The 144179-nt window shown below is 45.1% G+C and overlaps 1 protein-coding gene across 1 annotated transcript; it reads left to right on the top strand.

Annotated features, from left to right (window-relative positions):
• The first annotated feature begins 54035 nt into the window (after positions 1-54035).
• ANXA6 (annexin A6) lies at positions 54036-137224 on the top strand. The gene is made up of 26 exons (XM_044281148.1): positions 54036-54176; positions 73173-73221; positions 95735-95825; positions 98390-98484; positions 98670-98783; positions 99663-99753; positions 99843-99922; positions 101650-101706; positions 104309-104402; positions 109427-109522; positions 111371-111429; positions 112978-113100; positions 114806-114864; positions 116733-116817; positions 119628-119709; positions 119938-120032; positions 122217-122330; positions 123062-123152; positions 124442-124521; positions 125817-125870; positions 129297-129314; positions 129504-129597; positions 132759-132854; positions 134357-134415; positions 135666-135788; positions 136813-137224. Exons 2-26 carry the CDS (start codon positions 73210-73212, stop codon positions 136870-136872), a joined length of 2022 nt encoding a protein of 673 aa, XP_044137083.1. The 5' UTR covers positions 54036-54176; positions 73173-73209; the 3' UTR covers positions 136873-137224.
• Positions 137225-144179: the final 6955 nt, after the last annotated feature.

Below are 144179 nucleotides of genomic sequence, written 5' to 3'. Positions count from 1 at the left end.
CTGGTATAACCTGGGCATCTGTATATAATTATATATGTACAGATGGTATAAGTTATACATCTTCTTGTATATAGTGATATGGAGCATGCTGGTATAACCTGGGCATCTGTATACAATTATATATATACAGCTGGTATAAGTTATACATCTTCTTGTATACAGTGTATAACTTATACCGGCTCTACATATATAATTATATACAGGAGATGCACAGGTTATACTAACTGCACATATATAATTATATACAGGAGATACCCAGGTTATACCAGCATGGTCCATTAAAGATTTATAATTTATACCAGCTGTTAGCTGTACATTTATAATGATATCCGGAAGGTGCCTAGGTTATTCCAACTTAGTACATATTTGAAGGGGTTGTCCAGGTTCAGAGCTAAACCCGGACATACCTCAATTTTTCACCCCGGCAGCCCTACTGACTTCAGCATCAGAGTAGTTCATGCTCCGATGCGCTCCCTTGCCCTGTGCTAAATCGTGCAGGACATGGGCTCTTTTGTTTACAATCACACACTGCCGGGCTCCTGGGTTCCTGGCAGCCCCATGGAGAGCCCCGGTACGTCACCGGATCTCCAAAAAATGCCTTTGCCCTGGCCGATTTAGCGCAGGGCAAAGGAGAGCATCGGAGCATGAACTTCTCCGATGCTCAAGTCAGGGGGGCTGCCTGTTTGAAAATGGAGGTATGTCCGGGTTCAGCTCTCAACCCGGACAACCCCTTTAATTTATACTCAGATATAGTCCTCCTGTAAGTACCTGGCCTTCCCCCTCTGTCCCCCTCTTCCTCACTCCCCCTTCCCCCTCTTCCTCACACCCCTTTCCTCACCTCCCCTTCCCCCCCCCCCCCCCTCTTCCTCGCCCCCCTTCCCCTTCTGTCCCCCTTGAATGTATGTCAGCAGCAGCACCAGGAGAAGAACTGGAGCTGCAGGCTGCACAGGGACAAGTGAGTGACTGGCAACCCCTTCCTGCTGTCACAGAGTTGCTGGATTCTCCCGGAAAAGTTGTTGAAGTGCAGCTGCCTGGAAGTGGTGGGCTCCAAGCTTCTCACAGCCACAGGGCAGCAGGGTGCTGCTGAAATCCAGTAGAGGGGATGGGCTGCTTCTCTTGGGCACCAGTGACACTGGCAGGGGCATCGGTGTGGGACCGGGAGGGGGCTTGCAGGAGAGCCGCCGGGAGAAGCAGGGAGCTCGCATGAGTTTATTGGGGAAGCCGCTGTTGTACAATAGCAGCCAGAGCTGCCGGATGAACGTGAAGTACCAGAGGCTGCAGAACTACTTGTACAACATGCTGGAGAGACCCCGGGGCTGGGCATTCGTCTACCATGTCTTCATGTGGGCACGGCCCTGGCATCCAATACATATCAGGGAAAGCTATACTGTGCATTATAAAACTGTATGTAAACTAATAGTATAATAAGTTATAATGCACAGTGTAGCTCTCTGTGATATGTATTGGATGCCAGGGCTGAGCCCACATGTGATTGTGCAGGCTGTTAGGGTTATATAGTGTATACTATTAATTTACATACAGTCTTATCATTTATAAGACTGTATGTAAACTAATATACGCTACACAACCCTGACAGCCTGCACAGTCAAATGTGGGCACAGCCTAGACCCTTCTTACCTCCAGTTCAGGATGTGCTCCTCGTAGTCCCAGTATTCGTGGCTGCCTGAGGTGTTTACAACGGCGACGGCATACACGCGGGCTCTGCTTCCGGGCTGCGGGCACGGCGGAGTTGCTGAGAATCTGGAGGTTAGGCCCTACAGCCCCAGGCTAGGGAAGTGGCCGGAGGTCACTCACAGGAAGAGAGGGGCGGCCAGTAGCCACACACAGGACAGCCAGGCCGGGCCAGGATCACGGACTTCCGGGACGAGTGAATGGGCGGCGCCTGCAAATCACAGCAACACCAGGTAGTCGGAGGGAGGCAGCGCTGCTCCCACGGAGGCCGGCCTGCCTGCTCAGCAGTCAGCCCCACTACTACAGCAGAGATTTTGGACCGCCGAAAGTGCAGGCACATCTTAAAGCAGCCTACCAGGGAATTTCCCGGTATCCCGATAGGCCAGTCCGGCCCTGCCTCCTGGTACATTTTGGGCGGGATTTACCGGTAACATTCCCTGACTGGCGCAGCATTACAGGTGGGGATTTTGTGCTTGATTGCGGAAGCACACCCGAAGTTCTCATTATGTCTCGAGAACGCCTCCTGAAATTCCCAAAAGGTATCTTCCAGCAACTTTTGTTGTCCTGGAGTCAGGGTCTTGCAGTCCACCTCTATCCGGGCCATCATCACTCGGCCATTCCACTCCACTGTCGGGGTCTCCCTTTGATGGACGTCTACAGCATAGGTCCAGGCTGATCTCCTATCTGGCTATAGTGTGAAGTCCCTTTGTCGAGGGATGTCCCCTTCGGACATCTAAACTTTGGCCAGCAAGGTATTCCCAGGAACAGTTAACTCGCAGTCTTCAACATTGAGGCAGTGTACAGGCATGCATCCTTCACAATAGCGAGGCTCCGGGCTACCAGTGGGTGAGTCTGCGTTTCCTTCCGGTAAGCAGGCTCGATGAGTACCTCCAGTCCATTCAGTTGTCGTCCAGCCCTCACCGGCAGCATCAATATTTGTTCTCAGCAAAGCAGGATATCAATGTGCCAGTGGCGTAGCGTGGGGGGGGGGGAAGCGTTGCCTCGGGCGCAAAATTTTAGGGGGCGCCAGCAGGGCCGCACCGCCAATTAGGCAAAGTGAGGTGATCGCCCCAGGTAGCACGGCCCTGCTCACAAGTGGGGGGCAGCGGCAGGGCATAGGGAGATGAGCACTTCAATTGTGGAAGCGCTCATCCCCATAGTCATCTGTATCGCCATCCTCGGGACAGCGATACAGATGGATGCTGCGGGGCAGGGGAGAGGTGTTTCCCTTCGCCTATAAGAGGCCAGTGCAGGCGGCGCGATGACGTCTGAGGCCTGAGCTGTACAACGCGGGACACAGGCCGGAAGAGGCCTGCACTGCTTCACTGAGTGTGCCATGGAGGTAAGTGATAAGTGTTTATTCTTTTATATGGTACAATACTTGTTACTGGCACATGAATGGGGGGCACTTGTTACTGGCACATGATTGGGGGGCCATCTATGGGGGGCACTTGTTACTGGCACATGATTGGGGGGGGCATCTATGGGGGGCACTTCTTACTGGCACATAATTGGGGGACACTTCTGTGACGGACTGAACCATCACTGGGGCTTCTGGAGAAGCCTGAGGGATAGCCTCCTTCCTATGGACTATGGACCCAGAACTATGAAGACTCCCACTGATTGTGTTATTAATAGGATTAAGATAGTTGACTCTAGCAGCAGCCGACTCCTAGATGAGTAGATCACCCTATGATACACTCAGGAGATAATCCCATCACATGTGTCTCCCATCACATGTTTGCATGTGGTTCATGGTTAATTGTGTTATGTTGTTAGACTTCTTGAACTGTATATATATACTGAGTTGATCTTCAATAAAGGGAGTTCCTGTTTCACCTTCAAGATAGAGCCTTGTCTCATGTGTGTGGGGATTGCTATACGCTGTATACTCCCCTGGCTATAACCCCTAGCTCTTGTAAGAGCTGTTCGTGTTCCTTGTTCCTGTGGTGGTTACGGTGTTGAGCGGAGTGCTTGGAGCCCTCGGGAAGCACTAGTAGCATCCATCAACGGAAGTACCCAGTCGGGGTGCCAGGAGATCCGTTACATTGGTGGCAGCAGTGGGATGGCGTCCTAGTGAGAGAAGAAGCAGCTCGGAGACACCGTTCATGGATTTACAAAATTGAGGGCAACGCTAGTATCCGTAAAGCGCCCCTGGATACAGCAGGATGGAATCAACTAGTCTTTGGACAGCGTTCCATGACGAGGAGGAGGAGGGTGCCGCGGACTACAGGGATGCAGACAGAAAGGAAGTCTGGTATGATGCCCTGGAAAATTCCCAGCTGCAGCGAGGTGAGAGTCTCCCCAGTTATGAGCAGCGGCTACAGAAGCGCGTGACGATGCGGATGGGTCTCTTGGGAGAGCAGCCCCTGGACGTGTGGGTAACAGTGCTCCAGAGCCTGGTATGTAAGGAGCTTTGGCTAGAGGACGCTTACCGGTCCCTAAGGTGGCATGTCATTCAACATTCCCCCTGAACGGCCGATCACGACTTACCTGAAGTGAAGGATTATAATGGACCTGGGTAACTATGGGAGGCCTTGGAGGAGGACATTGATCATGGCAGCACAGAGGAGTCTAGGTTTTGGGACATCTACGACTACCGGATGGGCATGCATGTTTATGCTGACGGATGGGAGGTGAGCAAAGACATGACCCACCTGGTAACAAGGGAGTGGGAACTGGAGCAAACCTACCAACACCTGCTCAGCTCTGTTCATCCCCAACCTACCCGACAAGCAGAGCCAGATCTGCCCCCCTACAACTGGGAAGACTTGGCGGCGATACCCCCTGCTTCCCTACCAACTCCCAAAGTAGGGAACTTCATTGACTGGTTCTGGGAGGACCTCCCGACGGCAGGTAGAGATGGGACCGAAATCTCTCCACCGGCCCTACAGGGATGCTGGGCAGTCGGCCCAGATTCCAAACTACAGCCAGCATTACCCGGAGTTTAGACAGTCGGTCTGACTCCCCAGCAGCAGTGTACCTTGAAGGGAGAGGAGACAACAGTTCTCTCTCCCCAACCACAGGGTGACAGCACCCCTAACTCCGATGGTGCAGATGGGACCGCGGCCTCTGCACTAGGCCTACCGGGATGCTGGACGGCTGGTACAGATTCCCCACCAACTCTGCAGGAATGCCAGGAGGTAAGCGATTCCTCCTCTTCACAGCCGATCCAAGGTCCTGGGGGTAGGATTCCCTGACCCCATCCCAGCGGACTGGGATCTGGCTATCTGGGCAGAGTGCAGTCGGCCTTTGCCCTCCCCTATCCTCTTGTCCAGAGCTTGACTCCCCACAGGCTACACCAGCGGAAGAGCTGGCATCTGGGCAGAGCGCAGTCGGCCTCTGCCCTCCCCTTTTATTTTGTCAAGAGCCTGACTCCCCACAGACTACCCCAGAGGAAGAGATGGCATCTGGGCAGAGTGCAGTTGGCCTCTGCTCTCCCCTATCCTTTCGTCCAGAGGCTGATTCCCCACAGGCTACCCCAGCGGAAGAGCTGGCATCTGGGCAGAGCACAGTTGGCCTCTGCCCACCAAGTACCCACAGCTCCAAGCTAGAGAACAACAATGCAACAAGGAGTAGAAGACTCCCACTGAACAGCTGGGGACATACAGAACAGAGCCAGGGCCCAGAGTTCAACAGGACCAGTGTTTGTTTATGGGTGGGCTACTCGACTAACTCAGGCACCGACTGTTGGGAGGGGAGAAATGTGACGGACTGAACCGTCACTGGGGCTGCTGGAGAAGCCTGAGGGCTAGCCTCCTTCCTACGGACAATGGACCCAGAACCATGAAGACTCCCACTGATTGTGTTAGTGATGGGATTAAGATAGCTGACTATAGGAGCAGCAGACTAATAGATGAGTAGATCACCCTATGATACACTCAGGAGATAATCCCATCACATGTGTCTCCTCTCTCCTGTTGTAGAAATATTAATAGTTGTAATCTGCTTGCATCAAACTTTGTGTAAGGAAATGTAAACCCCTATTCCCTCAACCGCAGTCAGAGTCACCATCTTGCTTGAATTCTTCTGAGCAACTCCTCCTCCTCCCTGCCCAGTCTGTTTCTTTTATTTACTCCCAAAAGGTGTAAAAGGGGCTGGCCCATAACAAGGAAGCAAGAAGTGATGACATACAGGAAGTGAGACTTGTCAAAGGACAGGGAAGGGCATCAACGTGGCTGGATAGACAATTCACACACCCCATCCCTGTATAAGGAAGGATGAGTCATGCCCATTATCTGACCAGCCAGGCGGCCGCCCATCCCCCACCACTGTCAGCATGGATCCCATTCAATACTGCTCAAAGCGACCAGTATCTAGTGAAGATCATTCTACTGGTTCTTATAGGTTTGAGACCATCTGTGAGACATTGCTACGGCTATTATCAGTATACAGTACGAGTATACCGACAAGGCAGATATGCATGTCTTAAAAGCAGATATGTATCCAGAAAGGGATAGCGAAGACGCAGCAGAGGTATAATATGTATCTCTCATTATGCAGACTTCACTTCTCTAATGTGTATAGACATTTGAAGGGAAGAAGCCCGGTGCATTGCACTTAGTGCTCACAAACCGGCAAACGCCCCCCTACACACTGAGAACACGTCTCCAAGCCCATGAGAAGGTTTTCATACTGACAGTTTTACCACTGGTCCTGATTAAACCCAAGTACCCTATGCTAGAGCGTTCTTCGGTTAAATCGGACACAGGGAGACAGATGACAATCTAAAAAAACACACACACACATCCTAAGATAAAATGTCTGCATAATAAAATTTCCACAACACTCTCTATTCATTCATTATGGAGTTGGGGGGGAGAGGTCTGTTTAGATGTTGTTCATGGTTGATTGTGTTATGTTGTTAGACTTCTTGAACTGTAAATATACTGAGTTGATCTTCAATAAAGGGAGTTCCTGTTTCACCTTCAAGATAGAGCCTTGTCTCATGTGTGTGGCGATTGCTATATGCTGTATACTCCCCTGGCTATAACCCCTAGCTCTTGTAAGAGCTGTTCCTGTTCCTTGTTCCTGTGGTGGTTACAGTGTCGAGCAGAGTGCTTGGAGCCCTCGGGAAGCACTAGGAGCAACCATCAACTGAGGTACCCAGTTGGGGTGCCAGGAGATCTATTACAACTTCTTACTGGCACATGATTGGGGGGCTGCTATGGGGGAACTTCTTACTGGCACATGATTGGGGGGGCCATCTATGGGGGGCACTTCTTACTGGCACATGATTGGGGGGCATCTATGGGGGAACTTCTTACTGGCACATTATTGTTATTGGCAGCTGGCAGCCTAATGATGCTCCCATCTTCCGGCTCCATCCTATGTCCAAAGTGTCTTTTGAAGAAATCCAGAGGCATAATGGTGCACTCCGACCCTGTATCAACTAAGCAGCGTACCTTCTAGCTAGGGCTGAAAAGATTACTCAAATTAATTGATTAACTTAACACAAAAAAATCCTCAAATTAACCGAATCAATGATTTGTTTGTGCCATGGGACCACAGAGTGTGAGTGAAGAGCAGGCAGGTGACTCACACTCCGTGGTCACCTGCCTGCTCGCACAATGCTGCACTGGATCCTGACGTACACACATCGTCAAGATATTTTAGTTAGTTAGGGGGAGTGGGGGAACTGATGGCAGTGGGGGGAGCTGGTGGCATTGGGGGAGGAGCTGATGGCACTGGGAGGGGAGAAACTGATGACATGGGGGAGCTGGTGGCATTGGGGGAGGAGCTGATGGCACTGGGAGGGGAGCAACTGATGACTTGGGGGAGCTGGTGGCATTGGAGGGGGAGCTGATGGAACTGGGTGGAGAAGAGCTAAAGGCACTGGGGGAGTTGAGCTGATGGCACTGGGGTGGGGGAGAGCTGATGGCACTGGGTGGGAAGAGCTGAAGGCACTGGGCTGGGGGAGAGCTGATGGCTCTGGGGTGGGAGAGAACTGATGGCACTGGGGTGGGGGAGAGCTGGGGGCACTGGGGTGGGGAGAGCTGATGGCACTGGGGAAGTGGAGCTGATGGCACTGGGGGGGAACTGATGCACTTGGGCTGATCACAGAGGGGGGACAAAGGGTGTTGGGGACTGATGGCAGGGGGTCTGATGAGTTTTTATAAAGGAAAACAATCCATTAATTCATTTTTTCTTATTAGAGTACTCAATTAATCGTAAAAATAATCGATAGAATACTCGATTTCTAAAATAATTGGTTACTGCAGCCCTACTTCTGGCATTCCAACTCAGCTTCCATAATAGGGCTGCTGGCATACAGGTCATGTTCCTCATGCTTAGGGCTTAGCTTCTGGTGTACCACTACAGGACTCCCAACTATTGCAGTGGTCAGGAGTTGAACGTCGGCTCTGACGTCAAATTTTGGCAGATGACGCAACAGCGCCCCCACGGGGATGTACCCTACTTCGGCGGGCATGGTGGAGGCAAGCTGTATCGGCGATATTGGGACAAGTTGGCCTTGCAATGGCGCACCCTGAGCTGGGTCCTGGACCGGCGGCGCTGGCGCCAGGGGAAGGTCTCCCACCACGTTTCCGTCCATAACAGTTGCTGTATCCTGCCGACTACGCCAATTTGTAAGCCGTGTACCGAGGTGTGCTCCCCAGGATACAGCGAAGTCACGATTGAGGAAAGCAACCCCAACACCAGTTTTTGCAGAAACAGTATTTTACTTAAACCTGGCAATGAGCACAACTACAAATGCTGGGAACACACAATAAATTTACATACACCCAACACGAAGGCTGAGACCCTTGTGCTGAACAGTGTGGCGCCCTCCAATTAATGCTAGAGAAAAGTGTGGTAATTTACCTACTGGCGGGCACAATTAAACAGCCACACCTAACCTGTTATTACCCTAAAAGATCAAGAGCAACTGTTTGGGTGTGTGGCACGGGCTAGCCTTCGGTGCAGCACAACAGCTTACAAACTTACAATGCTCTACAGAATCCCCCCTCCCATAACTGGTCTTGTAGCACGTGCCTGAGTATTCCTTCTGAGCCAAAATGCCAGCCTGGCTTGAGTTTGTTTATCAGCTCTCCTGTGTGAAATGTCACTTTAAATTGTGGAGTCCTTGCAATGAAGAGTCAGCAACACTTGTGGCCTGACAGAAACAGAATTCCTGTCTAACTAACTACAGGCCTGGTCTCAGTCTCTGGGATTCTAGGCACCAACACTGTGATGAGGTGCGTGCATGATCAGTCTTACCGAGCCAGGTCTGCTCTGCCTCTGCTGGCGGCTGTGAACCGAACAAAAGCTTCTCCAACAAGTATGAAGTACCGCAGTGTATGTTACTTTGCTCTTCAGCTCTCAAGCGTTCCTGGAAGCAATCCTCATTGCTATGGACAGGATCAGGGCCTTGGACAAATTCAGCTTCACTGGGCTGTAGTTCTGGTCACCGAAGGGTGCTCCCACATCTGGATGTTGATGGATCCTCCTCACACACAGCTTCTGGATCCTCTTCCAAGCTCTTCCCAAGATGGATGCTCTATCTTTTCCTCTCCAGGCTCTTGTAACTCCACCTCTCATGAATATGGAACAATATGCAGTCTGTAGCTGTGTTTAGAAAACAGCGGCATCTTGTGGACAAACAGCAGAATGTCAGTCCAGATATTTAACTTAATTTACACAAACAGTGTTCAGACGATGAGAGCTGTTTCTCCATCTCACAGAGGTCCTTGAAAGGTCCTAAACACTGGTAAAATATAGTCCCCAGTAGTATATATGGGTGCAGTGCTCCATAGTCTTCTTCAGTCTTCACTACCCTCACAGACTCCCTGATTCCGGGCTACAGAGCATTGGCCAGGCGATTATTATAAAATTGCCATAAAAAACAGCCTGTGTGCAAAGCTGTAGGGGTTGTGGTGCCCCCTTGAGTAGGTAAGAAGAATGAGCCTTGTGCAACCCTACAGGTCCCACACACCTAAGGCGGGCCCTGGTCTAATTCTTTTCACAAAGAAGGTCAGCAACATCTGAGGTCCGTATTATGTTTTTCTGCAGCTAGGTACAGCAATGGATAATACACACATTTGACCTGACACGTAAAGGCGTTTTATGAGAGTTAAATACTGATGTTAAATCCTCATGATATGTCTTTAATATCTAATTGGTATAGGTTCCACCCCTGGCACCCTCATTGACCAGCTGTTTGCAGAGGCTGCAGGCTCCAGTGAGCACTGTGTCCACTTCCTAGGCCAGTGATGTCACATGGTCTATTTACAGCTCAGTCACATTCAGAATGAATAAGCATGGGCTGCAATAGCAGGATGGGTGGGGGTGGTGGTTAGCAGGGCAGGGAGTAACTAATCTGCGCTGTGCTGCGCGGCCGGCCAGGCACAGAGGCTGGGGCCACCGGGCTCGACCTAACTGACCATTAAACCATTAAAAATCACTTGCGGCAGGTTGCGGGGCACCCTCTGCGACAGCGATCGTTATGCCCCTGCATAGTGCTCAATATTCTACTCCTGAAAAACCCCTTTAAAATTGACACTAGAAATGTACTTGTTACAAATGTATAAATAGGACAGACCCCTGGCTGCTATAGCAACTATTAGCCAATTAGAGGACAGAGGGACCATGCAACTCATGTCTAACCACTCAGATGTTGAGATCGCTATTGACTGCGGCAACTGAGGGGATAAATGGCTGGGATTGAAGCTAGCTCTGATCCCAATAGCTCTTGGCAGATGTCAGCTGTGCAATACAGATCAGCTCATTAAAAAGTTTGCAGAGACATGCTATTGACACCAACTACTACGTTTAGCTATTGTGGTTTTGGTCAGGGCCGATGCAAGGATTTTTGTCAACACAAGCGAATCTACATTTTGGCGCCCCCCCCCCCCCCCCCATCATTTCACATTTCTGCCCCTCATGATTCATGTCCATTTCTTGCCCCCCCCCCCCCATCATTTCACATTTCTGCCCCTCATGATTCATATCCATTTCTTGCCCCCCCCCCATCATTTCACATTTCTGCCCCTCATTGATTCATGTCCATTTCTTGCCCCCCCCAATTTCACATTTCTGCCCCTCATGATTCATGTCCATTTCTTGCCCCCCCCCATCATTTCACATTTCTGCCCCTCATGATTTATGTCCATTTCTTGCCCCCCACCATCATTTCACATTTCTGCTCCTCATGATTCATGTCCATTTCTTGCCCTCCCCCATCATTTCACATTTCTGCCCCCCCCCCATGTGCCAATATCATAGTGCCATCCTCTCCCCCTGACCCCTAATGTGCCAGTATCAAGTTCCTCTCTCCTCCCCCCTCCATGTGCCAGTATCATGGCGCCAATAGCTCCCCCGTGGCAGTAAAGTAACAGTCCGGTATAAAAAAAAACCAAAAAAACACTTTTATACTTACCTCCATGGCAGCGATGCGATGCAGGACTCTTCCTTTTCCTGAGTTCCCACCAGCCTGTAGTGTTGAAGATTTGGTGCTCGTATTCTTATTTAGCCTGTCTTTAAGAAAAGTTTATGATGGGATTTGAACCCATGACCTTCTGTATCAGAGGCAAAGCACTTACCCACACAGTTATGAGAGCTGCATAGCCAGCTACTTAAAAAATATATATTTAAGACTTCTACTGTAGGTAACTTTGATACCTAGTGTACAACCATACACATGACAGTTGCCCCAACACACCCAGCTCTGCTACATCAATACACAGTGTGCTGAGGCAGCTGTCATGCTTCTGATGTGATAGATCATGAGTTCAAATCCCAGAAACTTTTCTGAAAGACAGCGGGGGGCGGCCGGGCTGCTCAGCACACAGGCTCAGCGGGGTAAATGTAAGTTAGCAAGTTAATTGTTTGCCACCCCCCCCCCCCTTCTCTGCGCCCTCAAGCAGCCGCTTGGGCTGCCTTATGATAGAGCCGGCCCTGGTTTTAGTAACTATAGTGTCCCTTAATATAGAGAAAAAAATGAAAAAGAAAATGGCTGTATCATTATTCTAAAAATTAAAAAAGCACAACTTCTGACACAAATACAAACCGGATTCCAAAAAAGTTGAGACACTATACATATCGTGAATAAAAACTGAATGCAATGATGTGGAGGTGCCAACTTCTAATATTTTATTCAGAATAGAACATAAATCACGGAACAAAAGTTTAAACTGAGAAAATGTACCATTTTAAGGGAAAAATATGTTGAATCAGAATTTCATGGTGTCAACAAATCCCCAAAAAGTTGGGACAAGGCCATTTTCACCACTGTGTGGCATCTCCCCTTCTTCTTACAACACTCAACAGACGTCTGGGGACCGAGGAGACCAGTTTCTCAAGTTTAGAAATAGGAATGCTCTCCCATTCTTGTCTAATACAGGCCTCTAACTGTTCAATCGTCTTGGGCCTTCTTTGTTGCACCTTCCTCTTTATGGTGCGCCAAATGTTCTCTATAGGTGAAAGATCTGGACTGCAGACTGGCCATTTCAGTACCCGGATCCTTCTCCTACGCAGCCATGATGTTGTGATTGATGCAGAATGTGGTCTGGCATTATCTTGTTGAAAAATGCAGGGTCTTCCCTGAAAGAGATGACGTGTGGATGGGAGCATATGTTGTTCTAGAACCTGAATATATTTTTCTGCATGACGGTGCCTTTCCAGACATGCAAGCTGCCCATGCCACACACACTCATGCAACCCCATACCATCAGAGATGCAGGCTTCTGAACTGAGCGTTGATAACAACTTGGGTTGTCCTTGTCCTCTTTGGTCCGGTTGACATGGCGTCCCAGATTTCCAAAAAGAACTTCGAATCGTGACTCGTCTGACCACAGAACAGTCTTCCATTTTGCCACACTTCATTTTAAATGATCCCTGGCCCAGTGAAAACGCCTGAGCTTGTGGATCTTGCTTAGAAATGGCTTCTTCTTTGCACTGTAGAGTTTCAGCTGGCAACGGCGGATGGCACGGTGGATTGTGTTCACTGACAATGGTTTCTGGAAGTATTCCTGAGCCCATTCTGTGATTTCCTTTACAGTAGCATTCCTGTTTGTGGTGCAGTGTCGTTTAAGGACCCGGAGATCACGAGCAAATATTGACATTTGCCATCTCCACATCATTGCATTCAGTTTTTATTCACAATTTGTTTAGTGTCCCAATTTTATTGGAATCCGGTTTGTAGATAGTTTTTTATATTTTATATTATATATTTTTATATATATATTTTTTTTACAATGTGTGGATAGTACTGTACTACTTACCTATCCATCCACCCCTACATACAGGGTAATACAGCGCCACATACCTCGTACATCCATTGACTTCTCTTTGATGTAGATGTTCTCTTATCTCATCTTCTCCTGTCAGACCTTCAGACTAGACCACCATTTTTCAGCCATTTCTCATCTCTGCAGTTTGACAAACAAAATCTTAGTTTACTACTTTTGTCCTCCCATCTTCTGGACAAATCATCCTACCGACCCCAATACTGTGCCGCTGTGCTCCCCAATACTATACTGCAGAAACAGATAAACCCCCTAATAATACTAGTACCATGCAGATAGTGCCCTTCAATAATTATTGGCACACAGTGCCCTGAAATGACTGCGCCCAGCAAATAGTGCCCCTGACACTAATAGTGTAAACATAACGTCCCCCAAAAATAATTGTGGTAAGCTGATACTGTGCCAAGGTGCCCCCACAGTAATAGTGCTCCCAAAAGTCCCACCAATAGAATGAATTCTCTGCTAAAGCACACATGGTAGTAATAGTGGTCTTACAGTGCCCCAAACATGTCTCCACTGTGTCCCAGAAGTAATAATGCTCCTATAGTGCCCATACTAGTAATCATGTTCCCCATAGAGCCCCAGTAGTAATAAAGCCCATCATAATGCCCCCCAGTAGTAATAATTCTCCTTATTATTCAACCGTATTAACTATAATGTGCCAGTGCATAAAATACCCCCTTTTAATGCCCCCAGTTAAGCTAATGTCCCCATAGTGCCCCCATAATGTGCCAGTATAAAATCCCCCAATATAGTGCCCCAGTAAATGCCCCATAGTGCTCCTCTCCGCCCTTCTTCCTAGTGCCCTCCATAATGTACCAGTATAAAATGCCCCATATACAGTTGCAAGAAAAAGTATATGAACCCTTTGGAATGATATGGATTTCTGCACAAATTGGTCATAAAATGTGATCTGATCTTCATCTAAGTCACAACAATAGACAATCACAGTCTGCTTAAACTAATAACACACAAAGAATTAAATGTTACCATGTTTTTATTGAACACACCATGTAAACATTGACAGTGCAGGTGGAAAAAGTATGTGAACCCTTGGATTTAATAACTGCTTGAACCTCCTTTGGCAGCAATAACTTCAACCAAACGTTTCCTGTAGTTGCAGATCAGACGTGCGCAACGGACAGGAGTAATTCTTGACCATTCCTCTCTACAGAACTGTTTCAGTTCAGCAATATTCTTGGGATGTCTGGTGTGAATCGCTTTCTTGAGGTCATGCCACAGCATCTCAATCGGGTTGAGGTCAGGACTCTGACTGGGCCACTCTAGAAGGCGTATTTTCTCCTGTTTGAGCCATTCTGTTGTTGATTTACTTCTATGCTTTGGGTTGTTGTCCCATTGCAACATCCATCTTCTGTTGAGCTTCAGCTGGTGGACAGATGACCTTAAGTTCTCCTGCAAAATGTCTTGATAAACTTGGGAATTCATTTTTCTTCGATGATAGCAATCCGTCCAGGCCCTGACGCAGCAAAGCAGCCCCAAACCATGATGCCCCCACCACCATACTTCACAGTTGGGATGAGGTTTTGATGTTGGTGTGCTGTGCCTCTTTTTCTCCACACATAGTATTGTGTGTTTGTTCCAAACAATTCAACTTTGGTTTCATCTGTTCAAAGAATATTTTGCCAGTACTGCTGTGGAACATCCAGGTGCTCTTCTGCAAACTGTAAACGTGCAGCAATGGGGTTTTTTTGGACAGCAGTGCCTTCCTCTGTGGTTTCCTCCCATGAAATCCATTCTTGTTTAGTGTTTTACGTATCGTAGATTCGCTAACAGGGATGTTAGCATATGCCAGAGACTTTTGTAAGTCTTTAGCTGATACCCTAAGATTCTTCTTCGCCTCATTGAGCAGTCTGCGCTGTGCTCTTGCAGTCATCTTTACAGGACGGCCACTCCTAGGGAGAGTAGCAGCAGTGCTGAACTTTCTCCATTTATAGACAATTTGTCTTACCATGGACTGATGAACAGCAAGGCTTTTGGAGATACTTGAATAACCCTTTCCAGCTTTATGCAAGTCAACAATTCTTAATCGTAGGTGTTTTGAGAGCTCTTTTGTGCAAGGCATCATTCACATCAGGCAATGCTTCTTGTGATAAGCAAACCCAGAACTGGTGTGTGTTTTTTATAGGGCAGGGAAGCTGTAACCAACTCCTCCAATCTCATCTCATTGATTGGACTCCAGTTGGCTGACACCTCACTCCAATTAGCTCTTGCAGCTGTCATTAGTCTAGGGGTTCACATACTTTTTCCACCTGCACTGTGAATGTTTACATGGTGTGTTCAATAAAAACATGGTAACATTTAATTATTTGTGTGTTATTAGTTTAAGCAGACTGTGATTGTCTATTTGTGTGACTTAGATAGAGATCAGATCACATTTTATGACCAATTTGTGCAGAAATCTATATCATTCCAAAGGGTTCACATACTTTTTCTTGCAACTGTATAGTGCCCCAGTAGATGCCCTCAGTGTCCCCCATAATTTGCAGGTAGAAAATACCCCTTCTTAGTGCCCCCCATAGATGAGTCCATAGTACTCCTCTCTCCCCTTCTCCGTAGTGCCCACCATAATGTGCCAGAGTATAAAATACCCCTATACAGAGCCCCCCATATAAAATACCCCTTCTTTGTGGCCTGAGTAGATGCCCTCATAGTGCCCCCAATAATGTGCCAGTAAGAAGTGCCCCCATAGATGCCCCCATAGTGCCACCAATAATGTGCCAGTAACAAGTGCCACCAATAATGTGTCAGTAAGAAGTGCACCCATAGATGCTCCCACAGTGCCCCCTAATAATGTGCCAGTAAGATGTGCCCATATAGATGCCCTCCAATAATTTTCCAGTAACAAGTGCCCCCATAGATGCCCCCGAACCATGTGCCAGTAACAAGTGCCTCCATAGATGTTCCCAATCATGTTCCAGTAACAAGTGCCCCAATAGATGCCCCCAATCATGTGCCAGTAACAAGTACCCCCATAGATGCCCCACAATGGAAGCGCTCATCTCCCTATGCCCTGCCGCCCCCCCCCCCCCCCCCCTCAACGTCACCAGTGGCCAGAGGGGCTCAACAGGCAGCTGCCTTGGCCCCTCAGGAGCAACTGGGCCCGGGGCAGCTGCCCCTTTTGCCCCGCGTTAAAGACGGCCCTGCAGATGGCCAAATAAAGATACATCAGATACTATAAGGCAGATCCACTGAAAGGACAGATCATTTTTAGGGATGAGGGAATCGACTTCGGATGAAACATCCAAAGTCGATTCGCATAAAACTTTGTTTCAATACTGTACGGAGCGAGCGGTACCTTGGAATGGAACCCAAGTTCGGGAAATGTTTTTTTTACAGTAGAAATCTATTTATGAAGGTAAGACTTTGCGAAGCAATAACTTTGGCTATTTTTTTCCACTATGCTGCTAATGGTTGTAATTATGAATGGAGACCCATTAAAAGTTTTGCAATGGGGCCCTAGGGCAGTGGTGGCGAACCTATTGCACGGGTGCCGGAGGCGGCACTCAGAGCCCTCTCTGTGGGCACCCACACTCTGGAAAAAGTCTATGGTGTACCAATATGCCTTAGACTTTTCCTGCCATTCATCAGCTCAGGGCACACTATAAAAATCACAGGCAGCGCACTGAATGTAGGCAGGATATTATGGCTAAATGATAAGGTACATGGAACATATACTATATTGGACTGTAGTATTCAGTTTAAATTGTCATGTTGGCACTTTGTGATAAAAAAGTGGGTTTTGGGTTGCAGTTTGGTCACTTGTTCTGTAAAAGGTTCGCCATCACTGCCCTAGGGATACTCATTACACTGCAGGTAAGGCTACTTTCACATCTGCGTTTTTCATTCAAACACTTCCATTTTGCTCCCATTCATTGTCAAAAGAGACAAAACAGAACAAACAAGATCAGGATGCATCAGGAAAACGCTGCAAAATGAGGCTTTGTGTCAGGTCTGCGAAACTGAACACACCAGATCTCAAAACCTGAATGAAAACTGCTGGTGTGAAAGCAGCCTAAACTGTTGTCTCCTGATGTGTTATGTGCCTGATAATAAGAGGAGTGCTGAGTCTGACATGGTGTGACTGTGTGCATGCAGCCTTAGCATTCTGCAGCATTTCTCAGAGAATGTCTGGATGTTGGCACTTATCCCAGACAACACAAGAATGGAGCTTTCTGTTAGCTGGATGGATTTCAATGTCTCAGCATCTTTCAGTCGTTTCCAAGCAATCTGAAGCAGCTGCCAGGATTAGGTTAATTTAAAGAGGCATAGACAAGTGATAACCAACTATGCAGTTATATAGGATCTATCTATCTATCATCTGTATTAAAGGGGTTATCCAACATCATACAACAGCCCCGGGCTATGCCCCTCAGAGGGAATATACTCCCCGCTCCCTGTGCCGCTCCTGGTGCCCGGACCGCAGCTGCTGCTTCTTCCTGTACAAGGATGAAAACATCTGGTGTCGGGGGGAGCAGCCAATGGCAGGCGGGGACGGGGACGAGCCTCCCTAGCATCGCGGGTGAGGCAAGGACTACAAGGACAGTACTTAAATTTTTTCCCATTTTAACAGAAATCTTTTTTTTGGGAGGTGGGTGGTGGGGTGGTATGATGTGTGAAATAAGGGTAAAACTGTATGACACGTGTTCTACCATTAATATAGCATTTTACATCTTTGGGGAAAACACCTGAAATACTAGTCCGAACTCTTTTTCTTAAATTTTAAAAATTATATAAAATACGCCAAGTAGCGGACAAAAACATCAGTGATTGATAACGTAATATTAGGGCTAAATCAATTTATTTCTATCCACACAGCTCCAATTTTTGGGGGGATGTAGGTTATTGAATTTTTTCAAACCAGCATATAGGTGATCACTACACCAAAACACAGGGTGTACACCAAATTATCTGTGAGTTATAACGTTATATTAGGCATCAGGCCTCAATCATCCATTCCTGTTTATTTCTGTAACATTTTCGTGGAATGGGCATCTTGGTAGCATTAAGGATGAAAACAAACAGTTGCGACCTAATGGGCACATGACTGACATTGTACATTTGAAGTAGAATCAAAGACACTGAGAACTTCCCATTACAGGAGAATACCTTGTTGACCAAAGCATTCAACTTAGACCATATATGACAGTAAGAACCAAGCTCCTTCTCACATCTCTAGCAGTGGTTAGGGATATTAATATTGATCCTATAAAAGAGAATTTGGGTCTTATAACAACGCGCCAATAACTTGTATTGGATTTCTTGGATACTATACGAGGTGGAGTAAGAATGAGAGTAAAGTAACACTTAAATAATCTCACTCTCATTGAGTTAAGTTCTTTGGCCTAATGCCCAATTTAAGATGGCACACTATGATCAACACTTATCACCTTAGAGCATTTATATAAAATCCCCTTTACAGGTTTCTGAGTATTTTAATGCAGAAAGATCAAGTTGGTCTCCTGAGAAACATTAGCATCGAACTTCCACTTATCAGAGATTTTACATAAATAACCATATTGTCTAACCGAAAACCCATCAAACAATTTATTTATGTCTTCCCAAGGCATAATCGTATTTTGTGCGGACCATCTGAACAGTGGCCTGATTCATCTTGTCGTGCATTTTAATGCATGTTCTTAACATTTTATTTTTCCGTGTCCTTACTCAGTGGGGGGACTGGTCTAAGTTTTTCATTTAAATTAAACTATTTTTTCGGCACAGTTAAGGTTAGTTTGTTTCGGATATTTATATTTATTGCAATTAAATGGGGTTTTCCATAGGAGGGCTTTCAAATTGAAATCATTGGTATATCTTTCTAAGTCTACCCAGTTTTTTCTGTCAGGAACCACACTCCACTCCGAAAGTCGAGGACATAAAACAGCATTATAGTATAGTTCCTGGTCAGAGAGACTAACACCCCCACTTCTACGGCTCCTAAATAAAGTCGTGTATGAGACTCTATTATGCCTCTTCTCCCAAACAAATATAAGAATTAAGTTGTTTAATCTTTAAAAGAACAAAAAAAAGGTTTATTCTACTAAACCCGGTTAAATGAAGCGTATCCCATATTTGCTCCATTATTCTATACAGAAATTGCTATATTACAGTTCACTGCTGCCATGTGCTGGCCTGAATTGTAATATACAAGTAATGAGCCTGGAAGCCTAGTGCAGGCTCAGGCTCATTACGAGCATAGAACACTTTCCACCAGGGGAATGCGTTTCCTGCCCCAGAAGTGCACTATTCAGGGTTTCAGCCCTCTCAGACACTGTGGTCACATTTGACCAAGGCATCCTCCTCCTGAAAGTCACGTTTACTGCAAAATGCTAAAGTATATTGTCATCATGTCATGTATGCATTCACTTTGTATTTCTGTAAGCACATGGTAATTATACGCCATATCTCACACCCACCACTAGATGGGGCTTGTGTCACCCTCTATATAAGGAGCAAATGGTGGCCAATAAGATGGAGAAAGGCGCTCATAGGGTGAGTAAGTTCAGCAAATCAAATTTCTACTAAAAGAAAATGGTTTGCTCACCTATTGAGGTTGCATCAATTGGACGCAACCGCAATGAAGATCAAGTATGGATGAGTAACGGTTGGTGCAGCCTAGATTCGTCCGATCTCCTTGGGCAGGGGCCACCCTGCCATTCGGGTAACGGTATGAAAACAAGAAACGCTGAACTTTACGTAGAGCGTATGGACCACAAAGGGCGCACAAAAACAACTGGTCGAGGGCAAAGTTTTCGGTTACGGCAGTGTTCAATTTATTCGTAGGACAACGCGTTTCGGGGTGCTAAAGTCTCCTTTGTCAAATCTGAGCTGGATGAGTGGAGCGGGTGCCGCTCCTATATAAGGAGAGGAGTGAGTCAGTACAGAGCAGTCAGTCAGTGAGAGTGAGAGCGTTCAGTGAGTATGGTTTAAGCCTGTCCGTCAGTGTATAAGCTAGTTTAAATCAGTCTGAGTCTAAACCAGTAAAGATGTAGAGCTGACATTTTTAGCTCATCCTAGACATGGATCCACCCAGGTTACAGCCATAACATCCCTAAAGCAGACCAGATGATAGAGAGGAGAGGTATAGAGTAAGATCTGTAGAGGTGAACAGTCTATAAAGGACTTATTTGACTACAGCACCTGTGTTTAGTAGAAGCTGCTGGTGCCTGAGCACACACCAAATACAGTTTGGTGCACCTGTATGTACCTTTCTGTCAAATAGTGGAGCAGAGGAGTTTGCCTGCCATTAGGGAGAACTGCTCTGTTGGTTGCATTGCATTGCCTTAGGTGAAAGTATTACACTCCACATCTGGCAGCTAAAGTCAGATAGTAAAGTGCAAGATAAGGAAGATTGCCTAAAACATCTAAAGAGACACCAGTTTGGCTTATGGTTATCTGTGTAGCTGTGAGAACTGTACTATTTTGAGGATAGTGTATTTCTATGTAATATCAGCCAGTCCATAACAAGTGTGGGGATTCGCTCTGGTAGTTGGCAAACAGATGGTCCAACATAGCAGTGGGACTCAGCACGTCAGGTTGTAGCCATTTTTGCAACAGATGTAATAGGGTATAATACTGGAGCCTCGTGGGCTCAGCCGGGTTAAACTCCTACTGATGCACCCGCTGGGCCTGGACTAATACATTCACCCCCAGTCTCCCCAGGATCTCACCCTTTACTGTCCGGTAATCAGCCGCTTGATCATCCAGTAAGTCAAAATACACCTGCTGCGGTCCAGACGCCAGGAAAGGAGCAACTCTCTCACGGCTACCTTCTCGAAGATTGCCAAATAGGTCTTGACGTCGGCTGTGGGGGTCATCTTTGGGATCGCCGCACGGACCGCTTTCCGGGCATCATGGATGCTCTGGGATGCTCCTGCTGCTTGTGAAGCCATCACATGTTGTAACAGCAGCTGGTTTGTTTCCTGCTGTTGTTTATTGGCATCCCACTGTTGCAGGTTAGCTTCCACGAGGGCTTTCACGACAGCTTCCATTTTGTCAAGGGACAGGGGTTGTAATCTCCCTGGTTGGATGTAAGACATACACCTGTGCCCAGAAAAGTTAAAATATTTTGGCCTTCACGTGAACCTCACTGCAATGCACGGATCCTTCACCAATTGTGGGGATTCGCTCTGGTAGTTGGGATAAGCGGGTGCAGTACAGAGGCAAAGTACAAGTTTGTAATTCAAATGTCAGTATTTATTCACACATAAGGTCAAACAAAAACACTCTTTTCGAGGTTGGTGTTTGTTCACACGGAGTAGAAAGTTTGTGCATAAAAAAAAAATCACCTTGTCGGCGGTTCTGCCTCTAGCAGTCCAAATGCAAGCTTAAGGTGGCCTGCACTCCCAAGACACAGGTCTCAGGTTTCCAGCCCAGAACAGAGCACAGTTCCCACACCAGCAATTGCCAGAGCTCCTCTGTCAGACACTGACACTGGGTTTTTTATAGGCCAGTGAAGAACCTGCCTGGAACGTGGGTAGTAGTCACCCAGCCAGCACTTTGCCTACTCCCAGTAAGAGCCGTCCTGGATCAGCTATACAGCCATACTAAAATAGTAAAGTGTCAATCAGCATTAGCTGCTGCTGACACCTGAAAATACCGGCTCTTACTTCACCGAGGCCAGGAATCTCGGTGACACATACCTTCTGTCAATGAGGGACACTTGAGCCTTCCTACACAAGAAAGACCTGTCCTGAATAGTCGGCATCTGAAGCTTCAGTAAAGAAATGTTTGCTGTTAGCCTGGACTCATTCTTTCTATCCTACATTTGCACTGCAAGGTGCTGGCGTCACGACAACCGGGACCATGCTTTACATAGTAACATAGTACATAAGGCCGAAAAAAGACATTCGGCCTGTTATCCTGCAAGTTGATCCGGAGGAAGGCAAAAAAAAAAAATGTGAGGTAGAAGCCAATTTTCCCCACTTTAGGGGAATAAAAAATTCCTTCCCGACTCCAATCAGGCAATCAGAATAACGCCCTGGATCAACGACCCCTCTCTAGTAGCTATAGCCTGTAATATTATTAAGCTCCAGAAATACATCCAGGCCCCTCTTGAATTCCTTTATTGTACTTACCATCACCACCTCCTCAGGCAGAGAGTTCCATAGTCTCACTGCTCTTACCGTAAATAATCCTTTTCTATGTTTGTGTACAAACCTTCTTTCCTCCAGACGCAGAGGATGTCCCCTCATCACAGTCACAGTAAAACATCAATATCAATGGCACCTCAACTGCCATCAGGCAGAAGAACCCCAGAACAAGAGTGTGCCCCAAAGTGAAGAACTGGTGTACCCTTCCTGTCACTGCACAACGGCCCAGGGAGCTTCACAAAACCGTGAGTACAACTACTGCACCCATCTGGCCACTCACAATCATGGAAGATACAGACAGAGGGGGCAGCGCGGAGGACTGAAGAGTTGGGGAGCGGGTAAGTATAAATCTTTGCTCTGCTCTCCTTGGTTGAGGATCACTCTTTAGTAGGAGCTGAAGGAGTACCCCTGGAGTTAGTAGTGGTCATATGCTGATGGTCTTACGTCAGATTTAGGTTAAGGCTAGGGCTCCTTACTTACCTGTATTCTTTTCTTGTTCGAGATCTGAGACTCAGGCAGGTTAGGAATGTGTGGGCAGGGAGGTGTTGGGGGAGGGGTTAGGTTAGTCTAAAGTTGGTGTGAATGGATGTATGTGCCACCACAGCGCTGTGGGAGAATGTCATAAGGTATTTATGTTTAGGTCATCACTATGGTGACGTTTAAGATAATATCATGGAATGTGAGAGGCCTAAACTGTAAAATCAAAAGATCTTTGGTCTTAAATTATCTGAAGACTTATGCCCCTCATATACTTATTTTGCAATCTGAGGGATCACAAGGTACTCTCTTTTCGGCGCCCCTGGGTGGGACAAGCACATCATGCGACGTATACAAATTATGCACTTGGAGTCTCCATTCTAGTCAGTAAGGCACTGTCATTACAGCTGAACACTTCACAGGTAGATCCGCATTGAAGGTTTATTCTTTTATACAGCTTTATCCGAGGTAGTCCCTTGATTGTCGTCGGATTGTACGTCCCTCCACCCTTTTGTAGTTCCGTACTGGATGAGATTATGGCTAAGGTGGCACTGCTGCCCCCATCCCCTTTTGTAATTCTAGGGGATTTTAATGCAGTATTAGACAATCAGCAAGATAGATTAAAGGGCTTCTGTCACCCCACTAAACTTTTTTTTTTTTTTTTGCTTACTTATAATCCCTACACTGCGATTCATGGCTACATGATCAAATTAATCATTTTGGTCCTGTAGATTTAGTTTAAAACAAGCTTTTAAAATATGCTAATTACCTTGCTACCAGCAAGTAGGGCGGCTACTTGCTGGTAGCAGCCGCATCCTCCGATCGTAAAGACGCCCCCTCCACATTGTGATTGACAGGGCCAGGGAACGGGATCGTTCTCTGCTGGCCCTGCCTGTTTGCATTTAAAATCTTGCGCCGCGGCCGTACCTGTCTTCAATTGGCGCAGGCGCACTGAGAGGCGGCCGCTCGCTCGGCCGCTCTATCCTCAATGCGCCTGCGCCGATGACGTCACATCTACACCCGGCGCAGGCACATTGAGGATGGAGCGGCCGCCTCTCAGTGCGCCTGCGCCAATTGAAGACAGGTACGGCCGCGGCGCAGGCGCAAGATTTTAAATGCAAACAGGCAGGGCCAGCAGAGAACGATCCCGTTCCCTGGCCCTGTCAATCACAATGTGGAGGGGGCGTCTTTACGATCGGAGGATGCGGCTGCTACCAGCAAGTAGCCGCCCTACTTGCTGGTAGCAAGGTAATTAGCATATTTCAAAAGCTTGTTTTAAACTAAATCTACAGGACCAAAATGATTAATTTGATCATGTAGCCATAAATCGCAGTGTAGGGATTATAAGTGAGCAAAAAAAAAAGGTTTAGTGGGGTGACAGAAGCCCTTTAAGACCTCCTCTTTGACACAATTCGGCTCTATCTAACTGGGTGATGGCCCATAACCTAGTGAAACTTTGGAGGTGGAGGAATTCGGCCCTTAGACAATTCTCATGTTACTCTTTAGGAGATACCATGTCCCGCATTGACCTTGCCTTTGGAATCCCTGACTCTGCTCATGGTGAGGGCGGCGTCCTATCTGCGGGGTATCTCTGATCATGCTCCACTGCAGATTATTATGGCCCAGCCACTAGATAGACCAAACAGGTCATGGAGGTTAAATTCAATATGGTTACAAGTACTCCTAGTGGAGTCCACCTGTCAGAAGGAGCTAGATGAGTACTGGAGGGTGAATGAGGGTTCTTTTATCTCGGCAATTGCCACTCACAGGACACAGTTACAAATTACTTGCGGCAAGATGGAGGCTAGTCTCATGGAGGCGGAGGAGGCGTATACTAATGACCCAAATGTGGATTGTCGGGAGAGATGGTTGTCCCTTCAGAGAGATTACAAGATACACCTCACTGAGTATACTCAGAAAAGACTTCTTACACAGAAGTGGGTTATCTTTTCAGATGGAGATAAAAGTTGGAAAACGCTGGCGTATTTGGCTAGGGTGGAGACCCCTCAAACGTTAGTAGTGGCAATTCAGACTGATTCTGGGTTGGAGGTCTCTAAACCTGACGAGATCTGCGCTCAATTTGCAACCTATTATGCCAAGTTATACACTTCTGCATCTACTTTTACACCTGCAGGATTGAGGGGTTATTTAGACCAGATGACATTCCCACAGATCTCCAAAGATGATAGAAGTATGCTTGATTCCCCTATCTCTAATTGGGAAATTCAGGTGGCTATAGGCTCCATGGCTACTCATAAGACCCCTGGCCCAGATGGCTTCCCTGCTGAGTGGTAAAAGTTACATGCAGAGGCTTTCAGCACTTGTTTGAGCAGGCTTTTTGCTCACTCACTGGAGCTGCCATCCTCATTTTCTGAGGCCACAACAGTTGTGATTCACAAGATGGGTAGGCCACCAGACCAATGTAGCTCTTATCGTCCTATTTCTCTTATTAACCTAGATGATAAGATCTTGGCTAAGGTTTTGGCACTGCGCCTGGCTGAGGTTTTTCTGTCCATAGTGGGGCTGGACCAATCTGGTTTAATGCCTGGAAAGTCCACTGACATAAAATTCAGGCGGCTTTATACGAATCTGCAGATCAAACATGATAACACCGGAAATAGGGCTATAGCTTTACTAGACAACGAAAAGGCTTTCAACTCATTCTGTGGGCAACACTAGAAAAGTTTAGGTTTTCAGATAACTTTTTGAAACGGTTGTACCTCCTCTACTTACAACCCAGGGCCAAGGTGCGAGAAAATGGGTATTTGTCTGACCCTTTTCCCCTGATTAGAGGTACACGGCAGGGGTGCCCACTATCCCTGCTACTCTTTGCGCTTCTGATGGAACCCCTGTCAATCCTGCCTGTCAATAAATAACTGCTATAGGATAGAGGGATGGAACATAGCAGGGATTACAGAAAAACTATCTGTCATGGTCTTACCTTCTTACTGTTCTCCTTCGTTTGACATGTGCTGGCGGCCATCTTGGTTTCTGGGTTTCTTGTAGCCTCCCACCCTGCGGCTTCTCCTTCCCACTGGGAGGAGCTGGATGCCTAGCTCATATATATAGGAGGTCTGTGGCTTCAGTTCCTTGCTTGGTCCTCCTGTGTTCACATGCTTCTAAGACTGCTGCTGCTTCTGGTTCCTGATCCTGGCCTCGTCTGACTACCCCGTTGGTTCCTGATCCTGGCTTCGTCTGACTACCCTGCTGGTTCCTGATCCAGGCTTCGTCTGACTACCCTTCTGGTTCCTGACCTCTGTCTACGCAAGACCCTGCTTCGGTTTAGCCATCCGTTTGGACTTTTGCTTACAGCTTGATTTTCAATAAAGCCTTCTTATTTCCACTTATCTCTTGTTGTACGTCTGGTTCATGGTTCCATGACATTAGGACCAAGCCATGAATTTTGACGGTACAGGGCCATCCTCGCTACCTACGCTGGTTGCCAGACTTGATCAGCAGGATCACCTGTTGGGTCGGTTCGCTGTGGCGTTGCAAACCCTGCTTGAACGCACGGCTCATTTCGCTTCCGTTGCCGATGGGTCGGTTGTCGCTCCTGGGCCCGCTCCTACTGCCGCTCCGGTTGTTGCGCCAGAGTCTACCCCGACACCTATTGCTGCGCCTGTGGTGTCTCGGGGTATGACCGGTTCTGCCCCCCTTCCACAGCGCTTTGGGGGAGAGCCAACTCAGTGCCGAGGTTTCCTTAACCAGGTGGGCATTTATTTCGAGTTGCTGCCACATGCCTTTCCTACTGAGAGATCAAAGGTGGGCTTCTTGATCTCGCTGCTCTCGGACAAGGCCTTGGCCTGGGCCAGCCCTTTATGGGAGAACAACAATCCGGTGGTTGCCGAGTTTTCCGGTTTTGTTGCTTCTCTTCGGAAGGTATTCGATGTGCCGGCTCGTGCTGCCTCTGCTGCGAAGCTCCTTATGTCCAACCGACAGGGTTCACGATCCGTAGCTGAATACGCCATTGAGTTTCGTACCCTGGCAGCAGAGGTGGGCTGGAATAATGAGGCTCTGGTCGCTGCTTTCTCTCATGGTCTCTCGGATGCCTTGAAGGATGAGGTTGCAGCTAAGGACCTACCAGTGGAGCTCGAGTCTCTTATTTCTTTCCTGATTTTGATTGACACCAGACTCAGGGAGAGACCTTCCTTTAAGGAGAGCCTGCGGAGGCCTTCTAACAGATTGGCGCCTACGTTTGCTGTCCCACCCGTGCCTCCCTCTCCTCCCACGCCTCCTGGGGATGACTTGTCTGGGGGTGAACCCATGCAGCTGGGGTTTGCTCGCCTGTCCGAGGGGGAGAGGGTACTCCGGAGACGCGAGGGCCGATGCATGTACTGTGGTCTCGGTGGGCATTTTCGGTTGGCATGTCCGAACCGTCCGGGAAACGCTCGCACCTGAGATCCTGTCGGGGGCAGATCTTGGGTGGAGTCTCCTCGTCCCCGGTTTCCCGTGTTGACAAACCACTGATCACTGTTGTCCTCTCCTGGGTCGGGGGCTCGGTGACGACCCAGGCGTTGGTGGACTCTGGTGCTGGTGGTTTGTTCATTGATAGTGTGTTCGCTGCCGCCAATTCCATTCCTCTGCAGCCTCGAGGTTCCCCACTGGCTCTTGAGGCGATAGACGGCAGACCCCTTCTGCCGCCACACGTGACTCATGAGACCCTTCCAGTGGGGATAGCCATTGGTGCCGTTCACAGAGAGTCGGTCTGTCTCCAGGTGATTTCGTCTCCACACTACTCGGTGGTCTTGGGGTACCCCTGGCTCCAGAAGCATAATCCGACTTTCGATTGGAGATCGGCCGAGATCCTCTCGTGGTCACCGCAGTGTGGGGCTAGTTGCATCCATGGGCCTGTCAAGTTGCTGTGTACTTCCTCGGACTCTCTGTTGCCTCCTGAATACGAAGAGTACCGGGATGTATTCGATAAGGTGCGCGCGGTTGCCCTACCTCCGCACCGCCCATACGATTGTGCCATAGAGTTACAATCTGGTGCCGTTCCTCCTCGTGGCAAAGTCTATCCACTGTCGGTAGCGGAGAATGAGGCCATGGAGGAGTACGTGAGGGAGGCGCTTTCACGCGGACACATTCGCAAATCCTCGTCCCCGGCAGGGGCTGGATTTTTCTTTGTGAAAAAGAAGGGCGGTGAGTTGAGGCCTTGCATCGATTACAGGGGTCTCAATCGCATCACGATCAAGAACGCTTACCCGATACCCTTGATTTCCGAGCTGTTCGATCGCCTCAAAGGGGCCACGGTCTTTACCAAACTCGACCTGAGGGCGGCATATAACCTGGTAAGGATCAAGGCGGGCGATGAGTGGAAGACCGCGTTTAACACCAGGACCGGTCATTATGAATCCTTGGTTATGCCCTTTGGGTTGTGCAATGCGCCCGCAGTCTTCCAGGAATTCATCAACGAAGTTTTCCGTGATCTGTTGCAGCAGTGTGTGGTGGTCTATTTGGATGACATCTTGGTATATTCAGAATCCATGGAGGCCCACATTATGGATGTCAGACGAGTGTTGCAACGGTTACGAGAGAACAGGCTGTTCGGTAAGCTTGAGAAATGCGAATTTCACCGATCCCAGGTAACCTTCTTAGGTTACATCATTTCCGCTGAGGGGTTCTCCATGGATCCTGAGAAGGTTTCGGCTGTCTTACAGTGGCCCCAGCCCAGTGGTCTCCGTGCCCTGCAGCGCTTTTTGGGCTTCGCCAATTATTATCTGAAGTTCATCAGGGACTTTTCTATGCTAGCCAAGCCTCTCACGGATCTGACCAGGAAGGGCAGTAATTTCCAGGTCTGGCCGCTCGAGGCCATCCGAGCTTTTGAGGCTCTAAAGTCCGCCTTTGTGTCGGCTCCGATTCTGTCGCATCCCAACCCTGGGTTGCCCTTTGTCCTCGAGGTGGACGCGTCTGAGACGGGAGTAGGCACCCTTCCTTCTCAGCGTAGAACACCAGAGGGTCCTCTGCTTCCTTGTGGGTTTTACTCCCGGAAACTGTCTTCCGCAGAGTGCAACTATCAGATTGGTGACAGGGAGTTATTGGCCATCGTGCAGGCCCTTAAAGAATGGAGGCACTTGCTCGAGGGTTCGGTGGTTCCGGTTCTCATCCTGACGGACCACAAGAATCTGACCTACCTTTCTGAGGCCAAGAGATTGACACCACGTCAGGCCAGATGGGCTCTGTTCTTGTCACGTTTTAATTACGTGGTCTCCTACCTACCCGGTTCCAAGAACATCAGAGCGGATGCCTTATCACGGCAGTACTCCGAGCTGTCCGGGGAGGAGTCGATTCCGACTTCGGTCATACCTCCGAATCAGATCCTGGCCGCCATTCGCACCAGCCTGACCTCTCCCCTGGGTGAGCAGATTTTGGCGGCTCAATCTGGTGCTCCCTCTGGGAGACCCAACGGCAGGTGTTTTGTGCCTGAGGAGTTGCGCACTCGGTTGTTGCGAACCTACCATAACTCCAAGGCCGCGGGGCATCCTGGAAAGAATCAGCTGTCCTGGGCTGTTTCACGTCTGTTCTGGTGGCCTTCTCTACGTTCCGACATCGCCGCATATGTAGCGGCATGCTCCGTTTGTGCCCAGAGTAAGTCCCCTCGGCACCTTCCGTTGGGCCTTTTGCAACCCATAGCCACCGGGGAGCGCCCATGGTCACACCTGGGGATGGATTTCATTGTGGACCTCCCTGCATCCCGAGGCCATACGGTCATTCTCATGATTGTGGATCGGTTTTCCAAAATGTGCCACTGTGTTCCTCTCAAGAAGTTACCCTCTGCACAAGAGTTGGCCACGATTTTCGCCAGGGAGGTCTTCCGGTTGCACGGTTTGCCCAAGGAGATTGTGTCGGATCGGGGGAGTCAGTTTGTGTCCAGGTTCTGGCGCGCCTTTTGCTCCCAGTTGGGGATTCATCTCTCTTTCTCCTCGGCCTACCACCCTCAGTCCAATGGGGCCGCAGAACGATCCAATCAGGCCTTGGAGCAATTCCTTCGTTGCTATGTCTCCGATCACCAAGACAATTGGGTTGACCTCCTGCCTTGGGCTGAGTTTGCCAGGAACACGGCGGTGAACTCTTCCTCTGGGACGTCTCCCTTCATGGCCAATTATGGGTTCCAACCTGCCGTGTTACCGGAGGTATTCTCTCCCCAGGATATTCCGGCTGTGGAGGATCACCTTTCCGTCCTACGTGCTTCTTGGGTACAGATCCAGAGGTCCCTTGAGGTCTCTGCGCAGCGCCAGAGACTCCAGGCTGATCGCAGACGAGCGCCCGCTCCTTCCTACCAGGTCGGAGACCGTGTATGGTTGTCCACCCGCAACCTCAACCTTCGAGTGCCCACTCCCAAGCTGGCGCCTCGCTTTGTTGGTCCCTTCCGAGTGCTTCGCAGGGTAAACCCGGTAGCCTATGCCCTTGCGCTTCCTCCTGGCATGCGGATCTCCAACGTGTTTCATGTCTCCCTGTTGAAGCCATTGGTGTGTAATCGTTTCACTTCCTCGGTTCCTCGGCCCCGTCCGGTCCAAGTGGGCAATCGTGAGGAATATGAGGTGAGCAATATCCTGGACTCACGCCTGGTCCGCGGTCGGTTGCAGTTTTTGGTCCATTGGCGTGGTTATGGTCCAGAGGAGCGTTCCTGGGTTCCCTCCGCAGATGTCCATGCTCCTGCTTTGCTCCGAGCCTTCCACGCACGCTTCCCTCAGAAACCGTTCCTTACTCCGCGGAGGAGGGGCCCTTGAGGGGGAGGTACTGTCATGGTCTTACCTTCTTACTGTTCTCCTTCGTTTGACATGTGCTGGCGGCCATCTTGGTTTCTGGGTTTCTTGTAGCCTCCCACCCTGCGGCTTCTCCTTCCCACTGGGAGGAGCTGGATGCCTAGCTCATATATATAGGAGGTCTGTGGCTTCAGTTCCTTGCTTGGTCCTCCTGTGTTCACATGCTTCTAAGACTGCTGCTGCTTCTGGTTCCTGATCCTGGCCTCGTCTGACTACCCCGTTGGTTCCTGATCCTGGCTTCGTCTGACTACCCTGCTGGTTCCTGATCCAGGCTTCGTCTGACTACCCTTCTGGTTCCTGACCTCTGTCTACGCAAGACCCTGCTTCGGTTTAGCCATCCGTTTGGACTTTTGCTTACAGCTTGATTTTCCATAAAGCCTTCTTATTTCCACTTATCTCTTGTTGTACGTCTGGTTCATGGTTCCATGACATTAGGACCAAGCCATGAATTTTGACGGTAAAGGGCCATCCTCGCTACCTACGCTGGTTGCCAGACTTGATCAGCAGGATCACCTGTTGGGTCGGTTCGCGTTGGCGTTGCAAACCCTGCTTGAACGCACGGCTCATTTCGCTTCCGTTGCCGATGGGTCGGTTGTCGCTCCTGGGCCCGCTCCTACTGCCGCTCCGGTTGTTGCGCCAGAGTCTACCCCGACACCTATTGCTGCGCCTGCGGTGTCTCGGGGTATGACCGGTTCTGCCCCCCTTCCACAGCGCTTTGGGGGAGAGCCAACTCAGTGCCGAGGTTTCCTTAACCAGGTGGGCATTTATTTCGAGTTGCTGCCACATGCCTTTCCTACTGAGAGATCAAAGGTGGGCTTCTTGATCTCGCTGCTCTCGGACAAGGCCTTGGCCTGGGCCAGCCCTTTATGGGAGAACAACAATCCGGTGGTTGCCGAGTTTTCCGGTTTTGTTGCTTCTCCTCGGAAGGTATTCGATGTGCCGGCTCGTGCTGCCTCTGCTGCGAAGCTCCTTATGTCCATCAGACAGGGTTCACGATCCGTAGCTGAATACGCCATTGAGTTTCGTACCCTGGCAGCAGAGGTGGGCTGGAATAATGAGGCTCTGGTCGCTGCTTTCTCTCATGGTCTCTCGGATGCCTTGAAGGATTGCAGGTTGCAGCTAAGGACCTACCAGTGGAGCTCGAGTCTCTTATTTCTTTCCTGATTTTGATTGACACCAGACTCAGGGAGAGACCTTCCTTTAAGGAGAGCCTGCGGAGGCCTTCTAACAGATTGGCGCCTACGTTTGCTGTCCCACCCGTGCCTCCCTCTCCTCCCACGCCTCCTGGGGATGACTTGTCTGGGGGTGAACCCATGCAGCTGGGGTTTGCTCGCCTGTCCGAGGGGGAGAGGGTACTCCGGAGACGCGAGGGCCGATGCATGTACTGTGGTCTCGGTGGGCATTTTCGGTTGGCATGTCCGAACCGTCCGGGAAACGCTCGCACCTGAGATCCTGTCGGGGGCAGATCTTGGGTGGAGTCTCCTCGTCCCCGGTTTCCCGTGTTGACAAACCACTGATCACTGTTGTCCTCTCCTGGGTCGGGGGCTCGGTGACGACCCAGGCGTTGGTGGACTCTGGTGCTGGTGGTTTGTTCATTGATAGTGTGTTCGCTGCCGCCAATTCCATTCCTCTGCAGCCTCGAGGTTCCCCACTGGCTCTTGAGGCGATAGACGGCAGACCCCTTCTGCCGCCACACGTGACTCATGAGACCCTTCCAGTGGGGATAGCCATTGGTGCCGTTCACAGAGAGTCGGTCTGTCTCCAGGTGATTTCGTCTCCACACTACTCGGTGGTCTTGGGGTACCCCTGGCTCCAGAAGCATAATCCGACTTTCGATTGGAGATCGGCCGAGATCCTCTCGTGGTCACCGCAGTGTGGGGCTAGTTGCATCCATGGGCCTGTCAAGTTGCTGTGTACTTCCTCAGACTCTCTGTTGCCTCCTGAATACGAAGAGTACCGGGATGTATTCGATAAGGTGCGCGCGGTTGCCCTACCTCCGCACCGCCCATACGATTGTGCCATAGAGTTACAATCTGGTGCCGTTCCTCCTCATGGCAAAGTCTATCCACTGTCGGTAGCGGAGAATGAGGCCATGGAGGAGTACGTGAGGGAGGCGCTTTCACGCGGACACATTCGCAAATCCTCGTCCCCGGCAGGGGCTGGATTTTTCTTTGTGAAAAAGAAGGGCGGTGAGTTGAGGCCTTGCATCGATTACAGGGGTCTCAATCGCATCACGATCAAGAACGCTTACCCGATACCCTTGATTTCCGAGCTGTTCGATCGCCTCAAAGGGGCCACGGTCTTTACCAAACTCGACCTGAGGGCGGCATATAACCTGGTAAGGATCAAGGCGGGCGATGAGTGGAAGACCGCGTTTAACACCAGGACCGGTCATTATGAATCCTTGGTTATGCCCTTTGGGTTGTGCAATGCGCCCGCAGTCTTCCAGGAATTCATCAACGATGTTTTCCGTGACCTGTTGCAGCAGTGTGTGGTGGTCTATTTGGATGACATCTTGGTATATTCAGAATCCATGGAGGCCCACATTATGGATGTCAGACGAGTGTTGCAACGGTTACGAGAGAACAGGCTGTTCGGTAAGCTTGAGAAATGCGAATTTCACCGATCCCAGGTAACCTTCTTAGGTTACATCATTTCCGCTGAGGGGTTCTCCATGGATCCTGAGAAGGTTTCGGCTGTCTTACAGTGGCCCCAGCCCAGTGGTCTCCGTGCCCTGCAGCGCTTTTTGGGCTTCGCCAATTATTATCTGAAGTTCATCAGGGACTTTTCTATGCTAGCCAAGCCTCTCACGGATCTGACCAGGAAGGGCAGTAATTTCCAGGTCTGGCCGCTCGAGGCCATCCGAGCTTTTGAGGCTCTAAAGTCCGCCTTTGTGTCGGCTCCGATTCTGTCGCATCCCAACCCTGGGTTGCCCTTTGTCCTCGAGGTGGACGCGTCTGAGACGGGAGTAGGCACCCTTCCTTCTCAGCGTAGAACACCAGAGGGTCCTCTGCTTGCTTGTGGGTTTTACTCCCGGAAACTGTCTTCCGCGGAGTGCAACTATCAGATTGGTGACAGGGAGTTATTGGCCATCGTGCAGGCCCTTAAAGAATGGAGGCACTTGCTCGAGGGTTCGGTGGTTCCGGTTCTCATCCTGACGGACCACAAGAATCTGACCTACCTTTCTGAGGCCAAGAGATTGACACCACGTCAGGCCAGATGGGCTCTGTTCTTGTCACGTTTTAATTACGTGGTCTCCTACCTACCCGGTTCCAAGAACATCAGAGCGGATGCCTTATCACGGCAGTACTCCGAGCTGTCCGGGGAGGAGTCGATTCCGACTTCGGTCATACCTCCGAATCAGATCCTGGCCGCCATTCGCACCAGCCTGACCTCTCCCCTGGGTGAGCAGATTTTGGCGGCTCAATCTGGTGCTCCCTCTGGGAGACCCAACGGCAGGTGTTTTGTGCCTGAGGAGTTGCGCACTCGGTTGTTGCGAACCTACCATAACTCCAAGGCCGCGGGGCATCCTGGAAAGAATCAGCTGTCCTGGGCTGTTTCACGTCTGTTCTGGTGGCCTTCTCTACGTTCCGACATCGCCGCATATGTAGCGGCATGCTCCGTTTGTGCCCAGAGTAAGTCCCCTCGGCACCTTCCGTTGGGCCTTTTGCAACCCATAGCCACCGGGGAGCGCCCATGGTCACACCTGGGGATGGATTTCATTGTGGACCTCCCTGCATCCCGAGGCCATACGGTCATTCTCATGATTGTGGATCGGTTTTCCAAAATGTGCCACTGTGTTCCTCTCAAGAAGTTACCCTCTGCACAAGAGTTGGCCACGATTTTCGCCAGGGAGGTCTTCCGGTTGCACGGTTTGCCCAAGGAGATTGTGTCGGATCGGGGGAGTCAGTTTGTGTCCAGGTTCTGGCGCGCCTTTTGCTCCCAGTTGGGGATTCATCTCTCTTTCTCCTCGGCCTACCACCCTCAGTCCAATGGGGCCGCAGAACGATCCAATCAGGCCTTGGAGCAATTCCTTCGTTGCTATGTCTCCGATCACCAAGACAATTGGGTTGACCTCCTGCCTTGGGCTGAGTTTGCCAGGAACACGGCGGTGAACTCTTCCTCTGGGACGTCTCCCTTCATGGCCAATTATGGGTTCCAACCTGCCGTGTTACCGGAGGTATTCTCTCCCCAGGATATTCCGGCTGTGGAGGATCACCTTTCCGTCCTACGTGCTTCTTGGGTACAGATCCAGAGGTCCCTTGAGGTCTCTGCGCAGCGCCAGAGACTCCAGGCTGATCGCAGACGAGCGCCCGCTCCTTCCTACCAGGTCGGAGACCGTGTATGGTTGTCCACCCGCAACCTCAACCTTCGAGTGCCCACTCCCAAGCTGGCGCCTCGCTTTGTTGGTCCCTTCCGAGTGCTTCGCAGGGTAAACCCGGTAGCCTATGCCCTTGCGCTTCCTCCTGGCATGCGGATCTCCAACGTGTTTCATGTCTCCCTGTTGAAGCCATTGGTGTGTAATCGTTTCACTTCCTCGGTTCCTCGGCCCCGTCCGGTCCAAGTGGGCAATCGTGAGGAATATGAGGTGAGCAATATCCTGGACTCACGCCTGGTCCGCGGTCGGTTGCAGTTTTTGGTCCATTGGCGTGGTTATGGTCCAGAGGAGCGTTCCTGGGTTCCCTCCGCAGATGTCCATGCTCCTGCTTTGCTCCGAGCCTTCCACGCACGCTTCCCTCAGAAACCGTTCCTTACTCCGCGGAGGAGGGGCCCTTGAGGGGGAGGTACTGTCATGGTCTTACCTTCTTACTGTTCTCCTTCGTTTGACATGTGCTGGCGGCCATCTTGGTTTCTGGGTTTCTTGTAGCCTCCCACCCTGCGGCTTCTCCTTCCCACTGGGAGGAGCTGGATGCCTAGCTCATATATATAGGAGGTCTGTGGCTTCAGTTCCTTGCTTGGTCCTCCTGTGTTCACATGCTTCTAAGACTGCTGCTGCTTCTGGTTCCTGATCCTGGCCTCGTCTGACTACCCCGTTGGTTCCTGATCCTGGCTTCGTCTGACTACCCTGCTGGTTCCTGATCCAGGCTTCGTCTGACTACCCTTCTGGTTCCTGACCTCTGTCTACGCAAGACCCTGCTTCGGTTTAGCCATCCGTTTGGACTTTTGCTTACAGCTTGATTTTCAATAAAGCCTTCTTATTTCCACTTATCTCTTGTTGTACGTCTGGTTCATGGTTCCATGACACTATCCCTGTACGCTGATGATATGTTAGTGTACCTGGGAGATACTGTGGCTTCCTTAGAGGCACCCCTAGAAGTGGTAGATAGAGGCGCCCCTAGCAGTGGTAGATGGATATGGGAAGTACTCAGGCCTGAAGGTAAACTTGACAAAATCTGTGATATATCCAGTGGATGAGGCGGATCAGCAATCCATCTCAGCCCAGTCGAAAATATTAGTAGTGGACACATTTAAGTACTTAGGGATAGCAAAACATAAAGATCTCTACCAATTTATCCCTCTTAGTATGACACCTACCCTGCAATATATCACTCAGAAGCTGAAGGCGTGGGTGGCGCTCCCCCTCTCACTAATAGAGCATATAAATATCTTTAAAATGATAATACTACCCAAGCTGCTATATCTATATAGGGCAGCCCCGATGCTGCTTCAGAAGCCTCACTTTGTGGCTATTGACAAACTGCTCACTCCGTTTTTTTGGCCCAACACCCGGCCCAGAATTGCTAGGGATACTATGAAAGCGCCATAAGCTCGAGGGGGTCTGGCTTTGCCTGACATGTATAGGTATTACCAAGCTGTCCATTTGACGTATGCAAGCTGGTGGATCCGGGCAGACGCCAACAACTTTGCAACTGTGTCGGAGGTGGCACTTTAGGGATATGAGGCTCTGACAAACTTCCTGTATCGAGCAGGTAAATACCCAGCCAGGTGTCTTACCTCCAAAATAACAGTAGTAATAAATGTGTGGAAGGAAAATACTCAAGTGGGCGGATATAAAATAACTAATGAAGGGATGTCACCAGTACTACCTTTGTGGCGGAACTCAAAATTGCCTGAACTGTACAACCTGCCTGACTTTGACTTCGGCAATAAATATGTTACCCAGCTATATTCAGATGGTAACTTTTAAACCTTTATGGAGTTAAAAGGGGAATTCCAGCTATCTCAGTTTAACCTATTCAGGTACTTCCAGCTCAAACATGCGTGTACAGATCAATTTGGAAGGGACCTAATCAAGCTACAGTACAGAGCAACTGAAAAAATTGCACGACAAAAAGATATGAGTAAGCCGGTGTCTTCCTTTTATTTGGGTCTTTTGTCATGGGTTTCTTCACCGCTGTCCAGATCCTTGGCCAGATGGAAGGTGGACATTCTGGAGATAGAAGATAGGCATAAGAAAGAGATAGTATATACAGAGGATATAAAAAGTCTACACACCCCTGTTAAAATGTTCGATTTCGGTGCTGTAAAAAAATGAGACAAAGAGAAATAATTTCAGAACTTTTTCCACCTTTAATGTGACCTATAAACTGTACAACTCAATTGAAAAACAAACTGAAATCTTTTAGGTGGAGGGAAATCCATTTTATTAAACTGGAAACCTCCTAAGATTCCTTCTGTCCAACACTGGATGCAGATTATAGATGCGGCTCTGCCGATGTACAGACTAACTTTCTTAGCGGGGGAAGCCGGAGAGATTTGAGAAAATCTGGGGGCCCTGGTTGGCAGCTAGGACACTAGTCGCTTAGAGGTGGTGGGAGAACCTGTGTTGCTGTGGTGGGTATGGATGTGTGAGTGTTAGTCGAATCCTTGAAGTCAATAACATTGGGTGACAGCGAAGATATGAACATGCACCCACATTACTGACCAATATGAGAAATACTTTACTCTCGTTGTACAAAAATTTCTATTGCCATGCATTACCGGTGTAGGAACTTGTTAAAAAAAAAAAAATTCCCAGGAAATCCCTTTAACCCCATATAACACTGCACAATATTCGGGACAATTACTGGTAATAAGTGTTCATAGGAATGCTCATTCCTGATAACTGGCCTCTATAATTGTGCCGCTGATCAGTCTATAAATAAGCAATGACTTATTTGTATGTTGATTTGCATATTTTATCAGGATGAAAGGTACGATTATGTACGATTATCAGCAGCACATATTTCTGTGTAATCAGGGATGGGCTTCTGATAATCAATAGAAATGAATGAGGGAGGAGCAACTGTAGTAGCAACCATTCCTCTGCATTCATCTAGCATCAGCCTGAGTAATAAGCAGATGCAAATGAGCACCGACTGACTTTTTTTTTTTTTGCGGGCGCTTGAAATAGAGCAATGTGACAATGAGGCCCTCAGGCCAAAAAAGTTGTGTACCCTTGGCATATAGGGAACACTCTGCTGGCAGTATAGTAAGACTGGACTGAATGCGTAACCATAGGGGAGGGCGGCATGACAGGGGTTTGGTTAGGTGAGGCAAGGAGGGTTAGGATTGGGTGGTTTAAAAGAAGGGATGGAGTGGGTAAATATGGGGGCGAGTGGAGGGTCTCTAAATGGGGACAAGGAAGGAGGAGCAGGTGCCAGTTTGTTGGTTATTATCGCTGTTCGGGTGGCTGTGGAATGCAGGGGTTCTTTTGGTTGTTGGGTTTGTCATGGCAGGGTGTGGAACTAGGATTTTTCTCACAGCAGTCGTGGCGGTGGGAGGTCTGGTGGAATGGTAGTTTGCAGAGGAGGGGAAGACCCTACAGTTGAGGCTGGACTGCCTTGGTTGGTGATTCTGTGGTGGATTTAAGGGTTCTATCAGTTAGTGCCTTCGAGCTGGCAATCATCGGCTGGAGGCAATATGGAGTCCCCCTAATGGGGCTAAAAAATATTTTAAGCTTCAAGGACCTTCCTCGTCGTTAGGTATATGTAAAGTTGTTTTATGTTATGTTCATGTTCATAAGGGGCAATGCGCTTTCAGTATTGCTTAATATGGGATATCTGCTTGCATTCTACTGGTACTATTTGTGGTGGCTACTCGGCTTACTTTATGGGGCCACTCTATCTGTGCTGTTAATGGAGGCTCTTAATCTGCTGTTATATGGGCATTGCCTATGCTTATGGTCAGAGTTTATGGTGAACTGCATCTTACATTGGTCTGAAGATGATTTTTAAATGCAGGTGAGTATAAGATATAGCAGAAAGAAATGCTTAGAGGAAGGGAAACAACTTGACTCAAGCGCTTACATTTACTGAAGATTTGGGATTTTAGAGGTATTGACTATATGATGGTTGTAGGAGGTCATGACGTTCGTTGTCTAGTAATTTATTCCTGTCTTGATGTAATGATATGACTTGGAGCTGCAGTGGTTCCTTAGGTGACATTGTAGTCCATGTGTGTGAATTGTGATGGAAGGAAGAGTGTACCAAATTCATAGATGTAATTCTCTGCCTCTTTTTCTCTTCTTCATTCCCTCTCTATTTAAAGGGGTTGTCCAAGTTATTTTTATTGATGACCTATCCTCAGGATAGGTCATCAATATCAGATCGGCGGGGGTCTGACAACCGGGCACCTCCGCCAATCAGCTGTTTGAGGAGAAGGTGTGTGCCGTGCCAGTGCAGCCTTCTCTTCATTGTTTACCTGCTCGGTGAGCAGGTGTAATTACAAGTTATTTTGAGCCAAAACCAGTAGTTAAGCCTTCTCACAGATAAGGTATAATGGAAATAGTTACTCCTGTTCTGTGTTTTTGAGCCGCAACTGGTTTTGGATCACAATAACTGATGGAAATAACTGAAGCGTGAACTACAGTGTAAAGATTGGACATATACTTAAAGACTATGGACATCTCTGGGGAGAAATATTTTTTAAATATTGAATTATACTTATTTAGTGCTAAACATCATTTTCCAATTTTTTATTTAACATTTTCAAGTTTTTCCTCTCCATCTTTCAGTTTTACTGCATCTGCAGACTAGATTAGCCTCAGTGAATCCATTGGAGAATTGCTCTGACTGCAGTGGTGTTCCTTCAATGGAGGCAGACTACGCAACTGCTATGGGGCTCAGAGAAAGGAGGGGCCCGGAGCTGAACTCTTTCTTCTGTCACCGAGTGAAAAGACTGCATTTTTATGCTGCTGCCACTAGAGGGAGCTCAGTCCATAGAGATGATTACAACTTCCATTGCAGACAATGGTAACTTTATAAACTCCTATGCACTGAGCTCCCCTAGTGGTAGCTGCAAGCAGACAGCTTTGTGATATGTGAAGTGAAGCAGGACATTTATCTATGTACTTTAATTGGCATAAAAATAATGCCCTCAAGAAGGAGCTGATGAAATCGAATGAAAGGAGGGGCCCGGAGCTGAACTCTTTCTTCTGTCACCGAGTGAAAAGACTGCATTTTTATGCTGCTGCCACTAGAGGGAGCTCAGTCCATAGAGATGATTACAACTTCCATTGCAGACAATGGTAACTTTATAAACTCCTATGCACTGAGCTCCCCTAGTGGTAGCTGCAAGCAGACAGCTTTGTGATATGTGAAGTGAAGCAGGACATTTATCTATGTACTTTAATTGGCATAAAAATAATGCCCTCAAGAAGGAGCTGATGAAATCGAATGAAACCTATGTGTGAATGTAATGAGATGCATGTAAGTGATTACAGTATTAGAGCGAAAGGCTACGTTTACTGGGAAAAACTGTACAATTGAAAGGAGGCTCTAGTACCCTTTTGGGCCACCTCTAAGATAGATACAAGATGAGACATGTAGACATACAGGTTCCGTTTGGTGTCCTGTGGCACATTTGCCCACAGATGTTGCAGCTGGGCCTGTAGACTCTGCACACTCAGTTGCCGCAGATGGAGTCCCAGCTGGTCCAATACATGCTTGATTAGCGATAAATCTGGCAATCGGGTAGGCAGAGGAAGTGTTAAAAACTGGAGAAGACATTCCTGTGAAATCCTTGCTGTGTGTGGGCAAGCATTATCCTGCTGAAAAATGCCTGCTGGAAGCCCTACTATGAGAGGCAACACATGTGGCCGCATGATGTCCTGCGACCTGTTGAACGTCATAAAAGTCTGGACTCAACAATTTCTCCACCTCCACCATCACTCTCCCCTTTTATTGCTTTGAAGCGTAACCCTGGGATTCAACGGTACCCAGGTAGAAGCACTGTGAAACACACAGAAAAGTATTGGGCCCGCACCACACCACTCGGCATTCTGATAAACCTGGGACACGATCGGCCTCTGGGGGGCAATGTTTCATCTTCCCCCTGGTATCTGGTGAAGAATTTTTTTCTTAGCATAGCTTCAGACGTTGTATCCCCATAAACATCTTCAAGGATGCATGATATCTGCCCAAATGTCTGTCTCAGCCTCGCCGGCTGCAGCAGTACTGTCTTTCTGGCTTCCCCTTCTAATGTGTCCAAGGCTAGTTCTGCTTTCAGATGTGGGGCGACATTACACAGATGTGCGGCTCCCTCCAGCCTCTCTTTCCAGTCTTCTAGTACCACATTGGATCTGTTAAACTTGGATAGGTGGCTCAGTAGCGCCCCCACTGGGATCATGAGTTGTGTCCCGCTCTAGGAGAATGTTGCAGCTTCTGTCGCCATATACATATCCTTCCTGCTGACTACTGCCACGTGTAAGGGGGAGGTGGTGCAAATAGATGGCGACAAACTCACTCTGACAACACTGGAACGGCTTTACTGACGTTGATTTTGCAGTACAGCGATAAACTCTTGAACCGATGCAACAGGTAAATTTGTATTCAATGGGGATGCTGTCTCTTTAAGGAAATATGTTGATAACAGGGAGGGTGTAACTACTGTGTCTGTGAAATAAGTTAAACGTTATACAGTCTCTCAGGGGCCACAATTTCTGATCCTACAAGTGGGCGATGGATCCTTCTGGTGCTCGATCTCTATCTCTCCAAGGTTGGACCTCTCTCTTTGCTGCAGTGGAGAATCTGGAAGGACACTTCTGAGGCCTTGCTTGTCTGACACATGTGCTCCATAATCGGCACTCTTGCCTGGTTCGTGTTGAACTCTACCTTCAGTGCCACACAATGCTCTGCCTCTCTATATCTGTCTGGGCTGCGCTGCTTTACTTGGGTAGCCATATCACACCACTCTTGAGCTCTGGTAACTGACCCTGCTCTGGATCTCTGGCACTGCACTCTTCTTCTTTTCCAGGCTCTGGTTGAACTCCTCCTCCTGTGCAGCATTCTTTTTCTTCCCCTGTTATCTCTAGCTGGGAACTGTCTCCCTCTTCTGGACTGAAATGATGACAGCAAGTCTTTATGTTTCAGCACTGCAACAGTTCCTCCTGATACTACAGGGCCTTTTATCTGCCCTCCTACCTTGCTCCTATTTACCTAGGATCAAGAGCACCCCACCTAACACCAGGGAGGGGTCCCCAAGAGGGCCAGGTAGTGCCCAGAGGGAAGAAAAGGTACAACCTCCATTCACTGCTGCACGGCCCTAGCAAGCACCACAGTGAGGGCAGCCACCATGAACCTCTACCACTATCAGTGCCACTGCCACTCTTATCCTCCTCACTGCACTATGGTATTCAGAATAAGCACCATATTCTTAAAGCATTAGTTCCGCTTTTTCCGACATTTATATATTTTTTTCTGTTATGCCATTCACCGTATGGGATAACATTTTTTATATTTTAATAATCGGGGCATTTTCAGATGTGGCAATGCCCATAATGTTTATCTTTTTGATTATTTTTATTTTCATTTTGTGAAAGGGCGGTGATTTAAATTATTATTTTTTTCAATAAACTTAGATTGCAATTTGTATGAAGTAATTAAATTTTATCCATTACCTTATACAAAGATTGGTATATTACAATTCAGTGCTTCCACCTGCAGACCTGAACTGTATACAAGTAATAAGACTAGAAGCATAGTACAGGCGTATTACTTCAATGGAACGCCTTTCCTGATCTTAGCCCAGGGTAGGCGTTCCTTCCTGGCAAGAGCAAGCTTCTGGGTTTTTGGCTTCTTAGATGCCATGGTCACATTTGACCACAGCATCTGAGGGGTTAAATGTCCGCAATCAGCATTACCACTGATAGCAGACATTAGCCTTGGGTGTCTGCTGTGTAAAACAGCAGTCAACTGATAGCTATGGTGCTCTCTTCAGAGCGGACAGCATCTTTAAAGATCCAACATCCACGTACATGTAGGGAAGGGGTTAAAAAAAGACTGTAAACTTGCCAGAAATCTGAGCTGTTGTGCTTAGTGTTTTGCGTTACCTGAGAATGTGTGACATACAGTATGCATAATGGAAAATTGGTGGAAGGGGACCCATAGTACATTTTTCTATGGGGCCCTATTAGATCTGTGTATGCTCCTGCCTGATTGCTTGATCTGTTGCCCTTATCTCTTGTTCCATGACAGCTCATAAACACTAATTTAAGATAAAGTCTCCTCAGATACCAGGGCCTGGATGTTACCTCTTCCCCCTCATAATTATTCCTCTGGATCCCCAGTAATTCCCCCACTTTTGCCTTACCAACACTTTATGGTCCCCTGTCGGTCTCTACTTCTTCTCCATCTTGACAGGCAGAGGTGGTTCATACTGTGACCAGTTAGCTGAGCCTGCATGTCGAGAGGGAGTAGGAAGCAGAGACTGGTCGGGATTGTGAGAGTTTGGAACCATGGAGTAAGCACTGATTTATTTTTAACTATGCAGACCTTTTACAAATGTATACATCTGGACAACCGCTTTAGGTTCAAACTATTGGCTGCATCACCAATCGGGAAAAACATTAGCGGTACATTAGCGGTACAATGGTGCTTGAAAGTTTCTGAAACTTTCAGAATAGAGATGAGTGAAACACTTGAGATTCGGGTCCGGTTCACTGAATTTTGATAAAGCTCTGTTCGGACCCGAATTGGTTTGGACTGAACCAAAATTGCTCCAATTGCCCTGAAACTTGGTATATAAGCCCCACCACCACCACCGCCTCCTAGGACTCCTAGGAATTTTTAGGAAAACTTGTCTTTTAATTTATTTTTTGTTAATTGTTTTTCCCCTCCCAAGCTCTGGAACGCAATGACGGCAATAGTAAATAATATCTGAGTGACCCTGACATACATAGCTATGGGTAAATGCACGCTTGGCTGCGTTAACATACACAGTGTTTAGAAAAACACTGAGCTGGCCCATGTGTTATGCTTTGTCATATTCCAAAGCTTCCAAATATTGTCCCTTATCTGGGGCAGATAATGTTTAAACACACACGGTATTATAGGATTAAAAATAAAAAGTGGCTTGGGGGACCAAGCTTTCAGAAAATATGCCTTGACAGGGTCAGAATGCCTGCCCGTGCAACACGTACAAGTGTTGATTGTCAGAAGAAAATGTGTTGTTGTGAACGAGTCAAAAAAAATTCTCACTTTTAGGCCTCATGCACACAACCGTTGTTCTGGTCCGCATCCGATAAGTGCCTGGTGTGGGGGCTAGGCTGACACTATAGTGGGGGTGTCAAAAGGACTTGGTCTCGTTGTAAGGGTGCTGCCTCACCAGTGCCAGAAAAAACATTGACCCAGTGGGCTGTGAAAGACATGTACTGCCCTGTCCACCAGAACCTTGCTAAACAGCGACCATCGCAAGCAGTGGCTTATGTTATCCGCTACATGAGAGTACAAGGCAGGGATGGCAAGAGAAATTATTCCAGCTAGGAATCTTCCAGCAAGGTTGAGTGCTCTACTAAAGGTAGCAAAAACGACTAAGTGGTACGGCAGCTACTGCACCGCCAGCAACTTGGTCAGGTGGGAATTAGGCTTGCACACCATTGGATTGCTGTGCGCATAGAGTTGTCTCCTGGCTGTCAGCTTGGGACTGCATGCTGGCTGCGGTGTTGTCTGTAAACTGGTGCCTGTGTTTGTGTCTCCACATGTCCATATCTCTGTGGCTCCTATCACCGATGCCGTGCAGGCTGGCTGCATGCGCTTTGTGTACTGGCTGTGGGTGTTCCTGTGTTTTCCGGTTCTGCAATCCGTGCTGGCTGCGGCCTTGTGTATGAACAGGGTCTGAGTATGAATGCATTGGTGTTTGTATCACAGTACAGTTCTGTTACTCCTTGTTGTGTAGGTTGGCTTCTTGTAAACTGGTACTGGCTACAGTTATCATGTGAATGCTGGTTGTAGTTTGGGGCATGCTGGCTGCTGCATTCTGACTGTATGAACTGACACTTATATAGTTTGTTCTGTGCTTCTTGTTACTCATGGTTCTGGTGGGGTTAACATTCCCTGGACTGTTCCTGGATGATATCCAGTGTACTTTTTCAATAGACAGTGTCCACTACGGACAGTGACATTAGCTGCGCCACATCTCCAGTTTAAAGTGCGCGCATAAATATCTCTGACATCCAGTGTACTTTTTCAATAGACGGTGTCCGCTGTGGACAGTGACATTACCAGGGCCACATCTCTAGTGTAAAATCTGCGCCTAACATTTTTATCTGTGACTTACAATGTACTTTTTACGTATACACTTTGGACAGTGACATTACCGGTGGTACCTCTCCTGTATAACGTTTCCTCATCCCAAATACCTGTGACATTCCCTGCAATTTTTTTATTAGCCGCTGGTGACAGCATTGACATTACCTGCGGGATATCTTCTGGGTGACGTTTCCAAATCCCAAATACCTTTCTTAATTTTTTTGCGCATACACTTCCAAATCGTACGCTATTGTACGTGTGACATACTTTCAAGCATATATCACATTTAAAATGAGGAAGGCGAGCAGTAAGGGACGGGGAAGTGGGCATGATGCTGATGGTACACGCAGAGGCTGTGGCCCTGGGCACGTTGAAACTGTGCCTGCTGCCAGAGCACAAGAAAAACTGTCATCCACAATACCTAGCTTCATGTCCCAGTTTGCAGAGCAGCGCACCACTCTTGAAGTCAGACCAGTGTGACCAGGTGGTCGGTTGGACTGCAGCAGATAATGCTTCCAGTCAGTTAAAGAGGACCTTTCACTAGTTTAAAAACTAAAAACTAACTATATCAGTGGGCAGAGCGGCGCCCAGGGGTCCCCTTGCACTTACTAGTATGTCTGGGCGCCGCTCCGTTCGCCCGGTATAGGCTCCGGTGTCTCAGCTCCCTCTGTTGTACTGGGCGGAGTTTTTGTATTAGGCCTCTTTCACACTTGCGTTGTCCGGATCCGGCGTGTACTCCACTTGCCGGAATTACACGCCAGATCCGGAAAAACGCAAGTGAACTGAAAGCATTTGAAGACGGATCCGTCTTCAAAATGCGTTCAGTGTTACTATGGCAGCCAGGACGCTATTAAAGTCCTGGTTGCCATAGTAGTAGTGGGGAGCGGGGGAGCGGTATACTTACCGTCCGTTTCACACTTGCGTTGTCCGGATCCGGCGTGTACTCCACTTGCCGGAATTACACGCCGGATCAGAAAAAAGCAAATGAACTGAAAGCATTTGCCGACGGTAAGTATACCGCTCCCCCGCTCCCCACTACTACTATGGCAACCAGGACTTTAATAGCGTCCTAGCTGCCATAGTAACACTGAACGCATTTTGAAGACGGATCCGTCTTCAAATGCTTTCAGTTCACTTGCGTTTTTCCGGATCCGGCGTGTAATTCCGGCAAGTGGAGTACACGCCGGATCCGGACAACGCAAGTGTGAAAGAGGACGGTAAGTATACCGCTCCCCCGCTCCCCACTACTACTATGGCAACCAGGACTTTAATGCGCATGGATGACGTGCCATGCGATCACGTCATCCATGCGCGTGGGGCGCCCAGACGTCACTCTGGAGCGCCCCGGGAGCTGCACGGACGGTAAGTTTACTGCTCCCCACTACACTTTACCATGGCTGCCAGGACTTTAGCGTCCCGGCAGCCATGGTAACCATTCAGAAAAAGCTAAACGTCGAATCCGGCAATGCGCCGAAACAACGTTTAGCTTAAGGTCAGATCCGGATTAATGCCTTTCAATGGGCATTAATTCCGGATCCGGCCTTGCGGCAAGTGTTCAGGATTTTTGGCCGGAGCAAAAAGCGCAGCATGCTGCGGTATTTTCTCCGGCCAAAAAACGTTCCGGTCCTGAACTGAAGACATCCTGATGCATCCTGAACGGATTTCTCTCCATTCAGAATGCATTAGGATGAAACTGATCAGGATTCTTCCGGCATAGAGCCCCGACGACGGAACTCTATGCCGGAAGAAAAGAACGCAGGTGTGAAAAAGCCCTAAGGCGTGTCCCTTGCTGCAGCGCTGGCCAATCGCAGCACACAGCTCATAATTTTTCAAGGCTATGTATGATGCCCTCCTTTATGTGTAACAAAGGGTGTATTGTAGTGCCGGTTCCTTTTAATTTTTGGCAGCCCTTTCAGTTAATGCATAGGCTTTATGAGTGTAGGAGTCCCACTACCTGAACAATTGTACCACAATGTGAATGAGGCCCCCCTTTATGTGATATACAGATTGTATCGGAGTGCCTCTTCCTTGTAATTTTTGGCAGCACTTGCACTTTATATACAAGTAAATATACAGGAAAGAATGTTTCCTAACAATTTTTCCTCTAAAATTGATTTTATCTTCAGTTTTGTGCATATTATTGTCAGTCTGTAAAAGTGGCGTACTACTCGGACAGCATTGTTCCCATGAACTGCTCCGATGCTCCAGTTAGGAGGGCTGCCGGGGTGAAATTATGGGTATGTTCTAGTTCAGCTCAGAACCTGGACAACCCCTTTAATTTCTGGAGAACCTTTTTAAGACCCTAGACCCCCTAAGGGGTGCAGACAGTATGGTATTGGTTGGAACGCTAGCACTGGAATAGTAAAGGTTTCCATATTATTGGTATTGAATTATATATCTTAGTTTATGGCTAATGTAGGAATAAATAAAACTGATACATCATAACTCCCTGCACTCTTAGTCTCCAATATTCTTCTATTAATCGTTTTCAGCAACACTGCACATGAGCGCTTGCCACGTCTCTCCCTATGCTCAGCTCACAGGAAAATATCGGAGACCGCCCGGGATAAGGGTCTTATAGGGCTATTTGCGGACTGACTGACTACACAGCATTATGGGGAAAAAATGGCACCGGCAGCATCTCACATCCTCCAAACTTTATTGCAACCCCCAGACAAGTAAAAGCAGCAACGTTTCGGCTGAATCCCAGCCTTTGTCAAGCCAAATGACATCACATTATTACAAACATATATACCCCACAATAATGTGGTATACATGATACAGTGTCCTTGCAGTTTGATTTACGTGGGGGAGACCACGATGGAATTAAGAGAGAGAATCAATAAGCACAAAAGTACAATAAGGAAAGGAGCAATAGATAAACCCGTGGCTAAACATTTCATTGAACATAATCACTCCATAAACCAGTTACGGTTTCATGCCATTGACAGTGTAGGATATTTAAGACGGGGGGGAGATAGGAAGAAAATTCTGAGAAGGAAGGAACTTAAGTGGATCCATACGCTCAGATCTCTTCAACCACATGCCCTTAATATAGAATTTAATGTCGCCTCCATTGACTGAGATGGGTGGCTAGTTATGTCTTCTAGGTATGGAGACATTGTGTTTTTAAGTATATGTAAATTTGCCCTGCTTTCCACGCCTTATGATCTAGGGCAGTGGTGGCGAACCTATGGCACGGGTGCCAGAGACGGCACTCAGAGCCCTCTCTGTGGGCACCCGCCACCTGGAAAAAGTCTAAGGCGTTCCAATATGCCTTAGACTATTCCTGCCATTCATCAGCGCAGGGTGCACTATGAACAGCGCAGGCAGCGCACTGAATGTAGGCAGGCTATTATAGCTAAATGATAAAGTACATGGACTATATACTATATTGCACTGTAGTATTCAGGGTAAATTCCTGTGCTGGCACTTTGCGATAAATCTGTGGGCTTTGGATTGCAGCTTGAGCACTCAGTCTGTAAAAGGTTCGCCATCACTGATCTAGGGTATTTAGTTACCACTCATGTTGCCTATACTTCTGTATTAATAATCTATGATACATGTGTTCTCATATGATTTTTTGATCTCCTGATACATGCTTCCCGACATGGTTGGATGCGCTACAGTGAATAGGACCATGCCATATACATGACTATTTCATTCATGGATTATGACATGCTCCTATATGACCATTCAGACATTTGGACCTAGGCATGCGGCATTCATCTGGCTGATTGCGTCTCCCGTTGCTGTGACACCGACGTGATTACGCTGTGATGCCGCGCCTCGTGAGTGTTCACGTGATGTGTGCGTCAGATACGCGAGGGTGCATTTTGATGACGTCCCCTGATGCGGCATGTGCTATGTACGTCAGAGGATGTCTGAGACAGCCGATTGGCTGTAGGAACGAGCACCGCCGGTTGCCATAGGTACGCCGGGACGCATCCTGCCAGATGAACACAATTACATGCGGCTGCGCACCACATTCAGACCGACGCCGAGATGACCGTGAACGCCATGATGTTGATGCGATACAGGTGCGCTACACCATGTCTGGAACCAGGTGGAGGTTAATATGTGTTTGATAGACACGTGTTTAACAGTGATTAGTCATTAAGATGAACCATGAATGTTATTGGCAGCTAGAGGGGGTGTGTTCTTTTATTGTGGGGTATATATGTTTGTAATAATGTGATGTAATTTGGCTTGACAAAGGCTGGGATTCAGCCGAAACGTTGCTGCTTTTACTTGTCTGGGGGTTGCAATAAATTTTGTAGGATGTGAGATGCTGCCGGTGCAATTTTTTCTCTATATGTATCTTATGGCCTGTTGGATCAAGGGCCAATGGTGAGGCTGCTGCATCCCGCTACACATCGATACAGGACCGTATAGTGCTGCTTCTAATTTACTATTGATACACAGCATTATGGGTGATCTCGTGCTCCTGGGCTTTCATTTTGTAACACGTGCAGCTGCCATTTTAGGAAAAACGTATTTGTTACCATGAAGTGCGAGGAAATTCGGATTCATTGCAAATCAAAGTTTTCCTACCCTTTGGACCGGTTTCCGCTTTAAATGCTTTGCTTCGCTCAACACTACTAGAATGTAGTGTTTTCCTTTCTCCAAACAAAATTATTCTAATCTAAACCAAAAAGTTCTACTTTGGTTTTATCTGTCGACAAAACATCATTCCAATAGCCTTCTGACTTGTCCAGGTGATCCTTAGAAAACAACAGATGAATGCAGACCATTGTTGTTCAGTGCCTTTCTCATAGTGGACTCATGAACATTAACATTAGCTAATTCAAGAAAGGTCTTTTGTTGTTTAGAGGTTACCTTAGGTTCTTTTGTGGCCTTTCTGACTATTACATGCCTTGCTCTTAGTGTGATCTTTGTTGGTTGACCACTCCTGAGGATGGTAATAATGGTCTTGAATTTCCTCCATCTGTACGTATACTGGCTGATTGTGAGCTGGCAGGGTCCAAACTCTTTAGAGATTTTTTTAAGGTTAATTTTACATCTGCACTATCACATCTAGTTTCACATCTTCTGAGGAACAGCCTGCCGGAGTTCACCAGACACGGCCATTTACCACCGGAGCCTTGTGAACACCGGGTTTCTGCTGGAAAAAAAACGGTGCATCAGCAGCCTTACCTTTTCTAGCCTGATGAGCATCAACAACTCTTAATCTGAGGTCCTCATAAATCTCCTCTGTTCATGCCATGATACAATTCCACAAACGTGTGTTGTGAAAAACAGACTTTGATAAATCCCTGTTCTTTAAATAAAAGAGGTCACCTACTCACACCTAATTGTCATCCCATTGATAGCAAACGTCTGACTCTAATTTCACCTTTACATTATCTGCTAATCATAAAGGTTCACATGCTTTTGCCACTCACAGACATGTGATATTGGATCATTTTTCTAAATAAATTAATGGTATCACAGACCTGAGAAGTCTACCCTCAGTGGGTCCAAAGATCTGGGACAAGTACTTGAAATATATCACAGAAAACAAAACAAAAAAAAGGCCCTGAAAATTTAACCTTTATTACTACAATTAAAAAGATCCCAAAAATATAACCAAGGAAAAGCCCAGAAAAAAACCTACAGAGGGCTTATTCCATCCTACCTAAGAGTGGAACTGTTGTCCTGACAAGTGCGATCCCTCTGTCTTCTTTGTTGTCCCTAGAAAACCATGTACACACTGGGGTCTCCAGGTAAAGAAGTAGGATTGCAAAAAAGTACTTGCATTTATGTATACTAATACACCTATGTACACATGAAACAGAAAGGTAGGATTTTAATTGTTCTGATGTTTTAGGATATTAGCTATTAGCCCAATGCGTTTCTCCCCAGTGGTCTTATCCTGGGGTTCATCATCAGGGGCTCTTACTATAGAGAAACAAACGGGGGATAGTTGGTAAATTGAGACAACCTTAGATGTTAGCCCCCCCCCCCAAATAAATATCTTGTGGACTAGATGGAGCGAGACATGTGAATTTATTGTATATACAAACAAAAAACTAGGGCAATATGGAGACCCTAGAGAAGCATCTCAGATGGTGTGTGTGAGTACTGGTATTGCCCACAGAGTAGGTGTATGATATACACATGGCAGAAAACACATGGGGTATACCAGATTGCGTGTGTGGTGTACACGTAGATAGAGAAATAATAGATGTTAGATATTCATAGAAGTTACAGTACAGACATTGCCCCCAGTGTAGGTGTATGATATACACGTAACAGAAAACATATGGGTGCCAGATATATGCAGCAGTTATAATCTAGGCAGCACCATCAGTATAAGCCCAGGCTGACGATGATCCACTAATCACCCTGGTAGATAATACCTAGATCCTGTAGGAGTTTTCCAGATAGCAGGCGAAGCTCGACTATATGTGAAGAACCAGCCTCCCAAGTATTAAAAACTACTTTCTGTATCTACTATACAGGTCCTTCTAAAAAAAAATTGCATATTGTGATAAAGTTCATTATTTTCTGTAATGTACTGATAAACATTAGACTTTCATATATTTTAGATTCATTACACACAACTGAAGTAGTTCAAGCCTTTTATTGTTTTAATATTGATGATTTTGGCATACAGCTCATGAAAACCCAAATTTCCTATCTAAAAAAATTAGCATATTTCATCCGACCAATAAAAGAAAAGTGTTTTTAATACAAAAAAAGTCAACCTTCAAATAATGATGTTCAGTTATGCACTCAATACTTGGTCGGGAATCCTTTTGCAGAAATGACTGCTTCAATGCGGCGTGGCATGGAGGCAATCAGCCTGTGGCACTGCTGAGGTGTTATGGAGGCCCAGGATGCTTCGATAGCGGCCTTAAGGTCATCCAGAGCGTTGGGTCTTGCGTCTCTCAACTTTCTCTTCCCAATATCCCACAGATTCTCTATGGGGTTCAGGTCAGGAGAGTTGGCAGGCCAATTGAGCACAGTAATACCATGGTCAGTAAACCATTTACCATTGGTTTTGGCACTGTGAGCAGGTGCCAGGTCGTGCTGAAAAAATGAAATGTTCATCTCCATAAAGCTTTTCAGCAGATTGAAGCATTAAGTGCTCCAAAATCTCCTGATAGCTAGCTGCATTGACCCTGCCCTTGATAAAACACAGTGGACCAACACCAGCAGCTGACATGGCACCCCAGACCATCACTGACTGTGGGTACTTGACACTGGACTTCAGGCATTTTGGCATTTCCCTCTTCCCAGTCTTGATTTCCGAATGACACCTTGATTTCCGAATGACATACAAAATTTGCTTTCATCCGAAAAAAGTACTTTGGACCACTGAGCAACAGTCCAGTGCTGCTTCTCTGTAGCCCAGGTCAGGCGCTTCTGCTGCTGTTTCTGGTTCAAAAGTGGCTTGACCTGGGGAATGCGGCACCTGTAGCCCATTTCCTGCACACGCCTGTACACGGTGGCTCTGGATGTTTCTACTCCAGACTCAGTCCACTGCTTCCGCAGGTCCCCCAAGGTCTGGAATCGGTCCTTCTCCACAATCTTCCTCAGGGTCCGGTCATCTCTTCTCGTTGTGCAGCGTTTTCTGCCACACTTTTTCCTTCCCACAGACTTCCCACTGAGGTGCCTTGATACAGCACTCTGGGAACAGCCTATTCGTTCAGAAATTTCTTTCTGTGTCTTACCCTCTTGCTTGAGGGTGTCAATGATGGCCTTCTGGACAGCAGTCAGGTCGGCAGTCTTACCCATAATTGCGGTTTTGAGTAATGAACCAGGCTGGGAGTTTTTAAAAGCCTCAGGAATCCTTTGCAGGTGTTTAGAGTTAATTAGTTGATTCAGATGATTAGGTTAATAGCTCATTTAGAGAACCTTTTCATGATATGCTAATTTTTTTAGATAGGAATTTGGGTTTTCATGAGCTGTATGTCAAAATCATCAATATTAAAACAATACAAGGCTTGAACTACTTCAGTTGTGTGTAATGAATCTAAAATATATGAAAGTCTAATGTTTATCAGTACATTACAGAAAATAATGAACTTTATCACAATATGCTAATTTTATGAGAAGGACCTGTATGTACCCTGCCCCTTATTCCTCTATTTTCCCTAACTATTATAGCCAGCGACTCTGTAGCTATTGCGAAGAGTAAGGCTAGGCCTACACGTCGACATTTGTCGCGTATTTTGTCGCACCAATGTCGTGCGACAATTTTTATAATGATAGTCTATGGTGTCGCACTGTGACATGCAACATGCTGTGACTGCCACGCGACAGTCGCAAAAAATCCATTCGAGATGGATTTTTCTGCGACTGTCGTGTCGCAGTCGCAGCATGTCGCAGTGCGACACCATAGACTATCATTATTAAAATTGTTGGGCGACATTGGTGCGACAAAATGTCGGGCGACAAATGTTGCAGTGTAGTTGTGCCCCATCTGTCGCGCAACTTATTGTCGCGCGACACATGTCGTCGTGTAGACCTTGCCTTACAGGGATAGGGGACATCCGTGCCTAGTGCCCGAAGAAAGGGCAGGGACATTACCTCATCCACCGCCACGCTCGCCTGGGGGTTAGCATAAATTAATTTAAGGTCTCTTTCACACGGCCGTAGTGCTCCTATGGCCGTATTGCAGGCCACATACGGCAGTTCCACAATACACGGGGCACCGGCCGTGTGCATTCCGCATCACGGATGCGAACCCATTCACTTGAATGGGTCCGTTAATCCGGAGATGCGGTGTAGAACGGAAGCACAGAACGGAACCCCACGGAAGCGCTACGGAGCTCTTAGGTAGGGTGGAATAAGGACTTTGTCGTGTTATATTTTTCCTGGAGTTCTCCTTGGTTACATTTTTGGGATCTTTTTCATTGTAGTAATAAAGGTTACATTTTGGGGAAGTTTTTGTTTTCTGTGATATATGGTATCAATAAATAAACGACCAAGTTAATATTTTTGACTCATTCGTTTGATTTGGTTATCTTTATCTACTTTAAGAATTTATGTGAAAATCTGATGTAGTTTTAGGTCAAATATATGTAAAAATATAGACAAGCATCACTGTGTGCTCTGGAACATATGGCGTTGGGAATGAGCTGCGGACTTCCTGTAATTAATCCAAGACTGACTTCCATTCAGTAAGGTAAGCAAGGAGTACATGAAACAATAGGCACTGCAGATATGTCATGTTACTTTCCCAGAAGCAGGGGTCATTATAAAGGAGTTGGATCCGGCCCTCCCCCTGTAGTCACCCTAGACCTCAGCAGAAGACAGCCAGGGCTGCAGCCTGGTGGTGACATCACAGTGACGGCAGTGGTAGCAGCTGCTTCAGTGTAGGAGGGCAGACTGCTGTCTTTTCTTATCCTCCAGTCTTCTCTCTGCCAGGATCTCTGCCACATCTCTTGCTGCCCTGTAGCCCACCTCACACAAGTAAGTCCTCAGCTAAACCTTTCTTCTTGCACTTACACAATGGGTAGAGCGGTTGGCACACAGCCTAGGCTTTAAGGGCATTCGCACAACCTTTCCTCTTTCCCCAAGACACTGCTTCAACTGTTTGCTCTGCTTTCCTCTGTGGCTATAATAGGAAAGTATGTGTGATTTGCCATTTTCTCTTTGACCGAGTGCCCTGCTTTTAATCGTATTACCTACTGGGGGCGTAGAAAGTTCTTACACTTTTATATCTATTGTATACAGAGAAGTATAGCAGTGCAGAAGTTTTTAGATGCAGCAGAGCTGATGATGTGTTTTGTAGCATTAAAGCATTGTTATCTTCACCCTAATTATCACAACCTCAAAATAGTGACAAATCCAGCTCTGCTACAACTGTCTGGTTAATGTTCAATAAACTACCTAGAAAATTGTGGTAGTTTTTGGATAATATCCATTTGCTATTTAATCACTAGTGATATCACGAACAGTTGGCAGTGCTTTATGCCAAGAGAGGCACAATTACCCATCATCCGCTATGGTACAGTAGACAGGGTGTGTCCCTGCTGCATACAGTACAGTTTCCACTGATACAAGAGCTAAGGGACTGGAAAGGCGCACTGAGCCGAAATTAAAAGTCTTCTAGGAGCCAAGCATCTACTATATATATATATATATATATATATATATATAGTGCAAAGCAAAATTGCATTCAATCGAAGGGCAAAAGAAAATTTACTTTTGTGTCTCTTTGTGTTCCTCGGATTTCAATTTCCATTATTAAATGGGAAGTCCTATCTTATCACTAGTATATTCTGTCACATTATGATTGTTGGGGACACCCATCGAACCTGAAAGTGGGGGCCTCTCCCTAAGTTCTCCCTGCATGCAGGACACAGCAGGTGGCAAGGAGCACAGCTGTGCAGGGAAAGGCAGTGAAGTAAATCAGCACTGTAACCCCTTCATTCCCAGGATCGCTGGGGGTCCCAGAGCTTGGACCCCACCAATGATAAATTGATGGGATATCCTAGTGATAATGGATTACTTGATAAGATGGAAAACCCCTGTTAATCATAGGGTGTCTTCACACAGCCATCTGAAAAATCTGCAGCAGAATCCGCATTCGAAATTTGAGTCAGCTGTGGAATTGCTGCACACAGGCTAGCCCCGTTCAATGAGGCTCATCAGATCTTTGATACGCCCCATGGATTCCACACGTACAGTATACTGCCAATCTGTAGAGAGAAAAAAAAGACATGCATCGTACATCCACATGCATAATTATAAACATGTTTTCTGTATATGTTTTGATCAAAATGCATAGTCCCACTCACCACATCAAGGTGACTTCCTATGAGTGGGTCCCTACTCTAATTTAGTGCAGTGCCACATACCGCCATAACACAGTACCTGCAGACAGTGAGACTCAGCAGCCCAACAACACCACTGCTATCAGGCTAAGCACCCATGGCACTGGGCCCCACCACCCTACAGGCAAAGTACCACCACAGCAGCACTACACCATGTCAACAAATCACAAACACTCACCTCTGGCTTTGGGTTGATGAGACCCAGTGCCAAGGGGGCTTAGCCTGATAGGGGTATTGTTGGGTTGCTGGGTGTCGCTACTTGCAGGTGCTCTGTTGTGGTGAGGGTGGTTGTCATGTGGCTTTGTGCCAAATTAGAGTAGGGACCCACTTAAAAAGAGGTCACCTTGACGTGGTGATTGGGCCTTATGGGACATGTTTAATTATACTCAGAAGCAAGGCATGTGAATATGCAATCTATGTCTTTTTTTTACTGATCCACACAGATTCTGCGCCAAAAATTGGCCTGGAATTTCTTTTCTTTCACATGGGAAAACCACTGCATTGATTGTATCACAATGTTCAAACAATGCAGCCATCGAGGAGTTAAATAATACATTTGGCTCTGCTACATCTATGTGTCCTAATAAGGCATAGTATGTTTTGGGGTTTTTTTTGCAGTCATTCTTTCATGTATGCCAATGATTTACAAATAAAAGTTGATTCAGTAAAATAATCATATGATGTGATTAGAGTACGAGATATATGCAGACCCTAATCATGTGAAGCTTATCTGCAGCAGGCTGACAGTCTCGCCAGCTTAATGTGCCACTCGATGTTGGTACATAATAGGGTGTGGTCTACAAATACCCGCCATTTACATCCGATTTTATATGGAAATAATGTGATTTATATAAATTTTCCATTAATTTTCAAAATTTGTTTATACATTTTGTATCTTACAATTGAAATTCAATATTTTAGTTCATATTATGTATATTATCAGCTGCTTTAGTATGTGATAATATTGTGGACATGATGTCTTCGGGTCCTTTTACATAGACCGATGATCTGGGAAAAGCGTTTGTGTAAAAGGTGTCGGCAATCGCTCAATTAAAATCATACAGCTGTGGCTGCCACATCTGAACCCTCTATAGTTGCCTCCACCCTTATTGTATAATCTAAGGGTCATATCAGGATGCAGATACTTCGCATAACATCTAGATTTGGGCAGGATGGGGCAATGAATGCAAGGTTGAACTGTCCATTATTCTTACTAGAATTTATTTATTTTATGCACTTATATAGCGCTACTATATTCCGCAGCGCTTTACGGACATTAGCATCCAACTGTCCCCAATGGGGCTCACAATCTAAGGGTCCCTATCAATATGTCTTTGGAGTGTGTGTGGAAACCAGAGTACCCGGTGGAAACCCACGCAAACACAGGGAGAACATACAAACTTCATGCACATGTTGTTCTTGGTCGGATTCGAACCTAGGACCCCAGCGCTAACCACTGAGCCACCGTGCTGCCCATGTGCCTTTTATTCCCAATATATGACATTCTCATATGATACGAATGCATTGCAGATATTAATGCTATCACTACCCAGTCACCAGATCTCTCTTTTAATATAATGGGTTGTCAACAATATTAACTTCAGCTCATAAGATGTGAGAAGTCAATATGGTTAGGGTACTTCCATTGCTGGTACTCCTATGGTGTTTGCTGGAGATCACCGTAATTCTGTACAGCACTAGATATCAAAGTAAATTGGGAATTGGTCACTATTCCTGGTTTGTCAAAGTGTTCACAATACCTAAGATCCTATGTAAACAATGTGGCCATCAGTTCATCACTATTGATGAGTCCATAGTTTTTGACTTTGGGTACATCTACAATCCAGGATTTCGGACTCTCCAATTATCTGAACATATACAGACTACATAGACGTCTTGTAGGTCATACACAACTTGGTCTTGTGACATCACAAGGACAAACTGCATATTGTCATGGGTATTGTGAGGTTAAGAAAAGTGGGGTTCTTAAGATATATTAGATGGCCAAACACTGGTGGACAACCCTTCTTAACTGTTGCTTTGTCCATCTCAGTCACCTCCATTGCCAGTAGAAGCACATACTCAATATTATCACCCTGGACAAACAATACAAGAATAAGACTTACTGATTAGATGAGTGACTTTCAATATGGCATGTCATAGGACATCTTGGAAATACCACCAGTAGGAGCTTCATGGATTGGGCTCCCATAATCAATCAGCTACACGCGAACCTGATACTACCATAAGGCATCTCTCATAAGAGCAGGTTTTCTGTCTGGATGCGATGTATATAGCAAACACATAGCATCCAGACCGAATCCTGACCCATTCGGTTCAATGGGTACTGTGCATGAGTGTTGTTTTTCCAGCATCATCTCTGCACTCAGGAAAAATGCATGTTCTAGATTGTACTCTTTTCATGCTGCTCTGGCTCCATAGAAGTGATATATTGGTTTGGAGGATGGAGGCCACATTCTGCAATGTTTGGTGGAGAAAGAATGATGGTCTTATGAAGGTGTCATGGATTGATCAGCAGAATGTTACAGTGTACTGCTGCCTCTACAATTTCTAGTGTAGTAAAGTGAATATGCCTGGTATTGCAGATCTTTCCCATTTGATGGGTTGCACCCCCACCAGTTACACTCTGGTAGGGGGTATAAACATAGAACATCAATGTGTTTTCCCTGAAAACCTCTTTAATCAAGTTTTTTTTTACATTATATACTCAAGATTGTTGAGATTCCTACACATAGCCCCATTAAAGACCACTCAGCAAATGTCAAGACAGCGTGAAATATCTCATCTACTGTCTACTTAATCTTTAGGAAGAATCTATAATGGGAGAACCTGGATAACAAAGGAGATGTGAAACATTTAGATATTGAGCAGCACCTAAGGATCCAGAGATGTATCTCTAAGTAGGAATTGTTATCCTATACAAAGGCCTGTGTTCACTTGTGATATGTTAATGATTTATTCAAGGAGTTTTCTCATTAGAAAGGATTGATTTTGCTGTGAGAATCTGCAGCCAGCCAGGCATTTCAAATGAATGAACATCCGTGTAATACAGAACAATGCTGACCACAGCAACCAGAACGGAAGCCACTATCATACAACTTCACTCCATGCTGGCTCATACAGAAGGACTTCATAGGTCATACGGACAGGGGATATCTTCATGCGACAATCCCTTTAGGCTACATTCACACGACCGTGGTGTATCTGACCCATGTCTGCTAAACATGGGCACCAGCCATGTAAGCTCCATGCTGCAGAGTGGACCCATTGACTTGACTGGGACCACGATCTGCAAGATACGGCAAAAGTTAGGACGTGTCCTATCTTTTGTGGTGCAGAGGCACAGACACGGAAGCCCTTCTGTGTATTTCCGTGGGCTTTCAATCCGTGCCACCTTACCACAGAAGATAGAACCTGCCCTATCTTTTGCCGTATCTTGTGGATCTTGAACACATTCAAGTCATCGAAGTCTATTCGCATAAAACTTTGTTCTAATACTGTACGGAGCAGGAGCTCATCGGAGCCAATACATTCTGCTGCGTACAGTGGTTATTATGAAACAGACATCTCTTTTAAGGAGTTGCCTATTTCTTTCTTGGCCTTTGTTCTAGCTGCACTGATTCTGGAGTCATATGGCATTAATACTACAAAGACTGTCTCCACTCTCATTGCAACTGTTCACATTACATTTTTTTGGTGCAGGCTACATTATGAAAGCTGAACTCTGAGTGGTTGCTGAGGCTACATTAGACCCTATATTTAAAATAAGTCTGGCAAATCTCCCACCTTTAAAACCACAAGCGCTCCTGGCCTTTCTCAAGTCAGGGGGAGTGAAACACATGTGTCTCCAGCCCAAGTAGTTTTCATGACTGGAACTATTCTCTATTTAGAAGAGAAGAACATGGCTTATTTTCTAACATCTTGACTTTTCATAAGCTGTATACAAGTTTGCATTTGTGCTCAAGTATTTGGTACTCATGTTTCCATTTTGCACTCAGGAATTCCTGATGATACCAACATTACACAGTTTAACCCATTAACAACTATCTATGAATGTCATTTTTGTTATTATTAGGTTTGAAAACACCTAAACAGGGTGTGTGATGAAGGGCGGAATAGGGGTGATGATCATGTTTCATTGAAAGGACAATGAAACAACTAAAAGTGGTGATCACCACCTAGGACACCCAGGCCAGTGAGGGCACAGGGCAAAGTATCAATAACAAGACAAAATGGTATGAAAGTATTCTTTGAATACTTAAAGGGGTTGTCCAGTTTCAAGAGGAAATCAGAAAACTCAGAGGAAAGATCAGTATTAAAGAATATATGATTATTTACCTGATAGATCTCTGTTTTAGCCTCAGCAGTGTGTATGGCACAAGACTGCTGAAGACACTCTTCTATTCACCCCTGTTCACCTATCACCAAAGGCATAGCTTCTAGGGCCCAATGTAAAACCTGAAACTGTGCTCCCAGCTCTCACTTTAAATTTTTAGTAGGGGTCTTTTAATATGAGGTAGAGGGAAATTTTGGACTCCGTTAGGGTCAACGTGTACACATGTAAATGTAACCTCTCCATCCCCTGTAGCCCTCATAACACAACTAGGAATGGAGCTTCAGTTGGTCAAAAGTATCGTCAGTAACAAATTAATTTAGGAAACCGTTTTAGGATATAGGAAACGGTTATGGATTTCACTGTCCGTCTGACCTATTGCTCTACTTAAATTGACCTTCACACCCAAATCTCACTCTATTATCCCCCCTCCCTCCTATCATCTACACTAAATTATTATCTTCCACTGAAGTGGATCTTTTAATAGCAGGGATGGGCCTCCTCAGCTGCTGAGCCCCATAGCAGCTGCTATACTATGCTTCTTGTCCTTTTGACATGACCACCAGAAGTTGGAGTTAAAATGGTCTTCTCCAGGGAAGGTCTTTTTAAGGTATAAGCAGGGGCGTAGCTATAGGGGAAGCCGCTGCTTTGGGGCCTGAACTCAGAAGGAGCCCACCCAGGAGGACGACTAAAAGATTTTATTGTCAGGGCCCTTCAACATTATTATACAATGACATTATATACAGAGACACTGTAGGAAACGGACAGACTGGCTGCCAGGCCTCGTCTGAGACAGTGATCTTGACTAGCCTCAAAAGTGGGGGTTGCACAGAAGTCGGGAGCTGCGAAGAAGTTGCTGGGGGAGCCCGTCCGAAAATTTGCTGTGGGGCCCAGTCATTTCTAGTTAGACCACTGGGTATGAGGTGTAATAAATATCAGTGAATTCTAAATCCATCATAAAGGAATCTGGTCTAGATCAAGGGTGGTCTTCTCAAAAGTGGACTTTTAAAGAAGTTCACTATGAGAGACAGAGATAGATAGAAGACATAAATTAGCTACATTAGATATAGGCTTCCTGTTTTTAGCTGTTATCACCCGTTAATACAGGTCTCCTGATGTCTGTAACATGGCGTACAGCTCACTATAAATAGAACCGTCACTGCTTCCTTCATGGCTAATCTCCAGATCTGCTCTGTGTGAATTTGCAAATCTGGACACCTGACAGAGACTGCAGCATTCAATTTACTAGATGGGCTCATGCCTGGGTGCAGACATGAAAACATGGCTCAGGATTGTCTCTGTCCAGGAAAAAGTCGCTGGGGGAGGCTTAAAGGGAAACTGGCTTAGTTGGCAGTTGCCCATAGCAACCAGTCAGATTCCACCTTTTATTTTTCAGAGCTCCTTAGGAAAATGAAAAGTCGAATCTGATTGGTTTCTATGGGCAACTAAGCCAGTTATCCTTTCCACCAGTTTTGATAAACCTATCCCATTGGGCCTCATTTATCAAAACTGTTGAACAGGAAAACTGTCTTAGTTTCCTATAACAACCAATCAGAGCTCACCTTTTATTTCTTAACGTGTTCTGAAAAAATGAAAGGTGAGCTCTGATTGGTTGCAGACAGTTTCCCTGTTAGACAGTTTTGATACATGAGCCCCATTGTAAACTACTGTCGAATGTTTGGGAGACTGACGTAACATTATCCCCCATAGTTCAACACATGTGTGTGTAGCTACCAGCTGTCTCCTAGCTAATTTCCTGACCCTGATGAATGCCTCAGAGTGTGGTGACTACACATATGTGGAGACATCCATTTTGTGGGAGCAATCTCTCAGACTTAGGCCTCATGCACACGACCGTTGTGTGTTTTGCGGTCCGCAAATCGTGGATCCACAAAACACGGATGGCGTCCGTGTGCGTTCCGCAACTTGCGGAACGACACGGACAGCCATTGATATAACTGCCTATTCTTCTCCGCAAAACGCGGACAAGAATAGGACAGGTTATATTTTTTTTGCGGACCACGGAATAGAGCAACAGATGCGGACAGCACACGGCGTGCTATCTGCATCTTTTGCGGCCCCATTGAAGTGAATGGGACCACATCTGTGCCGCCAAAACTGTGGCTCGGATGTGGACCAAAACAACGGCCGTGTGCATGAGGCCTTAGGTTACATGCACACGAACGTATGTGTTTTGCGGTCCGCAACTTGCGTCCGTATGGCATCCGTTTTTGTTTTTTTTCTGATCTATTGTAACAATGTCTATCCTTGTCTGCAAAATGGACAAGAATAGGACATGTTGTATTTTTTATGCGGGGCTACGGAACGGACAGACTGATGCGGACAACACATGGCGAGCTGTCCACATTTTTTGCGGACCCATTGAAATAAATGGGGCCGCGTCCTATCCGCAAAAAAAATGGACACAGAAACAAAATACGTTCGTGTGCATGTAGCCTAAGGGCTCGTTCACACGAACGTGTGATGCCCGTTGCCGTATTGTGGACCACATTTGCAGATCCGAAATACACGGGCACCTTTCCGTAGTCATTCCGCATCACGGATGCAGACCTATTAATTTCAATGGGTCCGCAAATCCGTTGATGCGGAACGGAAGAACGGAACGGAACACTACGGATCCCCACGCGTCTGCCCCTCGGACGGAGCCCGTGTATTGCAGACCTCAATTTGCGGTCCACAGCACCGGCACGGGCTTTATATGTTCGTGTGAACGAGCCCTAAGACTCAGAATTTATACTGAATTAGTGCTCAAATATAGAACTTCTTGTCAAACTTTAGAGCTCATTCACACTATGGCATGAACACTGAGTGCTGACAAGCCACTTTACCTTGGCTGTATACTTAGAGCTGCAACTTTTCCATCAGGTGAAGGAACAGGGTAGCTGAGTACATTGGGTCCATCTGTACCTACTGTGCCCTCTAAACTGTCTGTTCAGAAGGTAAAGCTTTTAGGGTACGACCACACGGCGCGGTTGTGTCACGCAGCTGTGCTGTGTTAGAGTACCACATGTCTAAAAGGGCCGCAGCAGGCTGTGATTAAACTAATGGAGACCGCACTGTTCAGTGGATCTGTATTGTTACGCCCCTTTTACACGGGCGAGTATTCCACGCGGGTGCAATGCGTGAGGTGAACGCATTGCACCCGAACTGAATCCTGACCCATTAATTTCAATGGGGCTGTGTACATGAGCAATGTTTTTCTCGCATCACTTGTGCTTTGCGTGAAAATCGCAGCATGTTCTATATTCTGCGTTTTTCATGCAACGCAGGCCCCATAGAAGTGAATGGGGCTGCGTGAAAATCGCATCCGGAAGCAAGTGTGGATGAGGTGTGAAAATAATAGCATTCTTTAATACAGAATGCTAAGTATAATGTCAATTGAGGGTTAAAAAATAATAAAAACATAACTGACCTCATCCACTTGATCGCGCAGCCGGGATCCTCTTCTTTGTTCTTCTTGAAGGACCTGCAAAAGGACCTTCGCTGACGTCATCGCGCTCACCACGTGGTGACGTCAGCGCAGGTCCTGCTGCTGAATGAAGATAGAAGGTCCCATCTTGTTCTCATTCAACAGATGATTTGACTTTTCTGTTTTTATTTTATCTGAAATGCAATCCCACTGGCATTTCAATGGTTAATATCCCATCTCACCATTTGGCTACCTATACACATATGACAGAACTCATTTTATAGTGAACAATAGAAGTCCTAAATATTTTATTTGCCTTTGGTAGTTAGCTTTGTGAGCTTGTCTTTCCCACTCAGCTGTCTCTGGATATCATGGAATGTCCCACAGAGCATCTGCTTCTCTCCTCGGAGGTGAGGGGTGAGGGGCTGTCAGGGGGGTGAGGAGGAGGGTGAAACTGGGAGAATAAATGTGGACTCGAGGACTATAAACACGCTGGACTGTAATCTGCTGTTTTGGCTATGCATTATTTATTAACGGTGTAGTCTGCTGCTGTGTTCTAGTGTTTAGAGGACATGTGTCGGTAGATGTGGCATGGAGATACCAGTGTGGTATGTACAGCTTTTGGCACAATGAGGTATTCATTCAAAGAAGTCTGCATGAAGTAAGCTCCACAGCATGTATATAATGACATACACCTTCATACAGACCTCTGCAGCTGTTTGGCAGTGTAAACAATGGGGGCAACACAGCAGTGGTCAGTTCACAATGAACACTAATATACATTTGGATGCATTATTCTGCACTATTTAGCTCTGTTATTTTTATTATTATTATTATTATTTATTATTAAAGTGCCATTCATTCCATAGCGCTGTACATGTGATAAGGGGTGCACATACATAATACAGACAATTGTACTAATCATAAACAAGATGAGTTACAAACTGGTACAGTAGGATAGAGGACCCTGCCCGTGAGGGCTTACAATCTACATGGTATGGGAGAAGGACACAGTAGGTGCGGGTGAAGCTGGTCATGGCGGTATAGAGGCAGCAGGTCACAGTTTAGGCCCCCAAACCACCAAAACCCTGTGATTATTCTATATTCAATTTTCAGAGGAATGGCTCCACCCCCATGACTCCCTACAGGACATTTGAATATATATCCTTAGGAGTCACTTGCACCAAGTTTCTTTATGAACCCACCCACCAGAAGGGACTTACAGGCAGTTCAGCTCTCTTGTTGATGCCATCTTAGTGTCCTTCTCCTATGCCCTCTCTCACAGTTCCTCGGGGTGGACAAAATTAAGCATGCTGTAAGTGACAAAAACTCGATGGACCCCTTTACAGTCAAAAGGGTCAGTTGAGTGCCACGTGTACTTTGGTTTTTGGCCGTGTTTATTATAGGGAATGTCCCAAAATATTGTTTCAGCTGCTCTCCTCTCCTGACCTGCCGTAGCTGTGGGGGGTGAAAATAAGTCAGAATGTGATAGTTTGGACTGTGCTAAATTCAGCAAGTGCTGTGCCCCACTTTCATAAATTTGTCTCACAGACTGTTACCCTACATAAGTAGACAAACGTGAAGACAAACTTCACATTGTCCCCCGTTTATAAATCAGGGCCACAGTGTTTATATTCAAAGCTTTCCTGGCATACGCATGTGATGTTGACAAAAGACTAGTATATGGGGGGATTTATCAAGCTATTTGTACCGGTTTTGTGGGCTAAAGCATGTATTTGTGCTAAAACTTTAAACTTCTTACAGGGGTCATCTCAGCCTTTGATGGTATATCGCTAGGATATACCACCATCAAAGTCAGATAGGAGTGGGTCCCACCTTTGGGACCTACACTTATCTTCAGAACGAGCCCCTCTAAAGCGAAGGAGAGCACTCCGCGCATGGGATGGTGGTCTCCATTCACTTCTATGGGAGTTCCAAAAATAACTGAGCCAGCGCTCGGCTATTTTCGGAACTCCCATAATGGTGGATGAAAAGTGCTGCACTTGCACCATGCATTCTTCTTGAGTTCTGGGGGCTTGTTCTGGAGATAGGTGTGGATCCCAGAGGTGGGACCTGCACCTATCTTACTTGGTTGGCATATCCTAGCGATACGCCATCAAAGTCTGAGATAAGACAATCCCTTTACGTCTCTTACTATTTTTCAAAAGAGATGTGAAACGGTTTAGCAGAAAATGGGCAGGGATTTTCTGGAAGTGTGGGAACCCATTATAACCAGAAATTGGCATAAATTACAGCTCATAGCAACCGTAGATCTCACTTTCTGGAGTTCAGTAGGAGGCATTGCGTTGCACTCCAGGTAAGAATGGCATATAGAACACCTTTCTTAAAGGGGGTTTCTACAAACTACACTTATCGCCTATCTACAAGATAATGGATAACTGATTGATTGGTGAAAGGTCTGGAACCCCCTGCGATCATGGGAAGAGGGGTCCTGCATTTGCCAGTTTGAATGGCGTGTTGGTCATGCATATCTTCTGCTGCTCCATTCATGTCTATGGGACTGCTGGATATAGCTGAATGGAGCAGCAGCAGACATGCATGACCACCACTCCATTCAGTCAAGGAAACGCGTAACCCCCATTCTTGTGACAGGCAGGGGCCCCTGCAGATCAGATACCTATCCTGTGGATAAGTGCAGTTCATAGGGAACCTTTTTGATAAATTCCCACGTATGATCATCGGCTGTGTTCACATCTGTATTTTGAATTCTTTTTCTCACTTCTTTCATAGGAGCAAATAAATTGCTTAATAATTCCTTATAATGAAGTCTGTTTTTTTTTCTGTCAGGGTTTTTAATTTTTTTTTACCAGACAAAAAAAATTGTGCTGCATGCTGCAAATAGGACCGACTCTGTGATGGAGTCTCCGAACACGATCCTTATAAAAAGGAACCAAGACTATGTATCTGTAGGTTTGTAATGACTGAAGTAGGAGAATGAATGGTTGGTTGTAGGAGTAACACTGAAGTCTTCTCTACGCGGCCTAAAATAAAGGCTTCATTCCAAGACACATGAGTCATGCATAAACCTCCGGGATGTGATTTACACCAGGGTCTGAGTCTGAGCCAGGGTGGCTGCACCGTGAATAATATTCCATAAAAGGGTTCACAAGAGTATCAAAGAGCATGAGGGAAAGGCAGCGGACCGTTATATACAAGCATTATGTGATTCATTAGGCAAGAGAGGTTTTTATAGTTTTTTTTGTTGTACATTTCTTACTTTTGGTGGTTTTAAAACCAGAATTACCAGTAGTTTTCTTAAAAATTTCAAGTGGCAATCTGGGATCAGAAAAAAAAAGATCTGCTATTTTGACAGAAACAGCACCTCGCTGGTCCATAGGGATAAGCTGCAGTACCAGACACAGCCCATGGACAAGAGGGGTGCTGTTTTCGAAGAGATAGCAGACCCTTTTTTTTCCTCATCTAGTACAACCCGTATAAAGGAAATCCATACTCAGACTGATGCTGGTTTTTTTTTGGGGGGGGGGGGGCAGCCAAATTTTGTGCTTTTTGGATCGTTTGGTGATCCAAAGGCACACCGTCAGCAACTGCAATGTTGTTCCATCCCAAACAGAGACCCAATCATTGACTGATCACTCATTTCTCTATGGGGGAGATTTATTAAAACTGATGTAAAGGAAAATTGGCTTAGTTGCCCATAGCAACCAATCAGATTCCATCTTTCATTTTTCAGCAGTCCTTTGGAAAATGAAAGTTTCAATCTGATTGGTTTCTATGGGCAGCTACGCTAGCTTTCCTTTACACCAGTTTTGATAAATCTTGATAATTCTCTTCACGGCAAAACCCTAACCTGATCCAGCATAAGCGATACAGATGAAAGCTTCACGTGTGTAACTGAGGTCAGTCGCTTTACAGCCAATAGTCAGTACAAAGTGTTAGCACAAATGTTCGTTCCCGATCAACTACCTTTGAAAAAGGTCCTTAAAGGGGTTGTTTCACTTCAGCAAAGGGCATTTATCATGTAGACAAAGTTAAAGGGATTCTGTCATCAGATTTATAGCAGTAAAACAGGCTGACCTGAGACCTGTGCGCTGGTCAGCAGAAACTATCTGTTGGTCCTATCCTCATTTTCAAACATTTTTACTGCCTTGGGCCTCTTTCACACTTGCGTTGTCCGGATCCGGCGTGTACTCCACTTGCCGGAATTACGCGCCGGATCCGGAAAAACGCAAGTGAACTGAAAGCATTTGAAGACGGATCCGTCTTCAAAATGCTTTCAGTGTTACTATGGCAGCCAGGACGCTATTAAAGTCCTGGTTGCCATAGTAGGAGTCCGTGCAGCTTACAGTCCGTGCGGCTCCTGGGGTGCTCCAGAATGACGTCAGAGCGCCCCATGCGCATGGATGACGTGCCATGCGATCACGTCATCCATGCGCCTGGGGCTCCCTGACGTCACTCTGGAGCGCCCCGGGAGCCGCACGGACGGTAAGTATACTGCTCCTCACTACACTTTACCATGGCTGCCAGGACTTTAGCGTCCCGGCAGCCATGGTAACCACTCTAAAAAAAGCTAAACGTCGGATCCGGCAATGCGCCGAAACGACGTTTAGCTTAAGGCCGGATCCGGATTAAGGCCTTTCAATGGGCATTAATTCCGGATCCGGCCTTGCGGCAAGTCTTCAAGATTTTTGGCCGGAGCAAAAAGCGCAGCATGCTGCGATATTTTCTCCGGCCAAAAAACGTTCCGGTCCTGAACTGAAGACATCCTGATGCATCCTGAACGGATTTCTCTCCATTCAGAATGCCTTAGGATAAAACTGATCAGGATTCTTCCGGCATAGAGCCCCGACGACTCTATGCCAGAAGAAAAGAACGCAGGTGTGAAAGAGCCCTTACCCTGTCAATCAAAGTGCAGAGGGTGTAGCAGAGCCTTTAGGTGTAATGGCAACGCCCCCATTGCTCCTCGAGGCTCATTTGCATATATTAAAAATTTCATTTTTCTCCAAAATACGGGAACATATTGAGACGGGACTAACACATATAGCTTCTGCTAACCAGCGCACATGTCTCAGGTCAGCCCGTTTGACTGCTATAAATCAGAGGTCCTTTAATACAAGGCACTTACTAATGGATTGTGATTGTCCATATTGCCTCCTTTGCTGACTTCATTATTTTTCCAACACATTATACACCATTCAGTTTCAGGGGTTATGACCACCGCTGTAGCACAGATACGAGGTGGCTGGGACAGGATGCGTTCCTATGTATGGTCCCACGGTCCCAGCCACCAGATAAGCCAGAGCTTTGCTACAGTGTGAAAGAATGGCCACCACTGCGGGATTGCAAGGTGGTCATAACCCATGGATATGAGCAGTGTATAATGCCATGGAAAAATGAACCAAGCCAGCAAAGGAGGCAATATGGACAATCACAATACATTAGTAAATGCCTTGTGTTAACTTTCTCTACATGATAAATGCCACTTGCTGATGTGAGACAACCCCTTTAAAGGAAACATGTCATTAAAAAATGATGTTATTTTTAACTTTCCATGACAATATCTATATTTAACTACCTCAGCCCCCCTAGCTTAAACACCCTTAAAAAGGACCTTGCACCAGAATAAAACATCTAAACTAACTATACAGACATGGAGAGCGGCGCCCAGGGATCCCCCTGCACTTACTGTTATACCTGGGCGCCACTCCGTTCTCCCGTTATAGCCTCCGGTATCTTCATAGTTAGGCTCCACCCAGGGGAACCTGCTGGCGTCTCATTCTCCCATGCTGTAGCCTAAGAGAAAAAAAAGCCGTACTCGGGAGAAGTTGGGCAATGTGTTTTGGGGTGTCATTTTACATATACCCCTGCTGGGTGAGATAAATATCTCGGTCAAATGCCAACTTTGTATAAAAAAAAAATGGGAAAAGTTGTCTTTTGCCGAGATATTTCTCTCACCCAGCATGGGTATATGTAAAATGACACCCCAAAACACATTGCCCAACCACTCCTGAGTATGACGATACCACATGTGTGACACTTTTTTGCAGCCTAGGTGGGCAAAGGGGCCCACATTCCAAAGAGCACCTTTAGGATTTCACAGGGCATTTTTTACACATTTTGATTTCAAACTACTTCTCACACATTAGGGCCCCTAAAATGCCAGGGCAGTATAAATACCCCACATGTGACCCCATTTTGGAAAGAAGACACCCCAAGGTATTTTGTGATGGGCATAGTGAGTTCATGGAAGTTTTTATTTTTTGTCACAAGTTAGTGGAATATGAGACTTAGTAAGAAAAAAAAAAATCATCATTTTCCGCTAACGTGTGACAAAAAATGAAAAATTCTAGGAACTCTCCATGCCCCTTACGGAATACCTTGGGGTGTCTTCTTTCTAAAATGGGGTCACTTGTGGGGTAGTTATACTGCCCTGGCATTTTAGGGGCCCTAATGCGTGAGAAGTAGTTTGAATCTAAATGTGTAAAAAATGCCCTGTGAAATCCTAAAGGTGCTCTTTGGAATGTGGGCCCCTTTGCCTACCTAGGCTGCAAAAAAGTGTCACACATGTGGTATCGCCCTACTTAGGAGAAGTTGGGCAATGTGTTTTGGGGTGTCATTTTACATATACCCATGCTGGGTGAGAGAAATATCTTGGCAAAAGACAACTTTTCCCATTTTATTATACAAAGTTGGCATTTGACCAAGATATTTATCTCACCCAGCATGGGTATATTTAAAATGTCACCCCAAAACACATTGCCCAACTTATCCCGAGGACGGCGATACCACATGTATGACACTTTTTTGCAGCCTAGATGCGCAAAGGGGCCCAAATTCCTTTTAGGAGGGCATTTTTAGACATTTGGATCCCAGACTTCTTCTCACGCTTTAGGGCCCCTAAAATGCCAGGGCAGTATAAATACCCCACATGTGACCCCATTTTGGAAAGAAGACACCCCAAGGTATTCAATGAGGGGCATGGCGAGTTCATAGAATTTTTTTTTTTTTTGCACAAGTTAGCGGAAATTGATTTATTTATTTTTTTTCTCACAAAGTCTCCCTTTCCGCTAACTTGGGACAAAAATTTCAATCTTTCATGGACTCAATAAGCCCCTCACGGAATACCTTGGGGTGTCTTCTTTCCGAAATGGGGTCACATGTGGGGTATTTATACTGTCCTGGCATTTTAGGGGCCCTAAAGCGTGAGAAGTCTGGAATATAAATGTCTAAAAAATGTTACGCATTTGGATTCCGTGAGGGGTATGGTGAGTTCATGTGAGATTTTATTTTTTGACACAAGTTAGTGGAATATGAGACTTTGTAAGAAAAAATAAAATAAAAATCAATTTCCGCTAACTTGTGCCAAAAAAAATGTCTGAATGGGGCCTTAAAGGGGGGGGATCAAAGACAGGGGGGTGATCAGGGAGTCTATATGGGGTGATCACCACCCTGTCATTGATCACCCCCCTGTAAGGCTCCATTCAGATGTCCGTATGTGTTTTGCGGATCCGCTGTGTCCGTGTTTTGCGGATTCACGGATCTGCAAAACACATACGGACGTCTGAATGGAGCCTTACAGGGGGGTGATCAATGACAGGGGGGTGATCACCCCATATACACTCCCTGATCACCCCCCCATTTATTGATCACCCCCCCTGTAAGGCTCCATTCAGAAGTCCGTATGTGTTTTGCGGATCCACGGATCCATGGATCGGATCCGCTAAACACATACGGACGTCTGAATGGAGCCTTACAGGGGGGTGATCAATGACAGGGGGTGATCAATGACAGGGGGGTGATCAGGGAGTCTATATGGGGTGGTCACTCCCCTGTAAGGCTCCATTCAGACGTCCGTATGTGTATTGCAGATCCGATCCATGGATCCGTAAAACACATACGGACATCTGAATGGAGCCTTACAGGGGGGTGATCATCCCATATAAACTCCCTGATCACTCCCCTGTAAGGCTCCATTCAGACGTCCGTATGTGTTTTGCAGATCCGATCCATGGATCCGTGGATCCGCAAAACACATACGGACGTCTGAATGGAGCCTTACAGGGGGTGATCAATGACAGGGGGTGATCAGGGAGTCTATATGGGGTGATCACCCCCTGTCATTGATCACCCCCCTGTAAGGCTCCATTCAGACGTCCATATGTGTTTTGCGGATCCACGTATCCATGGATCGGATCTGCAAAACACATACGAACGTCTGAATGGAGCCTTACAGGGGGGTGATCAATGACAGGGGGGTGATCAATGACACGGGGGTGATCAGGGAGTCTATATCGGGTGATCAGGGGTTAATAAGTGACAGGGGGGGTGTAGTGTAGTGTGGTGTGGTGCTTGGTGCTACTTATTACAGAGCTGCCTGCGTCCTCTGGTGGTCGATCCAAGCAAAAGGGACCACCAGAGGACCAGGTAGCAGGTATATTAGACGCTGTTATCAAAACAGCATCTAATATACCTGTTAGGGGTTAAAAAAAAATCTACGATCGCCGCTGGCAGACTGTAGATCCACTCGCTTACCTGCCGATCCTGTGAACGCGCGCGCCTGTGCGCGCGCGTTCACAGGAAAGCTTGCGTCTCGCAAGATGACGCATAGATGCGTGACTGTGCCTGAGACAGCCGCCTCCGGAGCGCGATCCTGCGTTAGGCGGTCCGGAGGTGTTTAAACAAAACCCATGAAATCCTTCAATTTTCACACTGGCCACCAGGCCTAATAATAGTTGCCACTTCTTGCTCTGTACAGATTGCTTTACTGCAGTTACCTGCTTATCTGTCATTCAAATCCTGCCTGTAATGATATCCCATCTGTGTATAGATAATACAGGATCCACCACTCTCAATAGCTGAGTAAGGCCTCATGCACACGAACGTGGCCATATTGCGGACCGCATTTGCGGATCCGCAATACACGGGCGCCATTCCGTGGGCATTCCACATCACGGATACGGACCCATTTACATCAATGGGTCCGCAAATCCGGAGATGCGGAATGGAAGCAGGGAACGGAAACCCACGGAAGCACTACGGAGTGCTTCCGTGGGGTTTCCTTCCCGTACTTCCGTTCCTCAAAAAGATAGAACATGTCCTATCTTTTTGCGTAAAGGGCGGATCACAGACCCATTAAAGTGAATGGGTCCGCAATCCGCTGCGGCTGCCCCACGGTCGGTGTTCGTGCATTGCGGTCCGCAGCACGGCCACGGGGCGCACGCGTCCGTGTGCAGGAGGCCTAAAGCTTATGGTCACAGAGTATGCCTCACAGAAGCCAATGAGATCCCTTCCTGACAGTTGTGTCTATGGGCCATGTGGCTCCTGTAAAAAGCTATTTTATTAATGCTTTTTTATCCTGTTAAGAAAAGCTCAGGCAAGGTGGCTGCCCCCATAATAATGTTCAGGAGACAGAATAAAAAAATCTGTGATCAGAAAATAAAAACAGATTAGAAGAAAGGATGGGTGTTGCTTTCTGGTTTTAACTGATACATTTCCTTTAATATTCTCATTTATAGCAGCAAACAGAGGTTTTGCTAAAAGGATGGATCTTGGAACCCCTGATGACCAGCTCAATGAAGGGGGCTTGATGCCCCTGGGTGTGCCCTGCCTCTTTTGTCCAGTACCATAGATCATTATGCTCCACAGCCTCAGTTGCCTCTTTCAGTTCTCCAGCGTGCCTGGATGTTAGCCAGTTTTCAAGTAATCACTGAATGCACTAGGACATCCAGGCGGAAGCAGACTCCTCAAGGATTTACTTTTTTATTTTCCTATCCACATTAAATATTTTGATCTTTTCCATTAACCTTGTACTTGTTATTGTCCTCTTCTTCTTTGCCTTCTTCAATAAATCTCTCCTCTCTTGACAGGTCCTCATTTTCCTCCAGAGATTTGACCGGGGTCATCATGTCATCAAAGGTAATGTCTAAGGGAGAGGCTTGGGGCAGGAAGGGTGTTCACCATGTGATTGTTTACAGCCCGTTATGCTTGATATTGTCCTAACGATTGAAGGAGATCTTTGTGACTTCCGTCATATTGGCTTTTCCCAATATAACCACAATATACAGACGTGGACAAAATTGTTGGTACCCTTTGGTCAATGAAAGAAAAAGTCACAATGGTCACAGAAATAACTTTAATCTGACAAAAGTAATAATAAATTAAAATTCTATAAATGTTAACCAATGAAAGTCGGACATTGTTTTTCAACCATGCTTCAACAGAATTATGTAAAAAAATAAACTCATGAAACAGGCATGGACAAAAATGATGGTACCCCTAGAAAACACAGAACATAATGTGACCAAAGGGACATGTTAATTCAAGGTGTGTACACTAATTAGCATCACAGGTGTCTACAACCTTGTAATCAGCCATTGGGCCTATATATATGGCTCCAGGTAATCACTGTGTTGTTTGGTGATATGGTGTGTACCACACTCGACATGGACCAGAGGAAGCAAAGGAAAGAGCTGTCTCAAGAGATCAGAAAGAAAATTATAGACAAGCATGTTAAAGGTAAAGGCTATAAGACCATCTCCAAGCAACTAGATGTTCCTGTGAGTACAGTTGCACATATTATTCATAAGTTTAAGATCCATGGGACTGTAGCCAACCTCCCTGGACGTGGCCGCAGGAGGAAAATTGATGACAAATCTAAGAGACGGATAATCCGAATGGTAACAAAAGAGCCTAGAAAGACTTCTAAAGAGATTCAAGGTGAACTTCATGCTCAAGGAACATCAGTGTCAGATCGCACCATCCGTCGTTGTTTGAGCCAAAGTGGACTACATGGGAGACGACCAAGGAGGACACCATTGTTGAAAACGAATCATAAAAAAGCAAGACTGGAATATGCCAAACTACATGTTGACAAGCCACAAAGCTTCTGGGAGAATGTCCTGTGGACAGATGAGACAAAAATCGAAGTTTTTGCCAAGGCACATCAGCTGTATGTTCACAGACGAAAAAATGAAGCATATCAAGAAAAGAACACTGTCCCTACTGTGAAACATGGAGGAGGCTCTGTTATGTTCTGGGGCTGCTTTGCTGCGTCTGGCACAGGGTGTCTTGAATCTGTGCAGGGTACAATGAAATCTCAAGACTATCAAGGAATTCTAGAGAGAAATGTACTAGCCAGTGTCAGAAAGCTTGGTCTCAGTCGCAGGTCATGGGTCTTGCAACAGGACAATGACCCAAAACACACCGCTAAAAACACCCAAGAATGGCTAAGAGGAAAAAATTGGACTATTCTAAAGTGGCCTTCTATGAGCCCTGACCTCAATCCTATTGAGCATCTTTGGAAGGAGCTGAAACATGCAGTCTGGAAAAGGCACCCTTCAAACCGGACACAACTGGAGCAGTTTGCTCATGAGGAGTGGGCCAAAATACCTGCTGAGAGGTGCAGATGTCTCATTGACAGTTACAGGAAGCGTTTGATTGCAGTGATTGCCTCAAAAGGTTGCGCAACAAAATATTAAGTTAGGGGTACCATCATTTTTGTCCATGCCTGTTTCATGAGTTTATTTTTTTACATAATTCTGTTGAAGCATGGTTGAAAAACAATGTCTGACTTTCATTGGTTAACATTTATAGAATTTTAATTTATTATTACTTTTGTCAGATTAAAGTTATTTCTGTGACCATTGTGACTTTTTCTTTCATTGACCAAAGGGTACCAACAATTTTGTCCACGTCTGTATATACGTCACCACAGCTTATGGGTGAGTTTGTGTTAGGCCTCTTTTAAACATCAGTGATTGTGAGCCAAAACCAAGTGCAGATCAAAAAAGCACAGAAGAGGTCCAACTCCAAATCTGTCCATTATACCATCTCTGTGGAGGATTCTCTTGGTTTTGGCTCAAAATCACTGATGGAAATAACTGAGCAAACACTGACTGTATGAAAGAGGCCAAAATCAGCCGCACAATTGTGAAAGTAATTGCACATTTAAAATTTTATCTGCAAACCCATGACGCATTGGTCGTATGTTTTTATGGGAAAAAATGCAACAAAACCATGCAACCAATTTGCTAATTATTCGAAAACCCTGTCCACAGCCGGTAGGCATGGTTTCAGACACAGGCAGCTACTGCGGCATGGAAAAATTGTGACTAGGAATAAAGGTTATAATTGGAATACTCGTGTAGGGCTGTATGCTACAGGCTCTGTCAGGTATCAGATATATTCTTCTTAAAGGGGTTGTCTGGGTTTTAATATTGATGACCTATCCTCAGGCTGATGACACCCGGCACCCCCGCCGATCAGCTGTATAAGGACACGGCGCATGCAATGTGCACATGCCATCTCCCTTCTCTCTTCCTGTTCACCGCTGCTGTCTATGGAAAAGCGGCAGTGAGCAGAAAGAGAGACATTGCATGCGCCATCTCCTCATACAGCTGATCGGCGGGGGTGCCGGGTGTTGGACCCCCGCCAATCTGATATTGATGACCTGTCCTGAGGATAGTATCCTCTTTCTACTCCCTCCAGTATCTTCTACCTCCCATATCATCTCTGCCCTCCCTCAAGTGTCATTTGTCTCCACAGTATCATCTCTTCCCTCCATCCAGCATCATCTGACTCCTCTTCTCAGTAGCATACCCCAAAGACGGTAGCTACCTGGCGCCACAATTTTTTCCTCCTTGATTTGACGACATCATCGCCAGAATTGGTTTTAATAGAATGTTCGGACCCTGGCCCACTTAGATGGATACCACGTTCTCTCTAATGCAGGGACGGCCTTAGGGATGTGCGACCTGTGCTGCTGCATATAGTACATCATCCTTTCCCAGTACATTGGGCACTGTGACTGCTGATAGACATGCTGCCTGTCACTTCCACATAGAAGGAACTAGTCTTACCTAACCCTTGGCATCATTTTCTCTTTCACAATCTCATCATATATTGTTCTTCTTGCAGTGGGAGCTGTCAGCAGCTTTTACCCACTACTCTCAGAGCTTCCCATGCTTTGTAAAATGTGAGATGAAACCTGTATCCACTCACATCACAAAGCACAGGAGGTGTGAAAACAGTGGGTTGTGCAACAGTGTGTTTTTGATTGATAAATGCCAATGACGTTTGATGATGTGCTCTTCTATAAGTTCCCCCATGCACTTGTATGGAGCCCATCCATGTTCTGGGGTGAAGCAAGTTACGGTATCCCTGCAAAATAGTGGCAAGTTGCAACTGCACATCGGGTACATGTGGGCATGGGATAAGCAGAAGAGAACCTCTGTGTTCCACAAATGTTGGACCATCAGGATTTCACACCAGAATATTTTTAGAACCATAAAAGTCAAAATGTTTTTGAATATTTGCAGCGATAGGGAATGCTGGTGATTTCCCGGTACTCAATATATTTAAGAACATTGCCAAGATATGTAAAGAATGTTACGTCTCCCTAAGATGGGATATTTATAGAGACAGGACAGCTCTTGATGACTCAGATGAGTAGAAGTGAAACATTACTGGCATAGAAAAGTTAGCAGAGAAGGACAGATTCCATGACCTATATCCCACATTATGGGGGTCATTTATTAAAGGGCTTCTGTCACCCCCCAAAAGTTATTTTTCATTTTTGGGCTAATTAAAATCCTTATAGTGCGATTATTCAATATATAGGGCTTTTAACTTTTTCTGTGGCTTAGTTTCTTTAAAAAATTAGCCCAAAAATGAAAAATGACTTTTGGTGGGTGACAGAACCCTTTTAAGACCGGCGTTTTAGAGGCCAGCCTTAATAAGCCCCTGCACTTGCAATGGATCCGCCTAACTTATGTAGAGGCCAACCCCAAATTGACCTCCCCCATGCCCAGGCACCGCATATTGATTATACTGACTTGCTCCCCGGCACCTGCGTCGCTCCTGATCCTCGCACGGCAGCAGCTGCGTCTCCCTGTTGCGCAGATCAAACCATCCAGCAACAGGGTGGAAGGGGTTAAGCCAATAGCCGTGACTGGGACAAGCCTCCCTACCATCGCGGGTGACGCTAGGGAGGCTCGTCCCCGTCGCGGCCTGCTATTGGATGCCCCCCCCTTCCTCTCCACCAGATGTTTTGATCCGTGTGACGGGGAAATGCAGTGGCGGCCGTGCAGGGATCAGGAGCAACACTGGTGCCGGGGAGCATGTACAGTAAAATCTATATTAGGTGCCCGGGCATTGGGGGAATCATTATAGGGTTTGGATAACCCCAATCAGTGGGGGCTCAACCTCTACGAGGAATAACAGAGGGATGGCATAATGCAAAGTTCTAATACAAAATGCTCCAGCATTTAATTAATAAGTTAGTCCAGCAGAAGTACCCTGTTTATTCATTAAGTAACTAAATTTAATAGGTAATTTCAGAATTTACATATACACAGACAAAACAGTTCTATGCGAATGATCCATGTAGAGGCCAAAAAATGAATACCTAAGATACAGGTATACACGGCGGAAGGCCGGGGAAGGTTATCCCTAGTACTGATTCCCTAATCTGGTCCTCTGCCCAGGGACGTCTCCTGATGGTGGGGGCGCCCTGTCCCCGTACCTACACTCCAACTCCTAACTATCCCTGGTGAGGTGAGTGGTGGAGTGGGACGATATAAGTGGTGTCTAACATGGAAAACAAGCACAGATAGAAAGGATTAGTTGCAAAGGTGTCCACTGTATACTGCCCTCGTGGCATAACCAGGAGGTACAGGGCACACCTAGAAGATAAAATATACAAACAAAACGCACAATTAGGTATAGGTATATTAAGATAAGTATAGATAACCTACAAACCCCGACGCGTTTCACCCACAGGCCCGTTCACTAAGCTACGGCCCAAAAGCAGTAGAATGCCGCCTCCATCGAGTTCAGAACATATTGACATCTTCCTCCAGCTGGTCACACGAGATCTTGACCAGCTGGGACATGTGAGACCCAGGTCCTTCAATCTCTCAGTGTCAGAGATGGAGGCACTTAGGTCACTGGAGAGGGATAGCACGATCGTGATTAAGCCATCAGACAAGGGTGGCAATCTTGTCATCCTTGACTCCGCATTATATAAAAATATGTGCCTGGACCTCCTTAAAGACAGGGAGGGGTATGAGGTACTGCAGAATAATCCTACTGCTCTGTACTTGGGTAAACTCAAAAACATCTTGAACACGGGTCTACAGAAAAAGGTCATTAGCACCACTGAATACACATTTTTACTACCAGTGAAACCCTTGGTCGCTACATTCTATGGCCTACCCAAAGTACACAAGGGTACCTCCCCTTTAAAAGGACGTCCTATTGTGTCAGGCGTCAACTGCCTGACACAAAATAGTGGCATTTATCTGGACCAGATTCTGAGGGAGTTCGTCGTGTCCCTCCCCGCATACACGAGGGACACGATGGACTTCCTCAATAAAATTAATACCTTGAATCTGGATCCAGCATGCATCCTCGGCAGTATAGACGTCGAGGCTCTGTATAGCTCTATACCACATGAGCATGGGGTAAGGGCGGTGGATCACTATCTCAAAACCAGAGGGACCCACTGTTCTTTGCATAATGTTTTCATCCGTGAACTCTTGACGTTCACTCTTAACCACAATTACTTTCTGTTCAATGCACGGTTTTACCACCAGCTCAGGGGGACGGCGATGGGCAGTCCCTGTGCTCCGTCATACGCCAACCTTTTCCTGGGCTGGTGGGAGGACACGCATGTTTTCCCGGACCACATCGTCTGGTGGGCTGACTACATCCAATTTTGGACCAGGTTTATAGACGATGTGTTTATAGTCTGGAAGGGTGATCCCGTCAGCTTCAAACGGTTTGTCACGGACCTTAACGCTAATACTGTGGGTCTTAAATTCACATGTGAATGGGATTATGAATCCATTACCTTCCTAGATGTAAGGGTCACTAAGGTGGGTGAAAGCCTTTCAACCAATATCTATCGTAAGAGCACGGCCACCAACTCCCTTCTCCATTGGAGCAGCTATCACCCCGCCCCTCTCAGACGAGGTATACCCAAGGGGCAATACTTAAGAGTGAGGAGAAATTGCTCTAATGACTCCTCCTTTTTTCAGGAGGCCGGGAAGCTTCAAGGAAGATTTCTGGCAAGGGGGTATCCGAAGGGTATTCTTCGGGAGGCTTTTCAGAAAGCATCCACTAGACCACGGACTGAACTCCTGGTACCTAGAAGACGTACCTCTGATGATCCTCAACCGGCACGTATCATTGCCAATTTCGATGCCGCCAACCGTGAAACCAGAGAAATCCTACAGAAATACTGGCCGATCCTACAAATGGATGCTGATATTTCAGATATCATAAGCAAATATCCATCGGTCTCTTATAGGCGAGGTAGGAGCCTTAGGGACCGTCTGGTTCACAGCCATTTTTCACCACCTAAGAAGGCTGACTCTTGGCTTAACCGGAAACCCATCGGTATATTCAAATGCGGTCGGTGCAAGGCATGCCAGTATATTCGAACCACTAAGTCAGTCACCTGTTCGGTCACTGGTCAAACGTTCCAGGTCCGGGACTTTGTCAATTGCCTATCCAGTGGGCTGGTTTACCTCTGCCAGTGCCCATGCCCTATGGATTACGTTGGTAAGACGATACGTGAGTTTAGGAGAAGAATCCTAGAACACGTAAATGACGTCATCAAAAAAGAGCCCACACCCGTGGCTACTCATGTAAATGACTGTCATGGTGGTGATCCCTCTTGTCTCCGCTTCACGGTCCTCGAACTGATATCCCCCTCTCCAAGAGGTGGTGATTTGGACAGACGTATCCTACAGAAGGAGAGCGAGTGGATTTACAGATTTCGCTCCCAATCACCCCGAGGACTTAATGAGCGGTTGACTTTTTCGTGCTTTCTATAACTCCTCATTCTCTCTTTTTACCCTATGACATGAATGGTGACCTCCATTCTGTCATGAACTTCCCCTTGCTTCGCTGCTCTGGCCTTGTTAGCGGGGTCTCCCTTATCAGGTGGTCACCCCCCCTGCAATTCCGACCTCAGTAATATCTCTAATTCCCTGGCGTATAGCCTGGGTACGCAAAGTACCCGAACGTTACATTTAATGGGATGTCTATTTACAGTGACATACCCCTTATGGGGCTTCCCTGTTATCCTTAAGGGAGCTCTATATATATATCTTTTTGTACTTCAGTAGTTTTATACATGTACAGTAACAGCTCTGTGTGCATCTATTCTGGCACGGAATTCCTCATGACCCACCCTATATATGTTCCCGAATTCTGCCCATCACCTCCAACCTTTGTGGCCTGGCCCAACCGGACCACGGATTATCCCCAATCATGTAAGTGTACTGTATGATCATACATGTTTAGTCTCCATACACCAGGACAGCCTCGTATCCGGCGCATCATCATCTGGCAGGTATCAGCGGTAGTATGCGTGTCAAGCTGACACGCACACACCGCACTTCCGGTTTGATGGTGAATACATGTACGTCACTTCCGGTATGCGGTCCACGCTGACACGCATACCGGCATGCGGGCCATAACACACATACCGGCCGATCACTAATAACTTATGATAGCATTGGGCATTTCCATTCACACATGTTCAGTCTCCCTACACCAATACAGCCTTGATTCCGGCGCATCATCACCTGATATTCATCAGCGGTAGTATGCGTGTCAAGCTGACACGCACACACCGCACTTCCGGTTTGATGGTGACTACATGTACGTCACTTCCGGTATGCGGTCCTATGCTGACACGCATACCGGCGTGCGGGCCAAGCACACATGCTGTCCGATTACAAACAACTTAGGACAGCATGGGGCACCTCCATCTTCCGCCGACTATGTATACAATTTCACTAATGAGCACGCCTCCCCTGGGCACGCCCCACTTCTTTGGCCACACCTAATTAATTAGCTATCCACCTGTGTATGGGCATTAGTGAGCTTAAAAGGGAGGGCTAAACTGAGGATCACCACCTCAGACCCATCATTCCACACCACTGACCACACCATGTAAGTAGCTGACATTTGTCTCTTGATTATCTGCAATATATGTTTAGCCCTGAGTGTATGTTGAGGTACATACAATATATATTTTTTAGGTATCCTCTGGGTGGTTAGCCCGGCATCCTGGGTGACAAAAAACTGGGGCACGTATACCGTTCGTGCTGCACTTCAGCCAGTTATATATGCTCTTATCTATGAGCCTCCTCAGGAACGACCTAGTTTGCAATATCTTATTGCCTACCTCAGGTATCTATGTACATTCAATACTCAGCATTATGGCATCTATCGTTTGTTATCCTACCTGAACTAACCTGGGTCCTTATTGTCTACTTATTTTCTCAGTGTGCATGTTGGTAGTCGAGTTTACTCACCACGCTGCCAAAAACGTATGTAAACTGCCATTAAGGCAATTGTTTCATTACTGTGGGTCTGCAGTGTCATAAAGGATTGTTTATTCCTGTTATATATGCACACACGCATCACTGAACTGGGGCGGCCATAACCATTGGCAATGGTCCCGTTATCTTTGCATACCTACTACACGTAACCCCCTGATGAACCCTCCGTATGGGTGAAACGCGTCGGGGTTTGTAGGTTATCTATACTTATCTTAATATACCTATACCTAATTGTGCGTTTTGTTTGTATATTTTATCTTCTAGGTGTGCCCTGTACCTCCTGGTTATGCCACGAGGGCAGTATACAGTGGACACCTTTGCAACTAATCCTTTCTATCTGTGCTTGTTTTCCATGTTAGACACCACTTATATCGTCCCACTCCACCACTCACCTCACCAGGGATAGTTAGGAGTTGGAGTGTAGGTACGGGGACAGGGCGCCCCCACCATCAGGAGACGTCCCTGGGCAGAGGACCAGATTAGGGAATCAGTACTAGGGATAACCTTCCCCGGCCTTCCGCCGTGTATACCTGTATCTTAGGTATTCATTTTTTGGCCTCTACATGGATCATTCGCATAGAACTGTTTTGTCTGTGTATATGTAAATTCTGAAATTACCTATTAAATTTAGTTACTTAATGAATAAACAGGGTACTTCTGCTGGACTAACTGTTGATACACATTAATACCCCGTCTTAGTATAAGCTCGCTATCTGCATTGCTGGACTTTTACAATTTTGTTTTTGCTATGGCTACATTCCTTACGGGAACTATCTTTACTGATGATCTGTTGAATGAAGCAAGAGATGTCTTTTCGGATAGGGGCGTCCCAGCACTGGACCAGTCAGCATCAAGCAAACAGGTGTTTAGTGATCTATACACCTATTATAAAGACAATATCAAATCCTGGTGGGAGATAAAGTCACTTGAGAGCTATCTTGAGCAAAAAATTGTCCCACGGGGACTCCGTATCCGTATACGGCCTGCTGACAGGATCTCCTCACCAGGATTTTTGATTAAATGGGAAGAGACCCTGACTCATAATTCTTTGTCCCTTATGAAGCTACTATTGGACGAAGAGAGAGTATTATTTGAAAAAACCTCCAAGAAATTGAAGGAACAAATAGATACGGCTCTTAAACTGAAGGAAGACCCAGACTTTTCCAGAAGGGAGGCATCCTTACAATCAGCTGTTGTGAGGTTCCAATCACTCATAAAAGAACGCAAGCACAAACAATTTGTGCGAGATTTAGGCGACTTTAGAGAAAATCGGGCATATACTGCTACACAGAATCAGCCGTCCGAATCTGAAATCTCGTCTTCAGACGTGGACACTTCGGACACTGATTCTCGACCTAAACCACGATACGCACCCTCGAATCGCGGTCGTTCCGACCCCAGACGACAGGGTGGTCGGCGATGGTCAGGACAAGGCAGCCATCGAGGCAGGGGCGGAAGCTATCAGGGTTATGGGCATCAACACCCTCCCCCCGAATACCAGCCGCCCCCTCCCCCTGGCCCCTCTCAAAACGCTCCATCCCAGCAGCCGCCAGCTCTCGCTGCTTGTGCCTCTTCCTCATCCTCTTCCTCTTTTTTAGAGAAAGAAGGGTTCCCTTATTCACTTCGGAAAAATCGTTGAATAAAGAACCTGCAGATGACCTCCAAATCATTAATCTCTCTGCCCGTATACTTCGTGCTGAGGAGATGGGGGTCCTCAGGCGGGGACTGTCATTCGTACCCACCACGGACTTCAGTACCTTTGCCTGGACCAAGGACCTCCATCTCTTCTGCAGAAGGTTAAAATGGCACAAGTTCTTTAAGAACTCCAACAAGGACACGTGCCGAAGACTGGGCTTGGAAGAGACTGATTATGATGGTCTGCAGGACCTTGTGGATCTCAACAGTGAGCACAATAGCATCCCGGGCACAGGCCCGTTCACTAAGCTACGGCCCAAAAGCAGTAGAATGCCGCCTCCATCGAGTTCAGAACATATTGACATCTTCCTCCAGCTGGTCACACGAGATCTTGACCAGCTGGGACATGTGAGACCCAGGTCCTTCAATCTCTCAGTGTCAGAGATGGAGGCACTTAGGTCACTGGAGAGGGATAGCACGATCGTGATTAAGCCATCAGACAAGGGTGGCAATCTTGTCATCCTTGACTCCGCATTATATAAAAATATGTGCCTGGACCTCCTTAAAGACAGGGAGGGGTATGAGGTACTGCAGAATAATCCTACTGCTCTGTACTTGGGTAAACTCAAAAACATCTTGAACACGGGTCTACAGAAAAAGGTCATTAGCACCACTGAATACACATTTTTACTACCAGTGAAACCCTTGGTCGCTACATTCTATGGCCTACCCAAAGTACACAAGGGTACCTCCCCTTTAAAAGGACGTCCTATTGTGTCAGGCGTCAACTGCCTGACACAAAATAGTGGCATTTATCTGGACCAGATTCTGAGGGAGTTCGTCGTGTCCCTCCCCGCATACACGAGGGACACGATGGACTTCCTCAATAAAATTAATACCTTGAATCTGGATCCAGCATGCATCCTCGGCAGTATAGACGTCGAGGCTCTGTATAGCTCTATACCACATGAGCATGGGGTAAGGGCGGTGGATCACTATCTCAAAACCAGAGGGACCCACTGTTCTTTGCATAATGTTTTCATCCGTGAACTCTTGACGTTCACTCTTAACCACAATTACTTTCTGTTCAATGCACGGTTTTACCACCAGCTCAGGGGGACGGCGATGGGCAGTCCCTGTGCTCCGTCATACGCCAACCTTTTCCTGGGCTGGTGGGAGGACACGCATGTTTTCCCGGACCACATCGTCTGGTGGGCTGACTACATCCAATTTTGGACCAGGTTTATAGACGATGTGTTTATAGTCTGGAAGGGTGATCCCGTCAGCTTTAAACGGTTTGTCACGGACCTTAACGCTAATACTGTGGGTCTTAAATTCACATGTGAATGGGATTATGAATCCATTACCTTCCTAGATGTAAGGGTCACTAAGGTGGGTGAAAGCCTTTCAACCAATATCTATCGTAAGAGCACGGCCACCAACTCCCTTCTCCATTGGAGCAGCTATCACCCCGCCCCTCTCAGACGAGGTATACCCAAGGGGCAATACTTAAGAGTGAGGAGAAATTGCTCTAATGACTCCTCCTTTTTTCAGGAGGCCGGGAAGCTTCAAGGAAGATTTCTGGCAAGGGGGTATCCGAAGGGTATTCTTCGGGAGGCTTTTCAGAAAGCATCCACTAGACCACGGACTGAACTCCTGGTACCTAGAAGACGTACCTCTGATGATCCTCAACCGGCACGTATCATTGCCAATTTCGATGCCGCCAACCGTGAAACCAGAGAAATCCTACAGAAATACTGGCCGATCCTACAAATGGATGCTGATATTTCAGATATCATAAGCAAATATCCATCGGTCTCTTATAGGCGAGGTAGGAGCCTTAGGGACCGTCTGGTTCACAGCCATTTTTCACCACCTAAGAAGGCTGACTCTTGGCTTAACCGGAAACCCATCGGTATATTCAAATGCGGTCGGTGCAAGGCATGCCAGTATATTCGAACCACTAAGTCAGTCACCTGTTCGGTCACTGGTCAAACGTTCCAGGTCCGGGACTTTGTCAATTGCCTATCCAGTGGGCTGGTTTACCTCTGCCAGTGCCCATGCCCTATGGATTACGTTGGTAAGACGATACGTGAGTTTAGGAGAAGAATCCTAGAACACGTAAATTACGTCATCAAAAAAGAGCCCACACCCGTGGCTACTCATGTAAATGACTGTCATGGTGGTGATCCCTCTTGTCTCCGCTTCACGGTCCTCGAACTGATATCCCCCTCTCCAAGAGGTGGTGATTTGGACAGACGTATCCTACAGAAGGAGAGCGAGTGGATTTACAGATTTCGCTCCCAATCACCCCGAGGACTTAATGAGCGGTTGACTTTTTCGTGCTTTCTATAACTCCTCATTCTCTCTTTTTACCCTATGACATGAATGGTGACCTCCATTCTGTCATGAACTTCCCCTTGCTTCGCTGCTCTGGCCTTGTTAGCGGGGTCTCCCTTATCAGGTGGTCACCCCCCCTGCAATTCCGACCTCAGTAATATCTCTAATTCCCTGGCGTATAGCCTGGGTACGCAAAGTACCCGAACGTTACATTTAATGGGATGTCTATTTACAGTGACATACCCCTTATGGGGCTTCCCTGTTATCCTTAAGGGAGCTCTATATATATATCTTTTTGTACTTCAGTAGTTTTATACATGTACAGTAACAGCTCTGTGTGCATCTATTCTGGCACGGAATTCCTCATGACCCACCCTATATATGTTCCCGAATTCTGCCCATCACCTCCAACCTTTGTGGCCTGGCCCAACCGGACCACGGATTATCCCCAATCATGTAAGTGTACTGTATGATCATACATGTTTAGTCTCCATACACCAGGACAGCCTCGTATCCGGCGCATCATCATCTGGCAGGTATCAGCGGTAGTATGCGTGTCAAGCTGACACGCACACACCGCACTTCCGGTTTGATGGTGAATACATGTACGTCACTTCCGGTATGCGGTCCACGCTGACACGCATACCGGCATGCGGGCCATAACACACATACCGGCCGATCACTAATAACTTATGATAGCATTGGGCATTTCCATTCACACATGTTCAGTCTCCCTACACCAATACAGCCTTGATTCCGGCGCATCATCACCTGATATTCATCAGCGGTAGTATGCGTGTCAAGCTGACACGCACACACCGCACTTCCGGTTTGATGGTGACTACATGTACGTCACTTCCGGTATGCGGTCCTATGCTGACACGCATACCGGCGTGCGGGCCAAGCACACATGCTGTCCGATTACAAACAACTTAGGACAGCATGGGGCACCTCCATCTTCCGCCGACTATGTATACAATTTCACTAATGAGCACGCCTCCCCTGGGCACGCCCCACTTCTTTGGCCACACCTAATTAATTAGCTATCCACCTGTGTATGGGCATTAGTGAGCTTAAAAGGGAGGGCTAAACTGAGGATCACCACCTCAGACCCATCATTCCACACCACTGACCACACCATGTAAGTAGCTGACATTTGTCTCTTGATTATCTGCAATATATGTTTAGCCCTGAGTGTATGTTGAGGTACATACAATATATATTTTTTAGGTATCCTCTGGGTGGTTAGCCCGGCATCCTGGGTGACAAAAAACTGGGGCACGTATACCGTTCGTGCTGCACTTCAGCCAGTTATATATGCTCTTATCTATGAGCCTCCTCAGGAACGACCTAGTTTGCAATATCTTATTGCCTACCTCAGGTATCTATGTACATTCAATACTCAGCATTATGGCATCTATCGTTTGTTATCCTACCTGAACTAACCTGGGTCCTTATTGTCTACTTATTTTCTCAGTGTGCATGTTGGTAGTCGAGTTTACTCACCACGCTGCCAAAAACGTATGTAAACTGCCATTAAGGCAATTGTTTCATTACTGTGGGTCTGCAGTGTCATAAAGGATTGTTTATTCCTGTTATATATGCACACACGCATCACTGAACTGGGGCGGCCATAACCATTGGCAATGGTCCCGTTATCTTTGCATACCTACTACACGTAACCCCCTGATGAACCCTCCGTATGGGTGAAACGCGTCGGGGTTTGTAGGTTATCTATACTTATCTTAATATACCTATACCTAATTGTGCGTTTTGTTTGTATATTTTATCTTCTAGGTGTGCCCTGTACCTCCTGGTTATGCCACGAGGGCAGTATACAGTGGACACCTTTGCAACTAATCCTTTCTATCTGTGCTTGTTTTCCATGTTAGACACCACTTATATCGTCCCACTCCACCACTCACCTCACCAGGGATAGTTAGGAGTTGGAGTGTAGGTACGGGGACAGGGCGCCCCCACCATCAGGAGACGTCCCTGGGCAGAGGACCAGATTAGGGAATCAGTACTAGGGATAACCTTCCCCGGCCTTCCGCCGTGTATACCTGTATCTTAGGTATTCATTTTTTGGCCTCTACATGGATCATTCGCATAGAACTGTTTTGTCTGTGTATATGTAAATTCTGAAATTACCTATTAAATTTAGTTACTTAATGAATAAACAGGGTACTTCTGCTGGACTAACTGTTGATACACATTAATACCCCGTCTTAGTATAAGCTCGCTATCTGCATTGCTGGACTTTTACAATTTAATTAATAAGCACACATCAGAAGTACTAACAGGTCCTCTTTGCACTGACGTTTTTGGGGTTGTAAAAATGCCAGAATAACTTCCTGTGCTAGTCTGGCCCGGTTTTGCCACATTTTTTTGTGATGTTTTTTCGGGCATCTTTTGTAGTTATGCCCAGATATGTGCCCCCTCACAGTAATAATGCCAAGATATGTGCCCTCTTCACAGACGTAATGCTCACACATGCCCCCTCACAGTAGTTATGCCCAGATATGTGCCGCCTCACAGTAGTTATTCCCAGATATGTGCCCCCTCACAGTAGTTATGCCCAGATATGTGCCCCCTCACAGTAGTTATGCCAGATATGTGCCCTCTTCACAGTAGTTATGCCCTGATATGTGCCCTCCTCACAGTAGTTATACCCTGATATGTGCCCCCTCACAGTAGTTATACCCTGATATGTGCCCCCTCTTCACAGTAGTAATGCTTACTCGTGCCCCCTCACAGTAGTTATGCCCTGATATGTGCCCTCTTCACAGTAGTTATGCCCTGATATGTGCCCGCCTCACAGTAGTTATGTCCTGATATGTGCCCGCCTCACAGTAGTTATGTCCTGATATGTGCTCTTCTCACAGTAGTTATACCCTAATATGTGCCCTCCTCACAGTAGTTATGCCAAGATATGTGCCCTCTTCACAGATGTAATGCTCACACATGCCCCCTCACAGTAGTTATTCCCAGATATGTGCCCCTCACAGTAGTTTTGCCCAAATATGTGCCCTGTTCACAGTAGTTATGCCCTGATATGTTCCCTCCTCACAGTATTTATACCCTGATATGTGCCCCCTCACAGTAGTTATGCACAGATATGTGCCCTCTTCACAGTAGGTATGCCCTGATATGTGCCCTCTTCACAGTAGTTATGCCCTGATATGTGCCCTCTTCACAGTAGTTATGCCCTGATATGTGCCCTCCTCACAGTAGTTATACCCTGATATGTGCCCCCTCACAGTAGTTATACCCTGATATGTGCCCCCTCACAGTAGTTATGCCAGATATGTGCCTTCTTCACAGTAGTAATGCTCACTCGTGCCCCCTCACAGTAGTTGTGCCCTGATATGTGCCCTCTTCACAGTAGTTATGCCCTGATATGTGCGCGCCTCACAGTAGTTATGTCCTGATATGTGCCCGCCTCACAGTAGTTATGTCCTGATATGTGCCCTTCTCACAGTAGTTATACCCTGATATGTGCCCTCCTCACAGTAGTTATACGCTGATACGTGTCCCCTCACAGTAGTTATGCCCAGATATGTGCCCCCTCACAGTAGTTATGCCAGATATGTGCCCTCTTCACAGTAGTAATGCTCACTCATGCCCACTCACCGTAGTTATGCCCTGATATGTGCCCTCTTCACAGTAGTTATGCCCTGATATGTGCCCTCTTCACAGTAGTTATGTCCAGATATGTGCCCCCTCACAGTAGTTATGCCCAGATATGTGCCCCCTCACAGTAGTTATGCCAGATATGTGCCCTCTTCACAGTAGTAATGCTCACATGTGCCCCCTCACAGCGTTTGCATTTCTTTCTTGCAAAGCTACCTGGTTCCAGCCCGCGAAATTTACACCAAGTCTAGTGCGGCCCTCAGATAGAAAATGGTTGGGCACCACTGGTTTAGACAAAGGTATCCTCTATCCACAGGCTAGGGGATAACTATTAAATTGATGGGGTCCTACCGCTGGGGCCTCCACTGATCATGAGAACAGGAGCCCTTTACCCTGTGGAGCTCCCCTGAAATCGATGGAGTGGCTGGTTGGAAATGCGTGTTGCTGCTCCATTCATTTCTATGGGAGAGCCGAAGATAGCTGAGCGATGTACTCGTTTATCTCTGGCACTCCCATAGAAATGAATGGAGCAGCAACACGCATTTCCGATCAGCCACTCTGTCCATTTCAGAGGGGCTCCATAGGGTAAATTAAGGGCCCCTGTTCTCATGAGGGTCCCAGCAGTAGGACCCCCACCAATTTAATAGTTACCTCTAAGCAGTGAATCAGAGTCTCACTGCGCATGACGTTTTTACCCTATAGAGAAGGTGATGTGAAAAGCTTGACAAAGCGCTACAGCATGCTGTGTTTTTGAAAAGCAGCCAGAAAGACTAAAACACCACCTACAGTAATTAACATATATCACATAGACCTTGAGGTCACATCTGGAGCTGGCGATTTTACGGCAAAAAAAAAAAAGCTGAAAAAACGACAGCAAAAACCTGTCTGAAAGCCACCTCAAGACTCAGTTATGACTTTTGCTACCACTTACACTTTATATACATCAGCCCCAATATGTCTTGTGCAACAACTAACAGATGGAAACTAAAGGGAACTTTCCCAACATGTGAAAGTTCTTAAATTATTAGAAGAAGCATGAAATTGACTTAAAAAATCTCTGTAATTCCTCTCTGTTCCTCCTTTGTCGTGAAGATTTGGTTCCAGTTTAATCTTTGTGACAGTTATTGGAGTTATCTGTGTTGGACAATCCCTTTTATGTTGGTAGAGTGCCCCCACAGTAATGGCTCATGCACACAAAGATGTGGCGGCCAGGCCCACAAACAGTGGGTCTGTAATATCATGGATGTGGACCCATTCACTACGGAGTGCTTCCTTGAGGTTTCTCTCCGTGCCTTCACACCGCAAAAAATAGAACATGTTCTATTTTTTGCGGTGCAGACAGATCATGGACTCATTCAAGTTCAAATAGTGGATAATCTTTATTCAGAAACTGCTTATAGTTAAAAACAGTACATAAAATGGAGTGGTTATAGGTAAAAATGAGAGCTGAAGTGGCTACTCAGAAAAAAGACCTACATTGACACAATGCCTAGTGGCAGACAGAACTGACCAATTCATATGATAAATGCAAATAGCTAAAAAGAAAGTGCATATACAAAATACAGACCACACAGCAGCTCCTAGCCCCAACACGCGTTTCGCTTGTACTTTTTCTGGGGTTGGATAAGAATTTAGCATAGGCTAGTTTCACACTAGCTATAGGTATCAGCGCAGTAGTTTTCTTCCAGGCGATCCTCTACATATTTGCCTGTTTGTAGCCGAATTTCTGTTGGTCCCCATTATAGTTAATAGGGTCGGACGGAGATGTTCAAACGCAAGTCAGAGAGATCCAGTAGGTGGTTCCCTGCCAGAACAGCCTGCCGGATTCCTAGCGCAGAGGACGCCCTGATCTCTGGAACCCCATGCATTTGCTTGTTGGTAAAGTCTGTCACTGGTTATGTATTGAATTCAATAAGACAGATAAATTAATTAAGAGATTAAGCAGCACGGAAATGACATAAGCATAAAAGGTGACGATAAAAAGATAAATACTTTTTTGCTAAGGCTTATCCACACCCTCAAAAGCTGACCATAGAAGTTGTCTCATTTCACCATTACTAAGGTGATACACAGTCCCCACCACCAGCTGGCCGGGAAACAGTGCAGTGGGCCGATGCTGCGCCACTTCAGTGGCCCCCATCTCAGTGCATAGGAGCTACAGAAACAGCATAATACAGCAAGCTATGCTGTGTTTCCAAGTTAGAAACACTATAGTTTGCTGTGCTATATTGTTACTGTAGCTCCCATGCACTGCGATTTGCGTTTATGAAACAGCGAAGCACCGGCCTACTGCACTGTTTCCCGGCTAGCTGGTGGTCGGGTTTATTACAAATTACATGGTCGATCGATCATCGCAAAATACTGGATTCAAGGGATAGCTTATAAAGATACGGTCGCTGGGGGTTGGACCACTGGGACCCACACTTATCCCAAGAACTGGGATCCCCAGTGAATGAAGCAGTAGTGCACATGAATGATCACTGTGAGACTGCCAGTGATAGCTGAGCGCTGTACGCAGCAGTCCCATGGTCAGTTAACGGAGCAGCACTGCGCTGTCTGAGCGTGAGCTGCAGCAACTGACTGAGACTTCTCTCACTCCTCAGTCACTAGAGCCGCAGACATAGCTCCCTGTGGCTGCCCCCAGCTCATGTTCCCCTCAGAAACTTCTTCCCTCTCCTCCCCACTTTTTTCCCTTTTCTCTGGATAGATCATTACCATCTAATCGGCGGGGGTCCGACACCCGGGACCCCCGCCAACCAGCTGTTTGAGAAGGTAGCGGCACTAGCAGTAGCCCCGAGGCCTTCTCGCTGTTTACCACTGGCCCAGTGATATCAGGACTAGTATCAACTGTTCTGGGCGGGGCTAAGCTCCATTCCAGTGAACAAAGCTTAGCCCCGCCCAGGCCAGTGATACTAGTCGTGACGTCACTGGGCCAGTGGTAAACAGCAAGAAGGCTGTGACGCTGCTGGAGCGCCGCTGCCTTCTCAAACAGCTGATTGGCGGGGGTCCCGGGTGTCAGACCCCCACCGGTCAGATGCTGATGATCTATCCAGAGGATAGATCATCAGTTTAAACAAAGTGCAGAACCCCTTTAACTGAGGTATCACGTTTAAATTTGTGGGAAATCAGCCCTATTCAAATACTATTTGCATCCACATAATAATTATTTTCAAAAAAGTGCCAGTCCCAAGTCAGTACCCATACACTGCTCATATAGATGATATTGTCCATGGATTAATGCAGTTACAATGTAAACCAAAATCCTATAACTGCCGTACCTGTTCCCCCTTGAAACTTGTAGGACTGGGGTCACAAATGTATATTAGGTTTATGCAGAGGAGAGTATGAGCCCCATCTGTCCACATCCTGTTGTGTGTGTAGCTAGGAGACTAAGTTATTCATATGGAAACTATCAGTCACGTGCAGGAAACCGGTCATATTGCTACAAATTACTAAGCATCTGGAGAATTTACCTGTGTTTAACGGAGCCTATAAAATACATGATTATTTCATAGTGCAGAATATGAGCATATAGCACTGGGAAGCCTTTTGGTCAAGTATGGTCTGGAGTTCAGTTAAGGTTGCACCCTCTGCCATGTCCTCGTAGGGTGCTGCCAGGAAAATAACGGGCATAGAGATAATAATCACACACCTTGTAGTCCCAAAGGGGAGAACATTTTAAATCCCACCTATTTAGCCAGGGATCTTCCTTAAAACCCATTTAGGTCTAGCTTGCAAGACAGTCCTGCAAAAATCAGTATTGAAGTATGCAGCCCCCTCTGTTTTCATGACATTTTGGGCACATGGCCGCTACAGTAGGCTACTAGACTAAAGGTGTAAGAATCAGGAACAAATCTACCACGGAGATACGGGGTTAACAGCCTGCAATGGATGATCCAGGATTGCAATGCTAATACCAGGCTCAAGAGTGGAAGATTTACTGGAAATAATAATTGGAACCTGCGGAAACTGTGTCAGGCCTGATGCACATGACTGGATATATTTTGCGTTCCTTAAAATGCGGATTCACAAAATATGGATAGTCCGTGTTGCATCCATTTTTACTGCGGACCCATTGAGTATAATCGTGCTTTGGTCCGCATTTTGCGGACATATTCTATCTTTTTGTGGAACGGACATACGGATGCAGAAAGCACAAGGATGATCAGGTGATTTCCGCATTTGTATGTCTGTTCCGCAAAAGGATAGAACTTGTCCTATAGGTGCCAGCAAAATGCGGACCACGGTTAGGGCTCATTCAGACGGCCGTATGCTATCCGCAAAAATGCGGATCCGTTTTTTTGCGGATTAGATGCTGACCTATTCACTTCTATGGGGCCCTTATCTATTCCAAGGTTCCGCAAAATAAATGAAACATGTCCTATACTTGTCCGTGAAAATCAGGACATGGCCCTATTGAAGTCTATGGGTCAGCAAAAATACTGAATGCTATCCGTTTTTTTGCGGATCAGTTTTTTTTTGCGGATCCGCAAAAAAACGGATAGCATTCAGTATTTTTGCGGACAGCATACGGCCGTCTGAATGAGCCCTTACATTGTAGGCAACAAAAACTGTGTAAGCAACACAGACGGTATACGCGGACCACAAAATACATACATTCGGTGGCCGTGCATGAGGCCTTGTACATTTTTAGTTCTCCCAATACACTTTCAGCTAACACGTGGCATACTTTCCCGCAGTGTCCTGAGAGCCTAGATGCCCTCTAGTGGATAAATGATGTATGTCTCATTTTAGTTAGTTACTTCTTTTGCTTATCTAGTTCTAGTATTTTCTGCAAAGCTTTACAAACGCTGGCCTCACACACTGTCCCTAGCAGTATGTCTTTGGAGTGTGGGGGAAACCGATGGAAACACAGGGAGAACATACAAACTCCATGCTGACTAGTGACTACTACTACTACAGACCCTATACTAACTATTGGTTGGCTTCGTTTAAGGCTACATGCACACGACAGTTTTTTGCGGTCTGCAAATAGCGGATCCGTGTTCCTGTTTTTTTTACATCCACATCTGTTCCGTTTGTCTTCAAATTTTGTAGGTTGTGTTTCTGTGTGTTGTCAGTTTTTTTTCCCCACCCGGATACTGGTATATACAGGTTTCCCAGCAACCATCTGCAAAAAAAAAAACGGATGCGGATGACATACGGTTGGTTTCTGTTGGTCATCCGCATATTTTGCCGACCCATTGACTTCAATTGGTCCGCAAAACGTTTATTGCGGACAAGAATAGGACATGCAATACTTTTTTGGCGGACGGGAAACACGGAGAGCGGAATCCGTAAAGGAATTATTGACTACACCGCAATTTTAACGTCTCCATAGAAATGCATGGGTAACCATCCGATCAGCCAAAAAAAAACGGAACAGACGCAGATAAAAACAACTGTTGCATGCATGTAGCCTAGATAGAACTTTATTCCAGAATTGTGGAACAATCTGAGTATTAAATATTGCGTAGAAAGCCTTGTGAAGACACACACATATTCCATTAATCCATGCACCATTGCCGTACTAAGCAGAGATACAGTCATTTTTCTAACTCTAGATTACCAAAATTGTTCCCTATTTTGGCTCAATTTACACCAAAATATAGGTGCACTCACATTATTGTGCCCATGAAATTAAGAGTCAGTAGGGTACTATTCTAGAAAATTATAAAAACATGCTTTATTAAAACAAAGTAACAAAATCAATATATGCCATATGTGACGCATTTCAGTCTGCCTCCTTCCTCGGACATAACTGAAACACGTCACACGTGGCCTTTAATCCTTTTGTTACTTTGTTTTTAGTAAAGTGTGTATTATACTAAAGGAGCGCCCCCTGGTGTTGTCCCATGACTTTAAAAAAAATCTAGAATTCCGGAGACTGGTCATTTTTATTAGTACCTACTGGTTTAACCAATCTACAGCCTGCCTGAAACTGAGATCAGGAGCTCTTTGCTGTGCATATCATTAATAGGACATTTGGGTTAAGTTTAACCATGTTTTTTAAATTACTCTTGAATGAACATTGCCAAGAATTTCACACACATCGTTGGATTAATCCAAAAGGTAGTATCTGATATCTATTACTTCTGCTTGCTCCTGGCTGCTCCTCTGTAGGCCTGGCTCATCCTGGGCTCCAGGTACCACTGCACATGACGCCCTGATGTCATGTCTGGTGGCACCTAGAGCCTATAAGGAGCTAGACCTGCAAATGAGGAGCCGTGAGCAAGAAGCGGTGAGAAAGTAAAGGGGTTTGTTCTGGGGTCTAAATTTTGTGATCTGAGAATGAATATTGGTGCCTGGTCTGGGGTCTGAATAATGGTCTACATTTTGCTTACTTAGTTTAGAAAACATGATGTGTTATAGCGTTGTAATTATATATGCATCATATGACAGAAATGACACCATCTTATTTTATCTTATAATCTTTCTGTCCGTTGTCTTGCTCTCTATTGCAGGGAGGCCGCTACAGAGGATCCGTGAGGGATTACCCTGACTTTGATGCCAGCCAAGATGCTGAAACCCTTTATAAGGCTATGAAGGGATTTGGTATGTATAAATAATGAAATTTAGGTTATTCTGGAACAGAATAATGACAAAGGGGTTGTATGAAATTATTATGAATCCCAGACAAGCCCCCAAATGTTCTACTTACCTCTTTCTCCAGCGCTGTTCTCTGTGACGCTGGGTCTGGTTCTCCTGCCACTGCAAACAGCAGCACATGATTACTGCAGCCAATCACCATCCTCAGCAGTAGATCACTGAGCACAGTGATTGGCTGCACCAGTCATGTGACATTTCAAGGCAGCAGTGGGAGAACCATACCAGCGCCACAGAGTACAGCGAAGAGAACTGTGAGTATAACATATTAATTTTTCATATTTTTATTTTTCTTAAAGCAAACCTTTCACCTCATTTTCACTTTATAAACTAGCAACAGTACCTTATAGATTATCTTGAGTGTGTTGTTATCTATGTTAGTGCCGCTTTCCTGCGCTGTTTATTCATAAAAATATAGTCTTATAAAGTTCAAATTTCGTGCTCCAACAGTCAAGCAACAAGTCAAGGGGGTAGCCCTTCCCTCTCCTCTGGCCGTACCTCCCCTGCCCTAACGCCGCCTCTATGCGCTGTAATTGACAGCCGGCACAGTCGCCGGGACCGCGCTTGTGAATCCTGCGCATGCGCTGTCCTCCTCCTCCGCTTGATCCAGTCTTTCTTTCAGACACAAGCGCGATCCTGTAACAGAATCGCGCATGCGCCGTCCGCAATCCCTGCCTGTCTGCTCTCCTGTCTGCGCAGACAGGAGAGCAGACAGGCAGGGATTCCGGACGGCGCATGCGCGATTCTGTTACAGGATCGCGCTTGTGTCCGAAAGAAAGACTGGATCAAGCGGAGGAGGAGGACGGCGCATGCTCAGGATTCACAAGCGCTGTGCCGGCTGTCAATTACAGCGCATAGAGGCGGCGTTAGGGCAGGGGAGGAACTTTATAAGACGATATTTTTATGAATAAACAGCGCAGGAAAGCGGCACTAACATGGATAACAACACACTCAAGATAATCTATAAGGTACTGTTGCTAGTTTATAAAGTGAAAATGAGGTGAAAGGTTCGCTTTAAGCCACTTTAGGGCTTGTCTTAGCTATATAGGTAATTATCTTTAATGTTTATGGAAATGTGCAGATTTTTGATTTCCAATTCCCCTTCCTTTCCTCAACATCCCATTCCTTGTTTGAACTTAATGATTTTTCAACTGTGCTTTGTAACTATAGTCAATAGTACCAGTAGCGAGGGTTACCAGTAGTGAGGGTCACCAGTAATGAGGCCTACGTATTGATACAAGGTCTATTTTCATTGTTAAAGCTGGAGTATGAGAATTTGCTAAAGAGTTAACCTATTAAGAGTGTGGCCTAGTTTGGTACTTAAAGGGGTTGTCCTAGATTTTTTTAATGCACCCTCCCCTCCCCTCCCCTTCCCTTGCCATATCTACACAGACAGGGTCATATGTCCTGCTGAAGCCAATGACTGGCCTCAGTGGTAATGTATCCCAAGCAGAACATCCCTGCTGGGTCACATGCTGTTTGGAGACATGTCACCACTGAGGCCAGCCATTGCCTGCAGCAGTGCATATGACTCTGTTTATCCAGACATTAAGAGACAGGGACCAGTTGACCAGTGAAGGGAGTCAGTGACCCAGGGTGCAGGAACGGCAGGGAGCAGATACATGGTTGAAATTTTAACAAAGTAAAGGGTGAATGCAATGCTTTATCTGGGACACCACCTTGAGGTGTGCAATATTGGGTCACACTAGGGATGCCCAACCTTCAGCCCTGCAGCTGTTGCAAAACTACAACTCCCACCATGCCCTTCTGTAGGCTGACAGCAGTAGACTGTAAGGGCATGGCATGCTGGGAGTTGTAGTTTTGCAACAGCTTGAGGGCCGCAGGTCGAGCATCCCTGCTCTACACAGTAAGGTTAGCCATGTACCTAAGAAAGCAGTCAGACGGACTTGTATGAAGCGGACAGCAGACCTTACATTTACTAGAGATTTAATTCTTTGATTCTGGAATGAATTTAGCTGTCTTTACACTGATGAGGAGAGAGCTTTATTCATTAAAACTTCTTATGGGACCTTTATATGCACCGCAACTCTGAAGCGCTATTGAAAAATAACAATAACATTTCCCTTTTTTCCTCTAGCACCAGACACAATTTCCGATGGCCACCACAGCTACAACACATGTACAGCACATGGGGATGGCAGGGGGGAAATCAAAGTCCTTCAATTTCACATCATATCAAAAGAGGCATTTGTTGAAAGACAGCCGCACCGCTCGGAGCATTGTGGCTTGTGCTCGTATTGGTGGAAGCAGACCTGGTCCTTAAGGAGCGCTGTGTAACACCTCTGTTAAAGTGGGGTACTGTAGCATGGACCTCTTATAGGGGAACTGTGGCTGACATGTGTATGGGAAAACATGTCTGGTGCTGTCATGGATGCCAAATGAGCTTGTCCCTGGCCCACAAAAGCTTGTTCAACTATTCTCAATGGTGATGTGAAAAGTCTCGTAGATGCTATGTTGGCGCATGTTTACTCATGGCATTTACTTTCTTGTAGGCAATGATAAACAAGCCATCTTGGAGCTCATCACAGCCCGCAGCAACCAGCAGCGTATTCAGATAATTCAGGCCTACAAATCCCTCTATGGCAAGGTAACCACAGACTATTGTGCCATTGCCTATTGAGTCTTGAGCCCTAGTATTGCTTGTCTTCTTCTAAACGTATAGCAGTTTGTTATCACGACGCCTTCCTTGTCCCTTAACATCTGAGGTGTGCACTTGAGAGGAATAAGACACATACTCCTTGGTTCCTACTATGTCTTTGTGCTTTCTCTTAGGATCTTATTGATGACTTGAAATATGAACTCACTGGTAAATTTGAAAGACTTATTGTTGGCCTCATGCGACCCCCAGCATATTTTGACGCTAAGGAAATAAAAGATGCCATAGATGTGAGTATAATACAACAGCAAATATTCACATATTACATTTACTTTCCAATATACAGCCAGGTCAGTGGGGTCTGCTGAATTATTAGCCCACTATATATATCATAGGAATGAATTCTGTGTGCAGCCCAATGGCTGGAATACAAGGGCCATCAAAAATGTGCAAGTGCCACTGTCACTTTTCACACACTTTTGTGACATTGCAAAGCTCAATGAAGATGAGATGGAGGAAGTGGGGGAGAAAGGAAGGATGGAAGGGAGGAAGGGGCAAAGAAAGAAGGCAACTAAGAAACAGAAGGGAGCGATTTAAGGAAGAAAGGGACATAGGGTGGGAGGGAGTTAAGAAGGGAGGAATGGAGGATGAAATGGAAAGTGGGAGGGAAGAAAGAGGGATGGGATGGAGGGTGGGGGGGAGAAAGAAGAAAGGGAGGGAGTGAGTAAGGAATAAAGAAAGGAAGGAGAGGATGGAGGGTGATTAGAAGGGAGGAAAGAAAGGAGGAAGTGAGGGATGGAGGGAGAAATGGAAGAAGGAATGAAGCAAGGAAATGATGGATGGAGGGTGGGAGAAAAGGAAGGAAGCAGAAGAGAGGAAAGAAGAGGGAGGGAAGAAGGAAGGAACAGACGGAGGGAGGAAAGGAGAATGGAATGGACAGTACAGGGACAGAAGGAAATGATGGAGGAAGTGAGAAAAGGAATTTAAGGGAGGCATGGAAGGGAGGAAAGAAGAGGGTGGGGAGGGGTGAAAGAAGGAAACGGTAGATGGAGAGATAGAAGATAGATTGATAGATGTGAGAGATAGATAGAATAGTTTTATTTGTGCTATTTTTGTTTTATAAAATCTCATCCCTAACTCTGGATCTCATACATCTTCTGCCATGTTAGGGTGTGGGAACTGACGAGAAGTGTCTCATAGAAATTATGGCCTCTCGGAACAATCAGGAGATTCATGCACTCGTGGAGGCCTATAAGGACGGTAAGTTAGCAGGGATCCTATGTATGTATGTGATCACTTGTTAATACAGTATGTGTATATGTTTGAATATGTTCTCTGGTTTATTACAGCTTACGGAAGGGACCTGGAGACAGATGTTGTCAAAGATACCAGTGGACACTTTAAAAAAATGTTGGTGGTTTTGCTGCAGGTAAAGGCCATATAAAAAAATGTCAGATTTGGGGTCTGTAAAGACTCACAGTATACATTGTATTAGTGTTATACCTCATAACTTTAGGGATCATATTGATGGTTTATCACAGGGTGAGTGTCTGACCACTGAGACCCCTACTGTTTGATAAAACGTAGTAGTAGCCCTTCTAGAAAAGTATTGTGCCAGTTCACCCCTTGTCATTGGCTACATTTAGTTTTTTTCTGAAGACCACATGGTTGGCCCATTATAGTCAAACGCCAACTGTGCAGCCTCCAGATAAACCCAAGTAGAGCTCATGCTAGATAAATTGTAACAATGCTATTCTAGCACCACTACCACCATGTTCTCAAGACTGGCGGGGTCACACTGGTTAGAACCAAACACAGAACTGGTGCAAATCTTTCCATTATACGGTACCTCCACGCCTGGTTTTGGCTGACAATCATGGATGGAAATAATTGATCAGACACTGACTGTGTGCAAGCGGCCTAAGGCAGTTCATACAGTCATGTGACAACTAAGGCTACTTTCCCACTAGCGTTTTTGATGGATCCGGCAGGGTTCAGCAAAAATGCTTCCATTACTGATAATACAACCATCTGCATCCGTCATGAACGGATCCAGTTGTATTATCTTTAACATTGCCAAGACGGATCCATCATGAATTCCATTGAAAGTCAATGGAGGACGGATCTGTTTTCTATTGTGGCAGAGAAAACGGATCCGTCCCCATTGACTTGCATTGGGGGCCATGCCGGATCAGTCTTGCTCCGCATCCCATGACGGAAAGCAAACTACAACATGTTGCGGTTTGCTCTCCGGTATGGGAACTCAACTAAACAGAACCGAATGCATTTTGGAGCATTCCATTCTGTTCAGTTCAGTTTTGTCCCCATTGACAATGAATGGGGACAAAACTGAAGCGTTTTTTTTCCGGTATTGAGCCCCTATGACTGATTCAATACCGGAAAACTAAAACTCTAGTGTGAAAGTAGCCTAAGATCCACCCATATTTTGGAAAAGTCTTAAGATCATCAATTAGGGTACTTTCACACTTGCATTTTTCTTTTCCGCCATAGAGTTCCGTCCTAGGGGCTCTATACCTGAAAAGAACTAATCAGTTTTATCCTAATGCATTCTGAATAGAGAGTAATCTGTTCAGGATGCATCAGGATGTCTTCAGTTCAATATTTTTGACTGATCAGGACAGAGATGAAACCGTAGCATGCTACGGTTTTATCTCCGGCCAAACAAACTGAACATTTGCCTGAATGCCAATTTTTTTCCATAGGAATGTATTAGTGCTGGTTCCAGCATTCAAAATACCGGAATGCCTGATCCACCCGAAAAAAATTTGAAATAAATAAATGCCGGATCCATTTTTCCAGATAACACCGTAAAGACGGATCCGGCATTTCAATGCATTTGTAAGACGGATCAGGATACTGAACAGTCTTACAAATGCCATCAGTTGGCATACGTTTTGACGGATCTGGCAGGCAGTTCCGGTGACAAAACTGCTTGCCGGATCACTCTGCCGCGAAGTGTGAAAGTAGCCTTATGTGACCTGAATAAATTGGAAAAAATATAATAGAAAAAAAAAACAACATAAAGACATTTGTATCGTAAATGATGTAACCCATATTTGTCTTTCTGGTTTCTATGCCTAAAAAAAAGCCTCTATTATCTTATTGTACAACACTATGCTGGTCCTTTTTTTGTAGGGCACAAGGGAAGAAGATGACATTGTGAGTGACGAGCTGGTGGCACAAGATGCCCAGGTAATGTCCTAAATCAAAAGCGATCACTATGATTTAAAGGCGTTTTAATACTGATGTCATATCCTCTGACCCCTGCCATTCAGCTGTTTGAAAAGGAACCGGTGCTCCTTTGAGCACCGCCGCCTTCTTGGAAAACCCCTTTAACATCTATATTGCTTATATAATTATTACAAAACTGATATTCCTGTAATATCATAGGGACATTAAACTACCCTACATTGGTATTGAAACGGGATGTTCGATTTGGACAATCCCTTTTTGTTAGGTGTCCCCTGAGGATAAGCTGTCGACAGGGAGTCCAGTGCTAGGACTCCCATGATCAGTAAGTGTTCCACTGAGATGCTCTTGTGGCTGATCTTTGCTCTGGCCAATAGATTAGTGTCTAGAGGGTAACCCTTCTATTAATTCAGAATTCTTTAGTAGGGTATTTGAAAATTGGATGTAGTACTAGGATAGCTAGTACTTCAGTACAAGTCACCACCAGCATTATCCGAAGCATGTGCAGAGTGTACCTGGCGTAAAGGAGTTGTCCAACCCTTTAAAAATGAGGGCCTATCCTCGGGAAAGCCATCACTAACCTATTGGTTTGGCTTCAAAACCCTGCAAGCTCGGCGCTCCTCTGTTCTGAAGTATCTCTGGCACCGGAACTACACAGCTACGTCCAATGTGCAGTGGACACTGATGGTTACTGCAGCACTAAGTGAAAGTGAGCAGAACTGCAGTAACCATCTCCATCCACTGCACAACAAACTGGGCAGGGTGTCCCTGGCGTAAAGGAGTTGCCCAACCCTTTTAAAATGAGGGCCTATCATTAACACTGACGGTGGGCACTAAAACTGATGGTTAGTGCAGCACTGCTCTCATTAAGGTAAAAGTGAGCAGAACTGCAGTAACCATCTCCATCCACTGCACAACAAACTGGGCTGAGTAATTCCGCCGCTGGAACTTCTGCAGAACAGCTGATCGGTAGGGGTTCTGGACTCCTGCTAATCAGTTTGGACAATCCCTTTAAGATAAACAGACACTAATGTTCAGGTCCAGGCGGGAGGCCCCCCCCATACACATTACATTGTTGGTGGGTCCTGCATATTTAGTCCACAATAGTCTCAAGTGTATGGGGGGCTTTAGGTTTCACTGAGCATGTTCTGGATGCTGCCGGTGGCTGGTGATGTCCTCAGCCTCTGACACATCAATGAAGCCAAAGGAGAGAGTGGCTTTTGTACCTGTTCAGGAGAGCGACTCCACCCCTGTGAACCCTGACAAACATTTTAATACGACATTCAAAGTTCTTTCTCTGTGTTAGGGCTCAGGCACACAAACTTTATTATTATTTTTTCGTGTCCGTTTCTTTTTTTTATGTGGAACCATTCACTTTAATGAAGCCGCAAATAAACGGAAATGACTCAGTGTGCATTCCGTGTCCATATGTCTGCAAGGCAGTTCCGCAAAAAAATAGAACATGTCCTATTATTGTCCTCATTACAGACAAGGATAAGACTGTTCTATTAGGGGCCAGCTGTTCCGTTCTGCAAAATAGGGAATACACACAGCTGATATCCATGTTTTGCGGATCCGCAATTTGTGGACCAAAAACATCCAATGGTCATGTGCATGAGCCCTTATGTCGAATCTCCCAAAATATATGGTAAAAGAACATAGTTGTGAACCTGTTATTTTCCTGGATTACATTTCGGGTGGATTGGGAGCCTAATCCTCATGACAGGTTCCCTTTAAGTATACAGTATATGTCAGTCAGAGTATCTCCATAATGAAACAGGTAGGATACATGTAAATCCAGACCACTGCACTGGCATGAAATATGCAGCATTCAAGCAACTTTGAAAATTGTAGTCCATGTAAATGGTCAGTATTACTCCCAGTATTATCCACCCAGTATGAAAACAGGACCCATTACTTGGGAAAATTCTAAATTTATCTTTGACCAGGTATGGCCTGACCCTCTAGTAAGTGGTCTGTATTCACTGAGAGTCACCGTATATTCTTTATATTCACCATTTTAGGCCTCATGCACACGACCGTTGTTGTGTTCCGTTCCGCAAAATGGGGTTCCGTTGTTCCGTGATCCGTTTCCGTTTTTGTTTCCGTGTGTCTTCCTTTATTTTTGGAGGATCTCCAGACATGAAAGAAAGTAAAAAAAAATCTAAGACAAGTTTGCCATGCAAATGATAGGAAAAAAACGGACGCGCGGACGTGGATGACAATCTTGTGTGCCTCCACGTTTTTTTCACGGTCCCATTGACTTTAATGGGTCCGCGAACCGTTTTCCGTGAAGAAAAATAGGACATGTTATATTTTTTTGACGGACTGAAACCACGGATCACGGACGCGGATGACAAACGGTGCATTAGCCGAGTTTTCAACGGACCCATTGAAAGTCAATGGGTCCGCAGAAAATCACGAGAAACGTAACAACGGACACGGAATGAAACAACGGTCGTGTGCATGAGGCTTTAGTTGGATAATGTTTTCGATTGATCCACCTTTACCAGTCAGGGATCAACCGGAAACGATGATGGTGAACATTATTTACCATAACTCTACTTTTCCATACATATTTTATGTGAATGATCCATGTTTTCAGGAACTTTTTGAAGCTGGAGAAGCAAAATGGGGCACAGACGAGACACAGTTCATCTATATTCTGGGAAGTCGGAGCAAGACCCATCTCCAACTTGGTGAGTGAATACTTATTCCGTAACCTTGTGTAAATGTAGCAAAGCGTTTTTTTTATAGCTGTAGGAGAACCGATCTAAAGTTCAGGATTAATTAAAGGACCACTTTTATTGTACCTACAGTGCCTTGCAAAAGTATTCACTCCCTTTGACTTTTTTTTCATGTTTTGGTGCCTCACAACCTGGAATTAACATGAATTGTTTGAGGATTTGCATCATTTAATTTACAGAACATGCCCACAACTTTGAAGATGTTTTTTTTTTTTATTGTGAAGCAAACAACAAATAGGAAAAAATAACAGAAAAAGTCGATGTGCATAACTATTCACCCCCCTAAAGTCAATACTTTGTGGAGCCATCTTTTGCAGCAATCACAGCTCCAAGTCGCTTTGGATAAGTCTCTATGAGCTTGCCACATCTTACCACTGAGATTTTTGCCCATTCCTCCTTGCAAAACTGCTCCACCTCCTTCAGGTTGGATGGTTTGCACTTGTGAACAGCAATCTTTAAGTCTGACCACAGATTTTCTATTGGATTGAGATTTGGGCTTTGACTAGGCCATTCCAACACATTTACATGTTTCCCCTTAAACCACTCAAGTGTTGCTTTAGCAGTGTGTTTGGGGTCATTGTCCTGCTGGAAGGTGAACATCCGTCCTAGCCTCAAATCACGCACATAGTGGTACAGGTTTTTCCTCAAGAATATTCCTGTATTTAGCACCATCCACCTTTCCCTCAACTCTGACCAGTTTCCCAGTCCCGGCTGCTGAAAAATATTGATGGTGTTCTTTGGGCGATGTGATGTGTTGGGTTTGCGCCAGACATAGCATTTTCTTTGATGGCTGAAAGGTTCAATTTTAGTCTCATCAGACCAGAGCACCTTCCTCCATACATTTTGAGAGTCTTCCACATGCCGTTTTGCAAACTTACAACATTCCTTTTTGTTTTTAGCTGAAAGTAATGGCTTTCTTCTGGCCACTCTGCCATAAAGCCCAACTTTATGGAGCGTATGGCTTATTGTCATCCTATGTACAGACACTCCAGTCTCTGCTGTGGAACTCTGCAGCTCCTCCAGGGTTGCCTTAGGTCTCTGTGCTGCCTCTCTGATTAATGCCCTCCTTGCCCAGTTCGTAAGTTTTTGGTGGGCGGCCGTCTCTTGGCAGGTTTGCTGTTGTGCCATGTTCTTTCCATTTAGTTATGATAGATTTGATGGTGCTTCTGGGGATGATCAAAGATTTAGATTTTTTTTTTTTTATAACCTAACCCTGACTTGTATTTCTCAACAACATTGTCCCTTACTTGTTTGGAGAGTTCCTTGGTCTTCATGGCAGTGTTTTGTTAGTGATGCCTCTTGTTTAGGTGTTGCAAACTATGTTTCAAAAAAGGTGTGTATATGTAATGACAGATCATGTGACACATTGCACACAGGTGGACATCATTTCACTAATTACCGTATGTGACTTCTGAAGGTAATTGGTTGCACCAGAGCTTTTTATGGGCTTTCCAACAAAGGGGGTGAATACATACGCACATGCCAATTTTCTGTTTTCTATTTCTAAACAATAGTTTTATTTATATATTTTTCTCATTTCACTTCACCAACTTAGACTATTGTGTTCTGATCCATCACATAAAATTCTGAACTTAGTAACCTTGAACTTAGTAACATAGTAACATAGTACATAAGGCCAAAAAAAGACATTTGTCCATCCAGTTCGGCCTGTCATCCTGCAAGTTGATCCAGAGGAAGGCAAAAAAAAAACTGAGGTAGAAGCCAATTTTCCTCACTTTATGGGAATAAAAAATTCCTTCCCGACTCCAATCAGAATAAGGCTAGGTCTACACGACGACATTTGTCGCGCTACAAAAAGTCGCGCGACAGATAGGGCACAACAGTTGTCGCGCGACATTTTGTTGCACTAATGTCGCGCAACAATTTTTATAATGGCAGTCTATGGTGTCGCACTGCAACATGCGACATGTTGCGACTGCGACGCGACAGTCGCAGAAAAATCCATCTTGAATGGATTTTCTGCGACTGTCGCGTCGCAGTCGCAGCATGTCGCATGTTGCAGTGCGACACCATAGACTGCCATTATAAAAATTGTCGCGCGACATTGGTGCAACAAAATGTCGCGCGACAAATGTCGTCGTGTAGACCTAGCCTAACTCCCTGGATCAACGATCTCTCTCTAGTAGCTATATCCTGTAATATTATTACGCTCCAGAAATACATCCAGGCCCCTCTTGAATTCCTTTATTGTACTCACCATCGCCACCTCCTCAGACAGATAGTTCTATAGTCTCACTGCTCTTACCGTAAAGAATCCTTTTCTATGTTTGTGTACAAACCTTCTTTCCTCCAGACGCAGAGAATGTCCCCTCGTCACAGTCATAGTCCTGGGGATAAACAGATCATGGGATAGATCTCTGTACTGACCCCTGATATATTTATACATATTAATTAGATCTCTCCTCAGTCGTCTTTTTTCTAAAGTGAATAACCCTAATTTTGATAATCTTTCAGGGTACTGTAGTTGCCCCATTCCAGGTATTACTTTAGTTGCCCTCCTCTGGACCCTCTCCAGCTCTGCTATGTTTGCTTTGTTCACTGGAGCCCAGAACTGTACACAGTACTCCATGTGTGGTCTGACTAATGATTTGTAAAGTGGTAGGACTATGTTCTCATCACGGGCATCTATGCCCCTTTTGATGCAACCCATTATCTTATTGGCCTTGGCAGCAGCTGCCTGACACTGTAATGTAACAAAACACTTAAAAAGTCAAGGGGGTGAATACTTTTGCAAGGCACTGTATGCGATTTTGTGTCACACAACATAAAAGAGGACATTTATGAAAACTGGTGCTAAGGCTTCGTTCACATCACTGTTCAGCCTTTCCGTTCTCCTGCTCTGTTTAGGAGCAGGAGAACAGAAAGGACAGATTCGGCACATAACTGAGCCGAAAGGAGCCTATGGACCCCCATAGACTATAATGGGGTCCGTTAGGTTTCCGCTCAGAGGAAGATTTTTGAAGTGGAGACAAAAAAAAACAGCATCCAGTAAAAATACGGATCCTGTTGCATCAGTTGTCATCTGTTTTAGCCATTTCCGTCTGAGATCCGATTTTTTAGACTGGAAAAAAAGTCCTGCGTGCAGTACTTTTGTTTCTGTCTAAAAAACTGTATATCGCACTCTTAGGCTACTTCACACTAGTATTTTTGCTGGATCAGCAAAAATGCTTCTGTTAGGCTGAGTTTACATCAGCGTTCAGCCTTACCGTTTTTCTGCTCCGTTACAGGAGCAGGAGAATGGAAAGGACGGATTTGGCACATAACTGAGCCGAACAGAGACTACGGATCCCATAGACTATAATGGGGTCCGTTAGGTTTGCGCTCAGAGGAAGATTTTTGAATCGGAGACAAAAGTCCTGCGCGCACAACTTTTGTCTCTGCTCCAAAATCATCTTCTGAGCGGAAACCTAACAGACCCCATTATAGTCTATGGGGTCCATAGGCTCAGTTCGGCTCAGTTATGTGCCCAATACATCCTTTACATTCTCCTGCTCCTAAATGGAGAAGGAGAATGGAAAGGCTGAACGCTGATGTGAACTCAGCCTACTGATAATACAACCATCTGTATCCGTTATGAACGGATCCGGTTGTATTATCTTTAACATACCCAAGACGGATCCGTCATGAACTCCATTAAAAGTCAATTGGGAACGGATCCGTTTTCTATTGTGTCAGATTGTGTCAGAGAAAATGAATCCATCGTCATTGACTTGAATTGTGGCTCATGACGGATCCGTTTTGCTCCGCATCCCAGGGCGGAAAGCAAACCGGTATGATAACGAAACGGAATGCATTTTGGAGCATTCCGTTCTGTTTAGTTACGTTTTGTCCCCATTGACAATGAATGGGGACAAAACTGAAGCATTTTTTTCCAGTATTGAGACCCTATGACGGGTCTCAATACCGGAAAATATTAACGCTAGTGTGAAAGTAGTCTGAATTGCCCATAGCAACCAATCAGATTGATCCTTTAATTTTCCAATTGAGCTCTAAAAAACGAAACGTGGAATCTGATTGGTTTCTATGACCAACTAAACCAGTTTTTCTTAGCGCTGGTTCTGATAAGTCTCCCCCCGTGGACTCTTGTGTATTCATTAGGGGAGAATTCCCACGAACCCCTGTCCTCCCTCCAATCCTTTCATAAGTGACTGATGGGCTCTGTATATACATAGCGATACACAGCAGCCTGTCACTCATTAGTAAAGAGGAAGTGGTAGGGGACCACCTTACCATTTGGGTCAATAGAAGAGTGGGCTATCCCCATAGTATTGCTACTCTTGCATACTGCATAGTATACTGACACATTCCCTTTAAAGAGGACCTTTCACCACTCCTGACATGCCTGTTTTAATAGCTTTATGCATTCCCCATGTAATAACAATTATGGAACCGCTATTCCTTAATAATTTCTACTAGAAGTTATGAATGAATTGCTAGTAGTCTGCAGTAAGGGTACAGAGGGGAGGTAACAAGCTGGAGGAGTGTACCTGCACAGACTGAAAATGGCAGCACTGATTGGATAGTCAGTCTGTGCAGGAACACACCCCCAACTTGTTACCTCCCCTCTGTACCCTTACTGCAGACTGCTAGTAATTCCTTCATAACTTCTAGTAGAAATAATAAAGGAATGGCACAACATAGAGCCATAAGAATAGATGTTCCAGAATTGTTATTACATTGGGAATGCATAAAGCTATTAAAACAAATGTCAGGAGCGGTGAATGGTCCTCTGATCATCCGCTTTTGTGGAGCAATAGAACAGTATTCTGTGCATTGAAACAGTATGATCAGCAAAAGGCTTGAAATATGAGCTGTAGTGCCACTATTTGTATCCAGCCCACACAAAACAATGCAGGCCGTACCTAATCGGATTTCAGAAGTGTTGTGCTGTTAATCCCCTGGTCATTATGTTACTGCAGGTATATATTATCCTATATAACTTTTTCATCTTGCAGTTTTTGATGACTATGAGAAAATTGCTGGCAAGACAATAGAGGAGAGCATAAAGGCGGAACTTTCTGGGGACATTGAGAAGTTGATGCTGGCCGTTGGTACGTATTTGGAGGAACCCAATGCAAAATCTGTAAAAGGGCCATCCACCTAATATATGCCTGAATGTTCTTGGAAGGTACTGATTCTTCCTGCGAAAATCCAACTGGTAGAGACTCTTATAGGCTATGCTCCATGGGAGAAAGTATGCTAAACTGCTCTCCTCCAGAAGTAAGAAAACGGTCTCTCTGCTGCCACCTATAGGTAGCTACCCTGACTTTTCTTTCCTGACCCTTTATAGAGCCTTGAAACATGACAAGGATATCATCCATGCCTAGTCACATTTCAAGACTCTATAATGGGCCGTGCATTGACTTTCAGGATAGCTAGCTACATGTGGCAGTAGAGAGAGAGTTTTATTCCTCATGGAAGAGAGATACTTTTGCATACAGTAGTTACATTGTTTGTAAGGCTGGACAAATGCATAGACACATGCATTTCAATCTGTTATCTGCAAAGTTTCACTGCTGTCACAGTAAAGAATCCCCTTCTATGTTTGTATAGAAACCTTCTTTCCTCTAGACGCAGAGGATGTCCCCTCATCACGGTCACAGTCCTGTGGATAAATAGATTATGGGAGAGATCTCAGAATTTTTCGTGGACTAAATAACCCTAATTCTGATAATATTTCTGAGTCATTACCACCCATACCATTTATTACTTTACTTTCCTGCTGATGAACTCCCTGAAGTTCTGCTATATCTTTCTTGTGCACTGCTGCCCAAATTGTACACAGTACAATAAGTCTAATGATTTGCGACGTGGTAGAACTATGTTCTATGCCCCTATGGATGCACCCCATGATAATATTACCCTTGGCAGCAGTTTTATGACACTGGTTGCTGCAGTTAAAGAGAATCTGTCCCCAGGAAATTCTGGTAAACCAGACACAATGCATTGTAGGCCTAGCTCAGTGGAAAGTAAGAATTCCTTTCACATAGTGATCAATTGCTTCATTCTGGAGAAAAATACTTTTAATCCATATGTAAATGGGAAGTTATGTGCACGGGCCTAAGCCACTCTGTGTAACCTTGCTCCTCCTGCTTTCTCTACCAAACCAGCCATCTCACAGGGCTGCCAACAAGGATTTTTAATTACAGTGTTACCCAGTGTTTTACCATTTAGTATGTACTGGTGACTTGCATTATTCCTTCCCATGTGCATAACCTTACATTTGTCAGTGTTAAACCTCATCTGCCACTTCTCCTCCCAAAACACCAATCTATCCAGACCCCTCTGTAGCAGTATTCTGTCCTCTTCCGTGTCAATTACTTTACACAGTTTAGTGTCATATGCAAAAATTTATATTTTACTGTGCAAGCCGTCTACAAGATCATTAATAAATATATCGAAGAGAATAGGACCCGATACTGACCCCTGTGGTACCCCACTAGTCAGCGGCGTACTGGGAACTTGAAGTGGCCCGGGAAAAAAAACTAAAACTGGCCCCCATGTTGTAGGCGGGTTCAATTTGATAGAAGGGGTGGAAACACAAGTAGGCAGGGACAACACAAGTAGATGGGGCCGACACAAGTAGGGGGGTCAGCAGTACCATAGTGCAGCAAAAAATACCGCCCTGACAGAACTAAATATGAGCACATGATGCGCCCAGCGTTAATTACCACTGACAGCATAAGATCATTCTGTACTTGGCCAGCGGCAGTAATTAGCGCTTGGGTGGCACCAGGCCAGCGGGAAATTTCCTTGTAGGGTCCACTCCTGCTACTAATGAGAGTGACCCAATCAGAGTATGTGCCAGTAATAACCACCCTTTGTTTTCTATCACCTAGCATAATGAATGTTATCTCTATGTGTTTGGCTGTTAATATATATTTTTATTGTCTTTGCAGTAAAATGCGTTCGGAGCATTCGAGATTACTTTGCTACTCGGCTCTACAAGGCGATGAAGGTAAGTTTACTGTGCAGTGAATAGCACTGTCTCATGAACAAGCATCTCCTAGTCTACATACTTCAGAGAGTATCCTTTGTTTTGCATTGCATTAACAAATTTACAGTGCCAGGCTTTACTTCAACAGGGGCAAAGATTAAAGGGCACCTGTCATCAGATTTGTACCTATGAAACTGGCTGACCTGTTCCATGTGCGCTTGGCAGCTGAAGACATCTGTGTTGGTCCCATGTTCATACAGTATTTGCCCCCATTGCTGCGAAAATTGATGGTATGCAGTTGGGCCTCTAGGAGCAACAGGGGCGTTGCCATTACACCTAGAGGCTCAGCTCTCTCTGTAACTGCCGCACCCTCTCCACTTTGATTGACAGGGCCAGGTGTGATGACATTTACACTGCCTGGTCCTGTCAGTCAAAGTGGAGAGGACGTGGCAGTTGCAAAGAAAGATGAGCCTCTAGGTGTAATGGCAACGCCTCAGTTGCTCATAGAGGCTCATTTGCATATTTGGGCACATATGAACATGGAACCAACACAGATGCCTTCAGCTGCCAAGCGCACATGCAACAGGTTAGCCAGTTTCATAGGAACAAATCTGCGGACAGATGCCCTATAAATTCGCTGCCCTGACCATGTTCAGGCAGAGTGAGTTCTTGGCATACCCCTGGCACTAAATACCTGGTCCCACCTGCGCCTTCCTTGTTACCCCCTGCAAATTTTTTTGAAAGCAATTAGAAGCTAAGGTATTTCTCTAGAAAAGTACCACCCTCCTTCTTAAGGTACTGTAGATATATTCTAACTCAAAATGCTTAAAGGGTTTCTGTCACCCAGCACTCCCTCAGTGCGCCTGCGCCGATGACGTCACCGAAAGAGAAGATGTCATCGGCGCAGGCGCACTGAGGGAGTGCTGAGGAGGCGAGCCTCCTTATCTCAGAGCGCCTGTGCTGAATCAACACAGGCGCGCGATTTTTGAAATGCTGACAGGGCCAGCCGGAGGAGGAGATCGCGGCTGGCCCTGTCAATCAACAAGAAGAGGGGGCGGTCTTCTGCGGCTGCTACTAGCAAGTAGACGCCCTACTTGCTGGTAGACAGGTAATTAGCATATCTTTAAAGTAAGTTTTTTGCTAAATCTACTGAACGAAAATTATTAATAACATAATGTATGGCCATATCGCAGGATAGGGATTATAAGTACACAAAAAAAATATTTGTTTAGTGGGGTGACAGAAGCCCTTTAAAGTAATTTTCCATTTAAAGCAATTCAGGTATAATGAAATTGTACAATATTCCAATATACTTTCTGTATCAATTCGTGATTCTCAAAATATCTGCTTACTGATATTAAATAAGGTGAGCCTCATTCCATATTTGATCCGAGAATATGCACATTAAAGGGGTTTTCTCATTATTATTATTACGTCTTCTGTCCATCTGTCCCATTAGGCCGCCTGCAGCTTCCAGCCCGGTGGTGTCAACAGATCTCTAACTTATTATTTAATATTTTAGGCTTTATTTTAGTGATTTGCTCATTAATGTCTTTTTTCTTTCTCCAGGGCATGGGTACAGCTGACAATACCCTGATCCGAATAATGGTTTCCCGTAGTGAGATTGACATGATGGACATTCGGGAGTCATTTAGGACCCAGTATGAGAAGTCTCTGTACTCTATGATTAAGGTAATTGACCCCAAGTTATTGACCTCAGTGTAGCCCCAGATTATCTCTCCTAATAGTTCACTAAATGAGGGTTGCTAGCAACAAGTCAACACTGTGAGAAACAATGTGTATACCAATCAATAAAGAGTTGAGTTCCCAGTTCCATAACATGTTTTATGACAGCCTCTTACTGTGCAGACAACTATAACACAACCGCATTCACTTGAAGGGAATCTGTTACCACATCCCTTGAAATAAATCCAGCTGATATTGGAGTTGTGTGCTTGGCAGTTGAACCCAACCCCATTTGTCCAATGTTGATAGGTGGCGTGAATCCAGAGATATAGCCCATTTTATATTATGCAAATTAGCCAGTTTATGCAACGAGGGCTTTTTCATTGCACCCAGAACTCTAGTCAGTTTTTGGCAATGTAGTAGAACTTTTCTAGCTGATGGAACTTGTACTGCTCTTCCATCTATACACTCAGCGAGCTTCAGTACTGTACAACGTGTGCACCGATCAAAGAGGGGACACACTGCTGCGAGAGTCCAGGGCCATATATGATTACCTCAACACTGCCTGGCCCTGTCACTCAGAGCAGAAGGGTGCAGCCGGCACAGAAACTGGAGCTCTGGGTACAACAAGATGCGATAGCAACGCCCTAGTTGTACTAAGGGGCTAATTTCCATAATATAATATCACTTATCTCTAGATTCAGACCACCATCAACATGGGACAAATGGGGTTGCCAAGCGCACATCTCCTGTGCCATCTGGTTTTATTTCAAGATACGTGGTGACAGATTCCCTTTAAATAGGAAGAGCGCTGCAGCACCCTTCATGGTCACTACCCAGTGTACAGAGCTGTGTTGTTCCAGTGTCTGTTCTGAAGCATAGAAGCCACACACAGCTGATCCCCCATTCATCTAATGTTGATATGCAACAACTCCCTGAGTAGCCGATGTAAAGGACAGGCGTGGTAGTGGCCCTTAAGAAGTGTTGTGTCATGGTGTACTCCCTCAGGCCATTGCTCCCTGGGGATCGGTGCAGTGGAAATATAATACTGAATGAGGCCAGTGTTAAGCGTAACTATGTCTTTTTTTTTTTGTGCAACGTACAACTTAAAATACATACAGTAGCCGCAGACTTTTATTGCAATTCTTCGCTTACAGCAGCAAGGAATCTGGAGCCAGGTTGGATGGCTGACCTAGTTGATACAGGCCTAGTAGTTGTTTGGTGATGGGTGGCTTGACTGTAGTCCCTCACCTTACAGTAGTGCCTGTAGATGCTAAAATAGCAGTTCACACTGTTGTCTGGAATCTTAAGGCTTTACTTGAGGACAAATGGCATAGTTGTCTCTGGAGAGTTTGGTAACGGGAGCACAGCAGTTTGCTTCCTCTCCTCTCTGTCTCTGGACACAAACTCCTCCGCCTGGCAGGATGCAGGACCAGCACACTCCTTCCAAGAGGGAAGGAACAAGGTGGTTAGCCCTGCTAACCCTTTGTCATTCATATCCTCTGCTGGTATGGACAGCCAGAAACATACAAAATACATAACAATACACAATTTGTAGTACGCATAGGTCTGAGGTACTACAGATGACCTCAATATTATACCCCTGGAAAAGCCCTTCAACCTTAGAAGATTTACTTGTTCTTTACATTGAAATCTGGGTTCATATAGCTTAAAACAGTTTTTAATAATTGATCTGTTATATTTATTCTAGAATGACACATCCGGAGAATATAAGAAGGCTCTGCTGAACCTCTGTGGAGGAGATGATGAGTATGTATGACCATCTACTGCTTGTATTACAGCTCATTGATTTCAAATTGTTACTTTTTACAATTTTTTCTTTATAATTACAGCTTTTGTATAAGATATAAGGTCAAGTAATATAGTTAAACAGAGAGAGTTAAAAACATAGCAATGTAAGAAAAACAAAGTGATACCTTTGGCATTACCTATGTGGTCCGATTTTTATCAGCCAGTAACACATGTACCAGTCATATTTGTTATTGAGCCCATTGAGTAATCATCCATAGTGCAAGGAGAAAAAGGTAGAACATTCTTGAATTGAATGTCCTGTATGTTCCCCCTTTAGCAATCACCTCAACTAAACCTTTTCCATAGCTACAAATACAGTTGAAACATAACTGAGGAGGAATTTTGGACCATTCTGCCCTGCAAATGTCTTTCCAAAACACAAATGTTCTACTTTTTCAATCATTGTTTATTTTATCTACTTTGGGTCATTGTTTTGTTACATCACTCAACATCTCTAGCTTTATGCCATGCTGCTGTTCTTACATTCTCCTGTAAAATGGTTTGCTACACCTTAGAATTGTTTGTTGTTTCAATGATCACAAGGTGTCCAGGGCCTAAGATGGCCCCAAACCATGACTGACAGTAGGAATGAGGTTTTGGTGTTGGTGAGCAGTGTTCTTTTTCCTCCAAACACATCATTGTACATTTGGGCTAAAAGGCTCCTTTTGTATCATCTGTCCAAAGACAATTTTCCTACAAGCATTGTGGAACATGTAGGTGGTCTTGGGAAAGTTTGAGACAGAATGCAATTTTTTGGGCAGCAGTTGGTTACTTCCATGAACCGCAGTTATTTCTAATAGTCAAGTCTTTAAACAAGATTTTTCCAGTTTAAAGAGTCTTCTGTAACGTTTCACTGTTACCCAAGGAACGCCTGCAATAACTACTGGCAACTTGGACAGCTAGGTTATAAGGCAATGTTCTCTCTGTATCTCTACAGTCTCTGTATCTCTAGTGAATCAATAGTTTGACATATCAGGTTCCCTTGATCTTGTTACTGATTGCTTCTGGAATACTCTCCACTGCCCCTCAGTTCTGATTTAGAGTTCACAAGCAGTGATGGTCAGTTTGCAGTGTTCGCCAGCGAACACATGCGGGCTGCCATCTTTAGTAAGATAGACTCACCCGTCCGGCGATGCACAGGTAAGCCCTTACCTGTGCCTGTGCCGGGAGCCGGTCTGAAATCAAATGCAGTCACCGGGAGAAGGCAGTTCCGAGAACAGCCTGATGAAGGCACCCAGCGGCTGCCTGCTCCTGGTGACTGCATTTGATTTCAGACCGGCTCCCAGCACAGGTAAGGGCTTACCTGCGCATCACCGGACGGGTAAGTCTACCTTACTAAAGATGGCAGCCCACATGTGTTCGCTGGCTGACCATCACTGACCATCACTGCTCACAAGATCTTTTTTAACTGTTGAGACCTCCAGTATAAGGTCAGCACTCCTCCTGGGTTGCTGCTCCTCAAATGAATAGTATCACCACACTCCAGTATGAGGCTGTCTCCTCCACATAAGCAACCTCCAGACTGGGTTACTTGAGCCACTGTGACCAATCTCTGGCTTCTGAGGTCAGTGATTAGCCACAGCAGTGCACGTGACACGATCTTGAAGTCTCCTTGCTGGATACTGGAAGGAGCAGGGCCAGATCCTTGACACTGGAACAAGGCAGTGAGGAGAATGTGAGGAGCTTTTTAATGTCATGCACGGCGCCTTTCAAGCCCTAGATGAAGCTGTGAAGCTGGACAACCACTTTTTATATATGTTATAATAGTTTTTTTTTTTTTTTATAAATTGTAATCCTGCATATAAGATGTTACTTTCCTTTTTTAGCGCCGCTGGGGAATATTTCCCAGAAGCCGCTCAGGTGGCGTTTCAGAAATGGGAACTTAGCGCAACTACTGCTGCACGCACCGAGGTTGGAAGAGAATATGACGCACCCTCCCCCTTCTCTTGCTTCACCTGCTGCTGTTTGACATATATTGTCATTATAACCAAGCTAGCAGGCATCACAACCAGCTGCTTGCTTGCCTCACATTAACTAAAGCTTAACAAGGATCAGTCACAAACAAGTCTGCTATAACATACACCATTACTGTACTGCCTCAAAGCAATAAATAGCTGCTGAAGCTCCTTTTATATGCAGAACTCCAAACCATACAATTGAATGATGAACTTCTGGCTTTCCTGCAGTCACTACAAGGGGGAGCTCAGGAGTGTCCTGCATACTGTTTATACACTGAACCCAATAATAAAAGGGTATGCAATAAACTCCTGTGCTCCACCTAGTGGCAGCTGCAGCCAATCACAATTCCATCATTTAAAGAGGACCTTTCACCTTAAAAAAAAATGAATGTGTTCTTATGCTCCATGCAAAGTCTATGGCAATGATGGAGACAACAATAGGGCCCCAGTAATCATGCATTTATCCCCTATATGTGATAAATGTGTTTGAGGGAAAACCCTTTAAAAGTAGAAATCTATGTACTAAAAGTGTTCCGATAATTTAGGCAACACCAACCCTATGATCATAGGGAATGTCCACCCATGAGCACAATTTTCTTTCTGTAAATGGGTCCAAAACTCTGCGTTGGGTAATCTCATACTATATATTTATAGGAATCAAGGTTCAGTTAAAGTTAAAGAGGACCTTTCACCTAAAAAAATTTTTTTAACTAAGACTATAGCGTTACTTACATGCCCCCATGATTTCTTGAACGTTAATTCTTTTTTCATTCTGTGCCCCCGTTTTCATTCTGTGCCCCCTTTTAAAGGGTTTTCCCTCAAACACATTTATCACATATAGGGGATAAATGCATGATTACTGGGGCCCTATTGTTGTCTCCATCATTGCCATAGACTTTGCATGGAGCATAAGAACACATTCTCGACTGCCACTCTAGTCATACTCAACCATGGTCATATGGTGAGGAGGAACAGTGGACTACTGATCTACATTTTAGTGATTTGTGAGGTCCCACCAATGGGCCACCAGCAGTCAAACAGTATATACAGTAGCGGACCTGTCTGTGACAAATTTGCTCTAACTATATTTTAACTTATTAGCTACCTAAACCCATTTTGCTTCCTGATCTCTTTAGCTAACACTTTGCTTTCTGAACTTCACTGATAACTATACTATTTTCAATTAATTTGCCTTTCCTTCCAGCACATTATGTGACTAGTAGAAAAGCGCAATGCATTGTTCTATGATAGAGGAATCTACTCAAAATATATGTATGATAATCTCTGGAATACTGACTATAATTGAAATGGAAAATGTACAAGTAAGTGTATTCTATATGTATTTTGTGTATTCCAGGAGCCTTTTTTTTATAGCGTCTCTATTATTATTTCCATCAGTGCTCTTGGCCTCTCATATTAAAATCCTGAGAGATTATATATTGCATTTTGAGTGGAAAACCCTCTATTGTTTGCTTCTCTGGTTGTTGAATAACACTTTTGTTACATATGATAATGTAAGATTACATACTGTATTATAATATGTATTAATACACAAAAATTAAAATATAAACTATAATAGTACAAAGTAATATAAACAGATTTAAAAAAATTGTTCATAAGGGTATGTTCACATGTTGGGAGTAAATGAGTGCCACAACAGCACAACCACGTAAACCATACACATTTGTATTTAATATATGCATTTTTGACAGATACGTTTCTTGAACTGCTTCTACAGAAAATCACATTAAAGAACCATGTTAAAAAGCATGTCGTTTTTTGTTAAGGTTTTATTCCATTGAAGTTGGCATGCCATTTATGCCATTGAAGTACCATACTGGGGTAAAACCTTGTTCTCCAAACATAGAGAGCATCCTAGGCCAAAATATCCATAGGGCACAGCTGCACCAGAACAAAGGTATTTCCAGTCCCGGGCATCTCAGACACAGGTATAACCTCCTGTCTTGTCCAGCCTTTACCATCACACACATAGGTGTTATCTCCTCTCTTGTCCAGCCTTGGCCATCCCACATACAGGTCCAGCCTTGGCCATCCCACACACAAGACCCGTCTTGTCCAGCCTTGGCCATCCCACACATAGGTCCTGTCCCTTGTCCAGCTTTGGTCATCCCACACAAAAGTCCTGTCTTGTCCAGCCTTGGCCATACCACACATAGGTCCAGCGATGGCCATCCCACCAACAGGTATAACCTCCCGTCTTGTCCAGCCTTGGCCCTGCTCTGATAACAACAGGGGTGAAAACTGCTGTCTGGGACACAAATGTATCTAGTAGAAATTGTGAGCCATTAAATTTGTTAGCTCAGTCTATTACCAGCAATCTAAAAGACACTAGGAAGGTGTATAATTTCCAATTAGAGGTGTTCTTGAATCTGGATAACCCCTTTCCAACCCCTTATGGACTAAATTGAAAGGTTTTCCTGCCCAGGAGCCCTCTCTATGAGCTAGACTGGAGAGTCACTTATAATATTTCCGCTAGCATCATGTAGTACTACATCTCCCCTGTAATTCCCCTAAAATGAGTGGCAGCATGAACGTCCTAGTAAATGCAGGTAGCAAGTTCCAAACGGCATGCTGTTAATGTCAATCGATGCTCATTACTAGGCAAAATATTGGCCTTTGTTAAAGGATCGATAAGTTGAACATATAGGATGTCTACCATTACAGCTTGCCCTCAGTTACATGTGAATATACCCTAAACCTGCCAGAAATGACATGATACAACGCATATTTTTTGCTCTCTAGTTGAAAGGAACCATACAACCTGCAGCTGGCTTCAATGCAGACAGCGACGGGAAGGCATTGAGGAAAGCAATGAAAGGATTCGGTAAGGATGCTATTATCTGCCTGCCTATGGAACTGTTGTAAGGGGATTATTGCATTATTTAATGTGTTTTTATCCTGCATCCAGTCCACATGTCCTGTACCATAACTGTGCTATGGGCTTTTACTTTCTCTCTGGCACTAGACAGGGATTCTGGCACCACTTGTGAAGTCCTTGCACCAGAAATCCCTAACTTTACCTATAGTTTATACATATGCATGTATTCTGCAGGTACTGATGAGGACACCATCATTGACATACTCACCAAACGCAGCAACTCCCAGAGGCAAGCGATAAAACAAGCTTTCAAGTCACACTTTGGACGTGTAAGTTTCAGTTAAAAAACTAAAAATCTAGGTATGAATACTGTTAAAGAAGTATTTTCATACTATACAACACCTTTAATATGGCAGTTGTTGTTGTCAACCATGTCTATAGTATTGCACGGCATTCAAATGAATGGCCATCCATGTAATTGATAGGTGGACCAGGTTGTTGAGATGATTTCTCTTTTTCTTCACATTTCACACTCATAAGGTTCAGGGAAGCTAAGATACTGTAAAGGATAGGGAGATGTTTCATGGGCTCTCTCACTGTACCCACTTGTGACATGGAAGGAGCACTGATCACTAGTGTTCTTTTTGTGCTTAACAAACAACTAGCAAAATCAAGGACTCAAAACTGCAATATGAATTGACCTTGCAGAGTCAATATTCTTTTCATTAGCTTCAAGGGGTTGTGCAAGAATGGGATAACAAATGGTCATATGACACAAGAGAATCTGGTCACCACCACGAACAGTGATTGGCTGCAGCAGTCAAACCAGATGTTTTCTGTGAGGGAGCCCATCAGGGTATCGCAGGCCAGGAGGAGAAGGAGTGGGGAGCCAGAGCCAACACTGGGAAGCAGGTAAGTAAGATTCCCTTTACAGGTCCGGCCAAGTGTGGTGTTTGCCTCCCCACCCCACCCCCATTCTTGCACAACCCCTTTAATCCTCTAAATTTGATTTACATCTTTCCAGTGCCCTCAATGTTTCATATTAGGGGGTCTAGATCTGAAATAATGCCTTTAGGTGACCCAGTTATTGTTTGAAAAACACAACATTTTACACAATCAATGGGTGGCCGGCATCTGCCAAAATTGGTGTTGGATTTTGTAGCCAGTCATCAGCTGCAACTATGTGCGCATGGTATCAGTGGCCAATTATATCACTTTGCCCATTTTAGCCACTTTTTTTTATAACATGTCCATCTGCCAGTTCTCCTGATGGATAGATTATGTATGCACAATCCAGTGTACAAATCACATGCATGTCTCTCTATTAACCTCCACCCATAATTACAGTGGTGCTTAATAGTTTCCAAATCCTTAAGAATTTTCTATATTTCTGTATAAATTTGACATGAAACTACATTAGATTTTCACACAAGTCCTAAAAGTAGATAAAAAATGACCTAATCACACAAATTATTAAAAAATATTAGACTTGGTCATTTATTTATTAAGGAAAATGATCCAATATCACACCTCTGGCAAATGTATGTGAACATTAGCTTTCAGTATCTGCTGTGGCCCCCTTGTGCCGCAATAACTGCAACTAAACGTTTCTGGTAACTGTAGATTAGGCCTGCACATCGGCTTGGTGGACTTTTAGCCCATTCCCCCGTACAAAACAGCTTCAACTCTGTTATTTTTGGAGGGGTTCCTCCAATGAACTGCTCTATTTAGATTCTTCCACAACATTTCTATTGGATTTTTCTTTAACCATTCTTTGGAAGAACGACTAGTGCTTATGATCGTTGTCTTGCTGCATGACCCATGTTCTCTTGATATTCAGCTCATGGACAGATGTCCTGACATTTGCTTTACAATTTGCTGGTAAAATTCAGAATTCTTTGTTCCATCAATGATTGCAAGCTGTCCTGGCCCAGATGCAGTAAAACAGACTGAAACCGTGATACCAACATCACTGTTTTTCACAGATGGGAAAAGGCTTTTATGCTGGAAGGCAGTGTTTTTTTCTCTCTCTAAACATAACTCTTCTCATTTAAACCAAAAAGTTATATTTTGGTCTCATCCACAAAACATTGCTCCACTATCCTTCTGGCTTGTCCTGATGATCTTTAACAAACTTCAGATGAGCAGCAATATTCTATTTCAAGAGCAGCGGCTTTCTTCTTCCAATACTGCCATAAACACCATTGCTGTTCAGTGTTCTCCTAATGGTGGAGTCATGAACATTAACATTATCTAGTATATAGGCCATCCAAGCTTCTACTAGACATTATCCGATATGAAGGTGCCCATACATATGATTTCAGCAGGACTGGATATGAGCCTCTGTCCTTCCTCCAGCAGCACTCAATACATTGGTCTTTCTTTTAAAGTGACTTTCTCAGGATAGAAGATGTCAAGGTGAAAGGAAAGGGCATGATGAATTTCATTGTGGATGTGTTGGGGATCCATTGGTGCAGGAACCCTGTGTCATGTTATTTTTGTCTTTTTTTTAGGACCTTATGGCAGATCTGAAGTCAGAGCTCTCCGGAACATTGGCCAAACTCATTCTAGGACTCATGATGACTCCAGCTCAGTTTGATGCTAAGCAGATAAACAAGGCCATTGTGGTATAAATGCTTCATTCTCTATATTAATACGTCCAGGTTTTGATCAAATCCAATGTCATCAGTTATGTAGTGACATGGCAGTATGGTCAATATATTTAGGACTATATATGCACTTTAGCTTCTGTACAGAGACCTATGAAGGACACAGCTCTGAAGCCATGTTATCACATGTTTAGATCACTTCAGGTTTCATAATTAAAACTTAAAGGGGTTGTCCCATCAAAACAAGACCTTTATAAACCAAAACTGGAGCAACGATCAGCTGACCACTGTAGAAACCCCAGCAATCAGCTCTTCTCTGGGGAAAGTTGCAGCAATACTTATAATATTACATGCCAGTTATTAAACTAATGGCTAACCAATACATGGACATTCAGGTCTTTAAGAGTAAGAGCCATTCTTTGTTCATGGTTCTGGCTTATAGAGGAGGGGTCCTTCCATTATTAAATTCATATACCCTAATAGTATATATGGAAATGTATAACTTATGTCAAGTTACTAGATACATCTGTAGCTCACATATGACTGATTGCCTTGACTGGATTCAATGGTAACAGACTCCTAGCTATTAGGTCTGTAAAAGTTTTCAGACTTTGCAAACAATATTTAAACAGCAAGCAGAGATGCTAAGTGATGAAGAAAGATACACTACTTTCTATTATATATTAATTAGATATTATTTCCATAAAACCCAGTGATTGTCCATAAACCATGCCTCTGTTGACTTGTAGGGTGCAGGCACAGATGAAAAAGTCCTAATTGAAATCATGGCTACGAGAAACAACCAGGAGATCCAAGCTATTAATGAAGCATATCAAGAAGGTGAGCTGATGGCGTATGTCCAGTAAAAAAATTATTGAAAGGGACATTGAAATTAAAGTCTATCTACATTTTCTACACAGTTGAAGCTGACAGTTTGCTTCATGTAAACATTTCAATCTGGGCAGAATGCGTATAGACTTTCCTGAGGACTATGTCCACCTTCAGAGCTATTTTTATATTAATCCAGTTCTTCTAAAATACAAAATGAAGCAACGTTCCTATAATTTTGTGTGTACAACTCCTCTGCACATCTATGTGTCTCCATGGACAGAGTAGAAACAAACTCAGTGCTGTCAGACCCTGCAGTAATACTCTTTCATCTGCCCCCTACTGTTCGTCATATGTGCTGTATATTTTATGGTCTGTAAAATGGAGACACGTACTATATGTCTGCGCAAGGGCTGGAGACACAAAAGGGTCAGATATTTTTTCTAAAGCTAATTTGCAAAATGTCTTCATTTTGCATTTCATACGCAGTAGTGGAACAATTAAAAATTGTTGCAATTACTCTTCAGAGGTTGGTCATCATATATTTATACCTTGCATATATTTATACCTTAATTTTTTTTTATAATGATGCTCTATCCTCAGGATAGGTCGTCAGTATCTGATGGGCGTGGGTCCCAGGTGTTGGCTGTTGCCTCCTCACAGCTTATCAAGCACAGCGCTGTGCATTGTATAGTGCCTGTGCTTGGTATCGCAATCGGCCCCATTCACTGGAATGGGACTGAGCTGCTCCTAGGAAAAGCAAAGAGAAGGCTGAGGTGCTCACAGGAGCGCCGCTGCCTTCTCAAACAGCTGATTGCCGCGGGACCCCCACCGATCAGATACTGATGACTTATCCTGAGGATAGGTCATCAGTAAGAAAATATCAGAAAACCATATCAGCATACTGAGGACGGTGATACAGTTGAATTCAGGAGGGGACCTGCAGCTGTTGACCAGTACATAAGTACCTGATGCTCCTACATTAGTTAATGCTGAGAGCATCAGATTGCTATGTACCTGGCCAGAGGCTGTGAGGAGGGTTTCGGGTGGCCCCCTAGACCAGTGTTCCCCAACCAGTGTGCCTCCAGCTGTTGCAAAACTACAACTCCCAGCATGCCCGGACAGTCTTTGGTTGTGCGGGCATGCTGGGAGTTGTAGTTTTGCAACAGCTGGAGGCACACTGGTTGGGAAACACTGCCCTAGACATCAGTCCACCAAGAAATTTACCTGTAGGGTATATGGCCAATCCGCCTCTGCCTGGGAATCCTAATTACTGAGTGTATCTTCATTCTTCACAATAGCTTACCACAAGTCCCTGGAAGATGCTGTAAGCTCAGACACATCCGGACATTTCAGGAGGATCCTTATTTCACTGGCATCGGTGGGTGATAAATGCAGACAAAGCAAATACTATAATATCTAACAGTCTACTGGACTATGCTTACCTGATAATACATTATTTTATATGCGACACATCAATGGAATATATCAAAGTCCGAGGTCAAAATCTGACAATGAGATAAGTAGTGCCACATATGTACTACTTTTCTCTTCCCGCGGAAGAGATTCCTTTCCCTGTGTCAACTCGAGCAATAACTATAGGCCCCAGTGCTTGAGGGGACCCAAAAGGTCCCACTGTCCCATATAAGGAGACCAATACAGTGATAGCTTGGGGCCCTGTGACATATTTTGCTTTGAGGTCCAGAAGCTTTAACCCCATTATATGTGATAAAATAACAAAAGAAGCAATCCTGTACTTACCACTTTTCTCTCCTGCCACTTCCAGAACTGACCTCTGGTCTTCCCCCGTTGGCGTCCTCTTCCTAGCTGCAGCGATGATGTTCTGTGCGCACAGATCATGCAGCCAATCACTGGCCTCAGCAGTATACGGGACATCACTGCTGAGGCCAGTGACTGGCTGCCGCAGTGACCTGTATGTAAGGAACGTCACTGCTGCAGCCAAGAAAACAAAGAGGCGGGGAGGACTGGAGTGCGACACTGGAAGCAGCAAGGGAAAAAAGTGGCAAGTATGTTTTATCATATGTACAGTTTTTATTTAAAGCGGACAACCCCTTTAAATTATGACTCTGGTGTACTGCACCTCATCTGCTAAAATAACATACCTTAACCTTAATCCTTCTTTATGAAAAGGATACGTACATTTCATATGAAACATTGATGACCATGAATATTCTCTGAAAAAGGGGCACTGCAGCAGCTGAGGGGTTTATTTTAAGGAAGAATGTGCTCCCTGGTATAAATTATAAAGAATATTATACATTATTTAAGGGCTTGTTTCTGCATCCTCCTCTTTGTATATGGTCACAGAACTGCTTAGTAAGTTTCTATAGTCTTCTAATTTACAGCAAGGGGCGCATTATATCATATATACCGTAATACACACTTTCAGTCACCTAATCAATAGTCATGCCTATAATGCTATTTTCTGTAGTCTGTAGGTCAAAGAACTCAATATGTGTCCAAAAAATCCCATTCCCTGTCAGCTGTAAATTATAGGCAGCTAAGCCATGGCCTATGCTGGACCAACAGTATAGACAGATATTCCATATATGATGTGTCGTCATCATTATACAATGAATCGTATTTCTAATAGCTTATTAATAAGCTACCCAATATTCAGTCATCATAATCTTTAACTTCTACTTATGTCGCTAGGCAAACCGTGATGAGAGTGGTGAAGACTTGGAGAAAGCTATTGAAGATGCCAAGGTAAGAATAGGAGTGTTTTCCCTTTATCTTAAAGGGAACCTGTCACATAGAAAATGCAGTGTAATCTGCAGGCAGTATGTTATAAAGCAGGAGGAGCTGAGCAGATTGATATATAGTTTTATGCGAAAAGATTCAGTAAAACTTCTACTTTGTACCTTTAAATTCCTGCTTGTTCTGAGCTTTGAAGTCCAGGAGGCGGTCCTATCAGTGACTGACAGCTGTGTATACACTGTCATAGAGGGAAGGCTGTCAATCACTGATAGGACCGCCTCCTTGACTTCACAGACCAGAATAAGCATGGAAATAAATGACTGATGTACACATTTTACTGAATCTTTTCCCCTTAAACTATATATCAGTCTGTTCAGCTTTTCCTGCTCCATAACATGCTTCTAGAATATTGCATTGCATTTTCAATGTGACAGGTTCCTTTAAGCTCATCTTCTTTATACTCACCTGGACAGAAGCAATGGCATGAAATACATATTTATATCTGCACACTTTATATCAGAAATATCTATTCTGATTTGTAAATTACATATTACACTAATACATCTACTGATGTTCATATGCTGTACACCAGGTGGCGCAATAATTCCTCAGAATTTCATTATTACAAAGACGTAGTAAGCAGCTTATTTGGCTGTCCATATACAAGCACCATTATATGCTGATCACCCTTCAGCACAGTATATCCAACTAATATCCCATTAGAAGAAGACTGTGCCTCTATCTAGCCTCATATAACTGCTGTGCCAACACGAACCAAGGCAAAACTATATGTGGCAATATGTTTGGGCTGCATCATTTTATTGATTAGCAACCTCTGAGGTGCCTCATGGATAGTTCTTTCATGTGTCAGGAACTATGCCCTGCAACTGGAAAAGGTCATGGGGTAATTAACTTTGGCTCTCTACAGTAAAAACTGGTGTAAAACAGTTGCAAGTTTGCAACGTTTTCAATGCCATTGTGGCTAAATATAGGCGGAAGTGGTATTTCTACACCTCCCTAGCACTGTCCAAAGAGAAGGTGTGGTGGGGGAGGCCTTTGGCCTAGCTCATGTATCATCATTTACCAGTTTTTTGGCATAAATGATGACTGACATCTACACCAGCTCCTATGTGCACGGACTGCCAAACTATGCTCTTAATTTATGACAAGGGTGCAACAGTGTACATACACTGATCCTGATAAATGACCTTCATTGTGTCTTTGGACTGTTTTGGTGACATGAAAGGGGGAGCGGGAAATCACAGAGCTATTCATAGTTCACACAGTGACACCAGCAGCTTACAACAATTTTACCAGAAAGAGCGGTCATGTGTATGCGGGGTTGAGAGTCCATTGAACAAGTGCTTGGCTGACAGCTATCTGACGTGTATAGCCAGCTTAAAGGGAACCGGAGGCAGCAGAGGACAGCGAGACTCAGACTCATCTCCCTCACAGTACTGACGCACTGACACGCGAGTTTCGGCATGTCTGACTGCCATCACAGAAATGACAGACTTATCGTCTGACAAACGTTTGTTAGAGTGGCCGATTATGGCCATTTTGTCTGATTGAAAAACTTGCATGAACGATTGTACACTTGGGCCTATCAAACTCTCAAAAAGAGACAATGGAAAATATATAGGGTTCCCTTGACAATCGGCATGCACAGTTCTTGAAGGGGATTTGTCTCAGGTGATTGCCACAAATCTCCATCTAGATACACCTTTACCCTGCAGTGACCACTACTGGAGAAATGCAGTATTACATTGCTCCCAGTTAAAGTACACACAACTTCGTCTCAAGCAGGAGGTCCTCTTTTATTATGTTCTAGGCCCTAATGGGTCATATAGACAGGGGTTTCTGTCAGACAAACCCTTCAACCTAATTGTCTTTAGCGTCTTTCAAAACTTTCCGTGTTGTCAGGGAAAGTCCAACTTAACCTTTTTGACCAAAAGTTTCTTCTCAAAAATAAACTAGTGGTTTCCTTCTAGCAAAATATTTTGTAACCATAGTACAGAAGCTGACTCAGATTTTTTTAAATTTTTTATCTAACATTTGAAATGTACATATTTTTACCAGGTCATTAACATCTGTGTCCTCAACATCTTAAGATCAGCAATTTCACTTTTGAGATGTAGATGCTTAGTAGATAAGGAGCAAGACTACTGAAACCTCAAAGCGCCCAAAAAACCCTAATGGGGTCATATATTTACACTCCCTACGCTATTTGTTGGCATAACAACATGGCCCCATTTTGAAACTTTTTATATGCCTGTTCTCCTAAATTTAGGTGCACACTGCGTTTTTTAAGGTTTTATGTCACAAAACATTCTACATTTTTTAAACCAGCACCTGAATCTGAATACTTTTGTAATTGGATGTAATTAAAAATGTAGTATAGCCAGTGAGCTATTCAGCTGCCAGGCCTATTGGAGCAGTGAATGTGTAGATCTGTGAACCCACGTGGTTTTAATTTTTCACATCAATCATGGCCTCAACACTGGGGAGAGTGTGGGAGAGTTATGATGGCTGGGCCATTAACTTCAACAAATTTACTAGCATTTATGCTAGTTTCTTGGCGTAAATTATTATTAAAATCTACTCATGGGGCAGGGGCTGGAGTAGATTTCAATCTAGGCACACGGACTGGTGGAGGATGAGCCTAATTTATGATGGAGCATCCTCCCGCAGCACAGATTGTATCAAAGACCTGAGTAAAATGGCGATCTTTGATAACTGACCCCCTTTATCTTGTGTTCATTTAGATGCCTTTGGTAAAGGATATGTGTTCTTGATTATACACTATACTATATTTATAAGAATAACAGAAGTTGGCTCAACTTTCACAATCCACAAGTGAAGCATCGCCAAAGCGTAAAAACACAAATTTAGCTCTCCTACGTCAATAACATTAAAAGATTTTTATTAGGATTTTGCAATCCACTTATGACATGTATATTTCAATTTATATGTATTAATTCTAGAAAATCAGAATTTGTATCCCCTACCCTATTCATGTATGGGAGCTCTCCCTATATTACAGTTGCCTACTTCCCAGCTATAGCGTGAACTGTTAAAGTTCTGCCCCCCACCACAAGGGGGAGCTTTTAACACCTTCCATTGAAGTCAGTAATAACTCTGTATCCGTTGAGATCTAGAGCCCCCCACCCCACCCCCCCTAGTGGCCTGTCAGTGCATAGAAAATGTTATAATTTCATTCTATGACTATGCATGGGATTTCAAGTTCTGCATCAGAAAGATATGGCTTCACCTATAAAGTTATATTAAGAAATTTTACATAGGAACTGATTTATATGATTCACAGGACAGGAGCAAATTAGAGATTAGCCCCCCTTCATTCCTTCTTGGGTGTTAGTGCCTTTTCCGAATCTGGCTTTTCTTAATTATTCATTTTTTCTCTTTTTCTTGTCTTAGGTTATTGCTTCAGTCCTGGTGAGTGATTATCCATTATCCATGTCCATAACTGTTGTCATTGTCCCAATAAAAACATGCCAGTCAACCACAATCCATGGAAGGTTGAAAATTGCATTTTGTAATAACCTTGAATCCATGACTCTACTTTTCCATTCGTTACTAGTCGGCCCACATTTGTACATTTAACCTTGTCTTTGTCAATTTCAGGAAGTCTCAGATTCAGGATCTGGTGACTCAGCCTCCTTAGAAACCCGTTTTATGACCATCTTGTGCACACGTAGCTATCCACATCTCAGGAGAGGTAAGTGGTGGTTGATTAGTGTACATATGGATACTCTATGATGGCTAAAATTTCCATCATACATTACAACTCAGTTATACAAGTAAAGGCTGAGTTCAAAATTAGCTTTCGATCCTTCTGATTCATCACCAGAAGAGAAAAAAACTAAGCAGGATCCTGTGAAAAAAAGTATCCTGTTGCATCAGTTGGCAGTTGAGCCTTTTCCGTCTTAGATCCGTTTTTGTAGACAGAAAAAAAGTACTGCGTGCAGTAAAAGGGGGATTCTTTTAAACATTTTGGTTGACAAAAACAATTTTGTTAAATAATAATAAAGGAGCCGTTTGATAGGCCTTAGTGGTGACGTGACCCCAAGTGGGACATGAAACTGAGCAGTTTGTGAACTGTTCACATGCTGCTGTGGTGAAAGTGTATAATGAGTGGACAAATGGCTCCATTGCAAATGAGCGACATGGAAACTGTGGAACACCACTTGCCACTGATGTGAGAGGTGAACATCAGCTACAAAGGTGTGCAAGGGTGGACCAACACACTACGGTGGAGCAGCTCACTGGCAAAATGAACCACAGGGCTACCAGACATGTGTCTACAACAACAGTTCAGTTCAGTGAAACTGCGTATGGGGATCCAAAGCAGATGGATGGTCACTGCACATCTGATAACAAGTTGCATTGGCAGAAAAGGCAACAATTTTCACAGCAGTATAAGAATTGGACCTCCGCTGATTGGCAAAGGGTTCACAGCTCCCACTGATTGGGGGAAAATCATGGACAACGCCTTTAAGCTTTTTGTGTTACCAGCTGTAAGCAACATTTATCGTATGTGCTCCATAACTACAGAGGCGAGAGCAGGGGTTAAGTGGGAATGTTGTTGGAGGTCTAACCTGTGAATGTGGAATGAATCAACCACTCATGAGTGGTTTAGAGGGGGTTTCTTGAGTGGACTGGACCTCTTTGCAGCACAGACAGCAGCTACACGGGCTAAGAGTGATTCAATAAGGTCCTGGTAGGTTGTCACATGCATCTGGTGCCTTGTTGACTGCAGTGCATCCTACAGCTGCTGAAGGGTGCTTGGGAGGGGAACCATAGAGCTAACACAACAATCAAGATGGTCTGGGTTCAAGTCTGGGGACTACTTGGAAGTCTTGGTCATGCTCTTCCAACCAATTTCGAACTAGCCGACATTGTGTGTGACATGTCACATTGTTTTCTTGGAAGAGACAATCAGCATGTATGGGGGTGCACATGATCTGCAAGGATGGATTCCTAACCAAATTGGCTGAGTGTCTTCCATATGGATGAGTAGGCCCAGAGAATACCATGAAAACATTCCCCAGACCATAATGCTGCCACCACAGCTTGTATTCTTCCAGGATTGGTTGCAGGGTGTTTGTTCTCTGATGTAGCTCAGATGACAAACCAACATCCATCCATTCGATGAAGCAGAAAACATGACTCATCGAAGAAGGCAACCCTTTGGCAATCAGCAGAAGTCCAACTCTGATAATTCTGCGAAAATGTAAACCTTTTCTGCAGATGCAAATTTGTTAGCAGAAGTGCAGTGAACATCCGTTTGCTTTGGAGCCCCATATACAGTAGGAATCTCTGAACTGTTATTTTAGACACACATCTCGTAGCCCCCGGTTGTTAGTAGTGAGATGCTCCACTGTAGTGTGTCAGTCTGCCCTTGTGCACCTTCATAGCCGATGTTCACCTCTCACTTTAATGGCACATGATGCTCTGCATTTTCCACGTCTCTTATTTGCTGTGGTGCTATCTGTCCACTCATGATTCACTTTCATCACAGCAGCAAGCGAACAGTTCACAAACTGCGCAGTTTCAGCAATATTGCCACCATTGTCCTGAAAGCCAATAATCATCCCTATTTGGAAATCTGATAAATCACCCTTTTTACCCATGACAGCAATGAGGGATATGTGTGCAGACAGTCTATCACATATCTTATATATCCATAAAGCCAGTTACAACATAAGACTTGATTCATGAGCTACACACTGCCGACGTCGAAAGTGGTCATAATAATGTGACTCAACTGTGTAATATAGACACCATATAGCATCTCAGCCAGCCTATGCCTTCACATAGTAAACGGAGTACCCAGGCTGCCCAGTAATCTCCCTCCAGGGCTCTACCTGCTTGGAGTTGCAGTTTTCCCAACAGATTCCATTCTAGAAGGAACATTCTTAAAGGGGTTGTGGTGTAGCATAATATTGATGACCTATCCTCACGAAAGGTCATCAATATCACATCTGTGGGGGTCCAATTTCCGGGACTCCCGCCAATAATCTGCTTGAAGGGGTTGCAGCGCTAATACATAATTATTCTTATTATGTCCATGTACTAGTTGTACAGGGTACCGCAGATAAGATCCTCAGTATTTTTAAGGACTGTAGTTTTGGTCCAATGTGCTGTCTGCATCCGAAAGTCTGATCTGCCACCCCACAAAAAAAATAGAACATGTCCTATTCTTGACTGTTTTGTGTTCTGCAGGAGAAAAAAGATAATGGTAGGTTCTTGGACGGTATCTATCATGATTTTTGGACTGCAAAAGTAAATACGGTCATGTGCAGGAGCCCTAACTAAGGACATTAGTGACATGTGTGCTAATTAGAGGATCTCGCTGCCTCAGGTCCTTGCATTAGTGATGCTTGAGGTTGAAATGAGTCAGATTCTGTAGCCATACAATGGGCCTTGTTGTCTGTAGAATTTGACTTTCTAACTGCACTTGAAACATAAAATGCAGATTCTGATTAGTGTTAGGGCAAAAAGGCTTGATCAAGGTCAAACTGGTGCCGGAGGATCCTCCAGTTCTTACATACAGTAGTAATAGGCCCCAGAGATTCAGCAGAAGATAACCCCATTTGATACTAATTAGATTTCAAACGATCTTAATTTGATTTCAAAGTCACCTCCAAATGGGGATGCCTTCTGGGGCTCATTATTGTCTCAGGGCCTGGGCCCAATGGAGGGTCCTCTTGTACACTGGTGGGCCAGCTCAATCCTGAATTTTGTTTGTTTCTTCTCATCAAATGTATGGAATGGAGCATTTACTATAATAATGACTATAGTCTATCAAGTGAACCTATTGAATTACATATATGACTCCTTTGTATTACATTGACACCCTTGATCTCTTATTTCTAGTGTTCCAGGAATTTATTAAGCACACAAACCATGATGTTGAGCATACCATTAAGAAAGAAATGTCTGGAGATGTGAAGGACGCTTTTGTGGCTATTGGTGAGTGAAGGCGTTCTATCTGATATTGTAACTGTAATGCTGCAGAACCCCAAGCAACCAGGCAAAGATCTGAACAAACGTGGATTTATTGAAAACACAGCAGTAAAGTCCAAGCCAGAAATCATACAGAAATAACGTAGTCCAAATAATAACCTCTGTGGGAAAACGTCAGAGAAAAGCCAGACCAGGCTAAAGTTCATACAGAATAGTCTGTGAAACCAAATACCTAAGGATGAGACGGTAAAGTATCCAAGGTCCGATCCGAGGCCACACACGGTGCAACTGTAGAGCAGAGATGACGTTTCCAGAGGCATTCACTAGATGAAGACAAACAGAGTTCATGCATGGAACAAACTTAGTGAATCTGAACCAGCATACTCCCAGGTTGTAGAGACAACAGTGAGCACTGATCAGCCAGGGAGATCACATTTTAAACACCTGCTGGCCAATCACAGAGTTCTGCTTGTCAGAACGTCATAGGTCATGCGATGATCCCACTCATTAGCACCTGTGCAGCAAATCCCTAATTAACTTTGAATTTGTGCACAGATGCTTTACCTGCCAGTGGCCGACGTAGCTCATAAGATGCACGCACACTCGGCCGCGCATTCCTTTGCGAATAACCCCTCGGGCGTGCACACGGACGCCCAACAGACTCTGCGCGGGCACTGGATTGTGCCAGCTTGGACACCAGAGCGGAACCCTCAGGAGACACCGGAGGCAGGACCGACCGCAACGTATTGCCATCAACCCGGCAATCCTGCCTCAGAGATCCCCGCGGCCCTCCCCTCCGGCGTCCATGTGGACGCCCCACCGTATCTGCCCGCAAGGGAACTAAAACCGCAGAGTCCCTTACAGTAACGTTATATGTGAGTAAAGGCATTCTATCTGATAATATAGCGTTCTATCTGATAATATAATGGATTTTATAGGTTTTTTTAACATAAAAATCTGCCTTAAAATGCCTAATATAACTGTCCATAACTGCTACAGTGCAGCTCATATGGCGTGGATTTTTCTGGATGTGGATTTGAAATCCAAGTCACAGAAACAAAACAAAAAGAATGAGCAGGTCCATTCTTGTCACAGAAACTTGCAGTCCGCTTAGTCCATTGGGTCCATGGCATCAGTAATTCTTCAGGTTAAAATGAGGCCATCAATATGAGATCAGCGAGGGGCTGACACCCTGTACCCCCGTAATCAGCTGTTTCAGAGTAGCTCTGGTGCCGGAAGTCAGCACCAGAACTACACAGTTTCATGCATTGTGTAGCGGATGGAGCTGATAACTGCAGCGCTGCTCCATTTTAAGTGGACAGGAGTAGGGCTGCACCAAAGCTACTTTGAAACAGCAGATTGACTCGGATGCAGAGTGTTGGACCCCCACCGATCAGATATTGAGGGTAGGCCATCATGTTAAAATCCCGGACAACACCTTTTAAAGTCTAATTCCATCACAAAAACTTCCCTGACCTCATTAAGTCTTTTTTCTTTCTTGTCTTTAGTGCGCAGTGTGAAGAACAAACCAGCTTTCTTCGCGGAACGCCTATACAGGGCAATGAAGGTAAGAAACGTATAATTTTAGCTGACGGTCATAATAAACCCCTGCGCTTGCTGTCTTATATTTAGACCATTTTCTACTCCTAAACCAGGCGCGTAAAATGATGAATAAGATGGGCCTGCCCCCGTCCCCGCCATGCTACCTTTTTTAGATCTAGCGTGAGCGGGGAAGAAGTCACAGATTCTGCCGCAGCATGGCGTGTGACAGAATCTGAGCCAGATATATGCCACACAAGTGGTGTATATCTGTTCGTAAATTACCACTTATGTACATAGTCACAACAATTTCTTTATTGCTCCACTGCACCAAAAATGATAAATAAAGCAACTTCACAAAATATTCATTACAACTGTCCTACTGTTTTGTGTCTACAGCTATGCAAACCTTTGTGTCTCCATGGTAGCAGACAACAAACAAACCCTGTGTAGTCTGATCCTGCCAGACCACTACTTCGTGCAAATAATACACCAAATGTATTTTTAGAAGAAATAGGGACAAATGGTAGAGAGTATGACTACAGGATCAGACTGCTTACTGTGGACAGGTGCCAAGGTACACCTAGATTTTAACGTTTTCAAGGGCTTTTTCCAAGGCATAATGCAAACTGTATGGGGGCTAATATAATTGTTTGTCCCATGCACAGTTTACATATTGTTGGCAGCACATCCGCTATTTACGTGAAGAGATGTGCTGCAGAAAGTTATTTTTATATTAAAATACAGTATGTGATATGAACAACTGACAAACAAGCTAAGTGGCTGGGATTACGGTCCATTCACACATTCGTATGTGTTTTGCGCACATCGCCGGCACTCTCATAGAAAATGCCTTTTCTTGTCTGCAATTGCTGACAAGAATAGGACATGTTCTATTTTTTTTTTCGGATGCGGACAGCACATTCTGGCCCCATTGAAAATGAATGGGCCAACACCTGTTCCGCAAAAATTTGCGGAACGGATGTGGACCCATTTTGCGGACATCTGAATGGACCCTGATGTCTGGGGTGTTTAGGTTGGCAGATGATCAGCCATAGGAACATTCATTCCACATCCCGAGTCTTTAGGCCTTTGACCTTATAACTGCTGTTTAGGTCTTTTATTAACCACCAAATATAGGTGGAACCACTACCTTCCATTTCTCCTGATAACTTCTTACCTCGGTAAATGGTAACATTAACTGAACTTTAAACACAATTCTCAAGTAGGGTCGATGGCCGATCAAAAACACTGTAATGTATAATTCTGTTTCTTCAGGGTGCTGGTACAGATGAACGGACATTGACCAGGATCCTGATATCTAGAAGTGAAATTGATTTGTTCAACATTCGCCAAGAGTTTAAGAATGAACATGAAAAGTCTCTGCATCACTGTCTTGAGGTAAATGGCCAGACAGATGGCGACACACGGGGGATGGATCAGACCCCTTTTTTCAAAGTGGTCAAAATGGGACAGATTTACTATTGCAAGTGCACCAGATTATTGGCGTAAATTGGGCAGCACATGTTTTGTTGGTGCTTTACTAGTTATTTTTCAAAAGTGTCTAGAAAAGGGGGCATGCCTTTCTGCCTTCTTCATAGAGGTATAAATGTACACACTCATAGTTAAAGGGAAACCGTCAGGAGGATTTAGATCCCTAAACCACCATCAACCTATTATCCAGAATGCAATAGGTTGACAAATATGTTCTTCTATATTTTGACCAGTGCAGCATAATTAAAAAAAATAACATTGAAAACAGTGCACACTAAATTCAAGCTACCCGATAAGAGCCCTGGTGGTGGTGCCACCCCTCTCAAGAATCACGCTGCCCAGACCCCTTCCCGGCTTGATTGACATCGCTCAAATCATCACAAGCCAACTCTGTATGTTCAGTCAAGAAAAGTACCGGCTTTATCTGCACATTGCATATGCGCCCAATGTTGTAGGAACTGGCTTGTAATGATGTTTCCTAGCCTGTGGGACATCAAATCAAGCCAGAAAGGGTAATTATCAGAGTGACAGCACTCGTGTGCCTCTTAACAAGTAATTTGAATGTAGTACACACCATTTTAAACTTCCTAAATCTGTAAACCAGCAGCCAACCCTATGGGGAGCTTTAGGGTTTGCTGCATACCATTTATACACTGAACTCAAGAATGCAACAGCATGCAGTAAGCTCGATTTAGTGGCAGCGGCTGGCAGCCAGAATTGTCAGTATGTCTCTGTATGGAATGTGAAGCTCTGCATCAGGAAACCACAGCTTCTTCAGCTATAAGGATATATTAGGTAATGAATCTGCACAGGCCCTGACAGCGTCAGGATGATACAAGGTAGACATTTAAAGTTTTTTTGAAAATGCTAAGCAAAACACAAAAAGTCTTCTGTTTCGATATTATATTCATAAATACGTATTTTCCTATAGAGTGAAACATCTGGAGAATACCGAAAAGCTCTGCTGGCCATTTGTGGAGGAGATGACTAAAGCAGGAGCCAAAAACTTTTTCTACATCTATATGTGAGCTCACGCACTAAATGTCTTTGTGGTAGATAGCATTTAGGACCTGAAGAGCAACTGTGAAAAGACAAGTTCACCAAGCAACAGAAAATGCACCAAAGAAATACAATGCATGGGATATGGGAGGGCAACTTAGGCTGGGGGGGCCGATAGATGTGGGATCACTTAACTGTAACAGAAAGGCCTTCTAAAGCCCTTCTAAGCCAGATACTGTTATGTGACACTTGGAAATTATTTCTTACTACACCAAATGCATTTCTAGGTCCTTTATTATATAGGTGGATCTAGTCAAGTTGAAATAAAGTGTCTTATTACATAAGTGTCGTTCACTGTCTCTTATTTGTACTGTTGGGACACAGAAGAAGAAAACATAGATGACGAGTAGTCATTTTTCAGACATAAGTCATTCAGAGGTCCACCCCTGATAAATGATAATAGGAAGCTCACTAATCTAATGTAATCCATGGTAAAATGGGCTTCAGTATAAATGTCGCACCTGAGCCCACCACCACCATGCTTCTCAGATGCACGAGACCTATTGGCGTCGCTATGGTCTATAAAAATATATGCACCTTTGTTTGTTCCCACATACAATAGAAATATCCCACTTTGTGTTCCTAAACAGCAGGAATGTCAACCTTTGTGCCAGCAAACAGTAGTAATTTCCCTGTAAGGTCCCCGTTTGTATGTCCATAAAATAGTAATGTCTGCCCCAACAGTAATATCCCTTTTTGAGTCCCCATACAAAAATGATGTACTCCTTGTGTCCCCATTGTCACGGAAGGTGTATAGGAAACTAGAAGACACAAAATGAATATCCGACTCACTGGAGCCAAAACTAAGGAACAAAAGGGAGAGCCCTGCATCAGACCTGGCTCTCTCCCTGACTGCTCAGCCTATGCAAAAATCCCAATGGTAGATGATCGCATATCCTCGTACCTCGACTGTATAACACCTGAACACCTTATAATAGTGAGGGGACACGGCCAGCGGCTCCCTACACTTGATACGGAGGGAGTCAGGGTCACCTGACAAATGAATGAACAAAACTTATCTGTAGAAGACTCAGAAGTTGGATCAGCATGCACACACTCCAGGAAGGAATATAAACCGCAAAGTGAAGCAGTCTGGGAAGGGATTTAAAGGGATGCAATCAGTGCAACTACATGACAGCTGAGAGAGGCTAACGAGATGAGAAAATGAAAGCAAAACAAAAGGAAGCTCAAGGAGGAGGTTCTGAAAGGCATCTGTCAGAGCTTCTCAGATGTCTGGTGGTGACACCCATATACTAGGAATGTTGCTATCTGTGCCTCCATACAGTAGTAAGGTCCAGATAAATGAAGAAAGGTCCCGGAGACAGATCGAGTTCCTCTATGGCTCCTCTTTATTTGTCACAAATAGTGGACAGACATAACCACCACATACACGGTATATCGTTAACGCGTTTCGGGTGATTACCCTTAGTCGTAACAAATTACATTTAAGTAAACCTTCTATTTAAAGGGGATGAGCCATCCTTCACCCTGTGACGTGGGTGGGAGTCTCAAACTCCTATAGGCTACCATAATGCTAACACACCTTTAATTGATTGCTCCACTAATCATGGTTGCAATCGAAAACCCACTGTGCGGAAATCCCTCCAGAGACATTAACCCCGGAGTTACCAAGATCTTTGTTCTATTTGAGAATAACCGCACAGTGTGAACCCTTGCCATATCTATAATTAAAAGGCACACATTTTAATAATACATAAAAACTATGATAATAATAAACATCAAAATACAAGCTATACATAAAGACCTTTGGCTTTCTGATGACCGACAGACCAATCTTTTTTAGTGACCAAACAAAAATTCTGTCAAGATGCCGATAATTCTTGGCAGTAATGAAGGTATGATATTCTTGCAAACCTGGAACAAAATTCATGTGCGTTCCATATATTAATAGCTGCAGTTGGACCCAAGTGGACAACAAGTTGTAGTGCTTCTATTGACTTTAACCCCAAGTGCGCTGATTCAAACCTTTACATAAACAGCCGGAACCAAGTGCAAGACCATCATTGTCCAATCATTTTCAGGTAGTCAGGTCGTTAAAGAACAATAGATGAATACACTGACGAACAGAGACATGTATAATATGACATAGATTAAACTTGCCCGTTGTTTGACAGTGACTACACCATCAAAATAGGACAAGAGTGACGTCTTGAATAAAGATAATGGCACCATATGCCAGCAGGTACTCAAACAAATCTCAATATTCACTGATAAACATATATTAGCTCTTTTTTCAAGTTGAGACCTGCTGGAATCCTGGTGCCAAGCCTAAATATCCAATAGGCCTCACGGAGAAGGATTTTTTTCTTAAGGTCACCACCTCTCCTTGGGGCCAAAACCCTCTCGATAGCATAGGCCTGGAAAAACAATACTTGACGGGCATGATTTTGTATGAAGTGCCTTGCTATGTTAGAAATATTAACACTATTCGGATTTTTAATATAATTTAAATGTTCTAAAACACGGGTTTTGAACTTTCGTGATGTGCTGCCAACATACATCAGATCACAATGTGTGCATTTAATAACATAAACAACACCCTCGGTGTTGCAATTCATATAACTCTGGATGGAAAATTTATATGAATGAGCTGCATTGTCAAAAGACTTAGTCGGCAGCACATACCTGCAAGTTTTACAGGGATGACCTCCACACTTGGTGAATCCTTTGTAAGTAAGCCAGTTCGATCTAAAATTATTACCTTTGCTGCTGGCGGTGTAGAAGGATGGAGACAGAGAGCAGGACAAGGTGGGTGCTCTTCTAGAGACAATCCTACAACCAGATTTCAACGCTTGATATAAAATATCATCGTCAAACAGGATGGGTAAGCATTTTTTTATTGTAGAGCTAATTGTATCAAATTCTTTGCTATATGTCAAAGATAGGGTAGGAACCACCTCCTGGTCGCCGTCTCCACTTCCCTCTGCACCGCCAGCAGATGCAAGTGACCTCGGCCTGGATTTTGGTTTTCCAAAAAGCATATCCTTTCTATCCCTCCGTATTGCTATGTCCCTCCCTCTTTTGATCATCCATGCGGGATAATTTCTGTATCTCAATCTCTCCTCCACTTTATTAAATTCCTCATCTAACTTCTCTATCTCACTACAGTTTCTGACTGTGCGGATGAATTCTCCCACGGGTATTGCTCTGACGGTGTGCATGGGATGATGGCTTTTGGCATTTAATATAGAATTGCCCGCCACTTCCTTTCTGTATGTGATGGTGTGCACCACCTCACCCGGGACCCCGCGGAGTGTCAAATCGAGGAAATTAATCTGGAGTTCATGTGTTGCACATGTAAATTTTAAGTTGTAATTATTATTGTTCAGATTTGCCTGGAGGTCTGGTACGGCAGACACACCACCGGCCCACACCATGAGTACATCATCGATGTATCTGCCGTACCAGATCAAACTAGGCATAAATGGATTGTCCAGATTGTAAATGTATTTCTCCTCCCAGTACGACATTGTCAGGTTAGCCAGAGATGGTGAGAACCTGGCTCCCATTGACACTCCGCGGGTTTGTAGGTAGTGCACACCATCAAACACAAAATAATTGTGAGTCAGAAGGTATGTAGTAATCTGTAGTCTGTCCACTATTTGTGACAAATAAAGAGGAGCCATAGAGGAACTCGATCTGTCTCCGGGACCTTTCTTCATTTATCTGCAGCCTGTTACGGGAACACTCCCCAGGGCCTCTGGAGCCGGGATTACTCATTCCACCAGGGAGGTGAGCTGGACATTATTTTTCACATATTTCTAGTAGTAAGGTCCCCCTCTATGCTCTAAACAGTAGTAATGTCCTTTGTATACCCTTACAGTATTGTCAACCTTTGCATCCTAACACTAATGTCCATCTATTATTAATGTGCCCCATTAGTACAGTAATATCCCCCACTGTGCTCCATTAGAATAGTAATGCCCCTACTGTGCCCCATTAGAACAGTAATGTCCCCCACTGTGCTCCATTACAGTAGTAATGTCCCTTTGCATCAATAAATATATTTATAAAACCCTGAAAATGACCCAGTCCTGTTCCAACAATGAGAAGCCAATTCTTCCCACTTACTGTGAACTTCAGGGCACAGGAGGCACAATGCAGTAACTGTCGTCATGTCACCTGTCAGCTTCTAGGTATCCAACAGCCATACATCTGATAGGCCACAGACCTAAAGGAAGCAGTGCCACAGACCTAAAGCAAGCAGTAAGAAACAAAGATTCTCTGGTCCACCAAAGCTTTCTTAAAGATGCAGATACAGTTGAAAGCAGTGCTTGCCCAGATGTCTTGGCGAGCCCCATGCCCTCCGGGCCTGGTCACACCCTCTATGACTGTTATCATTATGCCACTGGAGATCAGTCAGCAAGTGTTCAATTTTCTTTTAGCACCACCACAGGGAAAATGGAAGTATTCCACAATTCCCACTGAAATCAATTGGCTATTGTGTAATGCATAGACATGTTAGGTCCTCCAGAGAGACATTCCTAAATAGGAGATCCTCCTCTAGGTAACCATGAGTCTGGTTGAGTACCGATATATACTTTACCTCATTTCACCTCAAAAATGATTAGGGGAAAAAAAAACTGTATGCGTAAAAAACAGTAAAACCAACCATAAAATATTTTTCAATTATATAAATGGTAAAAAGCTTATATCTGAAAGTGTTAGCCTTTTAAAAAGTAATGAGGGAGTAGTCATAAATCGTGATGAGTTGAATGCAAATTATTAAAATATTTTATCTCCACTGTATTCACTGATAAAGGTGAAATACCAGCTAAAATGCGAAAAGTGAGTGACAAAATAAACTTCCCAATAAATTTGGCCTGTCTGACCCAGGAAGAAGTGCAGCAGCATCACATCACTAGGTCCAGATGGCATACACTCCCGTATACTAAGGGTGTTAAGTTATGTAATAGACACCTATTTCTAATATTTAAGGACGCTATCATTACAGAGTCTGTTTGACAGGATTGGCGCTTAGCAAATGTGGTGCTAATATTCAAAAGGGGTCCAAAAAGTGAACTCGGAAACTATAGACAAGTAAGTTTAAAGAGCCTCTGTACTTTCAGATAATTTCATTTAAAGCGAGTCTGTCACCTCCATATGGCCATATACAGTGCTTACGTGGCTCTGTAGCACACCTATACAGGATTGTAATGGTACCGTTGTTCTTTTCTTCAGACTTGCACCAGCAGGAAAAACGAAGTTTAATTCATATGCAAATGAGCCCTCGCAAGTGCCCAGGGGCGGCGTTCAGTATGTAGGTGCCCAGGCTGCTCTGCCTTCTTTTCACTTTACTCCTCCCCAGTCTCTGCCTTTGCCCTATCGATGAGGCATCAAAGGGTGGGCAAAGGCAGAGACTGGGGAGGAGTAAAGTGAAAAGAAGGCAAAGCAGCTTAGGCACCTACACACTGAACGCCGCCCCTGGGCACTTGAGAGGGCTCATTTGCATATAAATTAAACTTCGTTTTTCCTGCTGGTGCAGGTCTAAAGACAAAGACAAAGGTACCATTACAATCCTGTATAGGTGTGCTACAGAGCCATGTAAGTGCTGTATATGGTCATATGGAGGTGACAGACTCCCTTTAATAGAGAATGGTGTAACTAGGAAATTTCACTTCATTAAAAAAATATGCCTGCATCCACCTGAAAAACGACAGAAAGTCATGGCCACTAGGAGTCTCACTTCCACCTAACTTGCAGTCCACTGCCTGTTGTGATGCAAGATCCGTCCCTTGTAACACAGACTCATAAGGCAGCTGAGAGGAAGTGGGGGTGTTTCAGAGCTAGCTGAGATTGTACACCTAATAAAACAACTGCTTCTAAACTTCATAAGAGCCTCCTGCTTTTCTGTAGGTGTGATTTATCCCTCCTCTTCAGCTTTTTGAACTCCCTAGAAGAAAACATAGAGGTAAGTAAGGGAAGTGAGATCACTGTGCTAGTAAAAGGGAGATACCCACTGCTTGTGAGAGAAATGCATCTAACTGTATAGCTGAAACAAAGAATAGTATGGCTATAAGGGATTTTAGGGAAGCCCAAATACAAGTGTTCTTTCACAGTTATGATTGCACAAAGAAGAACAGCCATCATGCAAACTTTTTTTTTTTAAACTTACATTATTTGTTGTGGGTAAACTGTCAGAAGGTTTTCTAAGAGATGCTATAAATCCATATACACGGCTGGAAATTACCAAGTGTTATTGTGCTTGGCTATCGCCAGCAGTCCAACAGAGAATGAATGGAGCAGAACGCATGGTTGGCCTGGCACTCCATCAGAACAGTAACATGTGACCCCCATTCTCAGGATCTTTGGATAAGATAACTCCTACTTGGCGCAACCCCTTTTAACAGGAATGTGAATGTGTATGCCGAAGGATGGACTGCTTCACCAGAACACAAGAGGATTCTCAAGTTGGCCCAGCTTTTTTATTATGATAATTGGGTCTAATAGGTGTCATTTTTTGTGATAATAGAGAAAATGCATCTGAGGCTTACCTCTATACAGAATATTTACACAGCTACTACTTGTATTATTGCACTGCTGTGAATAATACTTAGCTTTTAAGGAAACCAATTTTTTTAAGATGGCCTTCTCATCGAAAGAAAATGTTCAATATCATTTCTTTACCTGATCATTGTCAAGTGTAGCTCTGGCTATGATTTTATGATTGAAATGTGTAAGTAATTTCTACTTGTAATGTCAAAGGTTATGGAGAAAAAAATGTAGTAACTTACAAAATGCATTTAAAAAATACCAAAATAGGTCCTTCTGAAATAATAGAGGGGTTCCCTTCTTTCGAAAGGAGTGGCTACAAGAAGCATCTCTGGAAGACCCAGAAAATCTATGTATTAAACAGACAGTCCAATTATTTGGTTAAAGTTGGTTGCTTCAACGTTGCTCCCATTAAAGTGAATGGGAGCAGAGCTGTAGTTACAAGCTCCATCCACTGCACAATAGATGGAGCTATGTAGTTCCAGCCCCAGAGCTACATAAAGAGCTGATCCGTAGAGGTGCACGGTGTTGGACTGTCACCCATCAGATTTGAATAGCCTATGCTGAGGATAGGCCATCAGTAGTAAAGGATTGGACAACCCCCTTTAATCTCGCTTGATTGCTTCTATTTATTTTTATATAACTTTTAGAGCTATTCTAAGAACATTTTAACCTAGTTGACAAAGCCACAGCAAATATACATTGTATATAGTTATCAGAGAAGAA

The sequence above is a fragment of the Bufo gargarizans genome, chromosome 2 (genome assembly GCF_014858855.1).
Source record: "Bufo gargarizans isolate SCDJY-AF-19 chromosome 2, ASM1485885v1, whole genome shotgun sequence".
Taxonomy (NCBI): domain Eukaryota; kingdom Metazoa; phylum Chordata; class Amphibia; order Anura; family Bufonidae; genus Bufo; species Bufo gargarizans.
This window is presented reverse-complemented; position numbering and strand designations above follow the sequence as displayed.

Bases quoted from the DNA above. Each gene is read 5' to 3' on its own strand.
- ANXA6 (XM_044281148.1), top strand. The intron at 98,485-98,669 runs GTAACCACAGAC...GCTTTCTCTTAG, and splicing joins ACAAATCCCTCTATGGCAAG to GATCTTATTGATGACTTGAA. The intron at 113,101-114,805 runs GTAATTGACCCC...TATTTATTCTAG, and splicing joins CTCTGTACTCTATGATTAAG to AATGACACATCCGGAGAATA.